The sequence below is a fragment of the Periophthalmus magnuspinnatus genome, chromosome 16 (genome assembly GCF_009829125.3).
Source record: "Periophthalmus magnuspinnatus isolate fPerMag1 chromosome 16, fPerMag1.2.pri, whole genome shotgun sequence".
Taxonomy (NCBI): Eukaryota; Metazoa; Chordata; class Actinopteri; order Gobiiformes; family Gobiidae; genus Periophthalmus; species Periophthalmus magnuspinnatus.
In genome coordinates this window covers 8,566,762-8,701,659 of record NC_047141.1, presented here as the reverse complement: position 1 = coordinate 8,701,659, position 134,898 = coordinate 8,566,762, and the positions used below count along the sequence as shown (strand labels likewise).

Sequence of the window (134,898 nt, the reverse complement as noted above, 5' to 3'; positions counted from 1 at the left end):
AATTGGCTGTTTTGGAACTGACCCCACACCCGCGCCCTTCCCAAGATGGCCGCCCCAGTACCGCGAGCCCCTTTTCACAGAGCTCCTCCTGTCCTCCTCTGTCGCGCCGGCGCTCGGGAGTCGTCATCATTGGGCGTAACAGAATACCACACTGACCGCCGTTTAGGTCATTTCCTCTGCTTAAGACCAGATATTAGAGCGACTTTAGCTAGTGCCAGAGCGGGACCAGGCTAATCTAATTAAAGGCTGAGGGAGAGAACGGAGCCGAGCCAGCGACACTTCCCCCTTTTCAGAAACGAGGCACCACAAAATCCAGTGTGGTAACGTCTGTGGGCCTAATTCTTCCGGACTTACAGACAGCCAGCCAGGGCGATGTATGGTATACGTTATATATATATATATGGTACACACAGGCAGGAATAGCAGCGTCGTAGAAAACACAACCCAATCTCAGGGCTGTGGGCACGAGCCAGTCTGCGGAACAATAAAACGCGGGACGCCACTAAACTTGGAGCTTTGATTTATATGATTTATTATAAACCGTGCGTCCCGAAAGAACATTTACCCGTATTAGTCAGTGTTAGTGCCAGGCTATGTCAAAACGCCCAGTCAACACGACACATGGTCTACTGTAAACATTAGGAAGTAAACAGAACAAGCCACGCCCCCACACCAGCTTCCAAGACAGCAGCTACGCAGACGGCGCGAGAAGTCGACAACAGCGGCAAGCTTTGAAGTTCCGATGCAGCTTAAATTGGGCAGTTTGAGCGCAGAAATAATCATAATGAGACTAGTGAAGCTGTACGATGTTTAAAAACACAGAGTACCACCTCCAGCTTAAGACCTATCCACGATTATTGGTGTAGAATTGTTGTGAACAGAGACTAGTACTGATCTAAACATTCTATCCCGTTCATTTTAACAGGACAGCAACATAAAAACATTATTTACATTCACTGTTAAACTGTTGTGTCATTATTGTCCAACTTAACGTTAGATTTATACTCATTTTACCACTAATTGTTACGCCAATAAACCATGCACAACACTGCTGCACGTGGTAATGTTTTTCTAAAGAGGCTCTGGTGTTACTTATATGTGGTCAAGTGGTTTTCTGTCCCCAAAACAGCCCTGTTGTTTCATAGTTTGTGATGTTTCGCGGCTAATGCTAACTCCGTCATTCAAAACGCATTAGAGCGGATGTATGGAACGGTGTCAGACATTTACAATCACCACACCACTAAACATTGCAGTATTACTCAAACGTACATGACTGAAAGACATCTCCAGGTATATTTATTGAGCTAGAAATATTATATCGTGGTTAAGAGCACAGGAAAGCTAATTTAGAATGATGAAAACCAATGTAACACACTGCCCTGTCAATCTGATACATACAAATCTAGTCGCTTTCCACTTGTTGAAGTACCTTTCCTGACGTTTTAAGCAGTATTTGTGCAATCTGTGCAATATTAGGGTATGTGCAATAGAACCTAGTGCAATATGTGTGGCCTATTTACTCCACCGTACCACCAGAACATAACCGCACTGTCCCTTTTTAACGATTTGCTTTTACTGTATCTTTAACGTTCTTGTATATTAACGCTTTTGTATGTATGTTATGTACATGCATTGCTCCCTCTTTTCTCCAGTACATAAATAAATACATTTTAGAGGTGTGTCTGTCTGTGTTGACCCCCGGGTTACCCTTGATAACGAGCCTCCGGTGGCGAGCGTGCCATGTCAGGTGGGTGGGAGGCCTCTTTACAAAGTGCTGCTAATTTGAGCTGCAGCCGTTATAGGGGTTAGCTCCCCCCCCCCACCTTCCCTCTGACCCCCCTCTGGCCCCCCACATTTGCAGAGCAGAGCCAGGTGTCCCGGAGCAGTGCGTACCCTTCACACCCACCACCCCCTGATCGGTTTCGTCCCCGTAGGAGTCCAGAGGAGTGAGACTTTAACAAGGCCGAGTCGGATCACTTACAGCTTCCCACGGAATAACTTAAAACTCAAACAATAAAACAGTCTACGTGAGGTATGATGGTCTGTCAGAGGGAAATATATCAGTATTATCTCATTAGCTCTAATCCTAATCACACAAATTGGTCATCTTTTTTAATATATATAAGAAAAATGCGTATAAATGCCTTACGTACTCTCTCACATAACATTTAAAGAAGACTTATTGTGCTTGTGTCTGCTATATAGTTATAATCTTTGTCACCCGTGGATCATTCTGTTATAATTTGCACATTTTAAAGTAACTAAGTCCTTCCCGCTGCTGCCTCCAACGTCACACCATCGATTCATTGACGCTAAACTTACGTGCAGTGGCTCTATTTCCTTCTTTGATGCCAGATCCATTGCCTTTAACTTTAAGCTGCATCATTTGTGTTTCTTCCTGTCTTTTCCATGATGAGGGCGTGTGCATGATGTGCAAAATGACAGTTCAAAATCAAAACTAGTGAATTCTTCAGCGCATAATCGTTCCCCACGTCTGTCTCCCTTTTGCGTTTACTGCTAGAGAGCGCCCCCCGGTGGCTTTTATAAATTAGTCGCATCATTGTATAAGTCGCAGGGTTCAAAGCGTGGGAAAAAAGTAGCGGCTTATAGTCTACTAGGTACAGTAGTCATATCCACTGACCCAGAGGTTGGAGGTGCGATTCCAGCTCCCAAAGATGAATGCCCCCCCCCCCCAACTTATCAGTGCGTGAACCACATATGGAACCTACCTGGGCGACTGAAGGATTACACAGATATAAAACTACATGGTAATATAAAAGAAAGTATTCCATTTAATGTTGAAAATCACATTCTGTAGTCTATATAAAGACTTAAGTATCGAGTCTATTCCTAATTAGTATCCAAATTGAGTTTGCTTTGGGACCTATCTCCAGATCTTGAGTTAAGCTTGGTCAGGACACTGTGCATGTTTTCTTATAGGCTACATATGTATAAAATATGTCAAATAAAGAACCAAAATAAACCTCACACAGGACGCCCCCCTCTCTCATGTCTTTCTCAGTCCTGACTTGGCCTCTCTCCACGTCTGACTAATGGTACATGTTGTGATTAAAGTGTGCAGATGCTCGGTGAGCGCTGCTGCAGTTAGCACCCTCTTTCTTGTGGAGAAGAGCAGGAATGTTCCCAGCAGCCTCGGGACGCCACCCCAGCCCGCCGTGCCCGCTGTACCCGCCACTGTACTGCTGTTTACACTGTACCAGGCGTTCGTGTGCTGGAGATTTACGACTTATTTACGCTGGGCCCTGGCTGGGCTTTTGTTCCTCCAAACTGCTCATCACTTTCGATGGTGAGGGCCAGACCGCGGTGTGATGGAGGCATGTAAACAGAGCTGGAGTCGGGGGGGTGGGGGGTGGGGGGGTGGTACAGAGCAGACATGCTAACACTGTGTTATGGACTCACATATCACATCTGCACCAGTGTCCTTACATGCCCCCGGCTCACTCCGCTCTTCATCTTTGCAGTGGTGGAAAGTAAGTATAAAATGCACAAAAGTAATAGTACTGTAGGTAAGAATTTTAGTTAAGTGTACTTTACTTAACGACTTTTTAAGTAAAGCTTTTTTTTCCCCATATACTGTATTTGAGACACATTTCTCTTGCCCCATTACAGACATATTAAATAAGCAGCTCTTGAGGTCAAAATAAAACTGCCGCGTAATGTCTTCCACCTAATTTGTTGTCAGATAATCAGGAAGTGAACTGTTAGCATGCTAGTTGTTGTTAGCTTTCCAGTCAGAATAAACTCCACGCTCAAAATGCATGAGGTAAGTGACAAATAACTTTGGACAGCAGTGCAAACCATTCTATAAATAAAACGGCAACAAAAATTCTTTATCAAAATCCTTGACACTGGATAATAGATCTGAAAATCTGTCCAAGCACATTTTTAACCGTAATGTAAATGTACTTACGATTGATACTTTTCCTTGATGACTTTTTTGCTCCTGTGTCTGTATTTTTCTTAAGTAACAGAATGGATTAAGTCTTCCACCACTGCATATCTGTATACAGTCAGATGCTTGTGAAGTAGTAATAGTAGTAGTGATAAAATGTCAGTCTATTTCATTTGGTCATATAAGTATAAGTCTTGTTAAAAATGACAAATTGTGCTTGTTCTTGCTGTGTAATTATAACCTATGACACATGTGGGTCATTATGTTATGTTGTGCACATTTTAAATCACAATGTTCATCTAAAACAACTTAATAAAAGAAACCAGTGCTAATTTCCAAGTTGAAAAATGAATCCTTTGTGTATCACCAGTTAAGAAAATAAAATTGGAGAGATTGGAGATTACTTATAACTAGGGATGGGACAATAAACAATCATATAGTTTCTCGTGATTAAAAAGTTGACAATAATCATTTGTGGGACATTTTATTTAATCATGACTAGTCAACCAAGAACATTGCCATTACATCACCAGAATCGTCAGAAAAAAACTATAATATTTTCTGGACTATATGCCGCTCTGGAGTATAAGTCACACCAGCAAAAAAAGGCATAATAATGAAGAAAAAACATATATAAGTCGCACTGGACTATATTTTTTGGGGAAATTTATTTTACAAAATCCGAGACCAAGAACAGACATTTTATCTTTAAAGACAAGTTAAATAAAATCAATAAAATAGAGAACAACAGGCTGAATATCAGTACAGCACGCTAACGTAACACATTTACCTGTATATTTATTCAGCAACATGAAGCATATGTCCGGTATGTTAACGTCAGATATTAACAGTAAAGCATACAAGCAACTAAAGCATAAAAACAAGCTAACAAGTTTACTCTCGATCTCACTCCAAATCACTAAATCCATTGAATTCTTCATCCTCGGTGTCACTTCAGAACAATTCCGCCTGGTCCGGAGGGAGATGAAGCACCACTTCCACGTGGCTGTCATACTGGTACACGAGCCTAGAGTGCCCTCACGCAGTTGTTAGTGTGACAATAACAAAGAGAAAATACGGTACTTCTCCCCGATGACCTCTTCTAGATCATTACTCATATCCAGACAATGTTTAAACTGTCACCAACTTTAATAATTATCATGATGTAATCGTTAATCGTAATTATTTTGGCCATGATAATAAATGTCGTCCCGTGCCTCCATAATTCTTAACATGATCTGCTCTAAATACAACTTTGAGAGGGAAGCGGAAACAATTATAACATGATGAAATTTTGCTTAATAATTCTCCTTTAATATTTTGTATATTTCACAAAGACATTCTAAACACACAAAGCACCTTCTCACGTTCCGTATGTGATGAGATATAAACATCGCTGTATTTTTTACATTATATATAGTGCCCTATCCACTATATAGTTGCTAGTTGGTTTGTGGCTGTTCATATGTATTATTTGTATATTTTGGAGTATAGATTTTATAAGCAGAGCGGATATTGCTGTTTCTCACCATAATTATCCTCATATAATCACCAGTAAGTGCTTAATCCTGACATCCCAGTGTGTTTACAGCACCAGTTCCACTCTTACACTTTAAATTAAATTGGTAGCATTAGTGTTCTTGTAATCAGAGACTTGGACCAATCAGCTCTTGGTAAACACACTGCACGCTTCATTAGCAACCCAGCCCCACACACAGCCATATTTACTCAGGTTTAACACCAGCCTGCGGTCTACAGTGAGGAAGCGCTCTAAGAGGAACGACAAAGATGAAACGTGACAGTAACAACAAGGTAAGGTAAGATATGATTTAATAACGACTTGTAAGGAATATTCATTCTTTATATTTGACCCATCCTACAACTAGTGCAGCCAAATTGAGCAAGGCTTGGTCAGGACTACCTTAGCTGGATCTGTGAATAAGGGGTATTTCTGGATAGACTTGGGCTTTTTTCTTTTGAACATGTTGCTATATGAAGGGACGAATGAAATGAAATATACATAAACACTCAAGTGAAAAATGGCACATGCTTCAAAATAAAAGAAACTATTCAAAAATGACAATTGTATGTGATGTAAATGTTTTGGATTAATAAGGAAAACTGGAGGAAACCCATCCAGACACAGGGAGAACATGTAAACTCCACATAGAAAGGCCGGGCTGGCTGGTGTGGGAGTCAAACCCGGAACCTTCTCGCTGTGAAACGTGAATGCATTCGTTTTATGTAGCGCTCAAAGTCTCACTATTCATTCACTCCATATGGTGCTGGTGAACTAATACTCAAGACACAGCTTCCAAGTCCTTCCTACTCCTGACTAAGACTTTAAACAGACTTACATACGTACAGAACATTTGGTCTATATTTTGAACAGGGCGCCCATGAAAAAAAGAGTCTAAGTGCAAAAATGTTAAAACTTGAAGGATATGATAAGCTTCCAGGCAGCACAGATAATGCACAACGCAAAATGGAAAGAACTAGCAAAAATATTCAGAAATATATGGTTGAAAGGGAAAGTGCTGATAATTTAAAGAGACTGCATGACTTTAAAATGGTCAGAGTCCGAACAACAAGAAAAAGCTTTTGTGTTGTTTGTGGGGTCAGAATATGGAACTGCATGAGTGAAGACCTCCAAAAATGTTCAAACAAAGATATAAAGAAAAGATTACAGTTCAGTAGAAGGTGAACTCAAGTTACTGTGTCATAATGAACGCACACTAAAACATTTGAAAACACAGTCCGGTAAAATGAGTAAAATGACTTATTGTTGTAAGAGTCTGGCAGAAGCATGATTACAGCTATAATGTTATACTGCAGTTTAAAAGGAAGTGGGGGAAAATAAACATTTGTGCCTCCTCACTCCTTTTCAGAACTTTAGATTTTAAGACTATATTTGTGACTGGAAATTTTAAATATATGACTTCATGTATCTGTTGATTATCATTTGTTTGAACGTATCATTTATCATTAATGAAATATCAGAATAAGCATATTATTATTATTATCATTATTATTATTATTATTATTATTATTATTATTATTAATGGGTCTCCCTGTGTAAATAAATAAATAAATATATGTACGTTTTTCTTTTTTCCCCTTTATTTCTTTATTCTTTTATTTTATTATTATATTATTTTTCATTTGTATATATTTATTTATTTTTTTATGTAATTCTGTAAGTGCACTTTTGCAATAACTCAAAAAAAAAAAAAAAAAAAAATCAATGTATCAAAATGAGACTCTTACTTGGCTAAAAGTATTGCTAGACCTTGCATCAGGTAATGTGCAATATAAATCTAAGCCCTTTTTGGTGCTCTGCTCACTGGGACTTACCATTTCAAAGTAATGATGCATGCCTCTTACTTGAGCACAGTTTCTGGCTGTTCTGCCCCCTCTGATGCTAAGTGCTTTCACTCTCAGAGGTCATGGTGGGTCTGGAACAGTCAGACAGGAAGTCCCGCCCCCTCCTTGTCCTCCTTTTGTTTTAATGAAGCCCCTGGGAGCCCGTGGAAAGCCCTGGAACCGAACACAGCGCGTCCATCCAAACCGCCGCCCACTCTTGGGTCCCACCGAGCCCCCTGCGCTTGCCCCATCGCCACGGCAACAGCAAACAGGGCAGGGTCCCGCCGCAAATGGGACGATGCATTCAACAGATGTCCCGACACAGAGCTGAGAGTTTAATCCGCGCCTTTCATGGATCTGCTCGTCCCATCCACATTGTTCATATTATCAGGACTCTTTATGAAGTGGAGAACTTTCAGACACACACTTTAAGACGGGAAGTCAGTCACCGCGGCAACAGTCACACACTGAAATAGGCTTTAGTTTTATAGACATGCCAACATAACAGCTAATGTGATGGTGTATTACTTCAGAAGATATGCTTAAATCTGATATTTAGTGAGAAATTATCACAGTAACATTTTTTTTAATGGTTACGTAATGTCGACTGAGAGACAGATTTTCAAAGAATTATAAGAAAATACAGAGTATTGGGCTGGGGATTGGGGCAGGTGAAAACTGAAAATGCAGGACAAATACAGCATTACTCAAACATGTTCGAATAAAAATACAAGCAAATGATGAGGGAGAACCATTATAACATGTTAAAAGGCTGCATCGTTACATCATCTGTCCCAGGGCAGCTGTGGCTACCATAGTAACGTGTGAATCAAAATGCACCTAACTGTAAAGAGACTTTGAGCGTCTGGAAAAGTGCTATATAAGACTAATGCATTATTGATGTACTCTATGTCAAGTCAAGTCAAATTTATTTATGAAGCACATTTAAAACACCCACAGTTGCTCAAAGTCCTGCACAAAGGCAATATAAAAGTGCACTCTGATAAAACAAATCATGCAAAAACATGATAAAACAATACAATATAAGTGTCTCTCAGCTGGTGTTAATCCAATAGCGTTGGATGCTATCGTTTCTGAAAGAGCACCTGGTTTCTGACTTTCCATTACTGTAACTCCGTAACCAATTGCGCTCTCATGTAAATTCAAGCAGCACCTCAAAGCAGAGGCATGGGGCTATTTAAATAATTTACTGTCATTACGGTAATCTGCCTCCATTGTCCCCTGAAGATGACCAATCAGAGTGTAGGTGCTGTATGTCAGTTATTTGATGCGTCAAAGTTAAAATACGGATGGATATGTAAAATACAGGTAATTATGTGGAAAAGATGCAGTACATTCTGATACTTACTTTAACATGATTTTTATGGCTAAAAAAAAGAATAAAAGTCTAGGCGAGCTATACTGGTCTATAATGTGCTCAGTCCTGAAAGGGTTAAAAGCATAGACTATAAAGAAGTGGACTAAGTGAGTGTGAGTGTGATAGAGTTCGGCTCCAGCTAAATGAAGCTCGTTGAGGCTAACAGCTATAGAGCCAAAGAGCCAATCTGGAGCGAGCCTGATGATGTTCCTTTTCATCTGCACCGCTGGTTTAGCACAGAGTGGGTGCTTAACAACAATTAAACCTGTTGCTAAGGCTAGCAGGAGCATCCTTGGGGGAAGAAGGAGCCTGATTCATCTGTTATTCATGTTCTTGTTTGATTTATGGACACAATAGCAAAATAAAAATCCAAAAATCATGTAGAGTGAGTTAATACAAACATTTTAAGACCAAAATGACTCAGTGTTTATGGAGAGAGGGGTAACAATTTTTCAATGTAAAGTGAATTGGAGTCAGAGGAGAGAGAGTGGAAGGGGGCTGCATGTTAAATGTGTCCATTGATATATACAGGCTATGGTTACAAGCCAGTCCAAACAAATGAGTTTTCAACAAAGATTTAAAACTATTTAAAGATCGGGCTGTTCTAATACCCAGAGGAAGATTGTTCAAGAGTCTGGGACCAGTTACAGCAAAAGCCCTGTCCCCTTGAGTTTTTAGCCAGGACCTTGGAACATCCAAAATCATCTGGTCTGATCTCAAAGTTCAACTGGGAACATGGACAGACAGAAGCTTATAGAGATACAGAGGGGCCAACCCATGGAGACATTTAAAACCATTAACAGAATCTTAAAATCACTCCTGAAACTGACAGTATGTAGTAACCTTGTCGTGATAGTGACATTATTAAACCAAAATATATATATAAAAAAATAATAATAATAAAAATAATAATAATTTAAAAAATCTGATTTTCATCAATAATACACTTTATTTGTAAATATTCTTTATCTAGAAGCCTTTACATTTCATATTTGGTTGATAAAAAATGCATTTGGAGGAAAAAGGGGGAAGTTTGCAAGTCTGAGAACACCATCCCAACTGTGAAATATAGGGGTGGTAGCATCATGTTGTGGGGTTGTTTTGCTGCAGAAGGAACTGGTGCACTTCATAAAATAGACATCATCATAAAAAAGAACATTATGTGGAAATACTGAAGCGAAATTTCAAGACATCAGCCAGAAAGTTAAAGCTTAGGCGCAAATGTGTCTTCCAAATGGACCATGACCTGAATCATACTGCCAAACTGGTTACAAAGTGGTTTAAAGATAACAAAGTCAATGTTTTGGAGTGGCCATCACAAAGCCCTGAATTCTATTGAAAATTTGAAAAGGCATGTGCGAGCAAACTAAAACCTTGGCACAGGTACGCCAGTTCTGTCAAGAGGAATGGGCCAAAATTCCTGCCAACTATTGTGAGAAACTTGTAGAAGGATATCCAAAACATTTGACCCAAGTCATACAGTTTAAAGGCAACGGTACCAAACACTAATGAAATGTATGTAAACATCTGACTTTGGATAAAGTCATAAAAAATTGTCTAAAAAACTCCTTCTCTCATTATTTTGGCATTTAGCAAATAGAAATATTTTTGGTAATCCTAACTGACCTGAAACAGGAAAAGTTTAGTCTGATTTTATGTCAGACAATGAGAAAAAAAAGTGTATGTGTCTTTTTATATAATGTATGTAAATTCTGGTTTCAACTGTAACTGTAAACGTAGGCCTATCCAGTCTGTAAATTACTCAAAGCACCACTTGTTTAGAAAACTATTCAAGTGCTACAAGTACTTCTCACCTCTGAACCTGACTATGACAAAATGCAATAAAACGTGTCTTGAGCTTCATAAATCATCTCAGCCTATACAAAACACCCATCTGCTCTGAGGTGTCTCCACATCCCATTCCGGATATTGGTTCTTCACATTACAAGTTCCTCCACAGCCGTTCACTGCCTACTTACATCCCGCTATTGTCCACGCCGTACGTCATGTCCACCGCATCGCCTATGAAAGCGCAGTGTTCTGGAGCCTAGACCAGGGGGGAAATGCTTGTACTGCGCTCCACTTCCCCCATCGTGAGAGCGGGCCTGCATCTGCACTGCTCCCCCGAGTAACGGCCAACGACCAGGGAGCTAGAAACTATGCGGAGGTCACGGGGTTTGTGTTGTGTCAAGTGAGAGCAGTGGTGGAAGGAGTACTGCAAATTTATACTCAAATAAAAGTACAGTTACACAGCTAAACATGTACTAAATTACAAAGACAAGTACTACTGACAAAATTCTAGCCTACATAAAGTGCATATGACGGGTTTGCATGTTTTTCTTATTCTGACTTGGTTTGGTGGAATAGTATCTGTGGTAAATATGGTTTTACGTCCGTTAAGTGGTAGTTTGTGGAAAAAAAGTCGAGAGAAAAGAACAAAAATACAGGAAGCAACGCTGAGTTCTAAAACTAAATACTTCTACCTATGTCAACAACACAGAAACTCCATCCAAAATGTCGAGACAATTTGTCTGAGGGTTTTAACAGTGGTAAGAATACGGTTACTAGGCAACAGTCATGGCCTCAGTTACCTCTATGTATTTCATATCTGCTGCCCTTTTAAAGCTTGTTACTAGTTACTTTTTTAGCAGCATATTACATCAGTATTTCATATAAATTGAACACATAAACCACAAGTCGTATATTCTCTGAGCTCTGAGACGACTGGGAGCTGCTCAGTACTTCTATGATTTTAAATGCAACAAGTTACAAGTACATGGTGATAATTTTACTCAAGTACAAGTACAGGTTTAAAAATCTACTCAACAAGAAATAAGAAATGAATGAAGTGGAGTACAAAATGTAATCTTCATATCTCCTTTTTGGTTCATATTTTCACTTGACCTCATCGCTCTAACTCTCTCTCTCTCTCTTTCTCTCTCTCTGTCTTTCCCCCTCTCCTCCGCTTCCTCTCAATTTCAACATGCTTTAGCAACACACACGCATACACACACACACACAGACACACGCACACCACGGACTGCATAAAGCAGTGGACTAAGTGAGTGTGACGTCACCCATAGCGTTCGGCTCCAGTCAAATGAAGCTCGTCAAAGCTAGCAGATATTGGGTAAATTTGGAGTGCCATATTTGGACTCTGAGTATCATAGCAAGCAAAGAGCCAATCTGGAGTGACGCCGTTGAAGGTAACGCCCCTTTGCACCGCACGTTTAGCAGGGAGTGGGCACCTAGCAACGCTGTCAATCAAACCTGTTGCTAACGCTAGTGGGAGCAACCTCCGGGAAAGAAGGCGCCTGAGTTGATGGAGCCGGAAGCGAGCCCGTGTTCACTTCCTATTTTGAATCTGATGGCTAGCAAGTTAGCGGTGTCCATTTATACATACAGTCCATGGCACACACAGTCTACAAACTATGTCCTATTATGTCTTCTGTCTTGTTATATCTTTGAATCAGTATGTCTTGGATCTATAATCTTGAATTCAAAAATACTTAAAATGTGTGTTTGTTTGGCTTTAAATAAATATAAATAATAATATTTTTTTACAAGTACAATTATCCAAAAAATCCATTCAAGTAGAGTAACATGAGAATCTGTAATGAGTTCCTTCCCAGCCGTGAGTGAGAGCTGATCGTGAGTGACACTATGCAATAATAACTCCACCGGTGTTTATTTGACGGGATTTGAAATGCGAGTCAAGCTTTACAAGAGAGAAATGGAGGAAGGATGTACTTGTGAACAGGCAAACACAGTGAGGTAATGGGCAGACAGCGAAGAGGTGAACAGGCTTTGAAGCTATTGTGGTCCAGGTTGGCACAGAATCATAATCGTGCTACATGTTTCATTGTTGATTCAGGACTCAAGGTTAGGAACTGCATTTTGGTTATAATATTGCATGGATCTATATACAATGCACAATACATACGATAAGGAACATGTATTTAAGCGTTTAATAATGTTATCAGTTTAAGTTCTGCAGATGTGCCTGGAAGTAATATTTCATAGTCAAGAGCTTTCTACCATGTTATAAAGTTGTTCCCTCATCACAACATGCCTGAAGACATTTTAAATGTCATCCATGCGTATTTCAATAATCTAGCCATCTCTCCCGGACCCTGTTCGAACACACCTTACGGTTAGCGGTAAGATTCTGTACAATGCTCCGCCCAACAGTCTACGTCACTCATGCTCCCACGTGACAATTCTTGATAAATATACAAAAAAATATATACAAAACTATACACAACAACATGACAAACCTGATGCAATGTGCAGTAGTTTCATTAGTGGGACACACGCTGATTGTGTTGTGATAGAGCTATGAAGGGGGAGTGACTTAGCACAGGGAGCAAAAGAAGGTGAGACTCAGAGCATCAAAAACTAAAGTGAAACTTATGAAACACATGTTGTTTTTGGTGAATATACCATTTTCAAAACAATAAAAGGTATCATGATGATCTAAATATGTTATATGTTAACAGTTAATAACAGCGAGAAGTAAAATACCCCTCTTTAAAGACGTACCATGTAACTTTTCTGATGGAGGGACTGCCATATGATTGTCTTCATTGAGAGTTCAGTGTTAGAGACATTACATGTTCAGTGCTGGTTCATCTTCTGCTTAAACTTGGTAAAATAAATGCTTTGTGAGTTTCAAATTTGCTTTTTGTCTTTCCTTTTTGGCCTAAAATTTGCAGTAACATTACCAGGAAAAACTTAGTAACCATCACGTAAAGTTACCTCCGTTAACCTAATGTTACTTTACAGAACTGAAATTGACAGAGTAACATAAATTTAAAAAGTATCATAGCAACCAAAGAGCCAATCTGGAGCAGGGCTGTTGAAGGTAATGCGCCTTCCCGCCCGCACTGCTGGTTTGGTATCCTTGGGTGTTTTGAAAGGTCCTTATAAATAAAATGCATTATTATTATTATTATTATTATTATTATTTGTAGAGAGCGGGCACTTGGCAACACTGTCAATCAAACTCGTTGCTAACGCTAGCGGGAGTGACCTCGAGGAAAGAAGGCGCCTGATTTGTGTTTTTAGCAATGTTCATATCATGATTTACGGACACAATGCGAAATAAAAATACCAGGATCAGAGCCAGGGTCGATGGAGCCGGAAGCGCGCCCATGACCATTTCCTATTCCAATGTCCATTTATGTAAACAGTCTAGGCGTCGGATTTACGGTGATGCCATCCAGCTCATTGTGATAATCAAAGCTATTCAAAAATTCTAACTCAAAAAGCCGTATTACCTGTTTTTAAAAAAGTCTTTATGTTTTTTGAGCAATAAAAACACCAGAAATGAAATACAGATAAACTGATCAAAAACTGTGGAAAATCCCAGACAATTTTCCACATCTATCTCCATGGAGACAAGCCTTGAAGGGTCCACCACTCGCTTCTCTCCATGGAAATGATTTTGCTTTACCTAAAATGCTCCACAATATGGCATTAATATTATGTTTCTTCATTCTTTCTTCACAAGCAGATGATGCCACAAGACAACATTATAAAACAACTGCATTTCAATCCATGCAAGATAGACATTGTATAGATACTATTGTCATGCTGTGGAACATTGTGGGCAAAGCAATAACATCTCCATGGAGAAAAGCAGCTGGCAAACACCCCTCCAAAAAAGTTATACAGTGCACTTTTAAACCATTAACCTATTTTGGTGTTGAAAGCTTTGCAAATAAGACCAAAATGAATTATAATACCTACTTTGCATACAGTAATACCAACTTATGCTATGTTTTAAAAGGACATAAACCAAACCCTATTTGTACTTCAATAGGTTCCATCTGCTTTATTTTGATATTTATATTTCTCTGTATGTCAAATCTAAGAAGCAGAACTGTCAGTCACCCAGAAGTAACTAAATGCAGCTCCCAAAGCACAGACATATTATAGGATATGGAGAAAAGCTGTCATTAGAGGCTTCAACCAGACCAACCACAGGCTGCAGTATATATGTATGTTATGGTGTGCCATGGCGGGTGTCCAGTAGAGGGCAGGTGTGAGTCAGCTGTTGGGCATTGGATCACACATACAGACGGTAACTAAATACATGTACCAAAAATATGGATATTTATATTATTAATTTTGAGCATCTGTGTCCTGGAACAATGCAATTTAAAGGGCCAGACATATTGTATAAGCAGATCTTCAGGTTCAAAAAAGTCTACTGTATCCTGTCTGGGTCTAATTATAAAACGGTTTATTGTCTGATGATTAGGAAGTTTGTGTCAGCATGCTACTTGTTAGCTTTTTGTTAGCAAAGCTCCTTGCTGGTCTCTGAAAGTTGTAAAACGCACTTATGAACTCATTGCGGTGAATAGTTAGAATGCAAACTGTTTAAAATTAACTAGTTTTGTCTTTAATGTTTTTAAGTAAAAATCAGGTACAGTAAAAGTATTCTAGTATTCAAGTATCTAGAATATAGTACTCTTGATGAGGCAAAATCAAGATTGGAATACATAAAAAAATACATATGAATGCACGTATTCAGTATATTTAATATCCAAAGTATTCTTCCCAACCCTGCATATAGGGCAAACTTGAAGAGTTAAAGGTTCTATATTGATCAAAATTGACTCATGTGAACTTTGAGCCATGTTAGAATGTTGTTACCTCATCAAAATACACCTGGAGTTGTTCAAAGCCAAGTTACTGGAATGCTACTTGAGTGTCTTTGCAGTTATAATAGTGAGAGTTTCACCCTGGTGCTCTTCTGGTTAAGGATTAAGTATCGTTTAAAACCGGACAGATGCACTGGTGAGATTTAGAAAATATTAAAAAGCCTTTATTTGATCATTTCGGCCTTATTGTGTCTTCATCAGGCCATAAACATTAAAAGAACAAAATGGCTGCCAGGCCTCTTTTACACATCTGGTCAAATGACAGGACTAAGATACAAGGACACTTCAAGATAATTACAGACAGTAAAAGCTTCACCATATTTAGAGTAAAATACAGGTGGTGATATTAAATACTGTAAAAAGGAAGACAAGATATTCAATTCATGTGTCAAATCCAGATCATTGTTTAGGCCTGGATATTAGGCCTGTTTCATCCACATACATCTGAGTAATCCTTTTTATTCATCTGTCTACATCTCCAAAGCTCAAAATGCTCTGCTTCACCTTGTGATGTCATGTAGTGGTAGTTCTCAAGTTAACAGCTCCTTTTACCTTTACTTCAGTAGATACGGGCAAGGGCAGGACTGAAATCACCCAAATGATTCTAGTGAAGGTGTATGGAGTTTAAAAACACAGTGGAGCACTTCCTCTATAACCACATTACCTCATAAAGTGGAACAGAGTGTTTTCTGTTTGAGAGAAGAACTCAGGCTGAATATACAGAGTTTGTGCGTTAAACATGTGTGAATGAAACAAAACACAACTCCAGGTGTGTAATGAGGAAACAATATTGTAACATAGATCAGAAAATAGCATAACACGGGCTCTTTAATAATGCCAGGTGTACTATAAGTTTGTTGAAGTGTATTAGTTATGGTTTATGCATTGTAAAGCTGTTTTATCAGTGGCAGCAAGAAGCTTGAAAACAGATGTTATATTTGGCACTATGTACGGCTGCACTGGCGTTTCGGTGGTCTTTTTTGTCTGTTTTTGTGTGTGTAAATATTAGCTATATAAACTATGAAAACTAATAAAAAACAGATTATAGCGAAACCTCCAATTTCAATTTACAGGCCATAATTTACTGAAATAAATTATGCAATGCAATCACATCATTTAACAATAACAAAAATTCCCACTGTCCACTCTCCCCAAACACACTCAAACAACATCTCACATCTCAAGATCATTAAGTAGCTTGGTCTTATATAATACATGTTAAAGGGCCCGTATCACACTATTCACACATGTTTAACACACAAACCCTGCACATTTAGGCTGAGTTCTTCTCTCAAACAAAAAATACTCTGTTCCACTTTGTGATGTCATGTGGCAATACAGGAAGTGCTCCACTGTGTTTTCAAGCTGCATAGACCTTCACTAGGATCATTTAGCCAATTTCAACTATGGAATTGACAATCTCTACTGAACTAAAGGTACTTGTTAACTTGAAAACTGCCACTTTGTGTCATCACGAGGTGGAACAAAGCATTTTGAGCTTTGGAGATGAGACTAATAATAAGATAAAATAAAACCTTTGATCTAGCATTTCTATTTGAGTCACTCCCTTCGGGCAGACCACAACCTTTCACCATAAGAACAGTTGTTTACTATTCGCTGACTGGCCTTAAAACTTAAAATACTGATTCTGAAATAGCTAAATAAAAGCTAAAAAGTGAGTTGATTAGTGGTTTGTTTGTTTGTTTGTTTATTTGTTTCATTCCCGTCCTATGAATGTGGGAATGTGTGAATACTCATTTGAGCAAGTATCGATAATAAAAAAAAAAGTCACATTTACAGGATGGAAATGAAATGTTCCTGAATAGCTTTAGATTGATCTTGAGCTGTATCAAAACAAGTATAAGACACATAGACTAGTATACACCCATGGACGACTATGGAACCTACTGGACGACTGAGGGATTACACAAATACAAGGACACATGGTAATCTATAAGAAAATACTATGATTTAATGTTGAAAATCACATTCTATTGTCTAAAGAAAGAGTGTTTTATTATTGTCGTATCGGAATTGGTATTGAGTATCAAATCTGTTCCTGAGTATCGAAATTCTAGTATTGCGTCAATATATTCTTTAACTTTTTAATAGAGTTACTCAAACAAATTGTCAGAAGGAGGGTGTGGAAGAGAGAAAGAATAGGTCTTACACACCGATGATTTCAGTCCCCAAACACGCTGAGCCGGTCCTCTCAGCAAAGGAGCCATCAATTGTCGCTTTGGGAATCCTCAACAGCTCTCTGGAATCTACGCACAGACAAAACAATGTTCAGATGTGAAAGTTGGGATTTACGTTAATGAATGCTAGGGCTGCAAGATTAATCGCAATTGAAGTATCTCGATTATCTCCAAAAACAACACAGTCTCCTGTCTTATTCTGCATAAAAACTGTTAACCCTGTAGATCTGTACAAACCATAGACTGTATATAAATGGACATAGCTAACCTACTAGCTGCTGTGTTCCAAATAAGAAGTGATGATGGACGCGCATCCGGCTCCATCGACTCTGGCTCCAATTCACTTTACATTGAAAAACTGTTCGTATTAACCCGTTGTACGTGATATTGGTATTTTTATTTTGTCTGTAAATCAAGTTATGGACATTAATAACAGACAAATCTGGCGCCTTCTTTCACCTGCTAAACCAATGGGAAGGTGCGTTACCTGTGGATTGGCTTTTTGGTTGCTATGATACTCGCGATCTGAAGTCCAAATATCGAACTTGGCTCCAAACTCACCGCTATAACTGCTAGCCTTGATGAGCTTCATTTGGCTGGAGCCTTGGGTGCTATGGGTGACGTCACACTCACTTAGTCCACTTTTTTATACTGTCTATGCTACAAACATGTTCTAAAATGTGATTCTTCTATTAGTTTGTCAGTTCATATTTCAGTGTTTTTGTCAAATCTTCTGGATGTGTTCAAAATGTGAACTTTGAACAAAATCCCATTATTAAAACATAAATCACAAATCTAATGGAAATCGCAGTATTTGTCAGAGGAATTTGATATTTTTCCCAAGTTGTTCAGCCCAAATGAATGGCTGTTGAAAAAGCATTAACTGACAAAGATATGGAGCAGATACACTGCCTGGCCAAAAAAAAGTCCCCACCTGGATTTAACTAAACAAATATGTTAGGGTTGCTGCAGTTGGTCAGGTCTAGGTTCAGCAACAGTCTGTGCTCAAAGAATGAGGTCAGCTGACACCTGAATATACTGAATGACCAGGTTATTCCATCAATGGACTTTTTCTTCCCTGATGGCACAGCAATGGCCAACCCACTAAACAGGACCATGAAATTCCAAGATGACAATGCCAGGATTCATCAGGCTCAAATTGTGAAAGAGTGGTTCAGGAGCATGAGACATAATTTTCACACATGGATTGGCCACCGCAGAGTCCAGACTGTGAATAAAATTCTGATTATTTTATCATTAATAAACTGTATGCTTATATTTTGTGTATGAAACCAACCCTGTGTAACTACAATGGAAAACAGGAGATGTTTGTGTGAAAAGATACAGAGTGCTATTGTTTAAAATGCTGGGTTAAGTCATGTGTTGAAATCATATGTCTTAATGATGTCTTAGGTGTCATGTGTTAAGGAAATGTATGGAGTTTCCTTGACACAGACCTTAAACCCATTGAGAATCTTTGAGATGTGCTGGAGAAGGCTTTGTGTAGTGGTCAGACATCATCAATGCAAGATCTGGGTGAAAAATGAATGCAACACTGGATAGAAATAAATCTTGTGACATTGCAGAAGCTAATTCGAAACAATGTCACAGCGATTGTGTGCTGTAATGAAATATTAGAATGTGTGACCTTTTTTTTTTAGTGCCAACTTTTTTTTGGCCAGGCAGTGTTTATTTTAGCTTCAGAGCAGAAGGTAGCTGCAGGTAATCACTGTTGTTTTGTCCACAAGACCCCCAAATAAAAAGGGCATCTGGTGTAAAAATCTGTGAAGTCACAATTTCACTGGTCAGCTGTGACAACAACTGTAAAAAGGGATAAAAAAAAAAAAAAAAAAAAAAAAGAAAGAAGAACAACAGGAGTCATCTATGTAGATGACTGAAAAGTAGCCTGGGATCCAGAATACAAAATTCTTCTATATTTTACGAAGATGTGAGTCTGGTCACAGATGAATCCCCAAGAGTTCAGTTGGGTGTGATTGACAGGTGGATTAGCCAATCAGGGACACACATGATCCACCTGTATCAAAACAAATATGGCTGCTTATGAGGAACAAAGAAAGGAAAAAAAAAAAAAATCAAAGGGGATTTCTGTGAAGCACTAAACTCTTGCTGAATTTTATTTGTAAATGATGGTTGACCAATGAGCTCCTGCACACGAATCACTGAAAAAAACTCTGAAATCTGATTGGACGATCATTTTGCTCTGGCTTGAGATGCAGCAGAGGATGTGGTGACCAAATTGATATCCCTGACTGGCAGGTAACAAATGTAGCAATGCCTGTAATTGTGTACAAAACCCCAAAATGTATATTTCATTTTGATAGAAGGATAAAACAATGCTTGAGATGAAATATTTTGTCAGTGTTTTGTCTGTTGGAAGCACTGATGGTGATGGAATAAGTTCACTGATTAATCACAACTTATCAATTATTGAAATAGTGATCTAACTGAGTAGCTGAAGCTATTTTATGGCATGCTAAAACATGCCATGAGCTGAGAGAAGGGATTAGACTCAAAAAAGCAGCAATTACATAAAAACCACACAAAGAATGTATAAATATTTTTGATGAAACCACTGTCTGTAAATACACTGACTGGGATGTCCTCAGGAGGCTTCACTTCAGATTTATCTGGATAAAATTTTGCAAACATCTCACATTCACAGGCATTTCAGATTCTAAACAACTAATCAGTTAATGTAATGAATGGTTACTTGATTAAAGGTACATTATGTCACTTTCTGGAGTCACCTTGAATGTCACCTGCATGATTCCAACGAAATAGAAAGTTAAGGCCATACTATGGAGCACTGTTCATGTAGATATATGTGTTTTATGCCAGACTACAATTCCATGGAAACTTCAGGCCATATAAGTCAGGTTTGTGGAGATGCAAGTGAAAAAGTAAGGACACAGTGCAATAAAAACATGCTGTGTTTAATTTAGTCTATTTTTTGGCTCAAAAGCTAAGTACTGTGGCTTTAAGTCTTAGCTGCAGTCCTAACTGAAACTAATACACCATACCAACAGGCTAAAATGTAAAAGAATGTAGCGAGAATTATTAGCTGGAAGAGCAGGTACAGAAGGATGGGCTTTCCCTCACAGGCCCCCTCCACCCTGGCTCGGGTTCACACAGCTCTGGAAGCTGGCGCGGGACGGAAGAGGTGGTGTGCTGCCTGCCTGCCTGGAGCCGCCTGGAGCCGCTGTGGGCCGGGCGGGTGAGGTCTGGTGCGCATTTAGCTGGAGGTTGGAGTGTGGCAGTGTGGCTGGTGACCCGGGGCTGTTTGAGGTGTTGTGTGTGCCTGCCTGAGAAACCTTCTGCTCAGCGTCACACGTCTCCAGGCTCCAGAGCAGGCTCCAGGCCCCATTATAGAGGATGACCTAACCGGCTGTCCCTCGCCATTACACGCTCACAAAATGGCCACCGCAGAGTCCACACGGCGCGAACGACCGACCAGACTGCACCAAACCAGGACCAGAACTGTTTCCACTCAGACTTTATGTACCTCGAGAAACAGGAAAGAAAGGGAAGGTTTAAATTTTGCCAGAGCACTTTTTCGTGTGAGAATTATGCAGAAGGTTTGTAAAACGCTTTGAATTGCACTGCGTATGATACGATGTACTATACTCATAAATTTGCCTTGCCTTGATGAGAAAAGAATGTACATTAGGGAATGATATAGTGTTGTCACGAAACAAACATTTTCGATTTCGATATTAAGGAATAGATTCAGTACTACTTTCTTTTATATTACCATGTGGCTGTTGTGTTATATGTGTGTACTCTCTCAGTCGTTAGGTTCCATAATGGTCCTTGGGTGTATTCTAATCCATATGGTCTTATACTTGTTCTGATACAGCTCAAGATCATTCTAAAGGTTCATTTCTGTGCTGGGAATATTACTTTTTTACTATTGATACTTGTTCAAATGAGTATCTAGATTTGATACTAGTTTTAGTATCAATTAGTATCAGATATTTAATACTTTTGACAAGAGCCTCATAATATTGGGAAGTATAAAGTAGGCTACATCCTGATTCCAGAGAATTGACTACTCAGTAAAGACAGCGCAAAGCTAATATCATCAATCATGAAACCAATACTGAAATAAAAGCGAGCCAACATAAAATAACATAAAAAGTTGGGGTAGGACTACTCAGAAATGCTACAAAAGTGACATTTTAGAGTGACTAACAGATTACTCAGGGTCAACATACCAAAGGTGACCTGAAATGATCTGATTTCAGGCAGATTAAAAGATCAGTGCGTTTTAATGAGAGTGACCTCATGTGCTTCACCGCAGCAAAGCCCTACGTCTGAATCTAAATCACACATTTAGCAACAGAAACAGTGACCAAGGAATAAGTATCAATATTGCTAAAGCTATGGAAAGCTCTCCGGTTTGAGGGTTTAAGGGTGAATACTTTGCAGTGACGTTATGCTTGGAGGTTTCTGCATGTGTTTCTATGGCGAAATGTTCAGCAGTTCCTACAGGGACACAATGCACACATTAGCAAACACTGCCAAAAAGGTTTTAAAATAGCCTGAAACTCTGAAGGCAAAATACAAAATGGATTTAAATGACATATTTTCATGGTCCTGTTCAGTGGTTTGGCCATTGCTGTCTGTTAGAGGAGCACTGTATGAAATGTATCTATAAGGGACACTTCAAAAACTGCCAGAATACCTCACCTTCTTGTTAGTCATTGATAAGGAACATTTAATACCAGATCACACGACTGCATAAGGAAAAGGACTAAGGAATACACTCCAAGGAAAACCAAAACTGGACATGTTTGTGACACAATCACAATTTAATAATCTAGTAACACACTTTTATGCACACACCTGCATCTGTTTGTATTGTATTTTTAAAAGGACACCCATGAAAGAGAGAACCCAAGTGCTCTCATTAGGTTCACCTGTATAAATAAAGATAAAAATAAAGTTTAGGAGTTTGATTTCCTGCAAAAAAGGTGAGACTGACTAATTAAAAAACTAGCTGACTAATTCTAGCTAACTTGTGACAATAGTTTGTTAATTGAGAGGGACTTGTTTAACAGCACAGATTAGTTCACCTTATTGCTCCAGCTAAGTTCTTTATGGTCCAGCTGTCTTAAAATAAAACTCATAATAAAGTCTAACTTGAGTAACAGAGCTTCAGACAGAGCAGTGCCTCCAGTTAGATTCACACCCCCAGGGAATGTTGGAAGAGTTTTGTTTGATATTAAATGTTATTGTTCCAGATTTGCAGTAGTTATTTTTACGAGGTTGGATGAATTGCTGGGTTTCAGATGACATCACAACATTCTATAGGCCAATGATATTTAATACAGATGCAGCTAAAATGAATATTGTGTAATAATATAGCAAGTTCTTGGGTCCAGTCAGTACTAGAAATGAGCTGGTTCAACATTTATGCAGTTACAGTTTATATATTTCGTGACAAAATACAATGTTATCAATTGGAAAAAATGTCTCTTGCCCCCATCTGCGAGTATGACAACATCACCGACTTTGAAAACCACCAATAACAAATACTCTCCATGCTTTTATATCGAGGTTAGATCTTTTAATTATGCCTTGTTATAAATCTATTTTATAATCCCATGGCTATTTCGTTTTTCTTCTTTATTTCTTTGTTATGTTTGGAATATTTTTAAAAAAGTAACAGCTTATAACAACCACACCTAACTAAGACTTAAACATGAACAAAGACTGAATTCATAATGAGCAAGTCTTGTGTGATGTCACATAGTACTTGAAATTGTAGCAGCCACTGGAGCCAGGACACATTTGTATGTTTTGAACCAGAAAGCTGCAAATGTACCTAGCTTGCAAAACCAAAAAAAACCACACTAGAAACAGTAAGCAATGCTGTTAAAACACAATACACAGTTTTGAGATAAAAAGAGTTAAGAGTTAAGAGTTTAGTTTCCCTTTAAGACTCAAATAATCACTTCGGAGCACCGCGGGTATGTGGTTTACGCTGTACAAAAATGAAAGTCCTTTCCAATTCCACTGGTTTTATTCCAAGTTTGCAGAAAAACAAACAAGTATAAATGTACGGGGCCTACTTGCTGCCATAAGCCCACCCACAACACTGTGTACTATCTGCACTAGCCCACTATATCCCTATAGGCGCCCATGGAATAAACCAAATGGACAAAAAAGGTGCTAAGTATGTCTTAAAATAGGAAATTAGGCTAAACAAATGCAATATTAACATAGCTAAAAACGTGGCCTTGCCTTGTAACGATGCACGAAAACGTCGACATTGTTAACAATGATGTGACAATAACGTGCCATTCAGGATTTCCTCTTGTGTTTAAATCTGTCGTCACCGGTCCTGAGAGCCGTGGTGCGTTCAAAGACCCCTCTCCACTCTGCGGTAATAGAGCCATAAAGATTACAGACAACATGAGTGCGTGTAAGTGTGAGCGGCTTTTATCACTGATGTCTCTATCACACAGTCTCACCATACGGAGGGCAGACAGACAGCTGCTGGGAATCTGCACGGGCGAGAGAACACACTGGTACCATCATCGCATTTAACCACACACTCAGATCTATGGCTCTAATTAGGTGAATACAAATTATACATGTTGTTTGAGGTTATATTTTTATATGTTAACAATGAGGTACCCCACTTTTTAAGTAAATGAGTAAGAGAGTACATTGTAAAACCAGGATTTTGTGATAAAATGAGGTCACTGTGCTCTGTCTGCAGTAAGGAAAACCTGTCAGAGCTAGTGTTGGGACTTTAGGCTCCTTTGTGAGATCTGAATCTTTTGGATCTGTTCAAAAGCTGGCTCTTTCACTTTTTCATTTTATTTATTTATATAACAGAATCCAATGTGAGAACTAATTTTATTAACAAACTAATCATAGAGAGAAACAACCAAGGCTCAGATCTGTTTAAACTGGTTCAATCTGAGAGCGTGACTGTGTGTCTTTGAAAATCCAAATAAAATGGATTCACATTAAGGAACCGCTCAAAAAAGCAGACTCGTTCGCTAACTTCACATCACCAGTCAGACCATTCTTGTCCCAGTCTACAAGCAGGTAACAGAATATGTGTGAATGGAGGGCTACGACATGTTCAAGTGCTTCTAGTAATTTAGTATTGGGACTAAAACTTGCAGCTTAAGACTGATGTACCCAGCTTCTTAATGTCAATTTTGTAAGGCAAGGCAAGGCAAGTTTATTTGTATAGCACAATTCGTACACAAGGTAATTCAAAGTGCTTTACAGAATAAGAAAAACATTAAAATCACACAAATCAAAACCTAAATAATCACAAAAGTAAAAGAGTATTTTGTAAAAGCAGCACTTTAAGAAAAAAAATAGACCTCAGTGTATTTTTGTATTCATGTATTTTTGTATCTTATCAACATGGAAGCGAGCACTGAATGGAGTTATCTGATTAGCTGTGCTTGGGTGGTCCACCCTAGTTTCACTTTGCCATCTGACAATGCGCCAAAGGGTTTGTGAGAGCTATAGACGAGTTGGACAGATTTAAATACACACTAACACGGCCTTGCCCTATTTGAAAATCAGGTAGCTTTAAGTTATGTTTGTTTTTTCTTTAGTTTTTTCCACATGAGATTAGTTAATAAAAAACATTAATTATTATATATTTTATTCTGTGATATTTATTCTGTGATTTTTTTCTATGATATTGATATTTAATTACAATTTTCTCAAACTTTATTTTTGATAACTTTATTTCTTCCTCTTGGGGCTGATTCTGATGATCACATCCCACTAAATGTTGCCCAAAGTATTAAGTAGAAAAACACAATACGTTGTGGCTGGCTACATTAAAAAGAGCAGTGATGATGAATTGCACTTATATATAATAGTAAAGTTTCAATTTTATTTTGGCTCACCAGGACAAACAGCTGTGTCAACCTCTGTGTCTTGTTACTTTTTGGTTTGTATAACTAATATTTAAAGCGGACATATTGCTTTTGCGTCTGCTATACAGTTATAATCTGTGACACCTGTGGATCATTACGTTATAATTTGCACATTTTAAACGGCAATATTCATCTAAAACAACTTCATAAAAGAAAATGTCTACTAGCTTCTGGTTGAATGCTGCAGTACTGATTTCTGCCTGCCCCTTTACTTCACTTTACAGTAACCGTCAGGTCACGTAAACGTCAAAGCAGATCGCGCTAGTGAGCACTGGACTTTTTTTTTTCATTCATGCAAAAATTGCTACGTGACGCTGAATCCTACTTGTATCACTGTTTAAAAAAAGGAAAACAAAATACAAAGAAGGACATTTATGGTGGGTAGGGAAAAACATGAATTTTTGAAGAAGCAATGGCGTCTTGAATGGAGAAGGATTTTGATCACCTAGACATAAAAACTCTCAAAATTTGATTTTGCATAGTACGACCCCTTTATATCTGATCTGGGCGATGCTGCTTCAATATTCCAAAACTGCAGATGAAAGCAAAGCGGGCTCGTTTCTTCTCATGCGTGAGCTCAGACATGTTATAAAGAGACTGGCTGCCCTGCTCATTGAAATGTTTCCATATTAGCGTTAAAGGGCCTAATAATGATCACGCACACACTGGCTGCGTTTAAAAGCAGAGAGCGGGGGAAGCCACATCAGAGCGGGCCCTGCTAAAGCATATTACACACAAGTGGGCAGCGGAAAGGTAGAAGCGATTGGTTCTAAAAATACTCCAACATGAATACTACTAGTTTATAAGGGGTGATAGTAAAGATATCGCATGAAGATATTTTTTCTTTGGAATAGTATTTTTGAGTATCAGCTGATTTTGAAATTGGTCAATACGCAGTTATCGTTCTATCCAATTTTGTGAGTTATAGTAATAAAAAATAGGTGGTGGTGTTCTTCCAGATATAACTGATTTAGCATAGCAAGTAAAGGCTAGATATCCACTTAAAATAATAATGCATCCAACAAAAATAAAAAAATATCTATCTGTATGAAAAAATATTGTAAAAAATGTAAATATATTTGCTGTTTATGAAGAGTGGATTGACGTAAAACGATTAATTAAATATACATTATATTTTAAAAAGGGAATTACAGATTCTCAAAGAAATCATCGGCTTCCTCCAATGTTTTTATACAGAGCGGCTCAAATAATAATATGATATAAATCAAATAAAAGACTTCAACATATATTCTGATCCTATATTTTGTCACACAAAATAAAACCACTGTATTTAATATTTTATTACTGAGGTGAAATGTGAACTGCCGGATGGTGCTGTCATAAGCCTAAATACTGTGTCACAAACGTATCTTTATCTTTATTATGTTTTATTCTTTTTGAGAGTGTAACCAAGAGTTCAGCCATCAAACTGCTGAGCTCTGTCTGTAGTTTCATTATACAATCCTGCAATATCCTGTCCATACTTCACCGCAAAACTGTAAATATGCCATCAGTGGTGGAACGTAACAAAGTAAAAGTAGTTAAGTACTGTATTTAAGTATACATTTTAGGTATCTGTACTTTACTTAAGCACATTTTACTTTTACTTTACTACATTTAAGAGCAGGTATCTGTACTTTCTACTCCACTGCATTTTTGAACAGAACTGAGAAGGTATTTTTTTATTATTGTTTGAGATCTGCTGAAAAGGCCGAGGGTATATTTTTAACATATTCATAATTTGAGCAAACACAAAACTACAAAAACAGCCAGAAAAAAACATTCATTCAATTGTTTCTGTTCAGCAAAATTCAGCACAAATCTTGATCAAAATCACTACATTTGAAGCTTCATTATAGATCTAAAAATCTGTGAACTTACTTCTCCTTTTTACTCTAGCACTCTAGTACATTTAAAAACAAGCACTTTAATACTTTTACTTAAGTAGATTTTTTCATGTGATCTTACTTTTATTTGAATATTTTTGCTCCAATATTTGTACTTTTACTTAAGTAACAAAGTTGAGCACTTCTTCCACCACTGCATCTCATCAAAGTATTATATTTTTTATCAATTTAATTTCAAATGTAAGTTTATTTTATTTTCACTGGGGGTTAGTTGATAAAGACGTTTTTTTTTTTTTTGGGGGGGGGGTTAAATTCATTTTCCTAACGCTATTTTGATAACTCTGCTGCTAATTCCTCGGCTGACCGGCTGCAAGACGGTAACAAAAAAAGTCAGATTCTGTAACTGTCTCACCTTTTGTAGCTCACGGGGCATTTGTGTAGAAAAGTGAACATGCTCTCTCTCTCACAGCGCAGAGCCTTGGTGGGTGCAGGCCTGTGGGCTGTGCAGAGTGAGGTGCAGGACATGAGTGACACACACAGCTGGAGGTCCACCACCTGAGATCACAAACACACACACACGCTCAGTAACACTCTACGCTTCATTTTCAGGAAAGTCCACCCACAGTGTATCCAATCCAAGTGTAAGGATCGTTTTCCAGAGCCAGTGACAAGAAGCAATGCATCATACTGATTATCAAATTTCATACTTATTAAACTATATTTTGTGATCAATAAATTAAATAATTATAGGAATGCAGGTGGCATTTTCACAGATATGACCAATTTAGCACAAAAAGGCCAGATTCTATTGTTTTAATATGATCCCACTTACAAAATAATGTATCCAACAAAAATAAAATATATGTATCATAAAAAGAGCATAACGTTACCCGCTCAGTATCTGCGAGCATTCTTTCAGCAGCAGCGGCAGCAGCTTGTACTGTGTGTGGCCAGGTGCTAGCGGCTAATGTGCTAATGTTCTTCATTACTAAAGTAAACATGGACTCACCTGGGCCCGGTCTGAGCCTGGGAGCAGTGAGAGCGGAGCAGGACTGGGACTACAGTCTGGAGGTTTAGAGTCTGAGCCTGTGCAGCCTGGGACCATGGAAGCATCTGCTAAACTCATTGAGACTCATGTGAATCATTTCCTCTGCAGCCCACGGCATGTGGCACGAAGAGCAGCTATAATTCATGTGCACACACAGGCCTGAAGGAACAGACAAAGGAAAGCAGTGGCACTTTGGGATTATGATTATAAACAAACTCACATTTACTATTAGGGAAGTGTGACACTGTGATGTTTTTATTGTACATGTACAGTCGTCCGTCTGTGTCTTATCTAATCATGTACAGCTTAGAGCCATTTCATGATTAGCTCAGAAAATCTAAATAAGTGTATTTATCATCAATCATACTTTTATTACTTACAGTGTGAGCATTTCTGTAGAAAGGTTAAATTGGCACTGGATAGTTCTGGAGTAAAATGAGAATGATTTTTAGTGTGAGTAGAGTCAAAGAATTCTTTTAAAATTCTTCTGAAAGACAGTGCTGAAAGACTGTCTGCTGCTGGTTTTACTTCATCTCTGGGAGGCATGGGCTAATATTGTGTGTTTCTGTCAATGCAAAAGTAAATGTTATTTTGTGCTGTAGCACTTGTCCAAAACATTCTTGTAAAAAAATATTTTTAATCCCAATGATGTTTAATCCTGGGTAAATAAAGAACTGAATGAAAAGAATGCACATAATTACACCAAGTTCTATTTAATTACAAATGAAAACATTTTAACAGCAGGTTTTAGTGACATAACTTAGTTACAAAGTAAACTTAACCAAACTAGTTATGCAAATAAAGAATATATTATTGTAATTCCCTTTCATTCATACCTTGTACTTGTTTATTGTGTTTGCTCAGCTCCTTAAATGTATAAGAACATGCAGTTCTTTGTAAACATGTATGTTGTGCTCTTAATAATCCTAGAACAGCACATTACATCAATACAACATATCTGTAATATCTACAATACAATACCCATTTAAAAATGTAACTAATATAAACACTGGGAGTTCAACTGCCAAAACTTCTCATTCATATTTGATTATACTTGTTATGCTTTTTCCTGTGAATGATGTGTTTCATTTTAGATTGACTTCAAAATGGCTGATCCTAAGTCACTTTATATTCACACAGCCGGAGCGAGGGGGAGTTTTTACTCACAGTGAATGTTCTCAGTGTGCTATTACTAAGTGTCATCATAAATGTGTACATTGAATTATGGCCCACCTCATAGAATAACGGACTGAAATGTTTTAGATCTGTATACATAAAATAAGTGTTACAGACTTTGTGTAGATGCTGCACACAGTCTAATCATGATGTGTGTTAGATTTATATCTAGAGAGCTGAGTAATGACATATGACATGACAATGACATAATGATATTTTGTACAAAACTTGGTGCATGTGTTATCTTTTTTCTGTCTCTGTTTTTCTGTTTCCATCACATTGGCCATAAGGATCCTATAGAAGACATTTAAAGGGAAACATTTTTTTCTTTGTTCCACAGATACATATCTTTGCTCAGAATGTTATTCCAGTTTTTTCCCTAAGTGCCATGAAAAACACAGCCAGTGCCCCGTCCTGTCTAACTTACAGACAGTTATTTAAAGGGGTCAAATCAGCAGAGAGCCTGTGACCGTGTGAGTTAACCCCTGACACCTCTCCCTCCTGTTGGGTTACCCTGAACCCCGCAGACCCCCGCCCCCTCCTGGAGCAGTCCCACCCGTCCTGGGCTCTCCCTAAAACGAGACAGCACCTCCACAGAAGGTCAGCTCTGCGTCCGGTGTGCAGTGGGCCTCTCCCTGACACTCTTTATGGCACAGATTTATTGTGCTGTGCTTGGTGGAGGCTGATCGCATGTATGTGGTCAGTAGCGCTGCAGACTGGGACCCAGGGCCGGCCCCCCTCTCCTGTTACACCCTATTTATATCCTCCCCGCACCGGGCTGCTCCTCGGAACCCTCCTTATGCCTGCAGAGAGTGCGCTGACATCTGCATAGGGTTGGTGCACGTCTGAGGCTGCCTGGATGCTAGCCTCAATAAGAGCATTCGCGAAAGTTTCTCAAATAACACTTGTTGATCTGGAGGAAGCGTTTGAGAGAGGACTGGGAGAAGGTCTAGCACAGCTGTCTGTTGGGATTCTGCTGGGAGATCTTGGGACTTTTGAGGATTACCAACGGACATCATTTCCAGTGTTTTCTGTGACTTTAGGGATTGAGGATTTTCCAACGTTTATTTACGTCTGTCATCCAGTCATCCATATGGATTTGAGGGTTTGAGGCTCACTCCATTTTAACTCTGCTTACATTTGCTAACTACTGTCCATCCCAGTCAAAGGTTTGCAGTCTGCTTACAATCTGATTGTTTTTTTGTTTTTGTTTTTTGTGTGTTTTGTTTTGTTGTGGAACATTTTATCCGGTTCTGTCTTGTTTTCTATATTTGGTTGGCATTTTCAGGTCAGTTCTACAAAACTTGCATCAATCAAGCATGACTTTCTTAAAGTTTTGTGCTTTGTTGTAATTGGTTTCAGGCTCACCCTGCCCCATCTGAATATCAGTTTTCTTGACCATAACCTGGGAATTGTCCTGGCTTCCAGTCTCAGCCAATTGTACAATCTTCTTCAGCCAGTAGATTAGTAAAGAGGCGGTTTTGTTAAAAAAGTCTCTTTTTGGAAGGAATCTTTGGCCCCGGCCCTTGTCCTGTGTGGAAGGGCGAGAGACTGAGTCATGGACCACACACTCTTCGGGTGCCTGCGGAGCCCCCATGGCCCGGGCCAGGCCTTACACCCAGCCTTCAGCCCATCTTCTCTTGCACTGCACGGCCGTTCGGATCATGTGTCCTATCCTGACCTGGCTTCATCATCTTCTTCGTCCTCCACACCGTCCCCGTCTCCTTGCGTTATCTCCGGGTATCCTCCTGAAGAGGGTCTGTACCATCCACACCACCATCCGCACCGCTCCCACCTCCCCCTGCAGCATCACGCAGCTCCCCAGCACCATCCAGCCCCACCCTGGCACATTTCACACCTGCCCGGGAACAGCAGCGTAGGCCGCCACAGTCTGCACCCTCTGCACCCACAGGACTCCGGCCCCTCTCCCCAGGACATGAGCCATGGTGGGGGGCCTGCCATGTGTGCCAGTCCCCCCAACATGGGCAGCAGCACCCCTGGCCTGGGCAGCGGGACCCCCACAGGGGCTGAGTATCGGCACAGCCTGAGCTCGGTTGAGGCCGACAAGAGAAGCAAGAGGAAGAGTGAGAGTTCAGGTAAGAACGATAAGTTTGTCAGCATCCACTGAGACTAACACTATTAATACATTTTTTAATTAGTATATTTTTAAATGCAGACAGATGTCATCTGTTTTACTTCAGTGCCCCTTTACATTTTGGAGACACAAAAATATTTTATATTTAAATGGTAATTTCAAATTATAGTATTATTTCTAAATTCTATACAGTTCAGAGCAAGCACATTCATACAAACATCTTCTATAAATTGTCTAATGATGTTATAAGAATATTATTAAGTTAGAGAAAATGGAGAAGAAAAACAAAAGTTTCTTGTAAATTCCTGCACAGTTCCATTTTACGAGTGAAGCCGAGGCAGCCTGGGCGTTACTGTGTCAGATTGTAATAGTGTGCACACATCTGACAGTGCTGGGCTGCTGTAAAACCACATCTGCTTCAATGTGACACGTTTCTGAGGCACTAAATGAGCACGCAGTAAATAATACAGGTCACCCACAGGCGACCTCCACAAGGGCCGCCTGCCTCAGACTCAAATGAGCACAGGTGCATTTCCACTTTTACCTGACGTGTGTGTCCCATCTGTGAATGAGATATGATATATACAGATACACACACAGCATATGCTTTAGCTGGATTTTTACTAAATACACAAAGACTATAAAACTTTTAAAATGATAAGTAATACAAACCACAATACTTTTTCAAAGACTCCCGAAACGTTCAGCAAATACACAGTAAACTCGACTATAACTGCGCACTACCCTGACTGCGCTAAAACCAGAAAACTATTTTGTATTACACCAAGCAAATTTATAAGACTTAACAATTAAAAAAATCTAAAAAATGTTTTTTCTTAAATTAGCAAATCACAAAAATTGTGTTTAGTTTCAACCTCTGTAAAAAATCTGCAATATATAATTACAAATTTGGCATTGTACATTTCAGTTTTGTCTTAAGTGTTGTTGGTACTTGATGTTCATTTAAAAACAGTATCCAAGCATCACTGTGATGTCTGCCAGTAATGAAAACTTAATTAGACACTTTGCCAATATCATTCAGGTTGTACATGTTAACACATGTACATCTATCCTTACAAATGCATAAAGTCTCGCCCTTAAGATGCTTGGTCAAACAGCGCAGTAGATCGAGGTCTCCTTTGCTGACCCGCATAGCTTTTCCAACCTGCTCTCAGCACTGTCATCAATCAGGGCATGACAGCGTGCCGGGTCGGGCCGAGGCGTTCCTGACAGCAACCCGATCGGAGGCCGTTTTTCGGGGAAGGCGTGCGCTCCATTTGTGGAAGAGGTGCTTCGGGGGCACGGAAAGGGCACAGCGCGTGGATCACCTGCCCCCGCACACACGCACCGGGAGCATTATTCACCCAGACCACCTTAAGGAGAGCTAACAGGCGAGACCGGGCACGTGCACAGAGAGGGCAGGTGTCATATCGCACATACTGTAACTAATGGATAATGTAGATTCACATGCGGAGGGTCTTAAGGGGGGTTAAAATTCCAAATACCAACTGTTACATCGCAGTGGTATCATGTCTGTAAAGTAAGCGTATAAATCTTTGTAAGATCATCAAGGTATTACTTAGTTCTAATTAATGCTTGAAATAGAATGCTGTAAGTCGTAAAAAAAAGTATGAGTTTACCTTTGATCTTTCAATTTATATCCTGAATACCAACTGTACGCTTAAATTGCACTGGTATCACGTTTATATAGAAGGCTTATAGGTCTTTTTAGTCCGCTAGGTTATAAGTTTTGAAAAATATATTTGAGTTTCGAACTGTTTTGTGAAATATAATTCTATCTCTAAGTTAGACATTGACTAGTTTGGTTTTTTGGTTTGTTTTTTTTCATGGCTGAAGCAATTTTTCAGTATTCAGAGCAGTTGATGGACGATAACCTATGACAATATTTTGACGCGAAACGTATCTGGATCATTTTTTCCCAGATTACCCGATTTGATTTTACTACAAACTTTGTTATAATCTACAATGCTCTACTTATTATTTTCAGATATCCGTAACCCTATTTCACTACAAAATTAACACCAGTGTAGTCATATTTTGCAAAAGTCCATCTTCGCACTGCGTTTAAATACATTTTCATTTGATCAAAACTACTACAAGGTACAACAAAAACGCAACAGCATCAGCCTAATACTGTGAGCAAATAAAAGCAGCGTCCCCTCTGCCACATTGTGTACAGATGAGATTACCAGAGCACAGACTGTACCGCGCAGAAGACCACGCTTTTCCTGATTAATAGCACTAGAAGAATGCCCACGTTTCAGCACGCAGAACGCTTCCACAGCTTTGTTCTCGTCCCCCCTTTCATCTTCACGGCTGATTCCAAACAACACAGTGTATTTCCTCTGCCTCCCAGTCAAACGCATTGGAAAATTATACCGCGAGCTTCCAAACCCCACTTCCTCCATAACAAAGTGCCGTGCATTCTCGGACCTCTCGCACCAATCAAGCTAACAGTGCAACGCGCCCAATCAGCTGTCTAAATATCACACCCCAGCCCCATCGCATGAGATACAGGCACGCTCAGGTTTCACCATCTGGACGCCTGCTAACGTCGTAGATACACTTACTCACAAAACTTGTATTCCAATTTCCTAATTTTGACCTCGAGCTAAATATGAACCGTGTTAACTTTGAGGCAAACCCCAGCTGAGAAGCCAAGGAAACGCTAACTAATGATTTTAGTTGAAACCACTCTAGTTATTTGTGAACATGTACGTTTGCGTTGGGTATTTTGGTAAAGTAGTGCAGCTGTCAAAATATTTCTCATAAGTTTATGCTAATAAAATTGAGGCGACAGTAGCTCAGTTGGGGTTCGCGCACTGATCGAAAGTTTGGCAGTTTGAATCCCGCTCTCGAGACAAACATCAGCGGTAGAGCGGTTAGAACAACTGATTCAGAGGTTGGTGGTGCGATACCAGCTCCCACAGATGAATGCTGCCGTTGTGTCCTTGGGCAAGACACTTAACCTCTGCGTACACCGGCGTGTGAGTGTGAATGGGTGAATGGTTCCTCGATGTGAAGCGATTTAAATGCCTTGAAGGTAAAAAGCGCTATATAAATGCGACCGTTTACCATTTTAATAGAACTGAAAAAAGTGAAAATGCCGTGGTCACAGGGAAAGTGGACATAAAAGTTCAGTGAGTTAAAAATGTAAGTTGCTTGGTCGCTTGCTTGCTAGAAGTATAACATAAAAAGTATCAAAAAACCAAACTATCCTTCATTTGAGAACCACATGGACTTAATGAAAATTGGTGTATTTCGAACACTAAATATCTGAGACGTTGTAAAAAATATCAAAAGTCCAAATGCACGAGCCACACAGTTCAGTCCCACAGTTGAATGCTTGTGGGTGGATTCTGTGCGATGCAAAGTCTTTAGTGAGAGACTGTTGTTAAAACTTTACTTTGAAACAATAAAAGGGGTTTGAAGTTTTATTTTGCAGACGCCACAGTAAAGAGAAAAAGCCCGGGACCTCTCCCTGGCACACATTAAAATGCTTGAAATAGAATGTTGTATAAGTCTTAACGCATTATAGTCTGACAAAACTGCAATACTTTACGAAACAGATTGGTACAAAACAATAGGTTGAAAATCTGAATTCACCGTTGAAATTTGCCGATCCGAGAGGCGCTTGTGTTAAAATTCACACAATCGCTTCCAATAAGATATTTTTTCTGGCACTGTGTTGATCTCAAGATAGTTTTGTCAAAAGTTGTGAAATCTTAGAAATACTACGACAATCATCTTAACCAGTTTCAACATTTCCAAAATTTCAAATGCATTTACTGGCTGAAAATCTAAATGAATAGGGGATAATTATAACTCATTCAAAATTTATGTTAAATATGATAAGATAAGATATGCCTTTATTAGTACCACAGTGGGGAAATTCCAGTATTGCACCGCACAGTTAAAGAACAGAAGGAAAATGGTACATGCAATAAAACAAGATAATAGATAAATAGTTTAAAATAATTTAAAATATATACTTAAAAATAAACTAAAAATAGACTCTAATATAACATCTTCGTAAAGTGACTTAAGTATTGTACATAGGTATGGATGAATGACACATGTTCAGTGTTAACAGTGTTCATTGTACATTTTTCATGCTGTACTTGATTATTTCTGTCTTAAAATGTGATGCATTCCGAGCCTAATTATTCACCATGATGAGTTTATAAGCTCTTTTCACAATTTTCGGAGACCCGTGTGGAGTGTTGCAGTTAGTGTAAAGCTACCAATAACAAGCATGCTATTACGCACTTCCTAATTATCGGAAAATAAAACGGTTTATGATCAGAGGTAGACAGCACCTATCAGAGTTATTAAAGAGCTGCTTATATATGCACAAAATTTGCTTGAATACATAGAAGAAAATCAGTTACAGACTCTTTAAGACACAGATTGAAAAAAATGGGCGTTAATTCAGTATGTTTTTTTTTTAGCTTACACAATGGGCCACGTCTGGGTGCGTGTGCTTTTCCTAGTATTCTCTCTGTTTTTTGTGGAGAGATGAAAGCAGCAGTGGGACCTAATTGCTGCGGTGCCGTGGCTGTGTCGTAAAGGCTGCGCTCATTTGAAGTGCCGGCCGTGCTCCGGAGCCGCTGGTCGTGTTGCTCTCTTATTCCTCTTTACACCAGCTCTGTGTTTACCAGGGAGCTCAGCTGTACACCGCAGGCCTGACATGTTCCTTTGGAAATTACAGGGAAGCCCTGGAGAGGTCAGAGGGTGAGACGGGCACAGACACCGGCTCAGCGTTTGGCACTCACAATTATGACTGCACAATATATTGAAAAAATACCGATATCGCAATAATAGTTATTGCAAGAAAATTAATATATAAAAAAACAACACGATGTTCTTCATTTTACATAAATGTACAGTTGTTTTTTTTTATAAAATGAACAAAAAGGCAGGTTTTATTCAGGATTTTCTACAGTAGACACAGGTCGGTTCTGTTTTTTTCATAAGTTTTTATTTTGACACATTTGACGGTAATGTGCCAAAAAAGTATATTAAAATATTGCAATAATATCATTAATGCAGTACTAAACACTAATATTCCATCTCACAAGCCGTATTCACAATGGCATACAACCCAGGATTTTGATGTATTTGTTTGTAGAAGCTTAAGATTTACAACTATTTTACCTGCTAAGTGTGAAAGTACTCAATAAAACTAGTATGATGTTAATCATTTGAGCGTGTACTCAACTCCTGTTCAATTCTTAGGAATCAGTGGATACAATAAGATTACTGGATGTATTGCACTGAGCATAACTTTGAGATAACTTTTTCATACTTTTACAAATGATGAACTGCACAGCACTGTTTTTATTCAAGTATAAGCATACTGTATCATGAGTTAAAAAAGGCTGTTTGGAAGACCACAATTTGAAAACCCACAACAGGCTCTGTGCAAAATAGTGCCCGGCAACCTCACTGTTAGCGTCACTACTTCCTGTCCAATTTTTTTCTCTGAGCTTTTTGCGGAGTCATCCTAAAATGAAAAAAATATTTAAAGATAAGGCAGTGGACAGGGAGCTATGGGTGAATGTTACAGACATGATGTTTAAAAACTACACAAATAAAATAATACGCTAATGCTAATTTTGAGGCATAATAAATATTAAAACAACACCACAAACTGGTGTATTCTACATATAAAATAACTCAGTAGTATTTATTTAAATTCAATTGAATTTTAATAGGTTGTACTGATTTAACTCTGATATTTATAATAATGTACAATATCATCCAGTTTTGGCAGATTTGTTCTGATAAAAACTGAACATTTGTTTGATTGTGATTTTGTCCTGTATCAAGTAAAAATTTGACCTATTGTTTTAAAAACTACCTGTACAAAACTATAAATCAGTTTAATTCTGCGATAGGACACAAAATTAGTACAATTCATTTTATAAAACCATTTGTGTCTAAATGTCGCCTTCTTCCTACAAATAGAACTTTTGTAGAGCCTTTTCTCTTACCCCTCATCTTCTCCTGGGCTCCTATAGGGAGTTATTTGGTTTTGTAAAAATACACTCTTAATTAGAAGGGAGATCTTTTCTCCGGGCTGAGGCCAGGAGCTGAGGGTCCCTCCCGGTCCGGAGCGGTAACCCTAGGCCGTAGGTGAAGATAGTTGCTTCTGACGTGTCACTGTTTCACGAGCCTGGCCCCGAGCTGCAGCACTATTTACAGTTTGGCTTGACGCGGGCCGGTTGGATTAACACGCAGGGCACAACAGGACCGCAGAGGAATTAGCATGCAATCACGGCTCCCTCCGAGTGCGCTGTTCAACTGAAGCCCGGCCAGTGCACAGACCACAGAGGAGCTCACAATAGGAAAGTCTGAAGGAGCAAATTAGCCCAGCATGTTTTTGTCGGAACGTTTATGGAAATACCCAAACAAATGGTGTTGCTCTGGGCTGATGGGGTGAAGTGGGGATGACAGGTCTGGACGGCGCTGTAATACAAATCACATATGTTTTAATTGATCATTCTTTTGGATCTGCGCCTCAACGTTATTTATTTGTTGCCTCATTTCAAGTCAAATATTTGATCAAGCTGTACACAGGCAAAGTAAAAAGGAGCGGACACATAAAATATACACTGAAAGCTTCAGAGATGTAATGTAATTTCACAATGTCTTCCAGATTGAAAAGGCATGATCTAACAATTTATGGCACTAGTGGAGAGAAATAATGAACACAAACAAGTTACAGAAATTATAGTGACAAGGCTTTTTATCATGCGTATCCACAAATCTTATGCATAGATCTTACTTCATTCAATTTAATTAAAACGATCAGCAGATTTAACAATTATTTTATACTAGATGTCCTTCCAAATTAATCTCTTCTGTGATCCCTATGCCTTGTAAGTAGATTATACACATGGCTAAACTAGCAAAACTTGGACATATTACATTTCAAATAGTCATCTACTTTTGTACCACTGATTAGAAGCAATTCAATTTTGGAACAATCACTGAACAATCAATATGAAATTGTATTATAATGCCTTAAAGGCTCTGCACCTGATTTTTACATTCTAAAAAATGTGAAAAACAGAAGTTTGCAGTGGTCCAAAGTTATTCCTCACTTAGCTTATGTATTGCGAGACCAGGGTTTTGCCGTCACAATAAAGCTAACAACAACTACGATTCTAACATGCACTTCCTGCTACGACAATAAAAAGCTCCATAATTAGAGACAGCACGCAGAGAACATATTTTAACCTCACAAGCTGCTTATTTAAAATATCTGCACTGGGACAAATTTTGCTCAAGTACATGGGGAAAAAAGATTAAAGAAATTTCCCTCAAAATGTAATGAAATTGAGAATCAGCTGGTTTCCTGGAGAACTGAGGGCAGATAAAGTCCTTATTGGCAGTAAAGAGAGCCTGTTTAATGTGCATGTGTTAGTCCCACATGTGTGCAGCAGGCGCGAGTCCTTCCAGCCACTTAAAGTCTTCATAAACAATATCCCAACTATAAAGTGTGATGGACAGTTCTCATTGTTCCTCTCACACCAAGCTGCACCTGCCGCACAGCGCTCATTTCATTAGTAATTTTGTAGCTTATAAATCTGCTGAGAGTGGAACTGTCTTTAAAGGGCCCTTACACATTGTTACACATTGTTTAATATAAGTTATAATGTTGTTTCCTCATCAAAAAACATACCTGGAGTTGTGATTTGTTTCATTCACACATGTTTAAAACACAAACCCTGCATGTTTAGACTGAGTTCGTCACTGTGATGTGGTGATACAGGAAGTGCTCCACTGTGTTTTAAACTCCATACATCTTCATTAGAATCATTTGGATAATTTCAGCCCTGGAATTGCCAAACTTTGAAGATACAGTTATTGTTTTAGCCCTGTTGAAACCTCTGTACCTCTGTGTAATCATCCAGTGTTAAACAAGCGTGTGAATAAAACAAAACACAACTCCAGGTATGTTTCTGAGGAGGTAACAGGATTATAACATGGGTAAAAGCTCATGAGTCAATTTTGTGTGATTTAAGGCCCTTAAAAAAACGTGTGGTGTTTGGTTTCAGAGTCTCAGGACGGGAATTACAAGTCAGATGTGAGCAGTAAGCCCAGGAAGGAGCGCACAGCCTTCACCAAGGAGCAGATCCGGGAGCTGGAGGCCGAGTTCGCCCACCACAACTACCTGACCAGGCTAAGGCGTTACGAGATCGCCGTCAACTTAGACCTTACTGAGAGACAGGTTAGTCCAGATGTTTGCTATGTTTGTAGCCCATTTGTATTGTATTAAATAGACTTGTCACAAAAACATATCGACTTATCGTTTGACTTTTTGGAGTTTTTGGACTATTTATCGTACTTTTTCTTTGTATTTGTGGGGAACTTTTTCAAATTTTTCCATACTACCATAAGATTTGAGATGAAGAGGGTTGAATAAATAGCTTCTATGACTCATTATTGAAACAAACCAGTATCTAAAGTAATCAAGTATTTCATTCTATTTATTTATTGCATTTCGTGTTTTTTAACAATATATTATAATTTATTTATTTATTTTTTTTCATTTTTGGGGGGAATAATTCTTCTACTTTAGGGTTTTAGTATTAGTTGCATAAATACTTTCAATATTATCGTTTATCATCTATATTTTCTTCAGCAATATATCCCACTACAAAATTTGACAGGCCTAGTATGAAGTCCTTTATTTGTTTTCTGTCCTGTGTAATACATTGCTGAAATTTTAATACAAAATAATCTGTTTGGAGCGGTTGCAAGAATGAAATGTTGCTACATTAAGGGAACACAAAGGATACAGTTCAGTCTAAGATCTCATAATAGATTGGCCAACTCTTGTTATTTTATCTATTTATGCCAGTCAAAAATAATCTGAATTTGTTGCCAGATTAAATCATTTTCATGTGCTGAAGAAAAATGTGGATGAAAATATGACTGCCAGACAGGTTGGACTCATTTTACCCACAGACTGATGATTAAGCTGTTGGCACTTACTAACCCAGTGAAAATGTATATATATAAGAGCTAAAAATATGTCCTAGTTTTGCTTATATATGGAAAGCCCAATTGTGATTTAATTGGTGTAAAATTATAAATTATATTTACAACAGGTAGGCTTATTATCCCTCAAAATTATGTAATATGTTTGATATCACACTTTAAAGTGTATAAATCAAAATCAGGCATGCATATATATATATATATATATATATATATATATATATATATATATATAAATACAGCAAAGCATAGATTAAAAATAAAATCACTGAATAAAACTAAAAAGGGACAGTGAACAACAAGAGAATTCATCAAATTATATCTTTTCAGCTGTGATTACACTTTTGTGCAGTTATATAAATCTATAAATGGTTGCCAAGTTGAATAAAATGTTCTCAAATTTCCTTTGAGTAAGTACCTTAGTCTTTCTAATTGTAGATGTTTCATAACGTCTTTCATTAAGATCGAATGAGGTGTTTTTTGTTTCCAGTTGAGTGAAATTAATCTGTGTACTAAAAGCTTCACAAAAAGTACCAAAATTGATGCTGACTTCACTCCAAAGGGAGAAAGTATTGGATCTGGCTTAAGTGTTTTTTGTTTGTTTTTTTTTAAGAATTTTGGACAAAATATCAAATATGCTTTTCCAACAAAATACAATACTAGAACAGATCCAAAACATGTGTGCGAGTGAGGCCAGCTGCTGTTTACAACTGTCACATGAAGGATTAACAAAAGGAAACATTCTGAGTTTTGATAGATGCGGTCTATGCAGCACTAAGCACGTCTTTGTTACTAACTATGACTCATAATCTTGAATCATCAAGTTTGGCCTTTTGAGGTCTCTGGCATTTTATAATTTGCCATGTTTTACAAATGTGATCACCTCTTCTATGTAGCTAATATCAGAGTTTGACAAACACAGTGCCTTCATTTTCTAAATTCCAGAAACAGAATTCCAAAGTTGGCATGTGTAAAGTGAATGCCATGTTGTGATAAAAGACGAAGAATACGGACAGCTGAAGGGGTTCACCACCGGCTACTGTATTTTTCTAACTTTCCGTAAGAGGGCTATTGTGCTCCAGATGTGCTGGTGTGACGAGACTATCATATTCCAGATGTTCTTGTCTATTCTTTCACGCTGGCCCCAGTCAAGACTAGGAAAGGGCCTGAAGGAGTTAGTGTCTAGCAAGTCACTTCCTCTGTTCTAACTACGGTCAAAAATTGGTCTCGGAGCGTGGGCCGCTGGCAGTCACAGCAGCCCATGAAATAAATAACAGAAGACAAACGGCCGGGGAAGGAAGCCTGTACAGCCTGTTGTTCTCTGACACCCCCTTTGGAAGTTGTAAGTCTCACTAAGCCGAAAAAGCAGTTTGGCTTGTCAGGATAAAGGGTGGCTATATAACAGATGGGTCACTGATATTGAAAGTGGATGTTCATGCAATACTCAGGTTGTTCAAACTAGCATTGTTATTTCTGAGCATAACAAATCAAACTAAAAATAATAACTGCTTGCTTGAAGGTTAACATGGATCTTAATGAAAGTGGCCAAAAGATCAGAATGGTGAAGATGGACAGACTTATGTAGGAGCGCTTCACAATATTTCATGGTACTTGCTGTGATGTCATCTGAAACCCAGCAGTTATGATCTATATACATGATTGTGGGTAGTAGAAATACATAAATGCAGTTGAATTGAATAAAGCATCTTCATTTTAAAGGACTAAAGTGCAAATCCTATGAATTATATATGAATACGTGCTGTCTGATTTACGATTAAATACTTTTGCTTTATCTGTATATTTCAGTGTGATTATAGCCTGACAAAGAAATGTTATGGTGGTTCTAAATTATCGCTGTATCTAAATATCAGAGCTTCTGTTTTAATGTCCAGTTGGCAGTGATGCTTTATAAAGCATTAGCGCAGGCCTTCCGTTTCCCTGTGCATGTTGCCAGTGGAAAAGTGTAAGTGTTATTGGAGCTGTTATTGATGTCAGAGAGCTGTGACTGTAAGCAGAGGTCCTGTGCGTGTGAGGGTCCGGTTGACTGCTCGCTGTGGCCCCTCGCGCTCTCACAAACGGCCCCCAGGCTCCAGAGGAATCCAAAGTGATACACCGCACGACCGAAGACAAACATTTGTGCAGTCAGCGAACCTCCTGACTAGGGCTGTTAGTTTTAGACTTAATCGACAAAAATTCGTATTAGTTAACTGATCATTTTAGTTACATTATGAGGATTTATATGGAAAAACAGCATAAAGCAGAAGTGAGTACGTTAGCTGAAGATTTGGTATTTATATGTAAAAGGCAGATTAAACTCTTGTCTTTATAAAAATGCTAATAAAATTACAGTGCATTTTTTCTGCATAAATTGTTGTTTTTGCATGAACTCCCTTGCTGGTGTAGTCCGCGGTTTGGCCCAGATGCACAGAGATGTAATAGTTTTGAGAGCTTTTGTCACGCTGCCTTTTTAGTTGACTTATCTATCTGCACCATGTGTGTTTAACAAGGCTGTGTGATTCTGGAAAAATATCGTATTGCGATTTTTCTGACAAGAATTACAATTATGATTCAGTTTGCGATTTATGCTTGGATGGCAGGATTCTTTTCAAAGTTCACATTTTAAAGATGTTCATGAGCCTTTAACATTTGAGAGAAGAATGAAATCTGAGCTAATAATCTAATGCAATTCAGAACAAGCACACAGAGGTTTGAACTACAGACAGCGATAAGAGAGAATATTTTTTGTTAGCAGATTCAAATAGTAATCTACCTAGTCTTTATTCAACCAATTCTTTAATTGACTACAGCCCTATTCCTGACTATGTGACCCCTGCGAAAGACCCCAAAAATAACCCCCCCCCCCCTTGCGCCCCCCGGCCCTGCTACCTGATGTTGCATCCGTTTTAGGCAACAGCTTAATCATCAGTCTTTGGGATGTAAATATGGCTGGAGCTGTGGAGTCAGGGAAAACGGAGGTGGGGGCTGAACCGGAGCTGTCAGACCTGTGTCATCTTTGTGGTATGTCTTCATTTTTAGGAAACAGGAGAAAGAGCACCAGCAGAACGGAGATGTTCTTCAAGATGTAGTTGCACATAAAAAATATATATATAATAATAAAAAAGAGGTCTGTGAAAAGAACTATCAGGAAAATTTGAATTAACAATAAAGCAAATTGTACTTAATAATAATAAAACAGGTACTGAAATTGACTATTATTACTAAATCTTGGTTCAGTAAGATCACGTAAATTATACAAAACATTTAACATTACTTTATATTTGACATGTTTAAGTTAAAGTGAGACACAACTAATTTTCTTTTTTTGTATTTTCTAATCAGTTTGCTCCCTCAACATATAAACTTTCATGTGAAGATGACAAAACTCTTCAATCTGTGCCTGTGTTTTATTATTTATTGTAGTCAAATTGCATGTATGGATTTATATGGGATATTGTAACTTCAAAGGTTGTTTTCTCAAAATGCATTTTTCTCCCATAGGTTCACCCCTTAAAGTAGTACCTACATACACCAAACTTTACTTTTTTGGAATTCAAAATATTGTAACAGATCATACAAAAAGATTTGTTGTCTAATTCTAAGCCAACTGGTATCTCTAAATTTAAAATAGTTTCCCATTCACCTGTAGTGTCTTAAAGAGGGGTATAATGCAAAAATACTTTTTGGAGCTTCCTACCATGTTATAATGTTGTTCCCTCATCAAAACCATGTCTGAAGAGCATTTATATATCATCCATACATATTTGAGTACTTTTGCGATCTCTCCTGGGCTCTATTCTAACCCTCCTTACAGTTAGCTGTATGATTCTGTCCAAAGTTCAGCCCACAAGCCTTCGTCACTCATGCTCCTGCACTGTAATTTTCCATAAATGTACAGAAGCATGATACAAAACAATACACTACAACTTCACAAACCTGATACGATGTGCAGTAGTTTCATTATCCCTGTTGTGTTGTGATAGAGCTCTGAAGGGAGCGGTAACTTTGTGCAAAGAGCAAAAGGAGGGGGACTCGGAGAGTCAAAAATGAAACTGAAACTTAGTCAACTTGATATGTTGTTTTGGGCTAATATAGCATTTTCAAAACAAGAAAAGGTAACATGTTGATATAAATATGGTATGTGTTAACAGTTAATACAATATAGAAGTTTAAAACCCTCTTTAAAGAGCTTTTCCAAATGTTTTTCAGATGCTACATATGTGATATTACTAGCGGTTTTAATGGAAACATTGATGACAGTGATTGTTTCTTACTTCCTGCAGGTCAAAGTGTGGTTCCAAAACAGGCGGATGAAGTGGAAGCGAGTGAAAGGAGGACAGCAGGGGGCAGCAGCTCGGGAGAAAGAACTGGTGAATGTGAAGAAGGGAACGTTACTGCCGTCAGAGTTTTCCGGGATCGCAGCGCTGCACCACTCCACGGACTCCCTAGCCAACGAGGACAGTCACGACAGCGACCAAAGTTCTGAGCACGCTCATTTATGATCAGCCTGCACACAGATTAAGACTCGAAACCCGGAAGGATGCCCATTTCCTGCTTTGCCATCGTCCCACAGCGATGCTAAATAAATGTAAAAAGTGCAGTGGCGCAAAGGCATTGCGTAGATATACAGCAGTGATGTGAAGTCGTGTTAATGATGAATGATGACTGACTGTAAACAGGAGTGGACTATGGAATTAGCAGTTACAGCTCAAAGACCAGTTGATCTGAAAATGTGTTTGTAAAATGTAATTTCCTTTAGATTTATTGGTTACATGTTTAGCTCCGATTTGCCGCTGACTAAAGCAGTGCAGATTAACATGGTGCACTGATACTTGAGTGCTGCCATTAATTGCTTGCAACAGCTGACATAGAAACCACGATGAATCATACTTCTGAACTCTGACCTTTTTCCGAATATGGGAACTAGAAGGCCAACAACTGCCAGAATTAGAGCCTCCAAACTTTTCTGCTCTGCACAATGGACAATTTCATGTATTATTTGTCCACTCCTTTTTACACCCAATATTAGAATCACAGAAGTATTGCTAACATTCCATGTTGTGTGAGTGAGGGAGTCTAAAGCTTTGCACTGTTCACTCAATTTGATTCTACTGTATGCAATGGACTTATTGATCAAATCAAGTGTCAGGAAATTAAGTTAGCTTAGCTAATGTAAATGACATGTAAATAATGTTATGTTTATGATTTTATACCCACTGTAGTCAGCGCATTGTACATCCACTGACAAGGATTTAGTCTATACTTTTAAAGAAGACATCTTATGCTTTGGTCTGGAATATAACTATTGATCATTATTTCATATGTTGAATATTTAAATTGCAATATTGATCTAACACTACTTTGTAAAAGAAACAAGTCTGCTCTGTCTGATGCTATGACTCAGTTCATAGTAATTACTTCAAGTAATTACTAGAATACTATAACTCCAAATACAACTTTAAGTGGATAATTGAGAAGACCAATTATAACATAGTTACATTTTGCACAATATGTCTCCTTTAAGGTGAAAACATTTTGTAATAGATCCTCATCACTTTTACCTGTGTTTTGCAGGTATTGTTTGAATAAAAGTCCACAGTGGAGTATAAATGTATGTTCTGTATTTTTGTAACTTTGTTCACTGTTAGTAATAATAGAGGCTATAAAAACATGCACATTCCACTACTACTCCTAGACGGAGGGTTAGAATCTTACCAGACTGGTTTTCAACACTTTTGTGAGCCTAGATTTTAATTAATTGGGGAGACACGCCATACCTTTGAGGATTAACTTTCTTTCTCAAATAAGTGACTTGAGTGATGTTTAGAGCCCAGCCATTGGCCTCAAAGGTGCCCTGCAAAAAGACTCTTGATCAGATGCTATTTGACACACAGTAATAACAAAAAATAAATAAAAAACACAATAAAACAGACAGGTCATCTATTTGGCAGATTAGTAACAATGGATATATTTGATGTTGTAGCCACATTAGCATGATCCTGCAGAGGGCTGTGTGACTGTGCTGGGTGTCAGACTACAGGCTATCTTTGGACTCACCCAGACAATATCCTAATAGACAACTAAACTAGTCTAAACTGGGCTACAGTACTGCCACTCCATCTAGTTTTGTCAAATGCAAAGCTTAACTAACATTTTCCAATAGGATTTTGCCACATTAAAGATCTATGTTTGGTTATACTAGGCAAACAGTAATGAATAAAACTAAATCTATAAACTATTAGCATCAAGCTTCATCAACGCTACGTTTGGTTTACAAAGGCTCTACAACAGCCATGGCATTTTTTTAAAGGGTTATTGTTTGTTAACCTACCAAAAGTCTTATGCAACTAGAAATTCAATTTGTCTTCAGCTGAGACTAGTTGTAATAAATGTGTAATAATGTATGAACGCAACCGAATGACAATATTAGAGTAAAAATCAGACTCACGTATTAGACACGACCTAGCATCTTGAAATGATGACTTTCTAACATTTCTTTATCAAAAATGTCATATTCGTTTTACGTAACAAAGCCAGACTGTTATGTAAGAACCATACAGACATACAGACAGCAATTAACTCAACAAATGCTCTTGGAAATGAAGAAAATAAAACTTTTCTCAAGTTTCATCCATCGCGCGAGGGTTATGTGCGCGCGCGAGATCCATGGCAAGTCCCTGTGTGTGTGGGTACTGTGCGCGCGAGGAGGAGGGCGTTACTAGGCTACGGAGCTGAAATTCTCGCGAGAAGACACAGACCGAGGGGAACACATGAGTTTCGGAGCGTGACCAAAGGTAAACTCTGCCCCGCTATGACCTTATAGCCTGTTATAAAGCCTGTGAAGTGTTCGCGCGGGCAGCCCTCAGTGCTCGTCAGTGTGAGGCGGGAGAGGTGTGAGAGAGAGCGACTTCCTCCACTTTTCAACTGACCTACTTTCAGGGCCACAGAGGAAATAAGTGGGAGCACGCGCAGGGTGAAGTTCAGCGGAGGTCTCATCATTCCTCCACCTGTGCAGGTAAACACGATGGCTGCAGCGGTGGAAGCTCCGTCCGTGTCCAGCACCGGGTTCCGGGCCATGTTCGCCATGCTCACGCCCAACGAATCATCCTTCGAGACGGTGCAGGAGGTTCCGCAGTATGTGCAGCAGGTGGGTAGTGTGCACTCTCAAAGCAAGGGCACAACGGAGGGCGTTAATTCACTGATAAGTACAATGTTATATTATCAGAAAAGTTATGCATTTCTTATCTGGCAAGTTCATTCACACAGTGTAGTTGCATCACACTTGTTACTGTGTAGACCCTTGACACAGTTAGGCACATGCTGAGAAAAACAACAAGAAAAAAAAAGGTTATGCAAAATAAACAAAAATCTGTAAATAGTTACAACGTTTGGACAAAATTTGACAAATTGCTAGTGAGGATATGACAGTAACTTCACTCATTCACCGATCTCATCCAAAACTGAGATCTTGTGACTATTTACTTTGAGAACGAGGTAGCAGATGTCCAAAAAGCCCCATAAAATAATAATAATAATAATAATAATAATAATAATAATAATAATAATAATAATAATACTTCTATGTGTGTGTACTAGACTCCATTGTTGTTCAACCCTTTTTGAGTTGCGACATTATTTTGTTATTTCGAATCTACTGCGACCCACCGTCCACTAAAACATTACCAAATTAAACCCAGTAGAGTAAAAGTTGAGAAAAAATGTCTAGAACACTAGGGATTTTGTAATAGTAGTAGTAGTAGTGTCTTCTACAATTATTTTGGTTGTGCAATATCCTCTTCGAGCGGTAAAAAATCTTTATGCATAAAAACTGCTCTCCTTGTAGTTTAGACCTCTACACACTCAAATGTTGTGCGCTATGAACTGAGTCTTGAATCACAAATCTAAGCACAATTGAAACAGATAATGTTTTTTTACTCATTTGTTTTTCCAAAATGTTACAGTCCTGCTTCACTTTACTGTCCATGAGACCAGTGGCAGGTAGCACGGATCAACACCTGGGGAAAAATACTGAATTTAGATTTTTCTGCCTAGCATAGATTTGTGATTTATGTTTTAATACTAGGATTCTTTTGACATTTTAAACACACACAGAAGAGTTGGCAAAAAAACTTAAATATGAACTGACAAACTAATACAAGAATCATATTTCAGAGCATGTTTTTACTGTTCTAAACTACAGAGTTAGCAGCTTTTATGCAGAATAAGAACAAGATTTTTTGTTGTTTGTGAAGGAAATTATGATACTTCAAAAATGGCTGCCTTTGTGAGTTGCTAATTGGATCCACTGAAATAGCGATTTCGATTTGATTGAGATGAATCTTGCAGCTCGAGCAGGTAGATTACACTGTGGTATTTTATAAAACAGAAAGTGCCCTCACCTTTCCCTAGCCAAAAGCATATATGAGTGCGTACTACTGTTGTCATAATACTAACATTTCAAACACAATTTCAATACGGAATAGATTTGATACTCAATACCGATTCCAATGCCACGATGATAAAAAAGTTTTCACAATAGAATGTAATTTTCAACATTAAGTAATAGTACTTTCTTTTATATTCCCATGTGTCTTATATCTGTGTATTCCCTCAGTCGTCCAGGTAGGTTCCATAGTGGTCTGTGGGTGTATACTAGTCTATGTGGTCTTGAATGTGACTTTCTTAGTATTGATACCGGCTCAAATGAGTATCTAGTTTTGATGCTAGTTTTAGTATTGATTAGTATCTGATTTTCAATGCTCTTGACAACCCTAGTGTGTACAGTAGAGACAGAGCCATTTGATTTGATTTGATCTCTCTAGGATCAACACTGACAGATAAATTTCTCAAACACTCCTGATGAGAAAGTGTTGGAATACTTCATTAAAACTTAATCCAATCAGCAGTATGAATGGTCTTTCTAATGTTAGCTTGTTAGCATGACTAAGATACTCATTTTGGTTAATTATGTCATCTGCAAGTATTAAACCATTTCAAACCATGAGTCAGGACAATGTTTATTTTGACACAACATTTTTAGTTTTAGTCTTAGCCATAGTTGCACCTTTACAACTTTAAAACTTGGGCTAAGCTGGTACTAAACCTGGAACTAAATCGACACTAGAACAGAACTACACCAGAACTAGAAGGGGGGCCAAATCTATATTAGAACTCAAACTGGCCCAAAATAGGACCAAACCAGGAGCGCACCCTTTAATTACTGTTATTTTTAGTTAAGATTTAGTCAAATAATTATTTTTAGATTTATTCAACAACATTTGAATAATAGATATTTGCCAAAAAAACAAAACAAAAAACCCCCCAAAAAACAGGTAGCTAATTTACTGAAGCACGCGCACCAAATGTTATTCTAATTTTGTAAAATAAATCCATAATAGTTTTACTTAACCAGATTTTAAAAACATATATTAACTAAATTAAATACTAGGTGATCACTTGATGGTGCGTGATCTTGGAGTTTGATTATGGTCTGGTTGGAAAAGTGCAATGCTCGCTTCTTTAATTTGTTTATGTTTAGTTTTTATTATTCAACAAAATATCAGTATGTATCTTGAAGGCTGCGAAACACAATTTCGATACAGAAAAATAGACTCGATATTCAATTTTGATACCCATAAAGTCATATTAAAAGCTCTTTGGTAGACAACATTGTAATTTTCAACAAAAAGCATAGTATTTGTTTATTACACCATGTGGTCTTGCACTAGTTCTGATGAAACTCAAGATGAAACTGTTCAGGAAAGTTCAAATTATATCTTTTTTTTGTAGCAATACCTGCTCAAAGGAGTATCTAGTTTCATTACTAGTTTAAGTATTGATATGTATCTGATTTGTGATAGTTTTCGAAACACTGACTGGAACAGAGGCGAAGCAGGAAACTCAGTGGCTGTGGGGAGCCTCACAATAAAATGAGTAATGAGTTAATACTACCATATCTAAATGTACCAGAAAGCTGGAAATTGCATAACTGCTGTACAAAACCTGCAAAACAGATTTACAGTGTGACAGATTGGTGGCGGAAGTTGAAATGAAAATCATGTGATTGTTTTGCTTCTTGTTCCAAGACAGCCTCTTATGACCTCTAGTGAAGTTATTCTCATACGGACCCTTACAGTTTTACAGCAGTTCAAAATCAAAATTCCAGCGATGTTACACTTGCAAGAAGTTGAGTTTGAGTCAGAAAACGCATCGATCAGTACGTCTCTGCATGAAGTCCTGGCTGCGTATTTCAGACTGTCAGATTGCAGAGGAGCGCCCCACCGGCACGTCCAGTGAGGAGGGAGGAGGAGAAGGAGAGGGGTGTGCGTCCAGATGTGGGACGGAGCTTTGCGTGTGATCACTGCTCTCCAGAGGTGCTCGGAATTCTGGCCTTACACTCCCACCTATGCAACAAAGTAGCAGCCAGGCTTTGAAAAAAAAAGCCGAAAACAAGCGACCCCAGGCTATTATGTACAGTCAATGCTCCAGACTCACAAAAATAGGTAAAAAAATAAGCACTTTAAGTAAACGTTGTGTTTCACTGTAGTACTAATGCAAATGAAAGGCACATATTTTTTTATTGCAAACATTACATAAAAAACTGTTAGCCTGTATTTCAATCGTTACGATCTAGAGCTTATACATAAGTAACTCTTGGGGTCAAAATAAATCAACTGTGAGCTGTGTGCCTCTAAGTATAAAGCATCTAATGGATATTCAGGCAGCACTTGTTAGCATGCTAGTTATTGTTAGCTTTACTGCGATGGCAAGACACTGATCTGGTCACTGTTTGATCACTTTTACTCAAATACTAATGTAGAGGTGTTACGTGTATGAGTGAAGAAGGCCTAGACGGACCTAAATGCTAATAGTAGTTAAGGAAGTGCTTGGGTCTCAGAGACAGTACTTAAGTGTTGCTTTCAGTCGGAGTTGCCAAGTTCTTGCTAGCAACTTTGGAATTTTTGGAAAGTTGTTTTCAAATGTTGACAGTCGAGCGTTGCTGTTTTTGGGGTTTGTTCCTGAGCGACACAGATGACATGTGGTGTTTAAGTGAGATGAAGATGGTAAATTTATTGTCTATTAAATCAATAATAATGGAAATTTCTTTTTGATATTTTGTGTAATCGATACAGTGCATTCAGCAACCAAAACACAACATCTTACAAAAAGATGCAGCAGTTTTAATTTGTCCATTTGGGGCTTTTTAATGGAGAGGTCAACAGCAAATTAGAATTCAGTCTTGGGAGGAAGATAAGGAATGTGTTTTCCACTGATTAAACTAAACTGAAAGATTTTTTCTTACAACAGTGAATGCCGACAATACTTCCCATTCATTTTCCTACATTCATTTCCTACACTGTGAAAATTGATTGCTGAAATGAAAAAAAAAAGTGCTGCATTTTTTGCCATACGCCAGCTCTATTCTCCATACATAAATCCCAATGCTGAGGTGCCCAAAGGTATATTAAAAAGCTGAAATAACACAGGGTAGCAGGTAGGGCTGAACAAGTCGGGAAAATATAAAACTGTGATTTATCTGTCAAGCATAGCGATTGAGATTAGATTTGCCATTTATATTTTAATAGGGTTATGTTCAAAGTTCACTTTTTAAACGCAAAACACAAAAAGACTGAAATCTGAGCTGGCAAATTAATACAAGAGTCACATTTCACAACATGTTTGTACACAGGAAAAAAGTATAGGAGAAAATTATGGTACTTCAAAAATGGCAGCCTTGCAGATCTGCTAATTGCATCTGTCAAACTGCGATTTCAATTTTGATTTTGATTAATCTAGCTGCCTTAGGAACAGGACCTTTAAGTGATGGTACAGCCCTGCTCCTTCCACACACACACACACACACCCACACACACCCCCACACGCACACACACACACACACACTGACCCCGCCCCTCCTGTCATGTTGGACAGGGCTATTAGGAGGTTATTACATGCTCCTAGAACAATTACAGAAGTGAGATCCGTCATTGTGTTTTACATCAGAATCAGAGCTAATGTTATTATGCACATTGCCGGAGGCGCTCAGCTGCTCTGTGTGCTACTGTCATGTGCTACCTGGATGATCCCTTTTGTAAGTTGTTTTGCTGCGGCCCCGTGCTCTGAGTGAAATCACAATTGTAATAGCGATTTTCTCAGTTACTTACTAACTAAACTAAAATCTCACTTGTTTTCCATGTGATATCATGGTCATGGTCATGTTTTTACGTAGCACTTTTCCACCTTCAAGTTACTCAAAGCGATTTACATCAAAGGTCCACTGACCTATTTGTACACGCATTCATATACCAATGTACACAGATAATGGAGATAGGTTAAGTGTCTTGCCCAAGGACAGCGCATTCATCTATGGAAGCTGGAATCGCACCGCCAATCTGACCGCTCTACCAGTTATGTTTATGTTGAGAGTGGGAATCGAACCTCCAACCTTCGGCTCAGAGGACAGACACGCCGACTGAGCTACTGTATAGTTTAATGATATCTACGCTCCTCCTTTATGCTTTGAATGAGTGACAGGGAGATTCAGAAGTAGTAGATAGCTATCTCTTGAAGCAGACATAATGCCCAAAACTAATTTAGCTGGAAAGTCTCTCACATATTAAACTACAGTCACGAGCTAGCTAGCATTAGGACCATGAACGCTCTGGTTGATCAAAGGCTCCTGAAAATGTCTTGTTTAAAGGGCCTACCATGTGAGCTTTAAGCCATGTGAGAATGTTGTTACCTCTTCAAAAACATACCTGGAGTTGCGTTTTGTTTCATTCACACATGTTTGAGTGACACTTTATTACTGTCTACATCTCCAAAGCTCAAAATGCTCTGTTCCACCTTGTCATGAAGCGGTAGCTTTCAAGTTAAAAACACAGTGGAGCACTTCCTGTATTACATCACAAAAAGAGTAAACAACAAAAAAATCACTCGAAAAAAAGTTTTAAGACAGTGTTTGCTAATGTGCACCTTGGCACCATAGTAAGTGCTGAACATTCAACCATAGGAATACATGTAGAACACCCCCAGCATGATGTCACTGCAAAGTATCAACTTGGCCATTTATCTGGCAACCAGGCCTGCCACAATAATCATTATATTGACTTATCATTCAATATATAAAAGCTGGAACTATATATTTTTGGGGTCAATATTCGTCGTGTGCACTTTTTCCTTGCACTACTGGGAAACCTTTGGCTACTTTTTGGCTATATGATCAAATTTAAGCCATAAAAAATGTTGAATTAATAACTTCTTTGACTCATTGCAGATTCAAACTAAGTACTAAAGTGTTTCATTCTGCTATTTATTTATTGCAGCACATGATTTTCTTTTAAAATATTGTACATTTAGAACAGTTTTTGTGGCTTTTGGGTTTTTGTGTCAGTGGCATAAATTTGTAGCAGTATTATCTTTTATTGTCTGTATTTACTTTAGCAATATATCATAGTTCAAAATTTGTTATCACGACAGGGATGCTGGCAACAATCTGCATATGAAGCAAGCGCTGTTGTCCTACGTATAAATCAATGTCTTTCCTATGCTTTTACCAAGAAAACCTCCTGCTGCTCTTAAAGCACATCGTCCAAGCCAATTGTTCATGTTTGTGAGATGTATTGTCACTCTCTAGTCAGTAATAGCGGTTCTATTTCATACTGCTGAACGGGCTCGACGATGATTTCCAGCTCCAGAAAAAGTCAATACTACGTCTGCCAACCGAGTGTGGTTTTAGGCCCTAGAGTTGAGTCTCGTAGTGAAACAAATAGAATGGATCACAAAACATGAAAGGTCCGTGAGTGCAGATGACTTCCAAAATAAACAGTGTCCTCGCCATAGCTCGTCCTCGCTCTCTGCTGAGCTGGTGTTTGTGTCTGCCTGTCTGATGGAGATTTATGGCATGGGATTAATTAGGCATTGTTAGAATTTAGTTATGAGCAATGATTGTTGTCAAATTATAGAAAAGTTGTTGTGTAAAGAGGCATGATGCAGCTTTTCTGGTGGAAGTTCAGTCACCTTCTTGTCTCCATGGTGGTGTTACTGCTTTGCATTATGCCAATGACAATGGCAATAAAACTTATTTTGATTCTGGTTCTAAACAAGTTTATCACAGGCTTTACACGCATCAATGAACTTTATGGACTAATTAGGCTGCCATGTATATAATGTATCCTGCTCTTTCTTTTTTATGGTTTGAGTCTCACCAGTCGTCTCTTTGTGATGTGTTGTGTGTGCAGGCCTCTCCGTACTTCATAGGTCTGATGCTTCTGGAGCTGGTGGTGGGGGCCCTGAAGGCAGAGACCCCCCTGCCCACCATCAGCGATGGGATCACCTCCGTCTCCTGCGGCATGATTTCTAGGCTGCCTCTGTAAGTAGCTCAACAATATTACAGTATGTATAGGTTTATAAATCAGATCATGAAGAGCTGATTCACGTTCTAAACAAATCAATACAGTAGCAGTGTGTGGATCATTCTCTTGACAGAAAAATTAAAAACTCAAACTCTGTCTGTCCAAGTGTCATTGAGTTGGTACACCCAATACATTTAGTACAAATGGCAGATAAGCAGGATGTTTTTGGAATACATCAAAAAGCGAGATCTACTGTTGTGTATTTGTATTATGTAATGTTACGATTATCTATGCCGGTAATATTCATGTATGTACTCAGCCGCAAAATACATATTGCGCATGCATGTGTATGTTCCCTTGACACTGTTTTCCCTTTGCTCCACATTCCTGACTGTATAATATGTAACAGGCATCAAACCTGACCTTATGTACTGCCAGATACACCGGGACAATTTAAACAGTGTTGATGTTTAATATTCCATAGTACAGCTTCATGTACAGTGGGATGTGCTGCTTGCTAAATCAGTACAGGATTACTCAAACACGCATGACTCAATCGAAATACAACTCTGGGCAAGATAACGTGAGGGAGTTCTGTTATAACATGGTGAAAGGCTCCTAAACGTTGATCTGACATAACATAATATATAAAACATCATTATCACAGTTACATTTTTAAAGATGATTGTAGCAGTTGTGGCATCTAAACCAGCTGAATGAAGGTTGTCACGTGCTACTCCCCTGATAAAGCCCTTTGTTTTTACTCTCCTCGTGTTAATGGGGATGTCATGCGTTAAGTCACCACTGTGAGATCAGTCTTTGAATCACATGTCGTCTTTACCTTAAACCATAAAATGCATATGACAGGTTAGATGACTCGGTTCACAAAAACATAGTTAACACAATTATTCACTTAAGTATTACGATTAACAATAAAATAAAACAAACATGGCTAAAAGTGATTAATTTACTCCATGTACCTTTAGTGTTAGATAATAACTGGTAGTGTTGCCAAAAGTATCGGAAATCAGATACTAATTGATACTAAAACTAGCATCGAAACTAGATACTCATTTGAGCATGTATCGATACTAAAAAGTCACATTCACAGGACAGAAATGAACATGTCCTGAATGATCTTGAGCTGTATCAGAACAAATATAAGACACAGTATACGCACATGGACCACTATGGATCCCACCTGGACCACTGAGGGATTACACAGATATAAGGCCACAGGGTAATATAAAAGAAAGTACTATTACTTAATGTTGAAAATGACACTGTTTAAATAAAAAGTGTTTTTTTATGATGACCATGATATCAGAATCAGTATTGATTATCAAGTCTATTCCTTAGTATCAAAATCAAAAGTTTGAAATTTTAGTGCCGTGACAACACTAATACCTGGATAATAATATTTATAACAAACAAATCTATAAAATGTAGTGTGAGGTTGCTTAAATTGGTCACATTTATATACTACTTGTTGATCTCTATTGGCAGTTTGGCAACCATACACCTGTTTTTCCTCACAAACACAGTATCCATGGAAGCGTATGGGAATGGAACCATAACCTGATCCCCCTGTGTCCCTTGTGTGTTGCAGACTGTTATTCAGAGGCTTCGAGCTGTCGGCTTACATGTTCATGTGGGAAAACTACCGCCTCCTGGAGCTGCCTTGGGACTCCCCCTGGACCTGGTGGTTCTGTCTGCTGGGAGTGGACTTCGGCTACTACTGGGTCCACCGCTTCGCTCACGGTAACACACTCTAGCTAATCTGCTCTGTGTTTGAATCAAGTCATAATGGTGAGAATTTTAGAATCAAGATTAATTCATTTCAGTTCAGGAAATGCGTGTTAGCATGCTAGTTGTTGTTAGCTTTACCCCAATGGCAAAACTCTGCTCTGACCTCTTAAAGTTGTGAAAATCACTTTTAAACTCAACATGGTGAATAATTAGGATACTTGGAATGCATAAGTGAGGAAGTGAGTATGGAATCATTCTGGACCACTGCAAACTGTTTAAAATAGGGGCGTCCAAACTTTTTTCGCCAAGAGCCACATATTGATTCTAGTGTCAGAAATATTAAATAATCAATAAATAATGGTGATTAGTCTATTAATCGCTGCAGACCTAGTTCATGACTCATGGCTATTTCAACCTTGAATTCCTGAGTAAAAATGTCTCCAACAATGACATATTCCAGTTTGATAAGATAACAAACTAGATACTATCAGCGTAGCCCCAGGAGCCTCGATCTGCTTAAGCTGTCAGTGCCACGGCTCCTCACGGTAGGACCATGTTCAAAGCCCACATTGATGTATGGGCGTAAAGTGGTGATTTAGAAGCTCCCGCTCCACTGCAGGACGAACAGAGGAGACAGCACACACCGGGGTTCTTCTCCGGAGGAAGTCATTATTTTAGAGCTCGCTGCAGCTGGACCCGAGCACATGAGAGGCTGCGCTCGGTCCCCAGAGTCCCACAGCCTGGAGCTGAAGCCAGGCCCGTCACTGCTACACTCCGCTTGAGCCAAAAGTCTGTGAGGAGCGGTGAGGAGCAAGGATGAAAGATGGTGGAGGGCTGGGTCTGTGAGTGCAGCTGGCTCCTGATGCGCGTGCCAGATGAGAACGGAACTCACTGGTTTGTGTGCGGCGCCGCGGCTGTTTATTTGTCTGAAAGAGACGTCACTCTGCCCGCCGTCTGCCCGCACGGCCTCGGGTCAGACTGCTCCATGTGGAGGGTACAATATGACCACCGTATGTATTTAAAGGGTAGGCAACAGCATGCCATCATCTGCCATACAGCCACCAGAGTCAGAGAACATGCCCTCAGATAGACTCGCCACAGAGTGACCTGTCGATAGTGAGGGGCGACACCACATATTTTGAATCGATACTGATACGAGTACTTTGGTGGTGTGTGGTAATTGTCTTGATACGGATACTTGATACTGGTCTAGTCTTATGGGTGAAGGCAGGTCAGTAAGTATATGTACTGTACTGTATTTCTATCATTTATTATTATTATTATTATCATCATTATTATTAATGTATAAAAAATCAAAATGTTTTACTTTTTATCCAAAAAAAGGGATTTCAAATGGCATCTGACACAGATAAACTCATCACAGTGAATAATTAGGATGCAAGGAATGTGTAAGTAAGGAAAGTAAGGAATTAGGGCCACTGCCAACAGTTGTAAATGTGCTAGTTCTGTTTGTTTTTTTTACGTTTTTAAAACAGGTTACAGCTTTAAGACCAGTAACAGTGGCAAAGTGTTGTGGGGGACATTTTAATTTTAAACAAGAATACATACATTTTGTCATTGATGGCCTAGAGAGACAGCCATACACACACGCTTGTAACTGCTATCAATAGTTTCCTGAGAACACAGTTCCCCTTGTAAAGGGTTGGCTATTGCTAAAATATCACATAATTAAAGGTACTGCAGTACATATGAAGTACCACAATAAGTAAAACTTAATAATTGCATGATCACAATAACACTCAGGTCTGATACCATCTTCGCATCCAGATCTTAAAGTATTACATATCTCTGCCTGCTTCTCTCCCTGTGTCCTCTCTGTGTGCTGATGCATACAAACACCGCCCACGTCGGTGTCACATAACTCACTCTATGCCTGTGGAATTCTTTTATCCCTGAGGCGGAGGAGGATTTTTAGCTCTCCCCGAACTTTTCCGCTTGCCTTTCATTTCCTCCTGCCGGGCTCGGGATTACGGAACGTTGCGGGCTCGTAGATAATTGTGTGGTACTGCTTGGGGATGCACGGTTTTCCCCTTGTTACGGAGAGTAGCGGGCCAGTTCCTGACCGCAGCCCCGGCGCTCACTCTGCACTCTGGTCAGCAGGGGTCATTCTCCTGACCACAGCGCGATCCCGGATCCTTTTAGCTGCACTAAAGCGTCGGAATGGTCGATGACCCTTGTCTACTTGTTTAGAATAGTAGTAGTGGTGGTTACAAAGTATTTTTACAGGAGCGGTGTGAGGATTTGCGCTCTCCGATGGTGAACACATGCAACTGCGGAGTGTAATTCAATGGAAAGTGTTTTTCTGTGCTGTGTGGTTATATTATGAGTTATACTGAAGCAAATCCAAGGCTGTGTCCAAAGTAGTTTAGTAGTTTAATATAGTTTTACACTCTTTACAGTTACCTGGAATGTCAAGTACCACATATAAATAACTGCTCATTCATTCTATATCCACAATCCCAATCATTGTGGTTATATTTGGTAATGTGATTCTTTTCAATGTTCACATTTTAAATGTGTTCAGGAGAATTGACAAAAAGACTGAAATATGAACTGACAAACTAATACAAGAATCACATTTTAGAACACATGTCTAAACTACAGAGTTAGCAGTTTTTATGCAGAATAAGACTAAAATAAGGATATTTTGTTGCTTGTGGAAAAAAATTATGGTACTTAAAAAATTTAAACCTTTGCAATTTGCTAATTGCGTCCATTGAAATTGATCAGATCAATTTGTTTGCAATTAAGTGGCCTGCTTTGGATTTGGTCATAAAAGAGATAAACCAACTACTAGTGTTCATATAGATAAAGTGCTAAGCTGTGAGAGTTGTGGGATCGTTTGTCATTTTGCTGCCATCTTTAAGTGTGGGGCCTGGGATATAAGAAAACATGAATATTTAACACCAGAAAGAACATAGTCAGATTCAGATGTTTCACTTCTCTTGATTTGAACTTATTGAGAAACGACGCAAAGTGTAGGCTAGTCTCCTGACAAGAGTGTCATGCAAAAAATATATACTGTCTATCAAATTGATTGACAAGAGGCATGTAGGAGAAATAAACTAATTTAAAAGAAAGCTGAACGTGTACTTCGCCCATTTATTCATTGTACAGTTTGTGGTTGTGATTTAACCTGTTCCGTGCACCCATGTCAATATTTTGGTTGTAACACATCAACAGAGTAGGTTTGATGGTTGATCTTTTACAATAGAACAAAGTTGTCAGTGGACAGCCCCCTTTGGTCCAAGGCCTCTGGACTTTTATACAGTAAAGCCCTTTACAAACAGTGCACCCAGGTGACCTCTGAGTGCTGTCTCTGGCTCTTCTCCTACTCTGTGGAGTACATACTTGCCAATAATGTACACAGTACTCCTATATTCTGCATTTGAAGGAGCGAGTCCATGTGCTGCGGGGAGAGTGAGCTCCGTATCTGACCATACGATAATCACAATTTGTCAATTTAAAAAAAAAAATTTTTATAGTCGACTTGTCACAAATAGTCGATTAATTGCTGCAGCCCTATGAAAAACAGTGAATTAGTTTACAAATAAGTTAGTTCATCTACTTACCACATACAACATAAAAGCACATACCTCTACTCCACACATTTTACCCCCTCTGACAGACTGATAGTAGCCTCTACATTTCTGTGCCTATTCTGACCCGATCCCGCGCCGAGGTGGTGACTGAGGAGGCCATATTGTCGACAGGCCTGTTGATTGTGTTTACTCTAACTCGCCATCACCAGTGCCACTAATAACAGCCCTGCATCTATAAGCAGCTACATGCAGCCATTCATCTTCCATTCTGCTGTCCGGGGCCAGATTGGACGTGAGGTAATGAAGCTCCGCCGTCTCGCCGCACCGACTACCAGTACACTTATAGCACAGGCACAATCCCTATCAGCTCATTTGTGGTTTGTTTTGCTTTCGAAGAAGACGTACCATTTAGAGTTCATCCAGAAGTAGCTTGCACAGTCAAGTCAACCCTGACAAATAAACACTTCTACAGATGATAATATTTCTACCACTAATGGATTGAGGTGAACTGATAAGGTTAGTCATTTTGTAAATAGTATCGGAAGTTGTGGTTTTGGAGATCTTGTGGGCCTGAGTTCCAATTTACTCAATCAACCTATAAAAAGCACAGTTGGCTAATCCTCCAGTTGGATACTGCTGACTTGAACCTAATTCAAGATCCAAAAAAGGGTCCCCACACGCTGCAGTATTTCCCACAGGTTTATACTAAGACTATGGTGGCACAGGCGATCCTTATTTGAGCAGTTTTACTGAATACAATTATGGGAGTAATCATGCCACTTACTCTCTCGCCTTACACTTGAAATGTGCTTTATAGGCTTGTCAAAGCCTACACTGTAGTTCATTATTCATTCACTCCTCACTCAGTGGGGGTAAGCTACTAGCATAGCCGCAGCTGCCCTGGGGCATAATGCCAGAAGCAACGCTACCAGTCTATGCCATTGGCCCCTTAGGCCACCAACAACACTCACACTGCATTCATATTAGACAATGTGTCTTGCCCAAGGACAGAATGACAGAACTTGGTGTGAGTGAGAATCGATCTTCCGACATTTGGGTTGGGGGAATCACTTACTACTAGGACTGTCCCAATCTGATACTTGTATCTGTGTCAGCTGCCGATCTAGTCTTTAGAGGATTTAATGAATAGATCAGGCGACACAGTGTATTGAGTCCTCTGCTCGCTGTCGCTGTCAACACTGCAGCTAATGCCCGGAGCAGCTTAAACATAGACTGAGGAGACTCTAAAGCCGTTAAAAACATTATTAATGCCAGAGATAGTATTAGTTTTACCTCTGCTGAGGTAGAGCCTTAACAGAAAATCGGGCTGCAGAGTCAAATGCAACTTGTTAACGTAGTCATGTGCTTTTTACAGGCCTGAAACAAAATATCACCAAATTAGTTATAAAGTCACAGCCTAAATTGTGTAAATAAAATCATTAAAATGAGAAGATTGGTATTGGGTCGAGATCAGTATCAGATTGGTAAATATTACTACTCTCTCACTTACAACCTCTATTATTGACCATTAAGTCAATGGTGGACACGCATCTTGGCTGCCCTGCATTTGTGCGACATGTTTTCAAGCTTCATCTTAATTATGCCGGGTGCACTGGCTAGCATAAAGGCTAGTCATGGGCCCAGACATGTTGATGGATTTTATGTAATAAATACACTAAAGCCACTCTCTCAACCTGGTCTGCAGCGTTTACAAAGAAACAGGGTAAACAAAACATCCAAAGGCACTCGCACACTGCAACGGACACCCTGGACATGCGTCAAGTATTTTTCTCCGACGTGTGTCCACGGTGTCCATGACACATGTCGGAGGTGTTTGTCCTCAAATGCAAAGGTGTCCAACTAGAGGCGTCCAACTAGAGGCGTCCAACGCGCTTTTGACGCCCTGGTCTGAATGCAGCATTAGACAATGAGGGTCCGTCAAACTCTTCTATATGGTAAATGCTGTGTTTCATTATAGTTCTGACAGATTTGCCCAGCTCTATTGAAGGTTATTTTAAGTTAACATTGACATAAAAGCAGCTTGTACTTTGAAAGCTGCCTTTCGAAATAAACTGTTCTTAGAAGGATATATTATTTCAACAACCACTAATGGATTGTGGTGAAGAGATAAGGTTTGTCATTATGTAAAATGTAGGTGTGTGGGAGGTTGCGGTTTGGACTTTTGCTGAGCTAAACAGAAATCTACCCTGTGACAGAGGTCAATAGCCTGTTGTTTAATTGCTAATGATGTAGACTGGAATATTAATGATAGGAAAACGCGATCTTGGCATATGCGCTCAGCTGACCTCCTTTATTTCTTTGTTATTTAGTAATAGACTCACTGGATATTCTGGATATTCTAGTCATTAAAGTAGAGTGATGGAGTGCTATTGGCTCTGCTTTCCTGAATCTCTTTGATCTGCTGCAGTTATAATGAGCTAAAACAATGATGTAACAAGTGCAACACATTATTAAAAAAAATAAATAAATAAACAAACAATGCAAATGTGTGAGGTTGTTTCCACACATTTAAGTGCCCTCTGTGGCGTGACCCCAGTGTGGGGATTTAATTCTGCTTACTTCACTTTTGGCTTGGTCTTATGCACATGCACCGTGCATCATTTACCCCAAACATGCACCACGAGCCACGTGAGAGCCATCTGATGATCCAGTGGCTTCTACTGGAACCACGGACCCCGCAGGTCGGCCTGAGCCCTTTAGCCACGTTCACACGACATTTGCTGCGCTCCAGAGGGCGTGTGGAGCCGCTCCAAGCTCACCTGTTTCAAGCACTCTTGGAGCGGGTTTTTAATCTGAATCAGAAAGTGACTGTTGGATTCACATCGGCCCAAGCACAACACTCTCTGAGCGAATACTCTTTTACATCAACCTAAGTCAAAAGGCCAGACATGAAGATTACAAGAGTATACTAAGACAATGGAGCTAAAGAGGTGGCTGTATGTTTACACAATCAGTATTAAACTGATTAAACTAACTATTTTTTACTCTGGAATTAATATATTATTTGAACCTTATCATAATTTGTGGGCCATGCTACTGAATGGTAAAATACTGTTATTGATATCTGCACGTCGACTACAACATCAAAGCAAATATTGAATATTGGTATCAGAAAAATATTTAATAATTGAATTACCAAAACTGTTCAGATACCGCTCAAGAGACCTGTAGTCCACTAAAGAAATTCTAGGTCAACTAAAGAGATGCCCTCTATTAGTCGACAAAAAGAGGGTGTGGCAAAAACAATTAAAACGACTATGATCTGACCATGTACCTGAACCAAACTGTACTCATAATATTACACCTGAACAGGAATTCATGCAAATCAACTGTGTAAAATGAAATGTACTAGAAAACTGTTAAAAATCTCCAGTTGACTCACACCGTAAATTCTGCTATATGCTGTTGTCTCATATAAATCCTTACTCCATAAAATGATTAGTTGATTAATCTAAATTTTGGTTGGCCAACAGCCCTGCCGCTCTATGCAGGAAGTTACCAACTAAAATGTTCTCTATGTAAACACTTAACTGGAGGAATGTTCTGTTCAGCTTGGTGATTTTTATGTTGTTTATGTATTTATTCATATTTTTATATAATTATTGCTCATTATTTACTATTACATTGTTTGTTTTTTTGCTGTGGTGTCTTTACCTAACCTTTCCCAGTTTTGCTCTTACATTTACGCTCTTATCCTTATTGGACATGTTATCAGTTAGCTTTTTGCCATCGATCGTCAGATCCTTAAGTTGTGAATGGCTCTGATCTGTCTGACATGTGTGGTTGTAAATCTCCAGGCTGGGTTCCTGCTCCAGGGAATGATTCAGGACTAGCTCACAACACGGTTTGCTGTTGCTGTCATGTTTGTTCAGAATGTGGGGTTTTCTCCAGCTGAAGAGACAGATAAATCCATGAGGGACCTAGAGATAACCCCAGGAGTGGTCTAAGGCCCTGTCATTGTTGTTTTTATCGTTATTTAGACAAAAAAACAAACTTTTTTTAAATCAAAATGTCAAAAAAGAACAATCAATTTCATTTCAATAATTCAATAATTTGATCACTAATTGGATCTGACCAACACTGGTCTATTTAGTATATTAACTGAGCCCTGTGTATAGAAGAAATAGCAGAGGTTTGGACTGGAGGATGAGGGGGGATTGTCCCGGCATCCCAGCCAGCTTCGAGCTCACTGTTTGGGTTGGCGCCTCCTCCTCCTCTTGGGCCCCCCACATCCAAGCCCTTCACAGCCCATTACCTCAGTGAGTGACAGGGCGGCTCTCCGGTCAGTGCCAGACCTCTGTCGCTTACACTGGAGCTCGGAGCAGCTGACAAACGCGAACTCAAAGTCTTTCAAACTTGCAGACGCTCTGTTTGAATGGACCCGCACTGTGGTTTCTGCTTGTCAAACTTTCTAGAATGATTTTTAAATGACACTATTAGAAAATATATAGGGAAGTATGCCATGGCAACAAACTCCATTACGTTTCCAGTTCATTGGATTGATTTATGTGTGGGTCGATATTAAAGTTGCATACGTTAAACAAATAGCACATTGAGCAGCAATAGTGATTTGGACTGCCATAATATTTTGACATAAATGTTTGAGTAATTATAGTAGTTCCTTATATATGAGAATAAAATATATATATATATATATATATATATATATATATATATATATATATATATTTTTTTTTTTTAATTCTCATCAGTCCAGACGTAATGGCCCCAATGTGTCCATGGAGCTCTTAAAGGCTTAAAGGCTCTGTACCCAATTTCTCCCATGTATTTGTCTTTCCCCAGTACAGATATATTATATAAGCAGCTCTTGCGGTCAAAATAAGTCTGCTGTGTACTGTTTCCATATAGATAAAAAGTGTTTTATTGTTCGATAATCAGGAAATGCATGCTAGCATGCTAATTGTTTTTATCTTATAAACTCATTGCAGTGAATAATTAGGATGCTCTAAATGCATAAAGTAAGTGAGGGTTAACTTGGGATCACCGCAAACTGTTTAAAATGAACTAGTTCTGTTTTTCACATTTTAAGACAATAAAAATCAGGAACAGTTCTTATAATGTTTTAGGCAGGTGTATTATGCAATCCCTGATTGTGGAATTTGCAGCCTCTTTCAAAGTCCAGCGTTTTCACCTCACTGTTGGTCCAATAATTGTGTCATAAATGCAGTATAAGCATGAGGAGTATAACGATATGCTGTCTTTCTGAAATCTTATCATGATTCAGTGATTTTCTGTTTAATGCAGACATTATTTCCCTATTGGCCAGCCTCTGTTAGACTGGAAGTGATTGTGTATTTAACCATCACAATGAAGTAGGAACAATACGAAGCAGCAGGTAGCTTTAGTTACTACTGACATAAAGATATCAAGGCAAGGCAAAGCAAGTTTATTTGTATAGCACAATTCGTACACAAGGTAATTCAAAGTGCTTTACAGAATAAGAAAGACATTAAAATCACACAAATCAAAACATAAATAATCACCCAATCTGCAACTCTCTCACCCACTCGTTTGCACCCTTTAAAAACTCTCTCTCGCACTCTTTAAACACCGTCTTGCTCAGTTTAAGAACTTTCCCATTACTTTACAAAAAACTTTCCTGTCTCTTCTCAAATACTTTCCTGTCACTTTACTATGTCTAATAAAAGTCCATCAGTCCATGTTTCTTTTGTCATCATAAAATTACCATTAAAGGAGAAGAGTGCAGAATAAAAACCTTTCAGTCATATGCACAGCTAAACAGAACCGTTTTGAGCCTGGATTTAAATATTGTCAAAGTAGAGGCCTGTCTCACATCTTCAGGAAGACTGTTTCAAGTTTTAGCTGCATAAAACTGAAACGCTGATTCCCCATGTTTAGTCCTGACTCTGGGCATCAGCAAGTGCATGAATTGTGACAAAATCAACATTGTGATTTAGTCTCTAAAAAGATTGTAGCATGAACTTTTTGGAATGTCACCCATCCATATGTTATGCCACTGACACACACAGATGGACCCAGTTTGCAAAACCATAATATTGAGTAATGACTATCTAAGTTAGCTATTATCTCAATTTGTCGAGGTTCTGTACTAGAAAATATCAGCATAGACAGAGTGATCAGCTGTGTTTGGAACAACAGAAGAGAGAAACATTTTTACTAGTATAACAGAGGCCTCGAGGGGGAGCTGATCTGTGGTTTGTTCCAGATTATATTTATACAAAATCTACAAACGTATGGTTAAAAATGGACATACTAAGACTTAGCTGAACATGCTACATTTTTAGACAAATCCAAATCCATTATTTAGATACAACTGAAACCAGAAGTTTACATACACTATATAAACATACACATACGCTTTTTTTCCTCACTGTCTAACATGAAATCAGACTAAACTTTTCCTGTTTTAGGTCAGTTGGGATTAACACAATTATTTCTATTTGCGAATTGCTGCAGAATAATAAGAGGAGGATCTTTTGGTCGATTTTTCATTACTTTAATCAAAGACAAAAGTTTACATACAGTAAGATTACTCTGCATTTACACAATTTGGGAAAACCCAGATGATGATGTCATGTCTTTGGAAGCTTCTGATAGGTTTGTTGACAACATTTGAGTTAATTATAGACACACCTGTAGATGTATTTGAAGACACATCTGAAACACACTTATTTTTTGTGCAACATCATGGCAAATTTAAAAAAAAAGTGGACTTGCACAAAGATCTAAATTCCTGTGGTCTGATGAAACTAAAATTAAACTGGCCATAATGAGCATTGTTACATTTTGAGGGAAAAGGGGAAGCTTACAAGCCTGAGAACACATCCCACCTGTGAAATCAGCATCATGTTGTGAGGTTGTTTTGCTGCAGGAGGGACTGTTGCACAAAGTAGATGGCATCACGAGAAAAGAAAATTATGTGGAAATAATGAAGCAACATTTCAAGACATCAGCCAGGAAGTTAAAGCTTTTGTGCAAAAGGGTCTTCCAAATGGACAATGACCTGAATCATAGTGCCAAACTGCTTACAAAGTGGTGTAAGGATAACAAAGTCAATGTTTTTCAGGGACCATCACAAAGCCTTGATCTCAATCCTATTGAGAATTTATGGGTAGACCTGAAAAGACATGTATGAGCAAGGCGGCCTACAAACTTGGCTCAGTTGCACCAGTTCTGTCAGGAGAAATTAGACATAATTTCTGCTAATTATTGTGAGAAGGTCGTGGAAGGATATGCAAAACGTTTGACCCAAGTCGTACAATTTAATGAAATGTATGTAAACTTCTGACTTTGAAGAAAGTAATGAAAATTCTTCTCTCATTATTCTGGCATTTAGCAAATAGAAATCATTTTTGTAATCCTGAATTACCCTAAACAGGAAAAGTTTAGTCTGATTTTATGTCAGACAGTGAGAAAAAAGGGTATCTGTCTTTTTTGTGAAGTGTATGTAAAGTTAAAGTAAATCATAGTACTTTCTTCTATATTACTATGTGGTCTTATATCTGTGTGGTCCTCAGTGGTCCGGGTAGGTTCCATTGTGGTCCATGGTCCATGGGTGTATACTAGTCTATGTGGTTTTACACTTGTTCTGATAGAGGTCAAGATCATCATAAAGCTATTCAGGAAAGTTCATTTCTGTCCTGTGAATGTGACTTTTTAGCATCAATACTTCCTTAAATTAATATTTAGTTTCAATACTAGTTTTAGTATCATGTGGTACCAGTACTTTTGACAACCTTAATCTCGGCCTGAAAGTTTGAAAACCCCTGTCACAGATTAGAACTGTGTACTAGTGGACAAAAGCATAGTATGGCTGTGTCCGAATGTCATCCCTTAGCTCTGACTCTATAGTGCACTCATTCACAGAGCGAGTCGGACACACAGCTCACTACTTTCATCATGTGACTCTAGGTCTGGGTAAAAAAAAGTTCACTAAACTCTGATAAAACTTGATTTCTATCATAAATAATGATCAGATTGGACTGGCACATGAGTATTTATGCACTATTGATAACCATACAAGTTTTTGTCAAGCTGAATCTCACTTAAATGGACTAGATAAAAAAACTAAAAAAACAATTTAATTGTCATTGAGATGTGGAAATGATCAATCTTTTAACAGCTCAATCTAAGCGGCTAAAGCTAACAACTTTGCACAGCAATGATTTATTTACTTCAATCAACAGTGTGATAAACCAGTGCTTCTATCTGCTTCATTCAGTCGTGTTGTGTCCAGTTAAAGAACTGTTGCTGTCCACTGTTGTTTTTCCAACTCGCCCAATGCATTGTGGTCTATATTGACCAGTCTAGTGACCACTGAAGCCCACTACTTTTCAAGGTGCATTGTGGGAAATTTTGAGTTTACTACTGCTACTGGACATTTGGACAGCACTAATTAGTGCGCTAAGTAGGGAATAGTCAGTCTAAGTCTTCTTTAAGGTTTGTTCACCAGACGAGAGCTCTCCTCTCCAGTTGGATTCTCACTGGGTGATGGGAACACTTGGCAGTACAAAAAATCATTCCAATTGTCCATCTTGTTGGAAGTGCATTCATCCCTGCTTTTCCTGTGAAGGGTGCATTGAAGCTCACTGCTGTCCAGATGGACGCAGCCTGCACTCTTCTCTCACTCCTCACTCCTTTTTTCATCTCTCTTTCCCCCTCTTGTCTTCTTTACTCTCCCTCTTTCTTTCTCTCCACTTTCACCACTCCATCTTCCCCCTTATTCTCCTCTCTCCTCATCTTTCTCCCTCTCTCCTCACCTCCTCTCTCTGTCTCCCTCTTCCTGTTTTTTCTTTTTCCATTTCTCCTCTACTGACCCACCTCTCTTTCTCCACTTTCTCTACTCCTTCCCTTACCCCCTTCTTCTGCTCTCCCTTCATCTTTCTCCCTCCCTCCTCACCTCCTACCTTCTCTCACCCCCCCTCATCTCTCCTTTTCCTCTTCCACTCCTCTCTCATTCTCTTACCTTCTCCTCTTCTCTACCTCCTCTCTTCTCCCTCTATTCCTCACTCCTCTCCTCCTTACTCCCTCTCTCCTCCCCGTCTCCTTTTCTCCTTCTCTTTTCCTTTTTCCACTCTTCTCTCTTTCCCTCTCTCTTTCCCTTCATCCCTCCCTTCTCTCCCCTCTCTCATCTCTCATCTGTCATTCCCCCTTACTTTCTCCTCTCCCCTTCACCCCCTCGCTCTTCTCCCTTCCTCTTCTGTTGACTCCTCACCTGCTCCCTCTCTTTTACTCTTCTGACTCATTCTCTAAACATCTTTCTCCTCTCCTCTTTCCTCACTTCTTTCCTCCTTACTCCCTCTCTCCTCCCCCTCTCCCCTTTTTCTCTCCTCTTTTCCCCCTCTTCTCCCTCTCTCTCCACCCCCCCTTGTCACTCCCTCTGAATTTCTCATCTTCCCACCCCCCTCTCTTCTCTCCTTCTCTTTCTTCTTGTTTCTTTCCTTTCTCTCTCATCTCTCATATTCTCTTGCTTTCTCCGCTCCTCCCCTCCACCCCCTTACTCTTCCCCCTTTCACTCCTCTTGACTCATCTTTCCTCCCTCTCTTTTTCTCTTCTGACTCATTCTATATGCCGCTCTTCTTCATCTCTCTTCTCCCTCCTCTCCTCCTTACTCCTTCTCTCCTTTTCTCCTTTCCTCTCCTCTTTTTCCCCTCTCCTCCCTCTGCCTCCATTCCCTCCTCTCCTCCCTTCTCTTGCTGGGAACGTTGCTCCGTGGCAGAGGTTCTCACCATTAAGCGCGCCTCCCTCCTGAATAAGCCGTGCCAAACTATGCAGCGTCCCGCCGAGCCCGCGCGGCGCTCAGGACACGGGCGTACGGGCGCGGAGCCGGGCCGTGCAGTCCCCACTTCCTATCACTGACAACACACATCAATCTTCCCCAGCCCGGAGCAGAGGAGCTGCCAGGGACCACTCCGGCCAGCAGAGGAGGAGAAAGAAACAGAACCCCCCCCCCCCCCAAAAAAAAAAAAAAACGAACAAAGACGGGATTATCCAACATCCAACGGAATCCTACAAGTGTCATAAATCTATCAATAAAGGCATAAAAGAGGAGCGGAAATGTTTTAAATTTACTTTGTGCGTAAATCGACTTGAGAGAGAGGGAGACAATAAATAAAATAAAAAAATATTTGTGAGAAGAAACATTGCATCTGTTAATACGTGGCGTGTTTATTGATGTCATAAAAATGGGAAATCATTCATTTTCATTCACTTTGGCTATGAATTTCAACACCAGACTGATATGTGTAGCACTGTGAGTTCTACTTATCAGTCTGGAGTGGCTCTGGTCCATATAATATGGGCAGAGGAGGGACTTTCAGCAGAGGGCTAGCCAATCACAGCAGCAAATTAACATTAACATTAACTCTGATAATAAAACAATATAGTTTTAGGCTAAATGAATGTGTGAAAACTCTGTTTATTGTTAGCAGATATTAATAAAATGTTTTTTGTTAGAAAATATAGATGCATAAAAGTTACAGTAAAAGAAAAAAATCAAATCTGTCAACTGGACAAAAGGTTGTAGGAGTGAAGATGTTTCACTGCTCATCCAAGCCACTTCTTCATTTCTGGTCAGATCACCAGTGGACACTGCCTTATATCTATCTGAAGGGAGGAGCTAACTACAAAACTAACACAAACACACACAAACTGAAACTAACACAGTATTGTTTACAGTTTCTGTTTGTTGGCTAGGTCTATTGAACTACTTTAATTGTGAACTGTGCCTGAGTTATATTTATTCAGCATAATCATTCAGGCCCCTAATGGGTGATCTCACACCTATTAGAATACTGGCTATTGACATACTGGCTTTCCCTATTGTTTTCTTTGTTTAGATCAGTGGTCCCCAACCTTTTTCTCACCGCGGACCGGCCAACGCTTGAACATTTTACCGTGGACCGGGGGAGGGGTTTACTCATTTTGCTAATTTGTGGGTTAAAAACCCCTTAGCATTCCGGGTCATTTTGGTGAAATTGCCTTTGTTCTGACCTCTCCAAATTAAAATAATCACCACTATTGAACCCTCAGTAGTAAATGCACAAGTTTGGGGTCTTTGTAAAGGTAACACCCTATAGTTTTACCCACGGGTGTCAGAATCACTGTAGGTTTGTCTGCTGAGCGTTTATACACTTTGGGGCGCAGATTGGCATTAGCTAATGCTAATGATTACACATGATACACATTTGACCCACAAAAGCAGAATAAACCACGCTTACCGATCAGGAACAGCATCCAGTCCATCAAAACATAAGGTCCTCTGCTCCTGAGTCCACCATGAGATCTTCACTCGGTTCCACGAACCGCTCCGGGTCCAGATGCCTCTAGTTTAACTTGTACAAACATCCACAGTGTCCTCGGTCGCGTACTTCCTTTGTTTTCTCTATTTCGTCATGTTTAAAACGCAAAAGTGCTGCAAAACAGTGGGCCGTCGGAACGCTAAGTGGTTAAGTTGTCGGCGCTCAAGTGACGGAAATGTAACCGAGAGAATCCGGTCATTTTTCAAAATAAAAGATTTTTCAAAATAAACGATTGTTCAGACTCAGATAATAAATACAACAGAAATAATTAATTATTTCTTGGACGGCCCGCAGCCCGGTACCAATTGATCCACGGCCCGGTACCGGTCCCCGGCCCGGTGGTTGGGGACCACTGGTTTAGATTATAAACCAGTGTCCACCAGCAATCTGACCAGAGCTGAAGAAGCGGCTTGGATTAGCAGTGACACGTCTTCACTCTGACAACTTTTTGTCCAGTTGACTCTTGAATTTTACAATTCACAGCAATCAAAAAACATGTTTACTAGTCCAAATTATTCCGATTAACCTTTGCATCCCAAGGTTATATACTTCTGGACTTCTGGAAGCTTTTTTTTACATTTTCTATTATAAGAGTTGGATTGTGTATCTATTGTCAACCTGTTGCTAACAGATGATTCATAGTTTTAAGCATGGAAACCATCAGAATGAGTAAGGTGAAGACAGAGGTATGGACTTCAAAAACACAGAGAAGCACATCATGGTATAACCTGCATATATAGAAAGTATTCAGGTTTTTGTTGGACATTAAATTATTATTACATCACATGAAAATATACAAATGCTCTTTGCATGATCGACAAACCCTTTTAATCTATCAAGGGTTAGGAAAGGCACTACTTTGAGTCACCTTTTGACATCTTTGTGAGTGAATCTAAAGAAAAAGACATTAAAATATCTTTGTCAATCAACTCACCTCCTACTCATATTCCAATATTGGACGCTGCTAAGTTTTCTTGTCAACATAAATCTGCATTCAATCTTCATTCATTTCTGCCAAATTCCACCGCACTCTAGGGCCTCCCGGAGCTCTTAACCTCACTTAACAACTATATAGAACCCATTATAGCGCGTACATAGCTTACAGGAGACCTGCGGCTGGGCTACTTCTTTCTGAGCTTACTGTACCGGCGCAGGGGCCAAAAAGCACACAGGAGTGGAGGTGGTCCGGAAACGTCCTCAGTATCCAGTGAAACCTAACGAGCTTGTTGGGTTTCGTAGGTTTGAAACGGTGATTTGAACGGAGCAAGTATCACAAGACTTTGGAGGAATGTAAACGGGAGCGCTGGGACTTCTGACCAGCTGCAGAGAAATGGTCCATAAGCGCTAGAGCTGGACACCAGAAAGGCTTTAGCTTTTCACCACGGCTCAATGCTAGGGCTGAAATGGTCAACCGGGGGGGGATTTCTGTTGAGGTGTCATAAATATTTTCTTTTGAGTGAGTAGTGGTAGTTGGAAAGGGCTTTGGCACAGCTTGTCAGGTACTATTCTGTTGGTCAGTCTCAGAGGTGGAGGTATTCGCTTACATTTACTCAGTTGAACACTCAGTTGAGTAACAGCGTACTTTTACTCCTTCTTTTGATGAAAACTTTATATCGACAGCATGAAATGATTTGAACGTTTGTGTTTCTTGCACCGTTCCTTCAGGTGTGACTACGCTTTCCACATTTTTGTGCACATCCTTTGAAAATACCAGATGTTGCCTCCTTCCAATTACATTAACTTAAAAAAAAAGATGTTATGGTTACTCTTTAAGTTACTCTTTCTTGAGTAGTGCTTTCCCCAAATACATTTTACACTTATTTGATTAATTTTATTGGACTACTACTTTAAACTACTACTTGAGTCATATTATTTTGAAATAACATTACCTGTATTTGAGTACATTTTTTGACTCCTCTACCCAGATCTGGTCCATCTTGTCATGACAATTGTAGCATTAGTGTCTCTGGTGAAGTTCTGTCTACAGCAGGGGTGTCAAACACATTTTCACCGACAGCCACATCAGCAAAAAGACTGCCTGCTAAGGCTAATATTTGTACCTTATTCAAGTTACAGATATTAAATATGTATTTGCCTAGGTGTTAAAATATGGCTATGTAACTGCATATCTCCTGATAAAATGACATTTTAAAGACATCATACCTTTTAATTTACCCCCTGTCGAGGGCCACATAAAATGATGTGGAGGGCCGCATTTGGCCCACGGGCCTTGACTTTGACACATGTGATCTACAGATATTGATACCACAATGATAAAAAACAATATTTACAATACTACAGTAAAATACAACTTTCACAAAATAATGGTTCTTTTTAATAGTCCAATATGGTCTCTCACAAATTCAAATATAGTAGATCAAAACAATTCAAAAAAAAAAAAAAAAATGCAGAGAAGGTTGGTCGATGGTCATCTGGATACTGTCTTTGCGATTTGCGATTCAATTTAATGATACTGGCTCTAAGTACTACATTTTATCCTATTCTACTAAGTCTAGCCCCAAAGGGAGGAGTTTTAGAGTGAAACCGCCCAGGCCTTGTTCACTAGTTAACATCATTATGGATCATTTGGCCATTTGCTTGACTTGTTTTGGTCTTATTCCACAGATTGAGAATGCTTCTGTAAACAGCTGGTTGTTGAAATCTCAACTTCCACCATCTCCACCTTCTTAACACCCCTTGGACACCAATGTTTCGCTCTACTTAACATCGGCACCTCACAGTATTCAAATTAATATTATTTTTATTAGTGATTTGTAGTTTTAAGATGGAGCTGGATGGCTGAATGCACACTAAATATATTTGTCTTCTGTGTTGATATAGTCCTTTGTGCAGTGGTTGCTTAGTTTACCTGATGTACTGTAATGTACATTCAGTTTTTCAGTCTCTTGGAGGAACAGACTACAGTAGCATTTGGAGGACTAGTTCAGGCACAGTGAGTAACTGTGTGTGTGTTTATGTTTTCAGAGGTGGCTTTCATGTGGGCAGCTCATCAGGTTCACCACAGCTCCGAGTACTACAACCTGACCACAGCCCTGCGCCAGTCTTTCAGCCAGCAGTTCACCTCATGGGTAAGACACATTATACGAACCAATAAGGAATTCAAAAGCAATATAAAACATGAAAACCAAAATAAATTATGTTCAAACTTTTGCCTGTGTTTCAGATTTTCTACATGCCCTTGGCTCTGGTGATCCCTCCCTCCATCTTTGCTGTTCACATCCAGCTGAACCTCCTGTACCAGTTTTGGATTCACACAGAGGTAAATGACGATGCACTGAAAGACATGTTTCCTTACTATGAGAGGGCTTGCATCTCCACAAACCTCCAGGGCTTCCTTCTACGTGTTTCCATGGAAATGTTGTTCCCTGGTCTATAGGGTTGTTAAGTGTGATGTCACTTCTGGGTCCAAGGTGTATCAGCTGATGGAAAATAGTAGACATAATAGACACTTCCTGTTTTCATTTTATTTTATTTCTCGCTAAGACAAAAAGTGTACAAGGTTGAGGTGTGAAGGTTGAGGTGTAAGCGATGAGTGGCAGATAATTCTTTGCTATTCTGAATTATTACTACATTATTATTTACACATTTGATACAATTTGTGGTTAAAGGAGCAAAGAACAAAACAAAAGTAACAGATGTAAAGTCGGTTGGACCTGGAAGTGATAATCCCATAATCTTCCACAGTATGACATGAAGCACATCTATTTCCATATAGTATTGTTTTAACTTTCTATTTCCATGGAATCATGCAGGTGATGTGCCACTTCCAGAAAGTTACATACTGTGTCTTATAGCATTTCAAAGTAATTGCTTGTTATGTATCATGCTACTCCAAAAAAAATGACATCATGAAACATCTAACTGACATTTTCTATAAAAATGTCAAAAACATTGTCAGTATAAAGTTTACTTGAATATTTGGCCAAAATTTACCTAATTATTTTGTATACCTCACTTAAATATATTAGCTGAAATGACTAGCCTGACTTGTGCCAGCAGTGATCATTCTTAAATGTTAGTTTTAATGAGCAAAGTGCCACGCTCAATCTGCTTTTATGAATCCACAAGTGACAAATGTAACGTGCCGGGCCGAATTTTGTGTGGGCACTTTTCTTTCTCGCCGCGCCAGGACTAATCGGCCCCACTCGCCCCAGTCTCTGCGCAGCCACGGAACCTGCCTTCAATAAAAAATAATGAGATTTCGAAAAGATTCCAAACAGAAGCAAGGGCGCTTTTTGAGCCAGTATCATTTTTACAGCAGAATGACGTCCTCCATTTTGAGTGCACTATTAGAAAGCACATTCATAATAGTTCATATTTTCTGTAGGGGATGTAATTTTTGTTTTACGATTAGTTTTTTTGAAGTTATAATTTATTGCCAGACTTTTTTTAACCCCTGTGTGAGAGCAGAGAGGTGGTGGAGACCCTTTCATTCAAGATAAAACTCTCACGCTTAGCTGCCAGACGAGCCCATAAAAAAAAAAAAAAAAAAAGTCTGAATTGTGTCGAGACGTTTGTCAGGATTTCTGATACAAAACATAAAAGAGAAACAAAACGACCATGTGTGCGTCTGCTGCATTTCAGAATGATCCAGGCCTGATATTGAAAGGTACATTTTTTATACAAAGGAACCAGCAGCAGTGATGCCAAGATCACAACATGTGTATATTAGTTATATTACTTTGATATACAGTACCACTAATGGTACAGTTGAAACCAGAAGTTTACATACACTGTATAAAAAGACACACATATGCTTCTCCTGTTTTAGGTCAATTCGGATATTCGGATTACCAAAATTATTTATATATATATATATATATATATATATATATATATATATATATATATATATATATATATATATATATTTTTTTTTTTTTTTTTTTTTTTTTTTTTTTTTTTTTATTTATTTATTTTTTTTTTTACTTTCTTCAAAATCAGAAGTTTACATACAGTAAGATTACTATGCATTTGAACAACTTGGGAAGACCCAGATGATGATGTCATGTCTTTGGAAGCTTCTGACGGTTTATTGGTTTATTTACAACATTTGAGTTAATTGGAGACACACCTCTGGATGTATTTGAAGGCACATGTGAAACACACTGTTTTGTGTAACATCATGGGAAAGTGAAAAGAAATCAGCCAGGATATCAGGAAGAGAACTGTGGACTGCACAAGTCTGACTCATCCTTTGGTGCAATTTCCAGATGCTTGAACGTGCCACGTTCATCTTTTCAAACAATTATGCGCAAGTATAAACACCATGAGAATGTCCGGCCATCACACTGCTCAGGAAGGAGATGAGTTCTCTGACTGAAATCAATGTGCTTTGGTCCGAAATGTGCATATCAACCCAAGAACAGAAGCAAAAGATCTAATAGTGTGTCATTATCCACAGTGAAACAAGTACTGTACTGATATGGGCTGAAAGTCCACTCAGCCATTACTCCAAAAGAAACATAAAAAGGCCAGATCACAGTTTACAAATGTAATTTTTGGAGACATATCCTGTGGTCTGGTGAAATTTGAACTGTTTGGCTATAAACAAACCAGAAACATCATCCCAACTGTGAAATATGGGGATGGCATCATCATCATCATCATCATCATCAGCAGCAGCAGAATCATCATCATCATCACCAAGACATCAGCTTTGGTGCAAATGGGTCTTCCAAATGGACAGTGACCTGAATCATACTGCCAGGCTGGTTACAAAGTGGCTTAAGGATAACAAAGTCAGTGTTTTGGAGCGGCCATCACAAAGCCCTGATCTTAATCTTATTGAAAATGTGTGGGGAGACCTGAGTTTTCTGGCTCAGTTACACTAATTCTGTCAGGAGAAGATGGCCAAAATTCCTGCCAACTATTGTGAGAAGCTTGGAGAAGTATAAACGTTTGTCAATCATGCAAAGAGCAAAACGTTTGACCCAAGTCATACAGTCAACATTAATGAAATGTATGTAAACATCAGACTTTGAAGAAAGTAATGAAACATTTTATTTAATACAATCTTCTCTCATTATTCTTGCCTTTAGGTAATAGAAATCATTTTGGTAATCCTCATTGACCTAAAACAGCAAAAGTTTAGTCTGATTTCATGAACATCAACTGAACATCAACAAAACATTATATGAGACACATTTTAGAGTTCCTTTAATGTATTTATTTATTTATTTGAACAGGAACAGTGCATATTCATGAAAATTATGAAACCTGTCCCCCCTCACCTGGCACACTGTCAGACTGCAGTAACAGAGTGATGTTATGTGACGCCACTTGGGTCAGCCCTGTTGTATTCTTATAGTGTTTATTGTATTTGTTGTTACATTCTTAAAATGCAAGAATGCAAGTTTTTTCCTCTATTTATGGTTAATATCTCTGTAAGCACTGGGACTATCCACATGTATCAAAATTCAGCACGACATTCAATGTCATCAGGTGATATTTGATTTTGATTTAATGTACCTACTGTTCTGGTTTAAATTTGCCTCCAATGGAAATGTTATTTATTTACCTGGAATGTTCCACAGTAGGAAACCTATCGTGTATTTATTTACATACAGAAAAAAAACTAAAACAATCGCTTCTCCTACATCATCTGTCTGTCTGCATGTAGATAGACCTACAGGTGATGGACCCTTCACCAGAAAATGCATATAGCACACCTTTAAGTGTTTAAAAATGATAAATTATATGTGTAATTGTTTGTAGATGGAAGAACATTTAGCCAAAAATATGAATATAGTGAAATAATTACATTCAGCACTTGTGAATTTGATGGTTGTAGATTTCTCAGATGGTACCTAGTTGACAGAAGATGAGAATGAGAAACTTGCCTTCATAAGAGCTGCCATTCAGATGATCCCTACTCACGCAAGATGTTTTCTATGCTTCAGGTCATCAGACACCTCGGACCTCTGGAGTGGATCTTTAATACACCAAAGCACCACAGAGTTCACCATGGTAAATGATCCTGACCAATAATACACTGAACTCATTTTGGGAAAGCTTATGAAGTATACTGTACCTTACCTACATCTGATATATTTACAGGGAGAAATCTGTACTGCATTGACAAGAATTATGGTGGGATTCTGATAATCTGGGACCGTCTCTTTGGTGAGTCACTTATAACATATCCATGCAATAATATTTAGTGCTGTAATAATGATTCTTGGCTGGTACACCGCGTGCAGTAGGACATTATTATCTCCCATAATGGGACTTCACAGGTACTTTTGCAGAGGAGTCCGATAAAGTCATCTATGGCCTTGTCTTCCCCATCAAGACTTTTGAAATGATCTACATTCAGGTTAGTGTTGAACAGATTGTTTCAAATTCAAATACATTTCAGGTGTGATACAAAACAACAATATACACAATTGTAATGATCAGAAGAGTGAATATGTGAAATCTAGTGCATAAACAAGTTTTCTTTCTCAAAACATGCAACAGAATTGTAGCAATATCTCAAAATAATTTATTAAAATGTCCCAATACATATTTATGGTGATATATTGATACAATTTATGTTTTGTCAAGCCACACTTGAAACTAAAAATAGCTCACACACATTTTAATGATTTATGAATGCTATTCACTTTGGTGCTTTTGTGGGACCTCAGACTTTTCTGCACTTTCACATGTGCTTAGTTGAGGCTAAGAAGAGTCGTTAAAAGAAAAGTAATTTTTTCCTCTGCTTAAAATTGGACAAACCACTGTGAGCGTTGTTGAAAACCTGATCTTTTCCTGTCCACATGAATCATCACACTGGCTCCTGGACTCACATAGATCAGGTAAATGTAGCGTTTGATTGTGTGTTGACTTAAGCCTTGTTTTCTCTCCTCCCTTTAGCTCCACTACTACTGGTACTTGTGGACTAAGTCTACCTATTACAAAAGTACTGCTCACAAATTCTTAACTTTCCTCAATGGCCCAAGCTGGAAGCCTGGTAAAGCTCGACTGGGTGACCACGAGGACAATCCAAAGGTAAGAAACAGTCAAAATGCGTATTAAGATTGAGGTTTTATCCGCAATTTATAATTCCTCCGACCACCACCAACACTCCACACCACATTGATACTAACCAATATATGGGAATTGTCTTGCTTAAGGACACACCTGGCACCCCACTGTGGTACTTGTTATTCCCAGTGGTCTCCCATCCAAGTACAAACCAGACCCAGTCCCACTTAGGGCTGGGCTGAACCTAGGGATAGAATGATATGAAATTTCCACGGGATTATAACTGTGACCAAAAATGTCATGGTATGACGATATACCATGGAGTTGAGGAATTTATAATACTTAGCGAAAACAAGGGACTAAAAGTGTTAGTATATGATATATTGCTCCTTTGTTATGTCCCACTTTGATTTGGTGAAACACAGATCAGCAAATAAAGCAGTCTGCAGTTAGGTACATTAGAATAGGCACACTGTACTGTAGGGTTAAATAAAATACTGTAGTGTTTTTATAGTGTGACCAAAAATAATAATAGAATTAAATTGATTTTGCGAACAATTTTAACCAATAATAGTAGTGCTTCTGCTGATCACCTGCGTGGGTTTATGTGAATATCACATAATGCCAGCCATGTCTGCGTCATGCAGCTGTGTGCATCTGGCACAGTGAGCAGCCAAACAAAGTGGTTATTGAAGTAGCATTTCATCTTCAGACGCATTTGGAAAACTTTGAGAAAGGAAAACGTGCAGAAGAGAACAGAGAGGATGACGATGTAAGGTGCCACTCTCAAACATGTCTTTACAACACCTACTCAGTTTAATTGTAGCCTCAGAGAGCGCATTTTCTCAGCACGAAAGACATAACATTTTTCACAGACCCTCGGATCTTATTATATACTTAATACCCACATGAAATTATCACCATTTAACTAGTAAATCTCTAGAGTGTGTACACACCTGTGAGTAATTCAGTCAAGTCTGTGCGTCCTGTGGATGCAGTGGAAAACCATTTGGCACAGTCAGAGCATGCACCTCCTTTCATTAATATAGACGTCTGATAGACACTATATTGGCTCTGAAGTTTTATTATACTTTTAACATGAAGGGTAGTGGGTTAGCTCTGAACTCTGCATGTTTTCTCCGTGGTATGGTCCACTATGGTACTAGGCAGGTGCAAGCGAGGGTCAAGTGGGGAGCGGCACAGACATAAGGACCGCATCAAGAGCATGTTAAGGCACTAAAACAGCACTACTGTGAGGACCACTGCTTTTTCCTTAGACCCAGTCAGAAATTAAGTTTCAATACCCAGAGAAGCCCATCCTCATGCTATTGGCACCGTGGCATTTTAATACGGCGGTATACCTTAATACCTGTTATTGTCCCACCCCTAACTAAATCTAGTCTAATATAAGACTAAAACATGGATAAAACTGAAATCCATCCATCCATTTTCATCCACTTATCCGGGACCGGGTTGGGGGGGCAGCAGGGACTCCCAGACTTCCCAGATCTATCCTCCAGATCCTCCGGCTGGTCCCCAAGGCATTCCCAGGCCAGCTGAGAGAGACAGTCCCTCCAGCGTGTCCGGGGTCTTACCCGGGCCCAGTGGGACATGCCCAGAACACTCCCTAGAAAAGCATACAGGAAGCATCCGGCACAGATGCCTGAGCCACCTCAGCTGGGTCCTCTCGAAATGGAGGAGTAGTGGTTCTACTAAGACCTCCTCCCATGTGAATGAGCTCCTCACCCTATCTCTAACGGAGCGCCAGCCACCCTACAGAGGAAACTAATTTCAACCTCATGTTTCCGTGATCTTGTCCTTTCGGTCATTACCCAGAGCTCATGACCATAGGTGAGGGTAGAAACGTAGATTGACCAGTAAATCAAGAGCTTTGTCTTTTGGCTCAGGTCCTTTTTCACCGCAACAGTCCGATACAGCGATGCATCACTGTAGACGCTGCATTGATCCACCTGTCTCTTCTCACGCTCCATCCACCCCAGGCCTGGCTCCAGGGTGGGGCACTTAATAAAACTGAATAATAATAATGATAATAATACATTTTATTTGTTGACGTCTTTCTAACACCCAAGGTCACCTGAGAGTAAAAGCAGGGCAGAAACACCCAAAAGGGATGAAGGGAAGAAGAAAGAAAAAAACACTGAACTGAAACATTTTTTTATTGTCTCTGTAGCTAAAATTAGCTGTGTGGCTTTGCCTTTTTGAACATGACCAAAGACATTTTTTTTCTCCATATACATTATCTTAAGTAATAAAAGCAAAGGTATTAGTATTAAACACATTAAAAAAGCCTGAATAAATCATAATATGTCTCCTTTAAGTGTGCCATTTTGACAAAGACGTGAATGACTTCTGAGCCGTTCTTATTGTTCCCATTCTCCATGAGTTTTACAAGTGAGCGCCACATCAAATGAAGCCTTTGTAGGGGGAGCACAATAAGTTCATTAAATGCAGTCTGGATTGAAACCGCATGGAGCCGTGCCATGCCTGGGCCTGCGCCTGGGCCTCAGGGACCTTTGAAATCGCGCCGATGGTGTCATGGGTTGGGTCCCCCTCTTGCCGCGGACTCTCACCATTAAATTGGCTCCTTAAATGCAGCAGGACCATTCCAAACATGGAGCTAAAGCCGAGCGCGTATAAAGGCGGGACAGCTGCCGGGCCAGTCTGCAGAGGAACAAAAGGGGAGAGGGGGACAGGGCAGTGAGGTTTGAGCTAAAGCAGAGCCCCGCGGTGTAATACCTGCCCTGGGACGTGAGGACGCTGGAGCCCACGCACGTGTACCTCACCACTGCTGCTGGAAAGCCCCTACTCAACTATAGGTCTTTAGTTTGAACATTCTCTTTCATTTGTGTGAGTCTTCTGTAATCAAGTCCTCAGGATAGAAGATGATAAGGCAATATTATTTAAAGGGGGTGTCTAATCTACTTTTTTTTTTTGTTCTATTCCATGTTATAACGTTCCCTCATCAAAAACATGCCACAAAAGATTTTCTATGTCATCCATGCATGTTTGAGTATTTTAGCGATCTCTCCGTGGCCTTATTCGACCCTTCTTATGGTTAGCTGTAAGATTCTGTCCAATGCCATAAGCCTATGTCAGCCACACTCCCACATGACAATTCTCCATAAATATACAAAAACATGATACAAAACCGTAAACAGCAACTTGACAAACCTGATGCGATGTGCAGTAGTTTCACTGTCAGGATGCACATGGATTGTGTTGTGATAGTGAAAATAGCAATAAAAGGTGACCTAAATGGTGATCTAAATGTGCTATGTGTTAGCAGTTAATATATCACAGAAATGTAATACCCCCTCTTTAAAATATTATGTTTTTTCTGGGTATTTAGTATTAGGCTATTATATATATACAGATCATGATTTTTCATTTTGTTCATTGTAAATATATTAATCAATATTGATCTAAAACGGCTTAATAATACAAACAGGTCCATTGACTTCCTTTTTCAAACTGCAGAACTGAGAACGCCCCTCCTCTTCATGGCAAGTCACTGTAACAAGTAACTTGTAATAAGTAATTTTCTATAGTAATTTCATGTACTTGTTTTTATGGCTGAAAATCAGAATCCTCTTGGGTGAGTGGCGAAACATTCAGACGTATTCACTCAAAAAGAAAAAAAAAGTTTGTCCAGTTGACGGAATTCAATTTTCTTTAACGATGGTTTCTGCGAACATGACTTATCACATACTGCACAGAATCTTGGCAGGAGAAGGTTGGGTCTGTAGATACAAGGCTGCGCATGGGCTGTGTCCTTCACATATTTTTAGATAGATCTGTGTATCTCCGTGTCAAATAACTATGTGCATTGTTTCAGCAGTTTTGGGGAAAAACCGGCACAGCTCATAAACATGTAGGGCTCTGTAAATGGAACACCACAGGCTCATTTTCACCAAACACAGAAAAAAGTCAGCCTTGGGGCAGTAAAAGCACAAATATAGATCACTCCAACCACCTCTGAGACACCTACCCACTTTTACCAGCACTTTTACTTACAAACAAAAGCGTTGTGAATGTGTGTGATCTGCCCTTTAATTTTGTGGCATCTACCAAATTTACCCAAGTGGACCTATTTGTCAAACCAGGAGTCTACAATATCAACTGTTGTAGGGGCAAGCTAGTTCTTTAACTAGCTGTTAGCCCTACTCCCACTCCTCCTATTGGTCAGCCTCCGCTATACTTTGAATGACAGGCAGACAGATTTAACCAATCACAGCAAAGGCAGTATAATAATACACTTGTACATTAATTGTGATTGGATAAGTAATAAGAACAAATATAATAGGGACAATTTAGCAGTATCAGACTATTTCTTATTGACCTTTATTTGTAAAGAAAAATGTGTATTGTTTTGAAATGCTAAAATGTTTTGTGGTTTTGTGTGCACAGGTGACGGGGAAGGAGGTTCCTTATAACCCACGCTGGGCCCTGCCTCTGCAGCTCTATGTGGTGCTCCACTTCTTTCTGGTGCTCAAGGCCTACCACGACCTCTTCCAAAACAAGATGGTGTGTAGGCCTATGGATACTTTGAATAACTTGGAGAAATTACACTGCTCTGAATTTTAACTGAAAAGCTGTGCCAGATTTCTATGGTCTTTAAAATGTGAATAACGGAACTAGGTAATTTTAAACATTTTGCAGTGGTCCACAGTTATTCATCACTTACCTTATGCATTCCAAGTATCTTTGTGTGTGATCTCTAAAATGAGCCTTTAAGCACTTTTCACACCTTTCAGAGTTTTGTTGTCATGGTAAAACTAACAACAACTGCCATGCTAATGTGTACTTCTAATTTTCGGACAATAAAGTGATGATAATTAGACTCATTTTGAGCTGCTTATACAATATATCTGACAAATATAACTCAAATACATGGAAAAAATGGATTACAGGGTGTTTAAAGTGGCAGTCATTAAATGCAGTCTGGATTGAAACCACATGGAGGGTAAGGTAACAGTTCAAACTAAAACATGTTCTTCATTTATGGTTCAAAATCAGGCACAACACCTTTAATACTGTAGCTTTTTTTAAGCATACAAAACTTAAACATAACTCTCTCACTTAAAGAACTTGTATCCAGTTTTTGTCCCTGCATTTGCCCCAGTACAGATATACAATATTGTAGAAGCAACTCTTGAGCATATAACTCTGAAGTGTTTTATTGTCCAAGAATCAGGAAGTACACGGTTAGCACGCTAGTTGTTGTTGTTAGATTTATTTGCAAAAGAAAAATACAAAGAAATATACAAAACAATATTTGTGCACTTTTCTGGTTAAATTTACATGTACTTTTATGTGCAATACTCACACTTTACGCACATTTTAGTACATACTGATTGCAAATATATCAACTTATTGTTCCTGTAATAGAAACACAGGAGAGATGTTCCTTCTTAAGTGCTAGGTGGTCTCAGCCCTTAATTGCATGCTATATTTTTTGTCACCATCATTATTCCTCCCTGTTCCACAGTTTGTTGTGGCTCAAGCCTCGTCCTCTACTTAAGTCGGACTGTCTCAGCTCTGTGACAGGATGATTGATGGACATTCCCCTGCAGAACAAGCCCTGTCTATTACTTTCCACTGTACTGGCCAAAAGCCCCCTCTGCCCCCCGTTTCTCCTGCCCCCCCTCGCCAGCACCCCCGCCCGCCTGTCCTGCCCCCCACAGGTCTCCTCAGGATAGTTTTCTTTGGATGCCTTGTATACCCTATGGACATAGTTGTGGTTAGCTAGCACACACTGTCCCACCCAGGCCATAAATTCAACACACTACTGTCTTTGGTCGCGGTTGCTGCTCTTTCTCATGCTGTAGCTATCAATCTGTCTCTCTCTCACTATCTATGTATCTATCTCTTTCTCTCTTTATCAAAAATTTCAAACTCAATACTCGATACCAATTACAATAACACAGCGAAGATAAAACATGCTCTTTTTATTAATAGAATGTATACAAAATAATAATACTTTCTTTATGAGATCAAAAATACACAAAAACATTTCAGGAAAAACTGTTTAATACTTGCTCAAATAAGTATGTAGTTTCGATATTAGTTTAAATATGGACTAATATCTGATTTTTGATACTTTTGACAAACCTATTATATCTGCCTCTCTCTGTACTCTCTCTTCCTCTCTATGGAACTGTCTATACCAGCCAATCTCAAAGTCTGTAGCTCCTCTCGAACAGTTTGTAATCGTCACAGCAAGAGCCAGTTACACCTGCAAGTGGCAATGAAGGGCCTTTGACTCCACTAAACCTGGTTTATGTACATTAGCCTGTAATATGTGGTCATACAAATTCATTATGAAATACAATTTTTAGACTTAAATTATAGCCAGTTGTTATTTAAAATAATGAATTTAGATTTGTGGAATAATTAGATAAATTAGAATTATAAATTTGAATTTAAAAAAAAGTTAAAAAGAAAAAGAAAAGAAAGTTTAAATTACAACAGTAAAATTGGCATATAATATAATTAATCGTGATTAATCATGTATCAAAAGTGCGATTAATCTGATTATTTTTAAAATAATTTGATAGCACTACTTTAAACCTAAAAACAACTAAAAACAAATGATCCCCTCTTCTCTCTCTGTCTCATTTTTCCATTTTTCCCTCTCTATCTCTCCATATATTTCATCTCAGTCTGTCACTCTTACTCTTTCTACTCTGTCTATTAACCTTAAGGTATCACTCCTGTCTTTCTCATCTCTATTTCTGTCCATCCTGTCAAACATCTTTTCTCTCTTTCTTTGTCTCTTTCTCTATAACTACATATCTTTCTATTCCATTCATCCCTCCTTTCACTCTCTCCCACACCTCTTTTACTCCCGGCTGGTGGTCCACAAATGAACACAAACGCCTTAATTGTCAAGTTCCATTTCCCCTCTGGCCCAAACAGCCGTCAGGACGCAGCAATCAGGAGCGAGCCGATAAATCATGTCATGTATTTATACTCACCCCACCTGCTTATTTAGCCTGACAATCCACTGCACACGGAGCGGCAATTTATGGGCTTAGCGCTAATTCTAAACCAGGCCTGTTTCAAACAGCCTGCAATGACATCACCAGGCGGCCTCGTAGAGTTTATTATAGGTTAGCAAAAATATACGCTATAGTGGAATATAAACAGCAGCATTAGAGCTAAAGTGAATGTGGCAATGGCAAAGCACAATGTCCAACTTGGTAAGTTTGACAGCACAGACACTTGAGACTGCGCCGGGGGGAGGTACTATGTTATAATAGACTATGGGCTTCAGAGGGTCGGGGATAACCTTATGCAGCAAGATGGATTCTCGCGATATTTGTGAGTTCATAAACTCGGGATCCATTTTGACCTACTCCTGCTGGTGCATTTGGGTCCCACCACCTGTGGACCATAGACTAGACCAATCACAGACCAGCATTGTGGTTTGGGCGGAGCCAAATGTGAAGTGCCCAAACAAACCAAAACAAATAGGGTGAATTGCATTTTTGTGCATTTGTGGACAGGGAAGATGGCTTTTCTCTTAATTAGATTTTACAAAAGTTTGATGCTTCCACCAATTATCTTAAAGCACCAGTTTGAACGTCCTGATCGCTTCCAGTGAGAGTCATCCAAGATTGATTATGTGTAGAACTCTGAGCGCTACACAATTAGGTCTGAGGCAGATTAGATAGTGGACTGTCCACCAAAAATGTTACACAGTCAAGTTTGAAATCTTGGGAAAAAACTAAACAAAAAGAAATAGGTAGCCGTTTTGTGTAACAATGAACTCGGTGACTTGACACAGATAGACTGGAATAATCTGTAGTGTTGTGTAATGATTAAACTCACTGTAAACATCCCCCCTGAGTGCACACAGTGTGGGTCAGAGGTGAGTGTGTATGGCCCCGGGGTCTGAGCGGGGGCCCTGAACTGTAGAGTCCAACAGACTAACTTTACTCTGCACTGCACATGGAATAGACCTGTTTGCACAAGAACACTGTCAATAAGGGAGATTAAAAATAGACTCTTGCTCTTTGGAGTCAAGGTGGTGATGCCATCAGGCCAAATTACAGGTCAGATCTGTGGAAAGGCAATCCCGCTCACAGTAAGAATGCATGTTTTTCAAGGCAATAAAAACACTTTAAATTAGAATTTTAGTAAAATAGGGAAGATTTAAATAATTGGGACACTATTCTAATAATTTGACAAACACAGTTCTTCCATATCTATTTTTACACTAAATACCATGTCATCTTTATTTTCCACCACCCGCCTGAAGTAGTGACTTGTATAATGAGCTAAAGGCCTTCACCCAGGGGACACTAGAACAACAGGCAGCCGCTCCAAGTGATTAGCTGACAGCAAAGCTAACAAAGCTGACCCCTGGGCCTAGCGTCGTTAGCGTTAGCATGAACTACAAACAGGACTACATTTCCCTGTGACACAGCGGGTCATGTGACTATAGCTCTGGGCTGTGGGTCCCCTGGGTTGTGAAACAGGGGGAAGTTCACATAACCTTTAGATTGAAAATAAATGATGACATAATAAGACCGTATCCGTAAGCCCCAAACTTACTTCCTCAATCCATTTAAATACATTTTGACAGTTTTTGCATTGGACTGTACAAACAAACAGCCACAAAAAAACCTAAACAGCAAGTCAGTTCACCTGTGACATTAAGAGAAAGGTTTAGATCAGGTCACAGACAAATGCAGACAACCAATTTTCCCAATAAAATAAACCTGACCTTATCTTGATCCACGGCTGTTCCACGGCTAGATTATAACTATTTAACAGACAAGCACAATAGGTCTTCTTTAAAGCCACACCACGTAACTTTTTAGCTAAACAAATGAACTAAAATAAAAGGATTTCATTTTGGATGTTTTTATTGTCATGGAAAATGCAGAAAAATACCTTCCATCTCCACAAACCTGACTCCTGCTTGTTTCCATAAAAATGTTGTTCTTTTGGCTATAATTATTCCACAGTATTAAAAAAAAAAACTTCTCCATAGAGAATGTTCTGAAGTATGGTTTTAACTTTCTATTTGAGTGTTGTGTTTGTAAATAGCCTTGTAGTTTCTAGGCTAATCTAAGTATTCACAAATTCAGACAAATTGCAGAACAGAGTCAAGTCAACAAAAACAAAATGTTGAAATCCTGGAGACTTGAGTGTCCCCAGTGAGAGATGTCAAACATGAGACATATGTGTTGTCCTTCCTGTTGATAGACCGGTTCATGTTGACCATAAAAGGCCATTGATACTTGTGCTGTGAGTCTGCACAGAGCTCACAAATAGATGATTTATGGTTGACAGTCCTATGACTTCCTCAGGCTATCCCCTTTCTCCAGCTGCACACAGCGCTCACAAAATATGATATATTATTAGGGGTGGGAGATCGAAATATAAATGTATAATATCATGTAAATGTAAATATGTATCATTGTTGTTGTGTAGATATGCAGAGCAATTAACAGCTGAGTAAACGTAGAATGAGCTGAAACGTCTAGTGTCATCTCCTAAACAAGGATGAAGTGATATTTCTGCTCCTTTGTGCTTTATCTTATGGTCCAATCACATATTGTGCTATGCTTGAACATCACCCAGAACATTTCCAGGCACACGAAAATAATGGAAAACAATAGAGATATTTATTTTTGGTTCATATTGCCCAGCCACATTGATTATGGTTAAGAAACATAATATACTGTAGCGGCATGTGGGCATGTGGGCTTCCTGATTCACATTTACATAGCTTGGATTATATGCCTTTAATTCAAACCTATAAAGCCTACAAGTATAATTTTGTTTTCTATTGTCTTGTTTTTTATTGTGCTTTGTTAAAGTTAAATTCTGTTTTCGGCTTATGGCATTATTTTGTCTTACTATGCGATAAACCAGCAATGTCTAACACTGTGGTAAGAGCAGTTAGCTGTCATGAGTAAAGCAGCTCGTCAGTGTAAAGTAATAGGCCGGGTGTTAAACGGAGCACATGCCAGTGTCTGACATGTTTAAATGACTGTGCCAAGTAAACAGAGGAGCAGGCGTGCGGTTTGTAACTGCTCTCCCACTCCACTTGGCTCTGATGACCAACCTAAGAGCCTGACTATTATATAAAATCTCATATTTGAAAGCATTTACTCGTGGTGTTATGAGGCTCTCTGTTGTGTCCACAGATGCTGTCCCAGATCACAGTCTTGGGCATGACCTGCTACATCCTGCTCACACTCACCGCACTGGGGTTCATCATTGACCAGAGGTAATACCTGCATCAAACTCTTATGTCAGTTAGTCATAAATATGAAAAATAACTCAGGGTAAGCTGATGATGAGGGGAAAATCCTATAACATCTTGTGATAGTTGCATAATATGACTCTTAAAATAATATAAAGTAGTTTAAATATTATCGTTTATTACAATATTTGTCTGTATCGATATACCGTGCTTCAAAATGTGTTATCGTGACAAAGGCCTATTTATATGTTTTCAAAATAGTCAAACACACTGTAATCACATTCATTTCCTATTCTTGCAGACATTATTTCTTCTTGCGCTGACATTTTCCCCGCAGTTGTTGGTTTAAAGTGGCGTCTTTGTTGTGTTTCTTCATTAGACCGTCGGCCGGGCTGCTGGAGATGCTGCGCTGTGTTGTCATGGTAACCCTGCTGAGGTACAACATGCTGACGCCCCTGCTGCCCGCCCTGACCGTGGCCACAGAGGTGAGGACCGTTCTTATCATGTATGCGAAAAAAACATATGTACATGTCCTTTTTGTCCAAGTATTTCTGAAAAACGATATATATTGACTTAATTAAGGTCATTAAAAGAGTAGTTATCATAAAGAGTTAATACTGAGTTCTTTCCTCACATTTTCTTCTCCATTAAATGTTTCATAACCGATCGTATAATTACCCTCCCTCCCTGTGCCTGTGCGCCCTGACCCCAGTGTGGTCTGCAGTGTGTCTAACGCAGGGTGGCTAAGCGCTAAGTCCGGCTCCGCGGCGCTGCGAGTCCAGATGCGCGTCCCAATTGACCGTAAAATTGGCGTTCCACTGGCTCTGGTACCGCGCTGTGGAAGGTGGCCGACCCCTCTCCCCCTCCGTCCCCCTTCTCCCGTTTCTCCGACACCCCCGGCCCGGTGAACCCCACAGCCCACTCCCCTTCTGGAAGCTATTACCTCCGTCTGCTGCTAACTCGCTCTGGCTGGGGACGCTTGCATGAGAGGGAGAGAGAGAGAGAGCGGGCCAGTTTACTCCACATCTGTGGCGTTCAGGTGTTCAGACGCGGCTGCTTAAACTGGGCTGATTGAATTATCATTTCAAAGTGTGAAATCAAGTGTGTAGTTAATGACCAGATGTGAGCGGTGAAGCTAGAAATGTAATTTAGCTGGTAGAGGATCTGCAGTGATGGACGTTTTTCCAACTAAACCGGTTTAATCCCCCCACAGTAAAGGTGCTGTTCACGAGATTTTACCATTTTAAAAATGTGAAAAACAGAGCTAGTTCATTTTAAGCGGTTTGCAGTGGTCCAAAGTTATTCCTCACTTACTTTATGCATTCAGAACATCCTAATTATTCACCGCAATGAGTTTATAAGACTTATTTTGACTTCAAGAGCTGTGTATGACATGCTCAGACACATGGGTATAGGCTCTTTACTGTTTCCACACATTAGTTCTGACACAGTACCAAGAATTAAGCACCTATAATCCCTCAATCCCTATTTTGTGAGAAGAACCACCCACTCCCCCTTGCTTTAATTTAATATTTAAAAGTTCTTTTAAAGGACTTTTTTCCTTCATTCTACTTCTTTTGAGCACTGTAAACCAGGCACACTACATGAACGGTTAAACTCTTTTTTTTTTTTTTTTTTTTTACATTTTAATTGTAACTTACTAATTATAAATTGTATTTTGGAGCTGTGGAAAGTACATGACCCAGAACAGGATCTAAAAAAGCCCTCATATATGGCCCCAGTCCTGGTTCCTACGTTGCGTGAGCACACTCAAGTACGGACTGGTACTAAAATAAAAGTACTTTGAACTGCAGAAGCTTCCTACAGTGCGGAAACCTCTATTGTTGTTGTGTCCATGGGCAAGACACTAACCCTACTCTGCTTATATGTATATGAATGAATTTAGAGACAAAATTAGTATTGTTTTATGTAGTTTTTTCAACTTACATAGGCAACTCTGCACGTTCACATGATGTCAGAGTGTCACGATACTAAAAACTCTTCAAACTCGATATTAAGGAATTGGCTCAGTACTCGATACCGATTACGATACCACATGAAGCTAAAACATGCTTATTTTTACTTTTGGTATCGATTAATATATGATTTTTAATACTTTTGACAACCCTAAGGTGGGGCCCATTCAAACGCCTCTCACTTTCTCTCAAATCCTGACATGTCCCACCCCGCTCTCCCAACCCGCTTTGAAGCTATACATTTCAAGTCCAGCTCTCTTTGTTTCTGGGGGGGCAGGTTTTGAAGTCGTGCCAATCAATTAAGAACCTCTCGAAACCGCGCAGGGGAAATTCAGTTTTAATTGTGGTCAGGCGCTCGTGAGATTGCGAGTGTACGTTTCGGGGCAGGAGTACAAAAAGCAGGTGGTTAGTGGTCCCCCAGCCCCTGTGTGATATACGGGGGTCCTTAAAGATCCCGGGTTTTATAGCGGCTCTGTGGCGTTGCCTTGTAAAGCTGCAGAGCTGACCCGTAAACCAGGGCCACGACAGACCAGGTTCAGGGCTGTGGGGTCTGGGGGTCTGGAGTATGGGCTAAGTTAGCGCTTCTCAAACTGTGGCCCGCAAGCTTCTCCTAGTGGTAGTCAGAAGTCTTTTGTGGGTATTGATGTCTTTTGTAGGGTATTGCAGTGTTTGAAAGGCAGTTTTTAGGTCTGTCATGATAACAAATTTTGAAGTGCGATATGTTGCTGAAGAAAATATAGACTAGATTTGGCGAACCAGCTGCCTAAAGAGTACACACAAAGCAAGTATTATGCTTTTCACTGGAGTTCTAAGACAATTTTAGTCACCAATCTGTATATTTAACAACGTTAAAACATAATGTGGTCTCCATCTTATATATATATATTTTTTTAAGTATTTCCAATAATTCCCCGGCTTCTTTTATTTAAAAAGTGGTCAACTGTCCAGCAGAGGGCAGTGCTGTGGGATTTTAAATAAAGCTTTGTTAAACAATTAGTTGGATCCATGTAAATTTTTTGAGAAAATAAAAGCATTTGTATGTTTTTATTGCACAAAAAAAAGAAAAACTTGCATCCGTACGGTGAGTGGGCTTGCATCTCCACAAACCTGACTCTTACTTGTCTCCATGGAAGTAACTATAATCTTCCACAGTATTGCGTAAAACTCATCTATGTATGTTGTAAGTATAGTTTTAACCTTTTTATTTCCATAGAATTATGCAGGTGACGTGCCACCTCCAGTTACATTGTGTTACTTAAGCCATAAAAGTTACATTGTGGTAAAAACATAACACTTGACAAAACTATTAAATGCAGGAGTACATTTTATCACATGTAAGAGTAATCATCTGCGGAGTATGTAGATGCACGTTTGCAGAGTTGAGCCATGCTGTTTGTGTGTGTGTGTGTGTGTGTGTGTGTGTGTGTGTGGCCCTGTTTGCCTGCAGGCGCTCTCCAACTGCTGCATGTCTCACAGTAATTAGACTGTTTCTCCAGCACAGACCTTACAGCTGTTCAGGTCACACTGCACTGTTAAACCAGAGCTCATAAAAATGCACCTGCGGCTTCCTCCTTTTGGTTCACATTGGCTCAGTAAATACAATAGACCAGGGCAATGCGCAAAATGAACAGTAGCCTGGATCTACTTTGATACTAGGGCTGAACGATTTCAATTTTTCTGAGAAGCATTGTGATAGATTTGCAATTCATGTTTTAATAATGGGATCCTTTTCAGGGTTCGCATTTTAAACGTATCCAGAAGAACTGACAAAAACACTGAAGTAGGCCTATGAATAAACCGATAAAAGATTAAATGTATTTCAGAACATGTTTGTACAGATCTAAACTACAGGGTTAGCAGTTTTATAAAGAATAAGACAGGATATTTGTTTGTTTATGGAGGACATTATAGTACTTACTGATTTGATAATTGCATTAATTCAAGTCATGTTTTTAATTTGATTTCAATTCATCTTGCAGCCCTATTTGACACAAGAAAATTTAAAAAAAAAAAAGCAACTCGTATCCCATGAAAACTCATGTCTGATCACTTAGCTTTATTAGAACGTGTTTGCGACCTGGCATCCAGAGATAGAAGTAGTTTCCACATTATTATTCCATGCTCTGGTCGGCTCATTCACCAACCAACACTGGCTACATTTAAATGGCCAGGAAAAAAATCAGATAACTAGATTAAACAGTTAAACTAAGAATTAGATTGGGATTTTGGTGTGAAAAATCTGATCATCAAAAACACCTGGTGACATGTGACAATCAATCTGCGGATTTTTAGATGAACCCTTCTCAGGCCTGTCACGGTAACATATTTTGAAGTGCGATATAGTGCTAAAGTGAATATAGACGATAAACGATAATATTGCAACTAATTTATGCCACTGACACAATAACCCAAGAGCAGATTTAAACCACAAATGTACAATATATATATAAAAAAACATGAGCTGCAATAAATAAACAGCAGAATGAAACGCTTTAGTACTTAGTTTGCATCTATAATGAGACAAAGAAGTTATTAATTCAACCAACCAAAAACTTAAATCTTATCGTACTGTAAGAAAAACTACATACGATAAATACTGACCCTAAAAATATATTGTTCCAGTTTTCATATACTGAATGATAAGTCGATATAGTGATTATCGTGACAGGCCTAACTCTTGTATTTAGAAGTCAAAGTACAATGAATTTTAAAATAGCTTTTTAAATATTTAACATTTTCTCATTCTTTTTTTTTCATTAGTTTGCCCTTTTTTACATAATTAATTTTGTCAATCAGAAAGAAATCAGATTACCGCTTACATCACAGTTTGATAATCAGATTATGATCAGATTATAATCAGATTCCTCGTGTGCAGCCAGTCTCTCAATATCTTATCAATTGTACATTTTTGATCCATATTTCCACTTTCTGATTCTTTTCTTTTTAAAATAATAGTTTCTCCTTTGTCATTTTTTGTAAAGGCGTTGGTAGCGATCTTCATTCTTTGGACACACATTTTGGCAGGTAGCTTTCTATGCTAATGTCTTGGAAATATCCTGAAAGCCTATCCTTGCTTAAGAATTCCTGAGCATGGAATTATGGAAAGTTGTGACATCATCTGAGCCCCCGGGAACAGAACGCAACGGAAACCTGCTCCCAAAGACAGAAAGGAGGAGTGGGGGGGAGGAGGAGGAGTGAGAGATGGAGGGATGCAGAGGAGGAGAGGAGTAAAACGTGTGAAATACTATCAGAGCCAGTGCAGGGGAGCGCGCACGTCCAAATAGTATAGCACTTATTTATGCAGCGAGTGCACGTGCCAGGTAAAACTACGGAAAAGTCAACCACAAGAATTTATCCTGGCTGTACTGCACTTTTATAATACTGTACTATTAGAGGGGGTGGTAGGGAATTACTTTATTTAATTAAAACTTGCAGATTGTATTATTATCATTCTTTTTTTATTTATTTTATTTTTTTATTTATTTTTTAGGTCACTATTTTAGTGTCTTAAAACAGGACCTTTAACTTAATGTGTTTTATTTGTTTTTTTGTTTTTTTAGGTGGTTGGTAGTGAAGTCAATTTGTGTAGGTAAAACTTGTACATTGTATTTTCCTGATATTTTAAAATTATTTCCACTTATATTCCTATTGATCTTATGGAAGCTGTAAGTACTTTGCATACCTATATTTTAATCTATATGCGCTTGGTGTAATTTTTATGATCTTAACCTTTCCCGGTGAAGAGTACACCACCTTCATGTCTCTGTGGAGATGTTGCTTTGCCTGAAATGTTCCACAGTATGACATTAAACATATCTTTTCCATGGAGTCAAGCAGGTGACACTCCAGGACAAACTACAGGTCACTTCTGGCCACTCACAATAAGTTTACTTTGCAAATTGGGCTGTACAAATAAACAGGCCTAATGCCATACCGTGGAACACTTCAGGCAAAACTGCTGGCGGATTCTCCAACCAAAAAAGTTCCACATTCCAGCTTTAAATCTACATCAAAAACATAAATTAAACATTTCTCTGCGCTTGAATAGTGTTTTTCCACCAAATACTACTAATACTACTTTCCTTTTTGGACTTGCAGTACTTTTTACTTTGACGTGAGTAATATTCATGACTCTTACTTGACAAAAAATCTTACTGATGCAGAATTTGAACCCAAGTGAACTCGACTATTTCCAGAGCTCTCAAAACGACGTAATCTTTTCGATGGCTGATAAAAGCCATTGACAAGGCTCAAATGCAAATATGTAGTTCGTCTTCGCGGCGTTACAAACTGTCAGCGCTCTCGGTTCACTTTAGTTAGTCTCAAGTCTTTTTTGCAGAGCGCTCTCACATAGTCACACATGGAGAATTTGAAAATGGTTCAAGTTATTCTCTGTAGGGAAAATAAAGTATCTGCTCACTGCCAGAGTACTGCATTTTCTCTCATGCAGTGTAGTTATATATGTAGTGTGACACTGGTGGCGAAGAGGAGGAGGATGAGGTGGTTGATGGTTTTGCTGCTGGGATGGAGAGGAGTGTAGAGGCACGTAGTTAAAATTTGAGAGGAAGGGGACAGAGAGAGCATTTACGGTATATTAAAAACAGAACTAGTTAATTGTAAATGGTTTGCTGTGTTTTTTCCTCACTTACCTTAGGCATTCAGAGCATCCTAATTATTCACCACGATGAGTTTATAAGCACTTTTCACAACTTTGGAGTGGTATTTTGCCATGCTGGTAAAGGTAACAACAACTAGCATGCTAACAAGTTCTCAGTGATAATGATAATGATCATTTTGTGGCATAAAACAATACTACAAATGTAAGTAACCTACATATAATTTTAGTTAATTTTAATAGGCTATTTTACATTTTTAATAAAAGTTGACATCACCTTTGACCTTTGAAAGTGACATAGCTAGTGAGCTGCTGTACATAGAGCCTTTTAACATGTTTTTGCTGTTATTAATGCATAAGCTCCTAAATTGTTGCGATTATCAGTTTATCAAATCTTGACATTCTTATCTACAAATCCGTCCTCACACTGTGGAGCCATTTAAAATAAACAGACTTACTGGCTCCAAAAAGCCATTTGCAAGGAGCATTGTCACATCCATACATTGCATATATAAATGGACATAGCTAACCTGCTAGCCGCCGCTTTCCGAATAGGAAGTGAGCATGGTCGCGCTTTCGGCTCCATTGAGTCTGGCACCAATTCACTTTCTATTGAAAAAAAGTCGCCCCTCTCTTTGTAACTGCTGCTGTCAGGCTCGTCATTTTGGTCTTAAAATGTTTGCATTATTCCACTCTACATGATTCTGATATTTTAATTTCACTTTTCTGTCCGTAAATCAAGAAATGAACATTAATAACAGACAAATCAGGTGCCTTTTTTTCCTCAAGGTCGCTCCTGCTAGCGCTAACAACAGGTTTGATTGACTGAAGTGCCCACTCTGTGTTAAACCACCGGTGCGGTTGGTGCATTACCTGTAACAGCTTCACTCTGGATTGGCTCTTTGGTTGCTATGACACTTCAGAATTCCACGTATGTAACTCGGCTCCAAATTCACCGCAATCCCCACGAGCCTCGATGAGCTTCATTTGGCTGGAACCGAGCGCTGTGGTTGATGTCACACTCCCTCAGTCCACTTCTTTACAGTCTATGGTCACAACACACAATCTACCATTCCCCTACTAACCATCATTTCCGCACATTTTGCATCGTTTATATATCTTAAGGGTACATGACGTGACGGTAATAAAGATCACATTGGCATAATTCATTACCTTACAACCCAGAAATCTGCCAACTTTACGTCTTTCACACCTAAACTCACAAGTGTGATAGTGTTCTGGAAGTGTCCTCATTCACTCTTGTTTTTCCTGCTGATGGCGAGTTATTATTATAGCCTCTTATTTGTGTTTTTAATGTGCCGATTTGATTTCACCGCAGATGTTGCTATGGCGAGCCTTAGTCAAATAAACCGTAATTGGGCACTTGGCGCTGGCTTCCCCGCTGTGCCAACTCTGGGGCGGCGCGCTGGAGATGGGACTTTCCAGTGATGGTTGAGATTATTACAGCTGTAGCACGCGTGTTGTATGACTCACTCCGATCCCGGGTCTGTTTACACTTCCACACATGAGAAACCGCGTTGGAATACAAGATGGTCGCGTTAATCCGGGAGAAGAGAGGGATTAGGGTTGTCAAAAACATTGGAAATCAGATGCTAATCGATACTAAAACTAGTATCGAAACTAGATATTCATTTGAGCAGGTATTAGTACTAAAAAAAAGGTCTGCCACCTACTTGCCTCCATAAGAAGTCATTAGTTTGCCTGAAATGTTCCATAGTATGTTAATAAACGTATCTATATTCTTAGTATTCAGTTGAGGATGAGTGTCCTCTCCTCTCCACAGATCTGTAACCTGTAACTTGCTTGTTTCCATGGATGCCGCACTGTGGAATATTCCAGGCAAAGCAATAACAATAATAACAACCAGCAAGAAAAAAATACTAATACTGCACTTTCAAATGGTCTGTAAACAAAAACAACTTCACCAAAATTTAAGTTTTGTGTGGTCGGTCCAAAGTTATTCCTCACTTTTTACTTACACATTCCGGGCATCCTGATTACTCACTAAGATCACTTTATAAGCACTTTTAATAACTCTCAGAGACCAGAGAGAACAGCGTTTTGTAGTGATGGTAAAAGCTAACAGCAACTAGCATGCTAACAGCACACTTCCTGATTATCAGACAATAAAACATGTCGGTACATACAGCATATTTATACAGATAACAACTGCATCGAGGTCAAATGGATAAGATATAGCAGAATCCTTGAGACGCTGAGACTAAGAGAGACAAATGATAAATTAGGTAAAACACTGTAAGTTAACATTTCCATAACAGCTGCTTATGCATTATTTCTATACAGAGGCAAGACAAATTTTGCTCAAATATATGGTTTAAAAAAATGCTGTACTAGGCCGTTAAAATCTAGCTAACATGTTCCCAGGCCTATCCCTCCCCCTCTCCCTCCCCCTCCCTGAGACAGAGCGGGTGTGAGGGGATCTGCGGAGATGTCCACTTTGTACTGAACTGCCGCTTATTTGTCCTCCATCAAACCTGGTCCTCCCAAAGTCTAATCTGTCCCACATGGAAACACACAAACTGAATGAGGAGAGAACAGTTTTCCCTCTTCAATACAGCCCTGAGTTACATCGGATTTGTGTTGCGCTGTCAGTCATGAGAGCCCGTGTAGGATTTCTGAACTGCCACTCCATTCACTTTAAATCAAAATGGTGGACAAATTTGAGGTTTTCCATGTGCAGCTTAAGAGGCTGGTATTCTATTCACTTTGGTTTGTGTAGGCCATTATCATACAACAAACTCATGAAAAAATGACCACTAAGAGACTGGATCATTTGGCATCATTTACGACTATTGGCCTTAGTCATTTGTTTGATAATTGGTAGATTAAAAGTTTTATATAAAGATTTAAATGAATCAACAGCAGAAAGGAGAAGTGAGTCATGATAACACTGTCCCAAGTGCTCCGATGACCACGGGCACCACTGATACCTTCACCTTCCAGGTCTTCTCCAGCTCTTCTTTGAGCCCCTGGTATTTCTCTAGTTTCTCATGTTCCTTTTTCCTGATGTTCCCATCACTTGGTACTGCGATGTCCACCACAACAGCTTTGCTCTGTTGTTTATCCACTGCCACAATGTCCGGTTGGTTCGCCATCACCATTCTGTCAGTCTGTATCTGGAAGTCCCACAGGATCTTGGCTTGATCATTCTCCACTACCTTTGGAGGAGTTTCCCACCTTGCCTTTGGGGTCTCCAGTCCGTACTCTGCACAGATGTTTCTGCACATTATGCCCGCCACTTGTTTATGCTTTCCTGTATGCTTGCAGCATCTTACACCCTGCAGTTATGTGCTGGATTGTCTCAGGGGCCTCTTTGCACAGCCTACACCTTGGGTCCTGTCTGGTGTGGTAGATCTGGGCCTCTATCGCTCTGGTGCTCAAGGCCTGGTGGTCTCAAAGAAGTCCGTTCATTTCCAAGCACTAACAAACTAATATTATTTTTTAAAAGTTAAATAAAAAAATGAATAGGGGTGTTACTACAGCTTCATTCTAGCGAGGCAGTGTACATTCCAGTCTTTTCTATGGACTGTACTGGGTTGTGTCTCTCGGCTTGTCCCTGAAGACCACAGCTGTGTCCAAGAGGATGCAGTTTATGGTGTGGGACAGTTTTTGGCAGGGGGGTCCCTCTTTGGACTGCGGGGCCCCTCTCTGGACTGACACCTGGCCTTCCTCTCTGGACTGTCAGGGCCTCTCTTTGAACTTCTGGGGCCCCTCTCTTCTGGACTGACACCCGGGGCCCCTCTCTTCTGGACTGACTGTATTTTGTCTCTGTACTGTGGCTCTGGCGTCCCTGTGAGCGGCCCTGGACAGTGTCAGGGGCCCCGTAGGCTCCTCACTCACTGTTGTTGACTTTACATTAGGATTGACTTTCACTGTTTCCTTTGGAGGCCAGCGCTCGTAAATCTGACCTGTCCCTCCTCCAACCAAAGTACTGATCTGTGTACGTGTGTCTGTGTGCGTTTGTGCGTGTGGGCGTGTGTGAATAGTGGTGTAATACAGATGTGAAACAAAGTAGTGTATCAAATTATGTTGTAGTTTTAAAATGACTTATTTATTTATATTTTTTTATAAATATGACTGAATTAAATATGAATGATGGTGTTCTCTTACCTTCTGTGTAGCATTAACAAACAACTGTCGATTCATTGTTTGTCACTTACACCTAAATTAGAACAGCTGTATATAAGGCATTAATGTGACTTTATCATTCAGAAGGTTTGATTTGATAAAGCTGTTCAGACCAGAGCAATGGTGTTAGACGATAACCTTAAGACTAAAATGGGACACTGTGACATCCCTGACCATGAACTATAATCCAAATATTTTAGTTTTTATGATACATTATTAAACAAAATAAATAAATAAATAAAATACAATTACAATGGTTTTATTCCTGATTCGTTTTATTATATTGCCAGTGTTGTACTGACTGGTCTAGCCACTATTGAGCTAAATTAGCAGAGGTGGGTAGTGTAGCCAAAAATTGTACACAAGTAATAGTAACGTTAAATAAAAATAGTTTAAAAAAAAAAAAAAAAAGTAACCACTCAACAGTAACTTAGAGAGTAACTGTCAGGACCTAATATCTGATTTATAATTTGAAGTGAATGTAACTGGAAGGATGAAACATTAAATACTGCACAAACTTATTTCAAAAACAGACACAAAAATGACACAAACTAAACCATATCCGAAGGAGCGATGAAAGAAACACAAATGTTCACTTAATTTCATATTGTCGACATAAACTTTTCGTCACTTGTAGATTTACTCACAGTGGGAAGAGTAACCAACACTTTTACTCAAGTTACTTCAATAAAAAAATATGACTCAAAAAGGTTACTCAAGTCAATGTAAATGAGTTCTGCCTATATCTGCAAATTAGGGACGAGCAGAACTGTATCAAACATTTAGATACGTTTTCAATTAATTTTTAGTTTTGTTTTATTGCTTTTTTAAACTGTAAATGCTGTGCCCTGTGTAACTGTATCTTGTCTTCATTTGGCAGGCCTTTGTCTCCCTCTCTCTGCTGTTCTGGGTACTGCAGTGCGCGTCTCAACTGTTCACAATCAAGAACAAAATGGCCTGAAGAAACGCCTCAGTTCACCATCTCGAAAATCCACCCACAAAACTTGATAAACCTAGACTGAATGTACACATAAAGAAGCTTAAATCAAAAGTGCTATTTTATTATCCTTATGCATTTGTATGACAGACTTTGACTTCTGTGCTGCTATGGTGCTAAAGATTTTAAACTCTCAAATGCATTTTAAATATTTTATTCCTGAATGTCTTTTTTCATCTCTGATTTAGCTGTAATTATTTTCAAAGCACAATCTAACGACCGTGTAATGTATTGATGCTCAAGCTTCTTTTCTATAGACACACGTCACTTTAATGCCTTATCGCTTTAGTTCACGACTCCCATGTATACCTCTAAGCAGATTACGTCAAAGTATTTCACTACCTGCCTGTAATGCTGAACCAAACTATTTTCCACTATGCAATAAATATAACATAAAAATAACACTAGAACTTATACGTTGTCTTGGTTTGAATTTTATAGTGTTGTATATTAGCAGTGACATTCGATTCAGTAATGGTTAGTAACATAGTAATAGTGATTTGAGACCATTGTGAATGTAACATACTTAGATATGATTTATTTATTTGATTGAAGGAAGAATATGACATTTTTTTGTTTTCAAATATCAAAACAAGATAAACATGATATATAAGATATAGTTTTTACTGATAACAATTATAATGCTGATTTATACTTACCAGAAACATATGTGATAGCTACGTTCTGTTATAATTTGATGTTTAGGTTCTCAAGACGATTATTCAATCAGAAAGGAGAATGAGCCTCACAAGAGTCTCTCCTTTGGGTTGCCAGTTTCAATGCTGAAATCCAGTTGGTCCAGTGACTGAATTCTGGAGGTTCTGAGTTTTGCATATACTGAGAATGAGAAACAGTTGTATGTGTCTCTCTCTGCAGGTTAAGACTCTGGACACACAGGTTCAGTTGTGATTGTAGTACTTAAACCAGCAAGAGTTCAGGCTAAATACCCTAACCTTTAATTCAATCCAGTGTATTTTTGTAAACTGTCCCAGAGCATCCCCAGTCCTCAGAACCTCCCCCTCAGCAAGAAAACAAAAAAAGTGTGAAAAAGTAAAATCTGTAGGAAAACCACAGCGAAGGAGAGCTCCACACTCATGGATGCGCAGGCTGCAGAGTTAATTCCAAACCAGGACTAAACCAAGTCTACATCCTGGAACGAAACAGGGCTCAAACCAGAACCGGTTTGGACACATCCTAAACGTTCCCACACTTTCACTCTTTGTGCAGACGGGATGGTCCTCTGCTGCAGACTACAGAGGAGGAATGAGCTACTTTTATTTTCTTAATCAGTGATACACATAAGATTCGTCAAATTAAAAAAGCCTGTTCGCTAACGTGGTCTGCAGCTATTCTGACAGCATAGACACTTTGTTGTGATGCTGTTAAGAGAGCTCCCATTGGACTCCTGGGAGCTGATGTATGTGATCTATGACTCTAGGGCTGTGTCTCAATTCGCCAAATGCACCGTTCGAAGGTACCATTCGAAGTACTCCTCTAAGTACCGATCGAAGTACCCGGTCGAAAATGTGTACTCCTCACTGTAGCCGCCATCTTGTCGAAATGGGACATGCCTACACCACGGACCATACTTCCATCGGTGTCTTTGCGCGTACGTTACGTGCATTACATACGGTTTTTTTTTATTATTATTATTTCGTCGCAGCTGTTTATTTCTGTTTAGATTGAATATCAATAGGCAAATATAACATTCGAAGTGAGTTTTTCTCAATTGTAGCTACTTCATAACTTTAACAAAATATACCTTGTGAAAACGTAATAACAGAGACAGAGGTAACAATGTCATTTTTACATTCATAGTCTATAAACCAGATAGTCTATAAACACTGCTTAGTTGTACATAAAGTGGGATATTGTAGTTTATGATTCGGTATTTGGGAAGGTTCAATTTGATCTGTGGCTAAACCACTTTAATACCAGTAGCGGGCGCTGTTTACCTTCTATGCCGTGCCAGTTTATTTCATTTTATTTTTGTAAGGTATTTTCTAGCAGTACAGCACTACATCAAACTTAGTAAATCAAGCTTGATTTACTAATGTGAAGGTAAATGACACATGCCACCAGGGGGCGCACACCTATGGAATGCACCTGAACTCATGAAGATGTTGTGCAGACCTCCCACCCACACACACACACCCACACACCCAAACAAACACACACACACACAGGGGGGGACTATGGAAACTATGGAATTACTATTAACTAGTCACCTGGCAAATCCACACTAAATACCTTTGTATTTTTAAACAGGATATCGGTCTCTACCTGGCACCACTCCCTTGTTATGTCTCGAGCCAAACAGTAGGCTACTGTGCAATCAGATTTGTTTATTTTAGTGATGCTTGAAACAAAGTTGCTCATTGGTCACCTATCAATTTGAACACAAGGAAAATTCTCTCACCTCAAAATGTAGTGTGTTGCTCATTGAAACCCACCGAGACACAGGCAGAAACATGCAAACTCCACACATAAAAGCTCTATGTGCAGTGTACACAAATGCTACAATAGTGACCTCTTAATCATGAAAACCAGGTACTGGAAGTTAATGTATTATTAGTTTGTAACTGTTATATATATTTCACAAGAACTATTCCACTGAACAAAGTGCATTGAACACAAAGGACAAAAACACTCAATTGGCATTTGACAAGAATCACAAAAACAACATGTATGCTTTAAGAATATTATATTATTTGAAAGATTTGAAAGGGGGGGTGGGGGGTGGGGGGGTGGGGGGGTGTCATGTTTTAGTTGATGGGGGAAACCGGAGTACCCGGAGGAAACCCATCCAGACACGGGGAGAAACATGACAAACTCCACACAGGCCTTCCTGTGAGGCATGAGAGTTGCCACCGTGCTGCCCAAACACAAAAACACAAAAACAGAGAAGAGGGGTTGGTCTGGTCTGCTCCAGGAGGAGCCCTCGTCACCACCAGCTCTGTGGGAACAAACACACGACACAAGAAGAGGGGGAGCAGAAAACAAAATATCTTATACCTAACATTTTATTTATATGTTTTTTGTTTGATTGCTTCACACTAAAACACAAGAACTAAACACACACTATTTACATGCTATTTACAACATAAATCACAGAATGATCAGTAATACACACAACACTATACTTAATTTAACATCAGGCATATTTTTGCATTTTTATTTATTTTTTTTTTTTTTTTTTTTTTTGTTTCACACGGAACACAAGAATCACACTATTTACAACAAAACACTTATGTATATTATGATACAGTGTCATAGTTAGTCAGTCATATGTCATAGTTAGTTGGCATCTGTGGAGTCAGAAATGACAGAAAACGGGACATGGATGATCTGAGGGCCCCTGCAGTAGCAGCCGCAAGCGTAGCAAAGGGAGCAAGGAGAGCCTTAGCAGGAGGAGCAGAGAGGGCCTTAGCAGGAGGAGCAACGCGGGGTTTAGCATAAGGAACAGGGCGGGCCTCACAAAGACGAATACGGAGGGGCTTAGAGGGAGGAGCAGGGAGGGGAATGGAGGGGGCAGCAGGGAAGGGCATGGCAGGGGCAATGGGGGTGGGCATGGCGGGAGCGGACGGGGTGGGCATGGCGGGAGCAGCGGGGAGGGGCGTGGCACAATGAGCAGAGAGGACCATATCACGATGAGCAGAGAGGACCTTAGCACAATGAGCAGAGAAGATCTTAGCATGATGAGCAAGGAGGACCTTAGCAGGAAGAGCAACGGGGGCCTTAGCAAGACGAATACGGAGCAGCTTAGCAAGATGAGCAGGGGGGGGCATCGCAGAAGGAGCAGGGTGGCTCTTAGCATGTGGAGCAACGCGGGCCTCAGCAAGACGTATACCGTGCAGCTTAGCACGAGTAGAGAGGCGCATAGCACGAGCAGCACGGAGGGGCGTAGCCGTAGCGGTGGGAAGGGGCATGGCGGGGGCAGCAGAGGTGGGCATGGCGGGAGCGGCGGGGAGGAGCATAGCAGGACTAACAGGGAAGACCTCAGGAGGGGGAGCAACACGGGGTTTAGCAACATGAATACGGATCACCTGAGCAGCAGGGAGGGGCATAGCACAATGAGCAGAGAGGACCATATCACGATGAGCAGAGAGGACCTTAGCACGATGAGCAGGGAGGACCTTAGCAGGAGGAGCAACGGGGGCCTTAGCAAGACGAATACGGAGCAGCTTAGCAAGATGAGCAGGGAGGGGCATCGCAAAAGGAGCAGGGTGGATCTTAGCATGTGGAGCAACGCGGGCCTCAGCAAGACGTATACGGCGCAGCTTAGCACGAGTAGAGAGGCGCATAGCACGAGCAGCACGGAGGGGCGTAGCCGTAGCGGTGGGAAGGGGCATGGCGGGGGCAGCAGAGGTGGGCATGGCGGGGGTAGCGGGGAGGGTCATAGCGGAAGTGGCGGGTAGGGGCATAGCGAGGGTAGCAAGGAGGGACACGGCGGGGGTAGGCAAGGCGGAGGCGTGTGTGTGTATTTGTGTAAATGTGTATGTCTGTATGTGCAAGAGTGTGTGAGGACTTAGCTCCTGATGTGAGGACGTGTGCAGGAGGTCTGGACGTCCGGAGCAGAGCTGGGCTTTGTCTCACACAGATCTGTGGAGAGAAACATTTGTGTCAGACACTGATGCTACAAACATACAAGAATACAGCAAACCCAACAGAAGGAACCAAAATGACAAAACTGTAGAGACCAAAACGCTTCTCATGTTCATTTCTAAAATTTCAGTTTATGCCAAAAGCTGAACGCACATGGCAAAACAGCAATTGTTGAGCTCTTTGCATACATGTTAAATTAGAAGATACTGTTTTGTTATGTTTTAATAAACCCAAATGCATGTGAATGTTTTGAAATAATACATTGGTAGTTGGCTTAACCCAGTTATTCTGGCCTCTCAGTGTCTAACATGTCTGCAGTACTAGATCAACAGTGATTTTGATCAACAGTATTTTGATTATTTATCTAACTCTAATGTATTACCCTGAACTAATATAGTGAATTTGTCATGTTTTAGGTCAACTATATTTGCAGAGTGAAGACATGTTACAGTGCTTTTATGCACAGGGGTACCCAGTACCTGCAAAGAAACTGCATTCAGCGCATCCTCACAGCGCTCGCGAGCGGAGCACTGGTTTTGTCACAGGTGCACAATACTGACCTTTGAAGTGAGTAGGTCAAAGTTCACCTTAACTTATCTAAACTTCACGTATAATGAACATATGTTTAAGATATTGTCATTTTTAAATCTATATAAACGCAAGGGTGATTAAAAAAATAGCAACAGAATAAAATAAAATTTTAGATGCAGCTCATTAGTGAGTTGTGCTATTTTTAGAACCGGTCTGTGGGCGACTCATGTGGGGCTTGGGGGCGACATGGCGCCCGCGGGCACAGTGTTGGGGACCCCTGCTCTAAAGTGTCCTGTACAACACTGTATTCTCAGCTGCTGAAAGGCAACAATGCAAAAAGCAGTAGGTGAAAACATATAGTCTTCTGGTAGTCTAAGGTTAAATCCAGAAGGTTAATAGTTTTGTTTTGTTTGTTTTTTTAAAAGATAAAATATTGAATAATGCATAAAAAGTGGTATTTTCAAATGACAGACCACAAAAATAGCACAACGAAATCATATCTTAAAGAGTACTGCAAGAAACACAAATGTTCAAATAATGTAGTACTGTCAACAAAAGCTTGTAATCTTACTCACAGTGAGAAGATAAAGTAGCCAAAACTTTCACTCAAGTAAGAGTACTGTTACTTCAATAATAGGTAAAGTAAAAGTAAAAGTATGCTACTAGAAAAGCACTGTGAAATAACTACCCCGAACGTGAATGTGGAAAGTCACAAACCTCACGTTTTTTTCTCCCAGAAGTCTTGTAGTCTAGAAGTCTAGGTGAAAATGTTCAGAAGTGTAGGTGAAAATGTTCAGAAGTGTAGGTGAAAATGTTCAAAAGTTATCTCTCTTTCCGAAGAAAATGTCGAAAAAAGTTCGTAAAAACAGTTTTCTGGTCGCAGCCGGTTTGCAATGTTTGCATAGATACGAGAGTGTTAGAAACGCGTGCTTGGCAACAACAACACGCATGTGCGCACTGACGTCAGCACGCGCGCATCTTTGCGTCATCTATAACAGCCTGTAAAATATGATCTAGCGATTTAGCGGTTTTTGTTTTTTTTAACCAAACTAAGATTTCATTTAGTTATCACAGGATTACTGTCACTACTAACTGCTTCTAGTCCACTTTCATCTAGACTACTGCTCTTTGCTCCAGTAGGCCCAAGTGAAAGTGGCGCAGATACATGCCCTAGAATGGAATAAATATAATAAGGATAATAAATAAACATAAATCAGGAATAATAGTACCATAGAGTGAATGATAAGAGGATTAGAGCTGTGACCACTGTTCCCTCTAAACTGCGCGCGTGCGCAATGGCGCACTGCTGACACGGTCTCCTCGCACAGAAAATCTGTGCTGCGCACAAACAAATCGAACCGGAATTGAAAATAAAATAAACACACAACGATTCATTCTGCGCTATTTTTAAATGTGATTCAGTGAGTGTGACCGGGGACGAGCTGCTCCAGCCAATTATGTGATTCACATACGTATTTGCGCAGCTTATCCACGTCATTGACAGGCTCCTCATGTCCCGCTACCAGAGTTTTAGCCGATGTGGAGTGAAGACTCGCTAATGATGCTAATGATGCTAAGTGTTTATCCCCTTAACGTTCCGACGGCCCGCCCTCGGGCGCACTGTTACGCACTGTTTTGCAGCAGTTTTGCGTTTTAAATATGACGAAACGGACAAAACAAAAGAAGTACGCGACCGAGGACACTGTGGATGTTTGTACAAGTTAAACTAGAGGCATCTCGGACCCGGAGCGGTTCGTGGAACCGAGTGAAGATCTCATGATGGACTCAGGAGCAGAGGACCTTATGTGCTGATGGACTGGATGCTGTTCCTGATCGGTAAGTGTGGTTTATTCTGCTATTGACTTAATTGTGGGTCAAATATATCACGCGTAATCATTAGCACACATTTTGAAGTGTGTGTGTGTTTGTTCACTGTTTGCAGTGTGTGGTTTGTAAATATATATTTATTTTGACCCATACCACTCGTTTTGACTATATTTTATATCCAAATATACAAATACACATTTTATATTGTGTTTTGATATGTTATGTAAATGTACAGTAATAGAGCAGCTGTGCAGATACAGATTCCCCTCAGTGTGTGTTGGTCATTGATACTGTCACTAGTTTATGAGTTGTAAAAATCAAATGATCGTGTCATATACTGAAAAAGAGTTACCGGACTGTCGCTCAGACACAGTAGGACAATCTCACTCAGTGCACAGCAAAAGCTTCACACAATGGCTTATACTCATAAAACAAGTCAGAGCTTTATAATAAAAATGTTAAGTGTGTTTTCAACATTGGAGTTTACAGTTGTCTTGGTTTGGTTGGGAGCTCATGTTTTGCTATAGTTAAAATGAAATATTTATACTTCCAATAGCATTAACATACTACACATATTGTCGACATAAACTTTTCGTCACTTGTAGATTTACTCACAGTGGGAAGAGTAACCAACACTTTTACTCAAGTAAGAGTACTGTTACTTCAATAAAAAATATGACTCAAAAAGGTTACTCAAGTCAATGTAAATGAGTTCTGCCTATATCTGCAAATTAGGGACGAGCAGAACTGTATCAAACATTTAGATACGTTTTCAATTAATTTTTAGTTTTGTTTTATTGCTTTTTTAAACTGTAAATGCTGTGCCCTGTGTAACTGTATCTTGTCTTCATTTGGCAGGCCTTTGTCTCCCTCTCTCTGCTGTTCTGGGTACTGCAGTGCGCGTCTCAACTGTTCACAATCAAGAACAAAATGGCCTGAAGAAACGCCTCAGTTCACCATCTCGAAAATCCACCCACAAAACTTGATAAACCTAGACTGAATGTACACATAAAGAAGCTTAAATCAAAAGTGCTATTTTATTATCCTTATGCATTTGTATGACAGACTTTGACTTCTGTGCTGCTATGGTGCTAAAGATTTTAAACTCTCAAATGCATTTTAAATATTTTATTCCTGAATGTCTTTTTTCATCTCTGATTTAGCTGTAATTATTTTCAAAGCACAATCTAACGACCGTGTAATGTATTGATGCTCAAGCTTCTTTTCTATAGACACACGTCACTGTTACACACGTGACAAAGAAGACTGTAGCTGAAGTGTAACAGTGTGACTTTATTTCTGTGAACACAACAAAACACAGTTTGTGTTGAGTAATGGCTTCTTTGTGTTGCTGTACACAGCTTATGACTGAACTGAGCTTCTTCTGCCTAATTTCCATGCAGACTAATATTTTAGTAATTACAGTTAATTACGATCACTTGTGTTACATGACTTTTACAAAAGAAAAACATGTTTCATGGACATAACCTTGAACCTGTAATAAATGCACTTTCTTGTTTCTTAAACTTGTATTTTTAGCAATTGTACCAGTATTTGCTATGAAAAATATGTAATACAACCGGCAGTTACACAATTATGAAAAGAAAACCTGCCTAAGAACCTTTACATGACGCTGTTAGCGCGGGAGAAGCTAGAAGTTGTTAGCATCAAAGCTAGCGCGGCTAGCATCCACATTTACTTATACAGAACAATTTCAAAACACCTTCTAGTTGAACAAAGTAACATCTTAAATCTGTACATGTGTATTAACTTATGATCTATCAAATGCTTGTGCACTCAACTCACCTGTGAACACAACAAAACACAGTTTGTGTTGAGTAATGGCTTCTTTGTGTTGCTGTACACAGCTTATGACTGAACTGAGCTTCTTCTGCGTAAGGCCAAGAAGTCAGTCTGCTTACTCTGCGCCATTACTGACATCTACTGTTGTAATATGGTATTACAAATACAAGCAATTTCACAGGTAAAAGATTAGTAAAATGCAACTTCAAAAATAAAAGAAAAAATATAGAAATTATTATAAAATGAAAAATTGTCGGGGTGTCTCTTTTTATACTAGATATGTCCAGGGCGCCACACCCTCCCCTGCTTAATAAAAAAAAAAATTAAAAATAAAAAGTTTAACCCATTTTTTTTTTTCCACACTTAACCAAAGCAATGTCCCTTGAGTATACTGGTTATTTTATTTTTATTTTTTATACTATTAGCATCAACTGTAATATTAAGTCACCTTTTTGTAGACATTACATATAGATACCAACCATTGTATAGCAATAACCACATTTCTTCTCAAGTTAGATAAACAACTTCACCTTAAAATGAAATAAACCATTTACCATGTAACCAGACACCTAATCGGCCAACATTTCCTCTTTGCCTCTTACCATACAATCTCAATGTTTACCTATGGACATTTTTTTTATTTTTTATATGCAACATACCTCAACCTTTTGAATGTACTTCTACTACTATCTCTTATCTCCTAGTTAACAGTTTTTCTCATTATACCAGTCTTAGTAAGCTGTTTGCAGGGGGTCAGATGCCCATGGTCTCCAGAGTGTCTGTGAGCATGTGGCTGGGACACTGACCTCGACATGGTCCATACCCACTGTTCTTGTAGTTGGCTGTCCCAGCTGGTCGTAGGAGAGGACCCTGGGTGGCCGCCGCTCTCTCTGCGGGTATGTGTGCGATGAAGATGTCGACCTCGGCTCGATATCGGAGTCTCCGTCTCTCGCATCTTCCTCAGGAGGATGTTCGATGAGCTCCTCATGGTGTGGCTCTGGAACTGCTGCCATGGGACCCTCTTCTTCCGCTGCGCTGGCCTGGTCATCCAGGAGCTGAGGATCCACTGCCTCGACCACCTCTGGCTGCTGCTCCATCTCAGGTTCGGGAACATAAACCTGAGCTCTGCTGTCCTCCCGGCTCTGCAGGCGAGGAGATCTCCACACGAGGACACCCTCTTCATCACAATCCGAGTCTGTGTTTTCCTGCATTGTCTCTTGTTGTCGATTTGGTCTTGTTTGTGCTTTCTTCTTTTGTTTATTCGGCTGTTTGTTGTCAGGTTTTTCAACAGGTAAACAGTCACATGGGAGGAGCACGTTTCTGTGTACTGTGCGGCTTTTACCTCCCTGTTCTGGTTTTATCTCGTAAACTGGCATGTCAGGGCTTTTCTGGGCAACTATCACATATACACCATCTTCCCAGTATGAACGAAGCTTACCAGGACCTCCTCTCTCTTTGAAGTTGCGAAGGAGGACCCTGTTGCCTGGATACAGTTGTACACCACGTGTCTTTTGGTCATAGTAGTGTTTTCCCCTCGCTGCTTCTTTTTGTGCTGCTTTAGCTGCAATCTGATAGGCCTCTCTCATTTGTGACTGCCACTTTTGTACATACTCCTCATAACTGACTTGTTGTTCTGAGCTTGGCAGATTGAACAGGATGTCTACTGGGAGCCTGGGCGTGCGGCCAAAAAGTAGGTAATAGGGTGAGAACCCAGTAGCCTCACTTTTAGTGCAATTATAGGCATGCACTACCTTTGCCAGTGATTCCTTCCAGTCAGCTTTTTCACTGTCAGTGAGAGTCCTCAGCATGGAGAGCAGGGTTCTGTTGAAGCGCTCTACCTGCCCATTTCCCTGCGGATGGTAAGGGGTAGTGTGGGAGCCACGGAGACCACAAACTTTTTGGAGCTGGGCAAACAGTTGTTTTTCAATTTCTCAGCCCATGTCATGATGGATTCGCACTGGGAAACCAAACTTCAGAGCAAAATGGTTAAAGATTTTATCCACCACTGTCTTAGCTGACTTGTTCTTTGTTGCATAAGCTTGTGCGAAGCGCGTAAAATGATCCATTACTACCAGGATGTATTCATAACCATGTTTGCATGTCTCCAAGTGCAAAAAGTCAACCGAGACCAGTTCGAAAGGGTAAGTTGTGGTAATTGACATGAGTGGGGCTTTGTTTGCTCTGTTAGGGCGTTTCCTTTTCAAACATTCACATGCATGCATCACAAAATGCTCTACGTCTTTCTGCATGCGCGGCCAGTAAAATCTGTCCCTTATTAGGCCCAATGTTCTTTCTGCCCCCAGGTGTCCCATTTCTTTGTGTAGTTCTTTGAAAACAGTGTTGTGGTACTCTTTTGGGAGAAGAAGCTGATCTCTACCATTAACTCGCCTGTAGAGGATGCCATCCCCATTCACATAGAGTTTAGTCCACTGCCTTAACAGTATTTTCACATCGGGTGGCTCTTTTTTGAAAGCTTGGCCTTTGGGTAAGTACTCACTGTTTTTGTAGTGTAGCACCGGGCCAATCACAGAGTCTTTTTCCTGACTTGCCTTGATTTCTGAGGGCGAGAGGGACTTGTCTGGAGGTGGAGCTTTGTCTTGGAGCAGATCAATGCCGATTTCACTGATGACATACCTCTCTGGACCTGTGTTACTTTTCTGCAAACAAACACTGTCAGTTGCTGCTTTAATAACATCTTGTTTCACTTCAGCTGTGCACTGTGACATGTACTGGTTAATGTCAAGAGGTAACCGGGACAGGCCGTCTGCATCGGCATTTCTCTTTCCGGGTCTGTATCTGATTGTAAAGTTGAAGTCGGCCAATTCCCCTACCCAGCGGTGACCAGTAGCATTTAGTTTCGCTGTAGTGAGAATGTACGTTAAGGGGTTATTGTCCGTGTACACAACAAAATGAGGGGCATAAAAGAGGTAGTCACGGAAGCGTTCACATATCGCCCACTTTAAAGCGAGAAATTCAAGCTTTCCAGAATGCATGTGATAATTCTTTTCTGGGGGTGTTAGTGTGCGTGAACCGTAGGCTATTACTCTCAGTTTGCCTGCTTGGTGTTGGTACAATACTGCTCCTAAACCCTCTTGAGAGGCGTCACAGTGGAGGACGAAAGGCTGTGTGAAATCTGGGTACCCTAGAATGGGTGGCTCTGTTAAACAGTCTGTAAGTTTGCTCAGAGTCTCTTGGTGGCTCTCAGTCCATATTATGGGTGTGCTAGGTGGTGGTCGCCCTTTGTGTTTTGCACTAACCTTTTTGGTCTTTGTCTTAACTACAGGTGAGGTTTGGTCTGCAGCCAGGGTCAGGAGCTGATACAGTGGCTTTGCGATCTTGGAGAAGTTTGGGATGTATGACCGGTAATAGGACAGGAAACCCAAAACTCTGCTGAGCTCACCTACTGTAGTTGGTGGTCTGTCTTTGAGTGCCTGGACTGGGGCGATTTCCACTGGATCCATAGTGTATCCCTGTTCCGACACCATGCGACCTAGGAACCGGACTTGCCTCTTAAAAACGTCACACTTGTGAGGAGTGAGCTTAACACCGTGTTTTTGATACCTCTGCAGCACATCTCGAATATGTTGTACATGAGTCTCAAAAGATGGAGAGTGTACTAGATTGTCGTCTAAATAAGGCTGACAGATAACATCACGCAGTCCCTTTAAGCAGTCCTCCATACTCCTTTGAAACTCTGCTGGAGCTGAACTAAGACCAAATGGTATGCGGTTCCACTGGTATAGGCCCCAGGGAGTAATGAAAGCTGTCAGGGGGCGACTCTTCGGATCCAAGAAGCCCTGATGATAGGCTTTGCCCTGGTCGAGTACTGAGAACCAGGAGCTGCCATGCAAAGAGTCTAGCATGTCCTGTATTCTTGGGATGGGGTGCCTGTCTGGCACTGATTTCCTATTCAGTTCTCTGTAGTCACAGCACAGTCTCAGTTCACCTGACTTTTTCCTGACACACACGATCGGTGATGAATATGATGACCTTGATTCAGAAATCCACCCTCTGTTTAGCAGATCTTGGAGATAATCTTTTACCTCTTGGTGCAGGGGCTTTGGAACTGAAATATAAGTCTTTTTCACAGGGGCAGTGTCGTGGAGTGAAATGTGCATGCTTAATGAAGGAATGCACCCAACATCTTTGTCATCATACGCAAAAGCATGACACTCCTCTCGCAGCAGCTGCTTTACTACCTTTTGCTGGTCAGTACTGAGATGGTCAAGTTTAACTGGGGGATCCCACTGAGGTGGCTGACTGTGGGGCTGTGTGTCAGTGGTAACTTCATTAACTTGAACTTGGATATCAGGGTCACTTCCGGACTTTGCAGATGTATTTTCTGAGTCATGAACTGTGACTGGATACACTGCTTTTATTTCTTCTAAGTGGCCCAGAATAGTACGTGGAGGCAGGATAAGGTCTTGCTTGTTTGCATTAGCGATGGAGATAGGGATGTACACTGACCTTGCCTCCATGACACTGACCAGTCCTTCTTGTATCACCAGGCCTTCATGTAGCTGTGACAGTTCATCTGGAACAAACAGGAGGCTCTGGCCTGCATACTGGGCTCCTACATGTGCTCGGACATATGTTGTGCTTATCTGAGCGGCCGGCAGTCGTATCTCTTTTTTCCCTGTGTGAACTGTGCCAACGTTATAACTGTTGTTAGGTGGCTGTAGCAACTTAACCATCGACTTGGCTGTCTTAAGTGAGACTGAGAATGTTTGGCTGATCTTTTGTACACATTTTGTTTTCAAATGTCCTTTGCCCCACTTGCCAACCACTTCTTCTATGACATTAAACCCAATAATAGGCTGTTCTGCAACATTCGGATCACTCGCAACTAAAACAGGAACTTGTAATGTCTTTGTCGGGTGAGTGTCACAGTCCAGATAAAATTCTGTTTCAATCCAGCCTATATATGGTATTTCATTCCCATTAGCTGCAACTGCTACCAGTGGTTCAGACAAGAGTTCTGATAGGGGTCTCAGTGTGCTGTGAGGGAGATGTTTCTTTCTCCATTCATCATTGACTAAACTTGCCTGAGCTCCAGTGTCCCACAAAGCTTCCACTGGCACGTTGTCGAGGTGGCACTTAACAACACATCTTCGTCCAATGAGATTGATGAGTTTGTTTTGCCGGTGCGAGGGCATGTAACTGTCAGACTGAGGGGAGCATTCAGGGTGGGCCTGTAGGGATGCAACGTTGATACGGGACCTGGGAGAAGATTGGGCTACTGTCGGTCCCTGTTCAGCAACCCTCTCTCGTTTCCCTGCAGCTGTCTGTCTTGTCTGCAGCCGCGTGACAGATGGCCTTCTTGTCCACACCGGAAACAATGTCTGCATGTGTCACCAGTCCCAGCCTCCCTGCACGCTTGACATCCTTTTGCTCTGGTGGGTGTGCGCTTTGGTGTAGCTGCCCCTGACTCACTATACAGTCTCTTGATTTCCTGCACATCTGCTTTAAGGCCCTCAATAAGCTTAACAGTTTCTGGATCGAGTCCCCCGTTTTGTGGTTCTTTCTTTTTGCTGCCCTTGTTACCACTTTTTACTTGACTTCCCTTTTGTGTGTCACTATCATTGTCTTGTGATGTGCTGTTGCCTGATTGCACCTCAGCTTGTATTTCATTGACTCTTGGTGGTTTAACTGGTATGTGTCTCTTGAGTTTGTTTTGTCTCTCTGTTTCTAGACTAGCTGCCTCATTTATCTTCTCAATTAAAACCTCATCTGTTACATTTGTGTTGCTCAGGTATGGTTTTAACTGGAACTTTACTGCTTCACTTAACAAACCTGTTTCAAGTGACCGCAGAAACTTGCGCTGGATCAGATTTGGGCTGAACTGCTCTCCCTCATCCTCTTCTCCTGACTTACAAAGCAATTTCTCTCTTAACTCGATTGCCCTGAAGAGAAATGCTTGAGCAGACTCTTTGGGGTCTTGCGAAATGTTCATGAGCCTATGCAGCAGGTCAGATGATGAGTCAACTTTGTAGTGGCCTCTGAGTATGATCTTGAGAGTGGAAAGTGTCAGGTCACGTTTCACCTCCAGCAGGTCTCTGAGATGAAGTCCAGGGCTGACAGCTTTTATGACAGCTTCGATAATTTCATTCTCAGGGTAACCTTTCTTAATACCTGACTCAATCTGGTTAGTGAGGCTAGTGAAAGAGAGTTTTTCTTTTTGCCCTGCTTCCCCTATCTGGCCCCATATTTTAAAGTCTTTCTTTAGGGTGACTTCAGGTGGTCTGGGTGTCACAGGAGCATTCACTTTGTTTTCACTGCTTACTGCCATGTTGCTCAGCTGAGCTCCCATAGCTTCTATTTTCTCCTCAAGCGCCCGACGTTCATCTGCCTGTGCCTGCTGAAGCTGTGCATATTCCTGTTTTAATTTCTCTATAGCATCATTGTATGTTTTTTCAGGTTCATGTTCGCCTGTGCCATGTTTTTCTGGGGACTGAACAAACAACTGAAGATCACTGATAAGCTGCTGGAACACTTGGGGCTCTTCGCTCTCTTCAATTTCACCTAGTGTACTCTCAATCACTTTCATCAGGGCCCGGCGGGTCTGTCCTTTAAACCAGTCACCTGCCGGTTCACTGCATTTTAGATGGTCGCACACCTGGATGAGCTCTGGTTTCCCCAACGACCACAGTGTTGCGATTATCTCGTCCAGAAGTTGTTCCATGTTGATTCTGGATTCACGTCTAGGTTCGACTTGTTAGAAGGCTGTCTCAGGATGCTTTATTTTAGCCCTCCTGGCTGGCTCGCCAAGATTATGTTACACACGTGACAAAGAAGACTGTAGCTGAAGTGTAACAGTGTGACTTTATTTCTGTGAACACAACAAAACACAGTTTGTGTTAAGTAATGGCTTCTTTGTGTTGCTGTACACAGCTTATGACTGAACTGAGCTTCTTCTGCCTAATTTCCATGCAGACTAATATTTTAGTAATTACAGTTAATTACGATCACTTGTGTTACATGACTTTTACAAAAGAAAAACATGTTTCATGGACATAACCTTGAACCTGTAATAAATGCACTTTCTTGTTTCTTAAACTTGTATTTTTAGCAATTGTACCAGTATTTGCTATGAAAAATATGTAATACAACCGGCAGTTACACAATTATGAAAAGAAAACCTGCCTAAGAACCTTTACATGACGCTGTTAGCGCGGGAGAAGCTAGAAGTTGTTAGCATCAAAGCTAGCGCGGCTAGCATCCACATTTACTTATACAGAACAATTTCAAAACACCTTCTAGTTGAACAAAGTAACATCTTAAATCTGTACATGTGTATTAACTTATGATCTATCAAATGCTTGTGCACTCAACTCACCTGTGAACACAACAAAACACAGTTTGTGTTGAGTAATGGCTTCTTTGTGTTGCTGTACACAGCTTATGACTGAACTGAGCTTCTTCTGCGTAAGGCCAAGAAGTCAGTCTGCTTACTCTGCGCCATTACTGACATCTACTGTTGTAATATGGTATTACAAATACAAGCAATTTCACAGGTAAAAGATTAGTAAAATGCAACTTCAAAAATAAAAGAAAAAATATAGAAATTATTATAAAATGAAAAATTGTCGGGGTGTCTCTTTTTATACTAGATATGTCCAGGGCGCCACATCACTTTAATGCCTTATCGCTTTAGTTCACGACTCCCATGTATACCTCTAAGCAGATTACGTCAAAGTATTTCACTACCTGCCTGTAATGCTGAACCAAATTATTTTCCACTATGCAATAAATATAACATAAAAATAACACTAGAACTTATACGTTGTCTTGGTTTGAATTTTATAGTGTTGTATATTAGCAGTGACATTCGATTCAGTAATGGTTAGTAACATAGTAATAGTGATTTGAGACCATTGTGAATGTAACATACTTAGATATGATTTATTTATTTGATTGAAGGAAGAATATGACATTTTTTTGTTTTCAAATATCAAAACAAGATAAACATGATATATAAGATATAGTTTTTACTGATAACAATTATAATGCTGATTTATACTTACCAGAAACATATGTGATAGCTACGTTCTGTTATAATTTGATGTTTAGGTTCTCAAGACGATTATTCAATCAGAAAGGAGAATGAGCCTCACAAGAGTCTCTCCTTTGGGTTGCCAGTTTCAATGCTGAAATCCAGTTGGTCCAGTGACTGAATTCTGGAGGTTCTGAGTTTTGCATATACTGAGAATGAGAAACAGTTGTATGTGTCTCTCTCTGCAGGTTAAGACTCTGGACACACAGGTTCAGTTGTGATTGTAGTACTTAAACCAGCAAGAGTTCAGGCTAAATACCCTAACCTTTAATTCAATCCAGTGTATTTTTGTAAACTGTCCCAGAGCATCCCCAGTCCTCAGAACCTCCCCCTCAGCAAGAAAACAAAAAAAGTGTGAAAAAGTAAAATCTGTAGGAAAACCACAGCGAAGGAGAGCTCCACACTCATGGATGCGCAGGCTGCAGAGTTAATTCCAAACCAGGACTAAACCAAGTCTACATCCTGGAACGAAACAGGGCTCAAACCAGAACCGGTTTGGACACATCCTAAACGTTCCCACACTTTCACTCTTTGTGCAGACGGGATGGTCCTCTGCTGCAGACTACAGAGGAGGAATGAGCTACTTTTATTTTCTTAATCAGTGATACACATAAGATTCGTCAAATTAAAAAAGCCTGTTCGCTAACGTGGTCTGCAGCTATTCTGACAGCATAGACACTTTGTTGTGATGCTGTTAAGAGAGCTCCCATTGGACTCCTGGGAGCTGATGTATGTGATCTATGACTCTAGGGCTGTGTCTCAATTCGCCAAATGCACCGTTCGAAGGTACCATTCGAAGTACTCCTCTAAGTACCGATCGAAGTACCCGGTCGAAAATGTGTACTCCTCACTGTAGCCGCCATCTTGTCGAAATGGGACATGCCTACACCACGGACCATACTTCCATCGGTGTCTTTGCGCGTACGTTACGTGCATTACATACGGTTTTTTTTATTATTATTATTTCGTCGCAGCTGTTTATTTCTGTTTAGATTGAATATCAATAGGCAAATATAACATTCGAAGTGAGTTTTTCTCAATTGTAGCTACTTCATAACTTTAACAAAATATACCTTGTGAAAACGTAATAACAGAGACAGAGGTAACAATGTCATTTTTACATTCATAGTCTATAAACCAGATAGTCTATAAACACTGCTTAGTTGTACATAAAGTGGGATATTGTAGTTTATGATTCGGTATTTGGGAAGGTTCAATTTGATCTGTGGCTAAACCACTTTAATACCAGTAGCGGGCGCTGTTTACCTTCTATGCCGTGCCAGTTTATTTCATTTTATTTTTGTAAGGTATTTTCTAGCAGTACAGCACTACATCAAACTTAGTAAATCAAGCTTGATTTACTAATGTGAAGGTAAATGACACATGCCACCAGGGGGCGCACACCTATGGAATGCACCTGAACTCATGAAGATGTTGTGCAGACCTCCCACCCACACACACACACCCACACACCCAAACAAACACACACACACACAGGGGGGGACTATGGAAACTATGGAATTACTATTAACTAGTCACCTGGCAAATCCACACTAAATACCTTTGTATTTTTAAACAGGATATCGGTCTCTACCTGGCACCACTCCCTTGTTATGTCTCGAGCCAAACAGTAGGCTACTGTGCAATCAGATTTGTTTATTTTAGTGATGCTTGAAACAAAGTTGCTCATTGGTCACCTATCAATTTGAACACAAGGAAAATTCTCTCACCTCAAAATGTAGTGTGTTGCTCATTGAAACCCACCGAGACACAGGCAGAAACATGCAAACTCCACACATAAAAGCTCTATGTGCAGTGTACACAAATGCTACAATAGTGACCTCTTAATCATGAAAACCAGGTACTGGAAGTTAATGTATTATTAGTTTGTAACTGTTATATATATTTCACAAGAACTATTCCACTGAACAAAGTGCATTGAACACAAAGGACAAAAACACTCAATTGGCATTTGACAAGAATCACAAAAACAACATGTATGCTTTAAGAATATTATATTATTTGAAAGATTTGAAAGGGGGGGTGGGGGGGTGGGGGGTGTCATGTTTTAGTTGATGGGGGAAACCGGAGTACCCGGAGGAAACCCATCCAGACACGGGGAGAAACATGACAAACTCCACACAGGCCTTCCTGTGAGGCATGAGAGTTGCCACCGTGCTGCCCAAACACAAAAACACAAAAACAGAGAAGAGGGGTTGGTCTGGTCTGCTCCAGGAGGAGCCCTCGTCACCACCAGCTCTGTGGGAACAAACACACGACACAAGAAGAGGGGGAGCAGAAAACAAAATATCTTATACCTAACATTTTATTTATATGTTTTTTGTTTGATTGCTTCACACTAAAACACAAGAACTAAACACACACTATTTACATGCTATTTACAACATAAATCACAGAATGATCAGTAATACACACAACACTATACTTAATTTAACATCAGGCATATTTTTGCAGATTTCTTATTTATTTATTTTTTTTTTTTTTTTTTTTTTTTGTTTCACACGGAACACAAGAATCACACTATTTACAACAAAACACTTATGTATATTATGATACAGTGTCATAGTTAGTCAGTCATATGTCATAGTTAGTTGGCATCCGTGGAGTCAGAAATGACAGAAAACGGGACATGGATGATCTGAGGGCCCCTGCAGTAGCAGCCGCAAGCGTAGCAAAGGGAGCAAGGAGAGCCTTAGCAGGAGGAGCAGAGAGGGCCTTAGCAGGAGGAGCAACGCGGGGTTTAGCATAAGGAACAGGGCGGGCCTCACAAAGACGAATACGGAGGGGCTTAGAGGGAGGAGCAGGGAGGGGAATGGAGGGGGCAGCAGGGAAGGGCATGGCAGGGGCAATGGGGGTGGGCATGGCGGGAGCGGACGGGGTGGGCATGGCGGGAGCAGCGGGGAGGGGCGTGGCACAATGAGCAGAGAGGACCATATCACGATGAGCAGAGAGGACCTTAGCACAATGAGCAGAGAAGATCTTAGCATGATGAGCAAGGAGGACCTTAGCAGGAAGAGCAACGGGGGCCTTAGCAAGACGAATACGGAGCAGCTTAGCAAGATGAGCAGGGGGGGGCATCGCAGAAGGAGCAGGGTGGCTCTTAGCATGTGGAGCAACGCGGGCCTCAGCAAGACGTATACCGTGCAGCTTAGCACGAGTAGAGAGGCGCATAGCACGAGCAGCACGGAGGGGCGTAGCCGTAGCGGTGGGAAGGGGCATGGCGGGGGCAGCAGAGGTGGGCATGGCGGGAGCGGCGGGGAGGAGCATAGCAGGACTAACAGGGAAGACCTCAGGAGGGGGAGCAACACGGGGTTTAGCAACATGAATACGGATCACCTGAGCAGCAGGGAGGGGCATAGCACAATGAGCAGAGAGGACCATATCACGATGAGCAGAGAGGACCTTAGCACGATGAGCAGGGAGGACCTTAGCAGGAGGAGCAACGGGGGCCTTAGCAAGACGAATACGGAGCAGCTTAGCAAGATGAGCAGGGAGGGGCATCGCAAAAGGAGCAGGGTGGATCTTAGCATGTGGAGCAACGCGGGCCTCAGCAAGACGTATACGGCGCAGCTTAGCACGAGTAGAGAGGCGCATAGCACGAGCAGCACGGAGGGGCGTAGCCGTAGCGGTGGGAAGGGGCATGGCGGGGGCAGCAGAGGTGGGCATGGCGGGGGTAGCGGGGAGGGTCATAGCGGAAGTGGCGGGTAGGGGCATAGCGAGGGTAGCAAGGAGGGACACGGCGGGGGTAGGCAAGGCGGAGGCGTGTGTGTGTATTTGTGTAAATGTGTATGTCTGTATGTGCAAGAGTGTGTGAGGACTTAGCTCCTGATGTGAGGACGTGTGCAGGAGGTCTGGACGTCCGGAGCAGAGCTGGGCTTTGTCTCACACAGATCTGTGGAGAGAAACATTTGTGTCAGACACTGATGCTACAAACATACAAGAATACAGCAAACCCAACAGAAGGAACCAAAATGACAAAACTGTAGAGACCAAAACGCTTCTCATGTTCATTTCTAAAATTTCAGTTTATGCCAAAAGCTGAACGCACATGGCAAAACAGCAATTGTTGAGCTCTTTGCATACATGTTAAATTAGAAGATACTGTTTTGTTATGTTTTAATAAACCCAAATGCATGTGAATGTTTTGAAATAATACATTGGTAGTTGGCTTAACCCAGTTATTCTGGCCTCTCAGTGTCTAACATGTCTGCAGTACTAGATCAACAGTGATTTTGATCAACAGTATTTTGATTATTTATCTAACTCTAATGTATTACCCTGAACTAATATAGTGAATTTGTCATGTTTTAGGTCAACTATATTTGCAGAGTGAAGACATGTTACAGTGCTTTTATGCACAGGGGTACCCAGTACCTGCAAAGAAACTGCATTCAGCGCATCCTCACAGCGCTCGCGAGCGGAGCACTGGTTTTGTCACAGGTGCACAATACTGACCTTTGAAGTGAGTAGGTCAAAGTTCACCTTAACTTATCTAAACTTCACGTATAATGAACATATGTTTAAGATATTGTCATTTTTAAATCTATATAAACGCAAGGGTGATTAAAAAAATAGCAACAGAATAAAATAAAATTTTAGATGCAGCTCATTAGTGAGTTGTGCTATTTTTAGAACCGGTCTGTGGGCGACTCATGTGGGGCTTGGGGGCGACATGGCGCCCGCGGGCACAGTGTTGGGGACCCCTGCTCTAAAGTGTCCTGTACAACACTGTATTCTCAGCTGCTGAAAGGCAACAATGCAAAAAGCAGTAGGTGAAAACATATAGTCTTCTGGTAGTCTAAGGTTAAATCCAGAAGGTTAATAGTTTTGTTTTGTTTGTTTTTTTAAAAGATAAAATATTGAATAATGCATAAAAAGTGGTATTTTCAAATGACAGACCACAAAAATAGCACAACGAAATCATATCTTAAAGAGTACTGCAAGAAACACAAATGTTCAAATAATGTAGTACTGTCAACAAAAGCTTGTAATCTTACTCACAGTGAGAAGATAAAGTAGCCAAAACTTTCACTCAAGTAAGAGTACTGTTACTTCAATAATAGGTAAAGTAAAAGTAAAAGTATGCTACTAGAAAAGCACTGTGAAATAACTACCCCGAACGTGAATGTGGAAAGTCACAAACCTCACGTTTTTTTCTCCCAGAAGTCTTGTAGTCTAGAAGTCTAGGTGAAAATGTTCAGAAGTGTAGGTGAAAATGTTCAGAAGTGTAGGTGAAAATGTTCAAAAGTTATCTCTCTTTCCGAAGAAAATGTCGAAAAAAGTTCGTAAAAACAGTTTTCTGGTCGCAGCCGGTTTGCAATGTTTGCATAGATACGAGAGTGTTAGAAACGCGTGCTTGGCAACAACAACACGCATGTGCGCACTGACGTCAGCACGCGCGCATCTTTGCGTCATCTATAACAGCCTGTAAAATATGATCTAGCGATTTAGCGGTTTTTGTTTTTTTTAACCAAACTAAGATTTCATTTAGTTATCACAGGATTACTGTCACTACTAACTGCTTCTAGTCCACTTTCATCTAGACTACTGCTCTTTGCTCCAGTAGGCCCAAGTGAAAGTGGCGCAGATACATGCCCTAGAATGGAATAAATATAATAAGGATAATAAATAAACATAAATCAGGAATAATAGTACCATAGAGTGAATGATAAGAGGATTAGAGCTGTGACCACTGTTCCCTCTAAACTGCGCGCGTGCGCAATGGCGCACTGCTGACACGGTCTCCTCGCACAGAAAATCTGTGCTGCGCACAAACAAATCGAACCGGAATTGAAAATAAAATAAACACACAACGATTCATTCTGCGCTATTTTTAAATGTGATTCAGTGAGTGTGACCGGGGACGAGCTGCTCCAGCCAATTATGTGATTCACATACGTATTTGCGCAGCTTATCCACGTCATTGACAGGCTCCTCATGTCCCGCTACCAGAGTTTTAGCCGATGTGGAGTGAAGACTCGCTAATGATGCTAATGATGCTAATGATGCTAAGTGTTTATCCCCTTAACGTTCCGACGGCCCGCGCTTTGGCGCACTGTTACGCACTGTTTTGCAGCAGTTTTGCGTTTTGAATATGACGAAACGGACAAAACAAAAGAAGTACGCGACCGAGGACACTGTGGATGTTTGTACAAGTTAAACTAGAGGCATCTCGGACCCGGAGCGGTTCGTGGAACCGAGTGAAGATCTCATGATGGACTCAGGAGCAGAGGACCTTATGATTGGATGAACTGGATGCTGTTCCTGATCGGTAAGTGTGGTTTATTCTGCTATTGACTTAATTGTGGGTCAAATATATCATGCGTAATCATTAGCATTAGCTAATGCCAATCTGCGCCCCCCCCCCATTTTGAAGTGTGTGTGTTTGTTCACTGTTTGCAGTGTGTGGTTTGTAAATATATATTTATTTTGACCGATACCACTCGTTTTGACTATATTTTATATACAAATATACAAATACACATTTTATATTGTGTTTTGATATGATATGTAAATGTACAGTAATAGAGCAGCTGTGCAGATACAGATTCCTCAGTGTGTGTTGGTCATTGATACTGTCACTAGTTCATGAGTTGTAAAAATCAAATGATCGTGTCATATACTGAAAAAGAGTTAACGGATTGTCTCCCAGACACAGTAGGACAATCTCACTCAGTGCAAAAAGCTTCACACAATGGCTTATACTCATAAAACAAGTCAGCGCTTTATAATAAAAATGTTAAGTGTGTTTTCAACATTGGAGTTTACAGTTGTCTTGGTTTGGTTTGAAGCTCATGTTTTGCCATAGTTAAAATGAAATATTTATACTTCCAATAGCATTAACATACTACACAGGTCATGAGCAAGATTTTTGTCATTTTCATTGTATAAGTGGCTAAAGCACTTAATTAAAAGTCTTATAACATAAATGTAAATGCGGTAATTTGATTCTTTTAATAAACCATTTAACTTGGATGAATGCGATTCCAGCATGACCACAGTGCACACGTCTGATGTTGCTCACAGTGGTCCATGGGACGCTCAGGGAGTTTGTGTGTTTGCTCAGACTCGTGAAAAATTAGAGGGAACATTGGCTGTGACTCACAGGGTCACGGCCCTCTCCCAAAAAGAGCCAAGTGCGTTCATCCGCTGATAGCTAACAGTATATGTACCAAGCTTATAGTATATTTACCAAGCTAACAGTATATGTAGCCATGGTAACAGTACATGTGCAGAAGCCACTCCCTGTGCATTATAGCGGCTGCACTGAGAATGGATTAGCCCAAAAATTAATTCAGTTTATGAGTAGGCCAAGTACGTTTTACATTAAAACTAAATTACTCAAGTTGTTGTAAAAAATACATAAATAGTTACTCAAGTAAATATAGTATTATTATCTGCTGTATTTGTCTACTGAGCACTACAGCCTCTGCCTGTGGCCCGTACACACAGACTAATCATTTTCATTTTGTATGAAAAGGAAATCAAACACAGAAGGGCGCACATTTCTTTGAATAAACTCACTGTAAGCTTGATCTGGGTTTTGTTAAAAAATGCCATTTTGATATATTGGTTGTATTCTGTGTAATACCCCATAAGGACTAACATGAATGTGAAAAGTCACAAACCTCACGTGTTTTCCTCACAGAAGTCTCTAGTCAGAGTCCGGAGGCGGTCAGTAGACGTCTGGGTGAAGTCTGAGTCCAAAGTTAGGTCTCCTTTCCAAAGAAATCGGCAAATGAAGTGAACAAATGCATCTTTTTGTCGCAGCCGAGGTTTGCAAGATTTGCAGTTATACAGGAGTGTTTGAAGCACGCGCTTGGCAACAACAGCACGCACTGATGTCAGCACGCGCACATCTTTGCGTCATCTATAACCAGGAGAGGATGAAACACTCAATTTAAAAGTCCACATATAGGAGCAAAGAAAGTACCTGTTCAAGATATACTTAAAGAGTAAGAAGTCCTGGGTCTTCCCCGGGGCCTCCTTCCGGTGGGACATACCCAGAACACCTCCCTAGGGAGGCGTCCAGGAGGGACAATGTCTCTCGGCTGGCCTGGGAACGCCTTGGGGTCCCATCGGAGGAGCTGGAGAACGTGTCTGGGGTGAGGGAAGTCTGGGAATCCCTGCTTAGACTGCTGCCCCCGCGACCCGGCCCGGATAAACGGGAGAAAATGGATGGATGGACAAATATGCTATTTGGTTGCATAAAACTGTGCCATGTTTATCAAATAGTTGTGTGTAATCCTATTCTTTATGAGCAATGACTGTCAATTAACTTAAGACAAGCAATGGCAATGTTTGTGCTTAAGGCCTGTCACAATAATTATAGTGAACTTATTGTTCATTGAATAAAAACTGAAACAAACAACAAATAAAGCAGCAGTTTCCACCCTCTATCTCCTACGGACCAGGATTTAACATACCATTTTTTTCACCCTTGGGCTTGTTTCCCTGTAACAAGACGGTTTTATCTTGTGGTAATGGTAGAAACCGAAACTCGAAGTTTAGTCTTTGTTGCAGTAACAGGAGAAAATTAAGCTTTGCAGAAATATGATGCAAAAGGAAGGAGAGCTTTTAGTGCTTTTATGGCAATCAACGAACACTCCCATACCCATGTCCAACTTCGCTTTGAATGTGGCAACTTTATATGCAGACTTGAAAATAGTAGCCATTTTCCTTTGAAGTGACAAGTTTAACTCATTGAATAGGTTAAAAATGTTACACATGTATGCAAGTTTTGCTATCCACTCTGCATTGCTGAAATGTGTGGAAAGTGGTGACTACTCTGTAAGAAATCTCTGCAGGAGCTTTCGTAACTCAAACACTGTCCAGTGACTTGCCCACACATAACTGCAATATGTTCATTTTGGATATGCCTTGGTATTTCCACGAGAAAAACTTTTATGTCTTCCATGAATGTTTGATAATCTTATGATTTATCCTGGGCACTATTCAAATCATTTTTAAGGTTATCAGTATGAGCCTGTACAAGACTACAAGCCTATGTAACCCATGCTCAAGTGGTGCAATAGTAAATAAATGTCAAAATTACAAAATTTAACTAACAACAACACCACCACCTCCAGCAAAGGACTCTGGGACTGCTTGTGACAGAGGGAAAGAGCACCATGGCGAATCGTGGAGCTCTTTGCCTCACTTTATAGGCAAAGAGCTTGAATAGACTTGCTATTCTTATTATGAACATCTAAATGAAATCTGCACCTAACCCAGAAAAGGACAACGTGCAACTTGTGTGCACACCCACCCAAATAGGAAGACGGATGTTTCAGAGCAGCAAGGAAAGCAAGGAGTCAGGGGAACTTTTATACTATGGTGTAGTGCTACTTGCTGGTCACCAATCCATATAATCCATACTGTCATACATAAATATAGAAAAGCAGGATGCAAAACAATATACACTGCAACTTCACAAGCCTGATGCAACGTGCAAGCTGATTATAATGTGATAGCGCTCTGAAGGGGTAATTACTTAGCATGGAGAGCAAGGGGTGGGGGACTCAAATAGTTATAGACAAAACTGAAACTTATTACAGATTTTAATATGTTACAAATTAACAATAAAAGGTAACACTGTGATCTAAATATGCACAATAAATACCTCATAGTGTAATACCCCCTCTTTAATGTATGACTTTTGGGTGCTAGAGTTGTATTGGCTGACATATTGTGAAGTTTGGACACAGCTAAAACATGCTTGTATTGTTACGTTGTGCTGGTGCACCTTGACACTATTTGATTAAGAAATGAGGGAGTCACTCTTAAGAGGTGGAGCTTATACACAGAGTTCATACTGCTCTGATTGGATCGAACTGATTTTACTCTGTAAGTTATTACTTTTATTATTATAAAGTTTCCCAATTCAGAAATTGGTTTAATATTCCTGCTCTGTTTGTTGTTTCTAATAATGTTTCAAACTATTTAAATCCTGATATGGGCCCAAAGTTGAGCTATGGAAAACTTGAATAAGGGTGAAACAGGAACGTGGACAGACCAAGACTAAACCAGTGACAGTTCTCATCACAAGAGAAAGGCTAAATTATAACATACATTAGCTTATTTTTAAGATTTTTCATTTTGGAAATTTGATTAAACTTAAAAAATAAATATATATATAAAATATACGTTTCAGAACAACTAACTCTGAGTTTAGTTTTGGTAATTAATTATGGAAACAGGATAAAATTCTTAATGCCATTTTCATTATTATTATTATTATTATTATTATAACATCCCAGTATGAAGACTGTAAATGACCAAGAAACATGGTTAGTAGTTTCCTGGTGCAACATGTGTGGCAGTGTTTTGTGCACATTTTTAACATTACTGTAATTTATAATATGACAACTTAACCCCCACTTAACATAAGTAGTAGTAGTAGTATTAAAAGTGTATTTTTTCGTCTAGGGAGAAGACAATGGAGGAGCCTGACCCAGAGCCAGGCCCAAGCAGTGTGTCCTTGAAGAGAGAGAGGTCTATGGAGTCTCCCATCAGCTTCACAGAAGAGCACCCCACTGAGCAGCCTGGGTGAGTGTGTGTGTGTGTTCGTCCTATAACATGGTAACATGATGATCATAATTAGCTATGTGTTAGCAGTTAAAACCCCATTGAAGTGTAATAGCCCCTCTTTGTATGTATGAATTGAGTCTTGAGTGCTAGGGCTGTGTTGGCTGGGATGCTATGAAGTGAAGTTTGCCTGTATCTTGACCATGAGTGTATTGAGCTGCGGTGGTGCAGCTTGACTCTATTTGATTAAGAAATAAGGTTAACAATCAGCAGTGAGTGTGTGTGCGCTCAACCTATAAAAGTCCTGGAGGAACTGTCCTTTGTGGATTCACTGAGTTTATATTTGGGATCTACTACAATGATAAACTTACACCAAGAACAAAGCAATAGATCAAACCTCAAGTATGACCGATTGTGTATTATTTTGTGTTTAAAGGGATTGTAGAAAAATGGAGCAGTCTGATCCTGCATCGGGGCCCAAAGGTTTGTCCATGAAGAGTGATCATTCTATGTCACATGATTTGGACTTCAGTAATGAGCAACCAGCTGTTATTACAGAGTAAGTCTCATCATTTATCTGTCTTTGATGGAGGTGAGTGACCATAATAACAGTGCATGTATATTTAAAGGTCTGATATTATTGAAATAGTATTATTGATTTTAGGGTATCTACTATATTAATGTAGGTATGTACTAGTCCTAGTGGTATCACTTTAATAATCAAATAAATAAAATACCCCCAGATCTTAGCTTCCATGAAATACCAGCAGAGGGAGCAGGACTACATCACCTTGTGCAGTGTATTAAGTAGGGCTGCAGACTGCTGTAGACTGAAGTAGGGCTGAGTGATTTTAATTTGAGCTAACTGTTTGCCATTTTTAAGCATACATTTCAACCACACACAACTCAATACACACTACTGCAGCAACAAAACCACAAGACACTGCTTAAGTTCCCCTCCATATGTAACCTACTGCAAACCATCAACAGAACAGCACAAACTCACCAATACATGAGCTGCTTTTACTACTACTACTACTACTACTACTACACAGTACCTCCAAATGTAGAAAACCACTACATTACATATACTATTTTTAATTAATTTATCTTATTATTCATTAGAAGACCACAGTCCCTGAAAAAGATGAAACTAGATTTTACAGAAAATGTGTAATCTACCTGATCTGTAGGCCTACATTGTATCCAGTATAATTGAATAAGGTGTATCCAAATGCAAGTTCAAGTTCAAGTTTCCCAAACAGTCCCAAAATCTCCAAGAGAATAAATACTCCACTTGGTATGAATTCTGTGTGTGTCCACTTTGCCAGAATCTTCATGTCAAAACTATTACAAAAAAAAAAACAAGAAATAAAACAATAAACAACAATTTATATCAGAATTCAATAGGCCTTCATAAGAAAGAAAGACATGAATAAAAACCTTTTATTTTTCCCCAGAGAGGGAAGAGACCTGAGACCTGAGGATCTTTATGGACAGCAGCCCGATACACAGGTGTATACTGTGTTTAAGGTATGTGATGAACCAGTAAATACTGTATCGTTGTGATGCATGAGTCAAACCATAGCCTGCAAATCTAAAATAAATAAAACAGGTGGGTCTTGTCCAAACCCTCCACTTTAACTTAATATGGTGTAAAAGTCAGCACAACAAGCCTAACGTAAAGCATGTTCTGTAGCTCTGACTAGCAAACGAAGGCGCAGGACTTTTGGGAACAGGAGGGTACCTGACCTGCAGATAATGATGTGCATAGATTTGGATTGGGTTCCGACAACAATTTCTTTGGGCCAGATGGATTGGGGTGCATTTTAGCTCAGGCGGTCAAGGTGGGTCAGAAAGAAAGCTCACCCACACCTCACTCTTGTACAAAATGTAACAATTTTGTTCAAATATTCCATTTTCCAAGTCCCCCTGATCCATAAGAATTAGAGAGATATCGTATTCTTTTATAGACTTTACAGCCACATAATAGAACAATTCAGCATTATTTAATATAAGAAACTTCATCACTTCACTTTATCATGTAATAAAACGTCTGTATCAAATATGACTGCATATGAGGAAAAAAGAAAGGAACAAAAAATATCACAAGGTGCCAAAAAACATCCCCGATTTCTACAGAATCAATGAGCATAGCACTAAACTGTTAGTGCTGAGAGTAGAGAAGTTTAATCTTGTTTGCAAATTATAGTGACTAATGAGCTCCTTCATTTGACATGTGTCAAACAAATATGACTGCTTCAGGTTTGAGTCAAACCAAACCTGAGGGCGTGGGCACCAGACTGATATCCCTCTGTATAAAAAATACAGCGCAATATCATTCTGGATTTGTCAGGCAAGTGTCCTGTAATTAATTACCATTATAACAATAATAGCTACAATTATTTTTATTTTATTTTTTTGTAACCATGCTTAATAATCATCCTATGAGAATCATCCTGAGATTACTGTGCTCTAGTATGACGTCATCTGCACATTTATACATTTGTAGGACATTAAAATGTCTTTAAGGGACAGGATGAAATCCCACCAAAAAATTACATTTTGGTGGGAAAAAATATCACTCACTTTTTGTAATCATTTGTCTCAAAATGTAAAATGATTCAGTTTACATGGACATAAAGCATTGACATTAGAAGGCAATGATGGTGGAATGTGTTGTTATTATTATTATTTTAGTTTATCTTAATATGCTGGAGTGGGCTGTCACCTTTTTCACCATGTATGATTGTGCTTGCATCTATTTCAGCAACTGGAGGAAAGCATTATTGCTTTTGTTAGAGAAGAACTGAAGATGTTCTACAAGGCCATCCACACAGCACAGCCCCCACAGAGTGAAGCCCGTGAAGAGGCGAGGAGTAAAGAGGCTTTACTGAAGATCACTGTAGACTTCCTCAGGCGGATGAAGCATGACGAGATAGCTGATCGATTGGAGAGCAGTAAGAACATTTCACTTTTACATTCTGTGAACAAATGTGCAAATTAGGAACACATGAATACATCATTATTCAATGTAGGCTTCTGGTGCGATTTCTGTTGAGTAGCTGAACAAATGGATAAATACTATGATCGGTGATCTCTGCACACAACACACAGATTGTGAACTTTCTCTTGAAGCTCCATAAAACTGTATTTCAATATGGACTGATAAGAATATATTATATATTCAGGTATCTATTATGGAGAGACTCGGCATGAACTGCAGTCTATGCTGAAGCAAAAGTACCAATGTGTGTGGGAGGGTGTCCCCAAACCAGGAAACCCAACACTTCTGAACGAGATCTACACAGAGCTCTACATCACAAAGGGAGGGACAGCAGGGGTCAGTGATGAGCATGAAGTTAGATTGATTGAAGATGCTTCCAGGAAACGAGCCACTCCACAAACCACCATCGCACGTAAGGACATTTTTAAACACCGTGTCAGAAGAGGAAGTGGAGATAGACAAGCACAGGTCAGAACAGTACTGACAATGGGAATGGCCGGTATCGGGAAAACGGTGCTGACTCAGAAGTTCAGTCTGGACTGGGCTGAAGGCAGGACCAACCAGGACATCCAGCTGCTGTTCCCGTTCACCTTCAGAGAGCTCAATCTGCTCAAAGATGAACAGATAAGTCTGGTAGGACTTGTGCAACGCTTTTTTAGTAAGTCTGTAAAACTCTGCAGTTCTAAAAACGTCCACGCTGTCTTCATCTTTGATGGTCTGGATGAGTGCAGACTTTCTCTAGACTTCACCAAAACTGTGACCGACCCTTCAGAACTCAGCTCTGTGGGTGTGCTGATGGTAAACCTGATTAAGGGGTCTCTGCTTCCCTACGCTCGCATCTGGATAACCTCACGACCTGCAGCAGTCAATCAAATCCCAGCTGAGTGCATCTCCATGGTGACTGAGGTGAGAGGGTTTGCAGAGGTACAGAAGGAGCAATACTTCAGGAAGAGGTTCAGAGATGAGCAGATGGCCACAGTGGCCATCTCACACATTAAGAAGTCCCGCAGTCTCCACATGATGTGCCAGATCCCAGTGTTCTGCTGGATCACCTCCACAGTCCTGGAGGATGTGATGAAGAGTGGAGATACTGACCAGCTGCCCCACACTTTAACTAAAATGTACCTCCACTTACTCGTGGTTCAGGCTAAATTAAAGAATGTGAAGTATGACAAACTGTCTGAGACAGATCCAGTGTGGACTTCATCAAACCGCACAATGGTGCTGTCTTTGGGCAAACTGGCCTTTGAGCAGCTGAAGAAAGGAAATCTGATCTTCTACGAGTCTGACCTGGTTGAATGTGGTCTGGATGTTGAGAACGCCTCGATGTACTCTGGTGTGTTTACTCAGGTCTTTAAAGAGGAGTCATGCTTGTACCAAGATAAAGTCTACTGCTTTGTTCATTTAAGTGTCCAAGAGTTTCTGGCTGCTCTTCATGTCCATGTCACATTTGTCAACACTGGAGTCAACCTGCTGAAGAAACAACTCTCCCTTATTAACAAATTGTTTACACAAAGCAAATGTGATTTACATCAGCTCCATCAAACAGCTGTAGACATGGCCATGCAAAGTCCAAATGGGCAGTGGGACTTGTTTTTGCGCTTTCTTTTAGGTCTAAAACATGTGTCCAATAACAAGCTTTTGATGGATTTCCAGAAGAATCATATCTCTTATTGTTTGGATTTTCAAACAGTTGCCTATATCCACGAAATGTTAAACAGAAGTCTTTCTGCAGAAAAAAGCATGAACTTGTTTCACTGCTTAAATGAACTAGGAAATAATTCTCTTGTGAAATCAGTCCAAAAATGCATGAATGATGGACATTTCCCCAGAAGAGCACCACCCCACATGTGGTCAGGGCTGGTTTTCTCACTGTTGTCATCAGATGATGATCTAAGTGTCTTTGACCTGAAGAGATACTCTTCTTCAGAAGAAGCTTTGCTCAGGCTTCTGCCAGTGGTCAAAGAAGCCCATACAGCCATGTAAGCCATTCATGTTTATTTAATGTGTATTCATATTCCAGCAGGATGAAGCTACTGGTCATTTTCTTGACTTTTCAGTTTGGCTTGTTGTAACCTGTCCTTTGAGAGCTGCTGCTGTCTGTCATCAGTCCTGACTTCAACACCCTCATGTCTCCGACTCTTAGACATCAGTAATAATGATCTGTCTGACAGTGGAGTGGAGCAGCTGTGTGAGGGACTCAAAAGTGAGGAGTGCAGACTGGACACACTCAGGTAAGACTGGATCATGTTGGACTATACATGTTCAGCTGTAATTCCCATGTTGTTTTAGGCTGTCAGGATGCCTGGTCTCAGAGAAAGGCGGGGCTGCTCTGGTCTCTGCTCTGAGCTCCCCCTCCTCTCATTTGAAAGAACTAGACCTGAGTTTCAATCACCCTGGAGCCGTAACTACAGAGAACCTGACTGCTCTACATGAGGACCCCCACAGCCCCCTTAAGATTCTCTGGTAAGAAATGAAATGTATATACTTAATGAACCTGTAGTACTTACAATATGAAATGTGATTATAAACTATTCTTAGTGTGTGCATATGATTGTTACACACAGTACATGTAAAGGGGCGACAGTAGCTCAGTGGGTAGAGCAGTGGTTCTGTATTGGGAATAGGATTTTCTTTTTTTATTTAACCAGGAGAACCCCACTGAGATTAAAAATGTCTTTTCCAAGAGTGTCCTGGTCAAGAGGCAGCACATTTCACAATGATTAAACAGAGAAACAATCAACTGTACATGATCACTTATGATCCAATAAAAAGGACATTAAAAAGACTTTATAAAAATAGACTCCGATATAAAACATGTACAACCAGACGATTGTTCTTCCGAGACATTTAAAAGTCTCTTACGAATATTTAGCAAGACCAGA

The 134,898-nt window shown here is 39.8% G+C and overlaps 3 protein-coding genes across 3 annotated transcripts in view; all 3 read left to right on the top strand.

Annotated features, from left to right (window-relative positions):
- Positions 1–30,141: 30,141 nt before the first annotated feature.
- meox2a (mesenchyme homeobox 2a) lies at positions 30,142–46,260 on the top strand. The gene is made up of 3 exons (XM_033981237.2): positions 30,142–31,627; positions 39,714–39,886; positions 44,940–46,260. Exons 1-3 carry the CDS (start codon positions 31,090–31,092, stop codon positions 45,156–45,158), a joined length of 930 nt encoding a protein of 309 aa, XP_033837128.1. The 5' UTR covers positions 30,142–31,089; the 3' UTR covers positions 45,159–46,260.
- A 1,159-nt stretch (positions 46,261–47,419) lies between these two features.
- Positions 47,420–102,051, top strand: agmo (alkylglycerol monooxygenase). Its single transcript, XM_033980989.2, has 13 exons — positions 47,420–47,803; positions 54,897–55,027; positions 56,620–56,771; positions 74,632–74,735; positions 74,831–74,926; positions 78,570–78,636; positions 78,727–78,792; positions 78,906–78,985; positions 79,528–79,662; positions 84,067–84,183; positions 89,823–89,905; positions 90,261–90,366; positions 101,523–102,051. Exons 1-13 carry the CDS (start codon positions 47,681–47,683, stop codon positions 101,601–101,603), a joined length of 1,341 nt encoding a protein of 446 aa, XP_033836880.1. The 5' UTR covers positions 47,420–47,680; the 3' UTR covers positions 101,604–102,051.
- A 26,866-nt stretch (positions 102,052–128,917) lies between these two features.
- LOC117384125 (NLR family CARD domain-containing protein 3-like) overlaps positions 128,918–134,898 on the top strand; it is a 6,923-nt gene continuing 942 nt past the window's right edge. The window contains exons 1-7 of the mRNA XM_055227771.1: positions 128,918–129,027; positions 129,443–129,565; positions 130,467–130,539; positions 131,777–131,966; positions 132,198–133,995; positions 134,074–134,247; positions 134,306–134,479. Of these exons, the coding sequence (XP_055083746.1) occupies positions 128,918–129,027; positions 129,443–129,565; positions 130,467–130,539; positions 131,777–131,966; positions 132,198–133,995; positions 134,074–134,247; positions 134,306–134,479 (2,642 nt within the window). The remainder of the gene's footprint in view (positions 129,028–129,442; positions 129,566–130,466; positions 130,540–131,776; positions 131,967–132,197; positions 133,996–134,073; positions 134,248–134,305; positions 134,480–134,898) is intronic.

Coding starts and splice junctions, on each gene's coding strand:
- meox2a (XM_033981237.2), top strand. CDS start 31,090: ATGGACCACACACTCTTCGGGTGCCTGCGGAGCCCCCATGGCCCGGGC. Junction 31,628..39,713: donor GAGGAAGAGTGAGAGTTCAG/GTAAGAACGATA, acceptor GTTTGGTTTCAG/AGTCTCAGGACGGGAATTAC. Junction 39,887..44,939: donor TAGACCTTACTGAGAGACAG/GTTAGTCCAGAT, acceptor TACTTCCTGCAG/GTCAAAGTGTGGTTCCAAAA.
- agmo (XM_033980989.2), top strand. CDS start 47,681: ATGGCTGCAGCGGTGGAAGCTCCGTCCGTGTCCAGCACCGGGTTCCGG. Junction 74,927..78,569: donor AGTTTTGGATTCACACAGAG/GTAAATGACGAT, acceptor TCTATGCTTCAG/GTCATCAGACACCTCGGACC. Junction 84,184..89,822: donor ACCTCTTCCAAAACAAGATG/GTGTGTAGGCCT, acceptor TTGTGTCCACAG/ATGCTGTCCCAGATCACAGT.